Raw genomic sequence first — 118038 nt, forward strand, 5'->3', positions numbered from 1 at the left:
CTTCTACATAAAATGCCCACAGATGTGAGTCTGTTAGAATGTGTGAAAACTGCAGTTGATAATTTATAAACCAATATTTCCTAAGGTTTGAAATTTGGTAGGATTTAGTGGTGTTGAAAGAGGGTAGGTTGCTGCAGGAGCACCCCCTACTGGCCACAAGGAGAGGTGTTGTAAAACTGGAGCTGGAAGCTGACAAGCCTGAAAATAATAATATTCAGCACTTCCTATCTAATAACAAATACTTATTAAGTTATATTTTGTGATATAAGAGGACTGACATACTAGTATGTGTAAGTGGCCAAAGCAAGTATTTTTTTTTATTTTTTTACAGCATATGTGTGTGTGTGTGTATGTATATGTATATGTATCTATATAACAAAAGCCTAATATACTAAGTATCCGACCATTCATTTGACCATTCAACCAGTCACTACGATAAGCACTGACTACCACTGGTAGGTTAGCTTGCTGCTGGGGTCCGGCCTAATTGCAACTGGGCAAGATGGGCTGTATATGTCCTGAGCCCCACATCAGTTCCTCGCTGACTCTGATCATGCACTCATGAGGGTCTCTCAGCTTAGCCTGTGCCCTCTCGCAATCCAGGACCCCTCGAGGGATGTTGGAGAGCCGGTTTCAGCCTGATCCCAAAGGCTAGACTGAGGGACCCCACTGATGCACAAATTTGTGCACTGGACCTCTAGTATATATATAAGCCTAAGTGACCATTATGACCTAATGACCAGAATGACTGGTCAACCAGTCATTGACACACACCACATGTGTCAAACACAAGGCCCGCGGGCCAAATCCGTCCCGCCAGGCCTTGCAATGTGGCCCACACCGTGCTGTCATCACTGCACTCCGCTGCGTTTCCATCACAATGACAGTTTATGACTGTTCAGTAAACCATTCGGCCCGCGATTTAGGCTGGATTTTAGATTTTGGCCCCTTCTCTGATTGAGTTCGACACCCCTAACACACACTAACCATGAGGGGCAAATGCTCAATGCAAGAGTCAGTGTGCTCCCACAGCCAACCTCCTGCAGCCCCTCCCCCACACACACCAGCTGGAAGGCCAACCTCCTCCTCACCTTGGCAGACTAGCCACCCAATAGGCCTTGATCACCGGCCAGGCCTAGGGACCCCACCCATGCACAAATTCATGCACCTCTGGAACATTTAATAATTTGATCTCTTTTAGTAAAACAATCACAAGAGAAACTTGTAGTTTGGCTGAATTAAAGCATCATGGAGGTGTTTTTTTTCTTCTCTAACTGTAATCAAATCAGGTTATGTACCAACTGAGCAAGAACAGGACACAAAGGAATACCTAAGTAAACTATGTTCTTGCATGGGGCGACTCAATAGTATGAAATCACCAACTGTTCCAGATACACCTACAAATTCAGCATAATCTTAACCAAAATCTAAATGGGACTCCTTAATAAATGTGACAAGTTGATTCTAAATTTCATCTCTAAAAGAGTAAACATAATATTTTTATTTGATATGTCAAATGTCAGAACACAATAGAAAGCTACAGTAACTAAAACATTATGATACTGGCATAGCCAATGCACCAAAAAGAGATCCAGGTATTTGGGAGAATTTAGAATTTAATAAAGGTATCTTATAAACTAATTGGAAGAGGATTCAATGACTGATGTTGAGACAATCAGACATAGTGCCTATCTTAAAACATATACAAGGATATATTGCAGCTGGGTTAGGAAACAAAGCAAAAAAAGAAAATGTAATACAAGGAGTAGGCTTTTCTAAACCAAACATAAAGTGAGCTGTCATTTTGAGCTCAAAGAAATATGTATTAGCTTACAACTTTACATAGTATTGAACATATGCATAGTTTATTTTCCCTCTGCTCAGTTCTGATTTCCCTATTTCTATCCTTACATTTAACACATATTTTGTTGTTATTACTGTTTGGGTACCTTCTATTTTTTTGAGATAGGGAAAATGAAGAACGTGGAAATGAATTTGCTTGGCTATTATAATAAGTATGGAGCTTAAACATGGTTTCAAGAATTCAGACATTAATTGTTTTTTCAAATACTTAGACTTTCTCAAACTAGTTCAAAACTCACAGATGCTAGCTAGAGTACCTAGGAATATGGGGCTGGTTTTGAATACTCTATTCCCCCCCTCAAAAAACAAAACAAAAAACAACTATTTCAGTCTGAAAACCAACCAAAAAGATACCAAAAAATTAAAGTAAAGCCTACATAAATCCTCTTCGTTTCTAGAAGAGAGAACAGGTGAGAGGTAAAGAGCTTTAGCCAGTAGAAAATTCACTTTAAAGTTAATGTGAATAGACACATTAATGGCCATACTAATCTGTGGAAGAAGACCACTTAAAATTGGGTAAGGATTCACTCTCAAAATTGGGTAAGGATTCTGTTGAAGAAGCCACTGCCCATAGTTTAACATTCCAGTAATTGTTCCATAAAAGACCTTGAGCCACTGTGTGAAGGAAATAGTCTAGACAGCCATGCTCCAAGAATGTGCCATTGTGTGTGTGTAGCAGATTGACTTTACACTCTAGTCCTGATTCACAAAGGGGAACAAGTGTGCCAATGGGCCATAGGCCAGGATGTGGGTGATTCAATAAGTGCTCTTGGAGAGAGCAATGTTCTTCTGGGAACCGCATCAGCACGCCAGCTGGTTAACAAATGCAGAAGGTTTTAATGAAGTTAGACAAGGAAGTAAGTTGGACATGTTCTTTCCAATGTGTGAATGGGTGGGCATACACCAAATTTCATATTTTTTTTCTGGACCTTCAAATTTCCAGGCAGTCTGAGTAAGTATGAATGTTTCTCTTTAAGATTCACATGAGGAAGAATTGTCTATGCCAATTATATGTGGGAATTCTGTGACTATCCCTATCCTATTATATTTTCTTTTCCTTTCCTTTTTAGAGAGGATGGAAGGGAAAAAGAGAGAAACATCAATATGAGAGAGAAACATCAACCAGTTGTCTCAGGAATCAAACCTACAACCTTTTGGTGAACAGGATGATGCTCCAACCAACTGAGCCACTGGCCAGGGCGATCCTACTATATTTTAAAACTATATGGTTTGATTGCACATGTAGTACCATGACTATATTCCACATGCATTTAGATGGGAGGATAGAAAATGGGGCAGGAATAAATCTAGATGTTTCTAGTGGATTTGCAATATACTACAGAAAAATAGCCTCCTGCCCAAAATAATTTTTTTTCATAAATCATTACGAAAGAATCTTAAATTCCACCTTCCTTATGAAGAATGTAATGCTTAATCAAAAAACGTCGGTTAATTTCTCCAAGACCCCAGTTTATTAAAATTTATTTCCCATGGTTATCTCTAACTGATATTTAATAGAATATATAATTTGCCTATGATTATTATAAATGATTTGAATCCAAGGTGTTTACTCTCATACTATCGCTTATATTTTTTTATATCACAGCCTGGATTCTTAAAGAAGAAAATCATTGGAAAACATTTACATAATTTTCCCACAATTTACCGTTTTCCAGCTTTGAAATAGGAAAATAATGCTGCTATCAAGGGATTCACTTTTGCAAAGTTAGAACAAACATGGATTAAATAAAAGACCTTTATTCCAGCGAGCTGCATGTCAGACATCTAACCTGCAAAACTGTAAAATAAGAATTTATTTGAAGCTACTATGTTTGTGGTAATTCATTACAGCAGCAGTGAAAACGAATGTAAGTGTCTTCCAAAAACAAGATTCCTTAGTCACAAGGCTGAACACCACACCCACTATCCTCACCCCCAGGAGTGAAAGAAGGTGAAGAGGGACCCAGAGAGAGATGGAGCAGTTGTAGGACAGGCTGGCTGCTGAGTTTTGTCAAGGTGAGTTAGCAGATCAGTGAGCCTCTGTGCTCTGCAAAATAACTGCTGCTTCCCTTCCTATTCCAGATCTTCTCAGAATCTCCTTTGTGGCCCATGCTACACAAGAAAGAGCGTTCTGGGAAACTTAGATCAGCCCAGCCAATCGACACATGCAAAGCATTTCATAGGCTTTCCTTGCCATCCGTGTCACCTCTGATTTTCCTCCCTTGCTTTTGAGGAAATTAATATCAAACTGATTGACTTTGAAATCTAATCTAAAAATATTAAAATGCATTAGGGTATTTTCTTTAGAAATGGTAAAGAAGCAAAGGAAAAATATTCCCTGTGACTCTAGGGTATTATGCATAAATATAAATATGTTTTTGTATACAGATTTAATTGTTTCATGACTTACAAAAGGTCATCTTTGCCTAAATTAATATCAGGTTAGTTTAGCAAACATGGATGTCCTAATTGAGATGCAGTTTCATAATGAGCATTTTTTGAAAATTCATGCTCTCCTGCAAATCATCCAGGCCTGAACAATGTGACTCATCTACCAACCAGGAGAACCCAGTTCAATTCCAGTCAGGCACATGCCTACGTCATGGGCTTGATCCCCAGTAAGGGGTGTCCAGGAGGCAGCCAATCAATAATTTTCTCTCATCATTGATATTTCTACCTCCCTCTTCCTTCCTCTCTGACATCAGTAAAATATTTTTTTCAAAGATGCAATACATCTGTATTACATGGGAAGATGAGTAAAAAATTTTATAATGGGTAAAAAATATAGTTAGGTTCTAGCCTCCTTTTCACTCTGTCTGAACTTGAAGGGCTTTTTAAAATTACCTTAATCCTCTGAGCCAAGTCACACACAAATTATTTTCCTCATCTGTAATACAGGAATGATTTTTTTAGCTACCTTCTAAGTTCAAATTATCTCTGATTTTCTGAAGCCCAAGGGAATGTAATGGAAAGGATTATTACTATTGAAGAGGTTCTTCTGAACAGGCCTCTTAACTGCTTGATGTATAATCAATCTTTTTATCCACAACGAAAGCCACAAGAGTGACTGGATAGATAGTAGCCATCAAAACCTGGTTTTTGTTTTTGTATTTTTGGAGAACTTAACTGGGGGGAAACACACACACACACACACACACACACACACACACACACTAAAATCCCTGGACATATTAAGGTGTAGTCACTCTACTTGCTGTGGTCATAAACCTTTGAAACACATGGGAAGGAAACCGACTTTATCTTACCCTGAGAAATAGCTTACCCTAAAAAATAACCTAGCAGTGTTAAAAATAAGAACCACAGGTATGTCGTAGATCAAGAGAGTAAACCCTCTGAATGTCCATTGTTTTACACTGGACCTCAATCAGGTATATGCTTTTTGGATTCACAACTTGAAAAAGCAAATTTTGGCTGTAAAATATATTAGGAATTTAACTTATTCGCCATATGTGTTATCTGAAAGAGAGAAGGAAAAAAAAAAAAAAAAAAAAAAAAAACCCTGCTGTGAAAACATTAAAACAAAGTCTGACCACATTAAAAGAGTGAGGCACAAAAGGACAAAAGCATAATGATTTTGTTCCTAAACTCCAGGCCTGAACATAAGTCCTCCCAAAGTCCCCTTACCAGATGGCTAACCCAGAAAGGGAAGACAGCCAACTTGATTTCAAATGTGAGAGTGATTTTTTATTTAAATGAAAGATAGAAACTGTCTCATTATATCTAAGAGGAGGGAGCTCAAATGTTCAGCAGGCGGGTCTGGTTTGAGTAAAAGTTTGTCTTTTTTGAAGAGAAATCATATGTAATCCCAGGCAGTGGCCCGGACCATTTGCTCATACTAATTGTTGTTGGTTGAAAGCAGAGTAGGAGATTGTTAAAGTCTTCCCTGGCAGAAACCTGATCTGTGGAAATGTACTTCACAGGAACTGTGATGAGGTTTGCAGCTGGCAGCAGAGTATGACAGTGTGGCCACATGCGTCTCCATCTTCGCTTTGGCAGCAGAATGGAGACTTTCATGAAACGGCTCCGGGAGTTAGTTGATGGCCCACAGTGCAGATCTGGCATGCTTTTCCTCCCCATCCTCTCCTCTGCCCATGGTCTGACGACAAAAACTGAAGCGGGCAGGTATCATCCTTAAAAACATATATCTTAAAGTAATTGTTACGTAGTGATGTGATTATTTTGAACTAGGATTAATGTGAGTACACTGAAGATATAGCATTGGCAAGTTAGAAAACCACCAAGTAAGGCCAGATGTATGAACTGACTTGATGTTTTAATTTAAAACACCAGCATTAAGTTGAAAGGTCTTTTATTATATGAGCCCAATCATAGAGAATTCACACATAAATGATGCTTACCTGTTATTCCCGGCAGCTAGAAACAATGGCCTTAAAATTATCAACTAATGTATACACCATCAAGATAAGTGGGTCTCATTAGTCAAACATTGAATTATAAAGATGATCTTTTGAGTTTATGTTAGTCATGACAATATTTGAGAGATCAAATATTCAGCATGTTCTATAAGTTATAAACTATCTTATGTTTTAAGTTGTGTAACATGTTAAGTTTTTGTGAGAAAGAGAGAGAGAGAGAGAGAGATAATATGCAAATTTGTCTGGGACGCTTTTGCAGTCATGACTGGCACAGCTCAGAGCATGCCCCCGGTTGGTGAAGCGAAAAAGCCTGGGTCCTGGGTGCCAGAGGGAAGCTGGTGCTGGCAGCCAGGGGAAGGAAGGCCTATTTTGCACGAGTCTTCGTGCATCAGGCCTCTAGTTCTTTTATAATTCAGTTTTTGGTCATTAATCCTAAAAATTTCTATCTTCCCCTTGCCCCTGCCCCCATGGGTCCTATGGGAACTCTACAAATCTGTCCTTTCATGCTCCTGGTAATGGAGAAAGGGGCATGAGCAGAGCTCATTAGGGAGAACCGACACATAACATCAAATAAAAATTCCAAGTGTACTGTATAGAACAAAGAGTGGCACATGTCCCCACTCATAAGGTTATTAGTATTTACTTAATAAGTATAAAAATCTGCATATGGTTCTTTGACAATTGTTAGAGTCAATACTCTGGCTTTTCAAGCAAACATTTACACTCAAGGAAACACAGTCCCAGAGATCCTGAGCAGAACTGGGGCTCAATGCCCATGCTTTTCCCAGGACATCAACTCATCTAAGGAAGAGAACAGAAAGCACAATTACAGATCCTAGCTTGGGAAAGATCTAACGTAGTCCAACCCAGGAAGTAAATGTATAATAAAGAAATCAAAATCAGCATGGTTTATCACTCATTCATCAGATACTGGGCAAATGTATCTTAGTATCTTTGTCATACTACAGACCATAAGCCTATGGGAATGTTGCCAGGGGCTTATAAAATAAAAAATCTTGTCCTACTGCCTGGCAAGAGCTCTTTAGTGCTGAACATTTAAAAAAAACATGATTTTCTTTCCAAGTTAGCATTTTTTTTTTCAGTATATTTTAAAGAAATAGTATTGTGTAAACTTTACCCAGAAATATATTGTTGTTTTTAAGAATTTTTATTAACAAAAGGTCCCTTGATTGTTTTGTTTTTAAATCCTTAGCTGAATCTGGAGTAGATAGGCAAAGACAATGGTCAACTATATACAAGAATGGAAGCCAGTTTCTTTGGCTTCTAATCCCCATCTAATATAAAATGTCTACTGAACTGAGTCCGTCTAGATTTATATTCCAGTTTCTCCAGCTACAAAACATGACTATCAGCAGACATTTACCATGATGTTCAAGGATGCACATCAGAGCCAAAGTTCCACACCCAGGCTGTCGCTCCTCTCCATCTCCCCATCCTCCTGCCCCTAGGCTTAGTCTCTGTCCTAGAGCAGGACACATTTGAAGGCAGGGCTTGTGTCTTAGCCCTCAGTATCAAGAAGAGTGTCTAGTACATGACTTAAATGAATTGATTAACTTGAAACAGGTAATCCTAGCTAAAAGACCATTGCTTCTGAAACCGGGCTGTTTGGAATCACTTGGGGAGCTTTGAGAAATGCCGGTGCCTGGGTGCCATTTCCTGGGATTCTGATTTAATTGGTCTGGGGTGTGACCTGATCATCAGAATGTTGTAAAGCTCCCAGGTGACTCTAATGAGGAGACAAAGGAAAGAATCACTTTCCTTTGCCAGAAGCTACACAAATTGAGAAACGCTCCAAACAATCCCATGCTGCAGGGTGACTGTGGTGTCTTGGGTTATAATGTGCAGGTATTTATTTTTCTTCTATGGCCCATTCCTGACTCTTTTGGAATAAAAGCAAAATGACCGTTCTTTAGGTTCTTTAGTTATTGGCTTCTAAATCAGTAGCTAAATCAATGCAATGTGTAATACACCCAAACTTACAATGGGATGCATTTATATTGTATTTTAAGTTGGTTTTGGGCAACTTTTATTTTAGAAAAAAAAAATATTTTGTAAGTCTAGGCTCAAAGGACACAAGGAACATAATTTGCAACTGTCACTTACTGCCTTTGATATATGGAGGCCTCCATGCCTATACTCTGAAGAATGTTTGTATGCCCTAGAAAACATACACATGCACCTGTGCTAATATAATTTAGTGGAGTAAGACCACACGGACATGTTTTGGGAAGCCATTTTTACAAATGATTCTTGAATCAACAGATTATATTTCTCTGAACTCACCAGGGCTTGTGTACCAGAGTGAAATTAGCCCCTTTTCAGCTATAGAATAACAGTCCAGCCCTTTAGCTTGCCCTTTTTATTCTGGCTGTTCCTGCCCATTCTCATCTCTGTTCCTAACCACCCCCCTCAATGTCCCTCTCCCCCACCCTTCCTCTCAGCACTCCTTCCCCCGACATTACCCAGGACTGCCCTTTGTACTGCTGCAGCTTGTTCACACTCCTCTCTGTCACTGGACTGTAAGCTTCTAGTGGGGTGATCCTGCATCTTAGGGATCGTTTTATGTCTAACACCTGGAAACCTTTTGATGACTCCAAAACCTAGGCTTTTCTAGGACCTTTAACAATCCAGTCAGAGGAGGTTTGAATGTAGATAACGCTCCTAATCAACCACAGTGATGGGTGTGACTTGAATATTCAGACATTGAGTCAGCTTGTTACATAATTCAAAGAAAGAAAAGAACACGAACAGTGATTATTTGTGTCTGCAGACAGCACCCTTATAGTAAAATAGCTGAAGTTAATTAACATTATTAAATTTGGCATTGTTTTAAACAACTTATTTTTGTTTAAAAAAGGAGACATTTTTAAGAGTCATTGTCTTTATGCTTTAATCTACATTAGAGCTATTTAATATTGATCTATTTTATCTCTTTCATTCTTCCAGAGAAGGAAAGCTTGCATACATGTCAAGGTTTACTTTCAAAGTACTCAACTCATCCTCTTACTGTGAATTCTCTGGTATTCTTTCAGCTTGACTTATTTATCTTGAATTGCAGTCAGGTGTGCTTTTACTGAGAGTTACTTGAAAACAATTTGTACCGTTGAATAACTATTTACCATTCTTGCCCCCATCTATGGCAGAGACGGCTAGCTGACCACCAAAGCTGGTTTTTCTTGCTTCTTGGCAAGCAGCAAGACTCCACTTTGCAATCCTTTGCGGCCGATGGGCTCACATGATGCTAGCCAGTGTTATTGTACATGTGAATGGTGTGTTGTAGGATATGTACTGGAATTTTTACGGGCCTGGTCCACGATGGCACTTTTTATTCCCTCTGCTGCCAGGTTGATACGTGAAGACAGCAGAACCACGAGATGGAAAGAACGTGCATCAGAGAAACACCACCCAGAGGAAAGCCCCCTGCAGGGTGTCCTGTGAGCGTAAGTACTAGCGGTCTACAGCATGAAGTGACTGAGATTGGGGGAATATCAGTTACAGCAATAATACACAACCTGGCTCTGCCTCCCCTTCCGATAGAGCTGTGCACAACACTGATGCAGAAACTTTCGCTACGGCTGCCACTGGTGTCTGGGGGAATCCTGGTCTGGGAACCTACCCATCAGGCACACCCCCGCCAGAGCTTCCCCCAACTCCTGACCCCTTGCCCTGCCCGATGAGCAGAGCTGATTGCTGCAGGACCTTCTCGTTACCCACTCCATTTCAGAGTTCCGTGGAGGTGGGTGGGTGGGAAGAGCATGAGGAGAACATTTTTTGAGCATACACTATGTACCAGGCACCGTGCTGTGTGTTCCTTCATACATTGCCTCACCTTAAACATCACAAAACCCCATGAGGTAGGCATCATGATCTCCACTCCACATAAGGGGAGCACACACCAGGTTACCAGCTAATGGAGACTAGGTGGGGACTAACTCTTTGAACTCCAAAACCAGGATGGTGCCCCTCACCACGGAGCTCTCCTGTACTGACACCCATTTACCCCCACTTCCCTGTCTTTGGGTCTCCCTCAGAGCCAGTGCCTCTGGGAAGGGTGGTGTGGGAGCCTCTGTGTGGAAGCCAAGTCATTTCGTAGAGGTCAGCGTGGGTGGAGGATGTGTTACTGGCCTTCTCGTTTAAAACTTGGAACACATTTTTCCATGGAAAAAATATCATGCAGAAACGGTCCATTTTGTAAATGTATGCAATGCAAAAGCACTTTGCAAACCATCAAGAAGCATATAATATGCCTATAAGGAATTACTGCTCTACAGTACATTAGCACTATAATTCCAACCCTTTGTGGATTAAATAGCCTTTTGTGAAGTAGTTGGAGAATTTAACCACTGACTGTTACACTGTCTCAAAGGAAAAATACATTCCCATAGCCAAACAACTGACTGACAGCAGACATTTGGAATCTAACCCATTCACAGACTGAGAGCTGCCTGGATTAACATGAAGAGGACACATCATCACCATCTTCATCAAGTATTATTTATTAAAAACAGTGCATGGGGTTAAGGCTTCAGGGTAAAGGAAAAAAAGAAGGGAAGTGTTAATCTAATTTTTAAAGGCTACAGTTTCACATCCCTGGTAGTGAATGAACTCAAGCTGTTCCAAAACAACCTTCTTATCTTTCTCTTGACTTCCTTCCCCTCGTTTTCATACTTATCTTCTACTTGTTTTTTTTTTCCTCTTGCTATCCCATTTTCTGTCTATCTTCCACATGTAGTCGACATTTATTCTTGGGCTGAACAAATTCTTTTCAAGGGCTGACTGTCTTCTCCGACTCTGTGATAGAGCCTAGAAATACCAAGATGAGTAATACACAAAATACAGTTCTCAGAAAACTCAGTAGGGGAGGCACGCCTGTAAACAACATTTTGTCCAGCGTGATATAATAAATACAAAGACAATCAGGGGAAGAAGAGAGTGTTATGTAGGCAGAAGTTAAAGGAGCCATCCGAGGTCCCTGTTGTTCATTTCACACCTGCATGCCTTTGCCCATCAATGAAACCATCATTCTTTCTCTTCTGAACTACTCTCCAATGGTCCTAACCCATTTCCTGGCCTCTGCCTCTCCCCACTGTAATCCAGTGGATATATGCTGCCAGAGAAATGTTCCTTTGGGACTCCAATTATACAGTGTCCCTTACCCATGTCACTGATACTTTTTGCTCTCAGAATTTTATAATTCCTCATGTTGCATTTGGAGGCCCCTTGTGGTTATATCTGTAGCCCAAATCTACGCAGAGCTCCCTTATTAGTCAAACTGATTGCATGTTATTCTCCAAAAATGTTGCCTTTTTTGTGCAAGAATGTTGTCTTTCTGTACAGTGCTCTCTAAATCGCTAGTATGAAATGCTACAAATGCTTCAATGCTCCATTCAAAGGTAGAGCATTTCCTAATCCCCTCAGCTGTGGGTCCTTTGTTGCTGATTTGGAGGAAGGAACTCAGGGTTTGCTGAGTATCTTTTCTATATCAAGCATAGCGCTGGGCAGTTGTCAGGGACTAGCCTATTTAGTATTCACAACATCCCCCTGAAGTAATGTCAGTTTCTCCACTTCTCAGATGAGGAAATTAAGGTTATGGGAGGTAAAGGATTATGCTCTGGCTAAGGAAGTACAATAGCTGAGCCAAAATGTGAACGTTAAAGCCCATTTTAATAATCATTTCTGATGCTTCAAAGCCCATTTTGTTTCTTTCCATCAAGTCTCATTGCCTCCTTCATTATTTGTCTTAGAACAACAGACTCAGAAGATGGTATGTGTACTCATCAATGTCTCTATAGTATTTGGATGCTTTCTGTCAGAAACTTGGTCTTAAACATCTTTGCATAGCAGAGTGCCTCCTTCTGTGCATGGAACAGTAGGAACTTAAATAATGTGACAGTGACATGAAAGTTCCCACTGGCATGACACTGAGAGGGTAAGATCTACAAGTCCCTACCTTGTTTCCACACACAACCTCACTCACCAGTAAATAGCCATGGAATCACCTGACCACAGACACATTAATACAAAGAATCGGATATGGAAATCTCACCAGTGTACTTCCCTAAGAGATTCTGAACAGAACATAAACTAGAGAAACTGGCCCTTGGTGTTTGCATCTGGCAGAGTTTGAGAAGGAAAGGATAATGAGTGTCAGCAAATACTGAAAATGCTTTGTTTATTTGCTTAGATAGTCAGAGTGAGCCATTTGCCAAATTTGCAGTCCCAAGTACAAGACTGGGACACAAACAAGTGTTTCTTCTCAGCCAATAATAGCTTCTAATACCATCTGGAAACCTACACCAGTTAAGGAAAAAAAATAAATATGCCTTTTTATTTTCCTTCTAAGACCTCAAAGCTTATAAATCTGGGATATGTAGGCTAGAAAAGAGAGTTTCAAAAATGGGGCCCTTCATTAAACTCGAGCCCCCTGGCAGCCGAAACTTCAGATCATAGAGGCAGTCAGAGATCATGTTTGTTCTGATCGCAGTGGCTCAGGAACAAAATAGAGGTTCCTTTATCTCAGTTCACACTGAAAGAGCTTCATTGTAGCCCCGCTTAGAGTTCAGGCCAGCCCTGTAAATTACCACGATATTTTTATTGATACCATGAAAATGTACCCTCATTTCTCTATTGTCACAAAAGCATGTTGTTGAAACACTAAAAACATCTTGGCACACTTTGAAAGTGCTTTTTTACAGAAGAGACATGAAATTAATGGTGCATTTCAGTCAACACATCCCTCACAGCACTTTCTCTCCCCTTCCCCAAAGCCCCAGAGTAAAACAAAGTGGGTCCAAACAAGACCTCGGAGCATCTCTCTGAGGGTCAGGACATCTGGGTCGTCAGGAGTGGAAATCAGTGTCACAGTCTCCTCTTAGACCCTAATGTACACAGGAACAGCATTAAGCCAGTGTTATCATCAGATTTCACTTTCCAGTGAAGCTTTAATTACCCACCCTTATCATGTCATTTCTGCGAGGGAGTTCTGTAGTTCACCTCCCGTTTTCTTACTTCCCAGATCTTTCTCTTGGCGGGCTCCAGCCTACTCCTTTTCATGCCCCCATTCAGAATGCTTCAGATCCTGTGGGGCTGCTCACCACTCCATCAGCATCTCTCTCTTTTTTCTTTTTTTTTCTTTTTTTTTTTCTTTTTTGAACCCTATATAATCCTAACCACACAACAGTTTCCAGCCATCAGGCACATAATCTTAGTTGCACATTCGCCTGGAAATGGGCTTCCTCCCCACCCCCCTTTGGTTATCTTATCCACAACATGTGCAGCTATTACCTCATTCAGCCTTGTGCTGGTTCCAGAGATTAACCCCAAAACTGTCATGATAGATGTACAATTTAAAAAATAGTCAGTTTCCTCAAATTTTATTTTGTCGGTCTTGTTTTAAATTTCATCCCCTGTTATGACGTGGCTACTAGAACTTGTCATCTTTCATACTGTTTCATTTCCAACTGTTAGAGCCAAATATGATGTCATATGTTCTAGTAACCTAGCACTTATCTACAGGAAAAAGCATACCCAGCACTTTTTTCTAATTTTATTTGTTACAATAGCACCCACAGTGCACGTTAGAAAACGTATTTTTAAGGGAAACCTATAAGACAGCTTTAGTCACTAACCATGAAAAGGAGTCCTTAAAAATTTCAAAGGAAAGGCACATTTTATTCTTTAGATAGATTAGATGTGGGCAGGTAGAGGTTTTATTAATTAACATTCAATTCTAGCAAAATCACTCCATTTATTGGCCAAGCAGCAGTGTTTTCATAAGCACCAGACAGGTGTTATGGAAGATTGTGTTCATGCCCAAAGAAATTTAATATTTTATCTTTTTTTAAAAAGTAAAATAGACAACACTATGGCTCAACCATTTTCTGATTAGTACCAGGGGTATCATACTTAAAGGGCATAAATGGAAGATGGTGCCATGGGAAACAGAAAACCAGGGCATCGACTCAGTGACAGGATTCTGACCAAGTCTCGTATTCTTTCTCATTTATTGGAGATGATCTGTTCGATCTCAAAGTGTTTGAGAAAGATCAAATAGTTCATATAGCAGTGCTTTGAAACTATAAATACTCTATAAATACAGAGTATCATCTCTGCCCAGTTATATCATGGATATTTTGAGTGTAAATCCATTATATAACTGAATTTATTACAGGGCATGGACTCAGTAACATGATCCTGACCAAGTTTTGTACTTTTTCTCATTTATTGGAGATGATCTGTTCGATCTCAGAGTGTTTGAGGAAGATCAAACAAATAGTTCATACAACAGTGCTTTGAAACTATAAAATACTCTCTATAAATATATAGTATCATCTCTGCCCATTTTTAGCCCTCCCCTCCCCCTTAATTTACAAAATTATCAGGTTGGCACTCTGAACTCCCCACGTTGTGCCTCCTTCTCTCCTGGCATTGACCATGGGGTAGAGCTGTAATTGTATCTGTGATGGTTCCTCCCACTGGCCTGCAAGCTCCTCCAGTTCACCTTTTCAGCTTCAGTATCTAGGGCAGTCTTGGTCCATGTCTGCTGAATGATTTACTTGCAAAATGAATATTTACATAGTGCCTCCCATTTCTCATTAAATCAGTTCTCATTTTTCTTCTTTTGCATTAAAGTCTAAGACTCTTGTCCTTGCCTTATTACTCAGAATAATGTTAATTTTTATTCTACCTCCTAAACCTTCCTTTACTGTTACTTTTCTGTGGAATTTTCTCTTTGGCCAAGAAGAATCCATACTATAACTGAAGCCACCACAAGCAAGACATTTCTATGAAGACCTAGGAATTGTTCTTTCAGATTCATGAATGGGAATTCATGACATAACTGAATTTATTTCACTAAAATAAATGTTTCTTCTAACTATTTGAGTAAATTTGATGCTCCCGAACAAAAGGGCCTGTGCATTCAATGACCCAATAGTTCTCATTCTTGACTGTACAAAGGCACAGGAATAATCTATATTAAACATATTAAGGAGAAGGTGTGACCTCACAAGGAAAGGTAATTCTGAGCAAACCATTTTACCAAATTAACTGAAACATCCAGAGAATGTAAGGAAACTGATTTTTTTAAATCACATAGGTAGGTGTTTAATAGAATATATTATATTACTCTTGCATTCTCATTTAATTGGTCATTAAGCCTCACAAAAGGAATTTTTTTAAGCTTCCATAATGTTTCTACTGGACAGCCAAGCTGAAAAATTTCTGAAATAAACTCAGAACCAAGAATCACAAGCAGCAGTCTAGCTTAGAAACCTGAGAATAAGGGACAAACATCTTTTAGGCGTTAAAGTCCAAAATAGGAATCTGAAGTTGCAAAGTGCAGATAAGTCCTCAGGTTTTTCACTAGTAAAATAAGGATAACAAGGAAGGGTTTGTGGTGGATTAAGTAAAGCCATAAATATGAAAATACTTTGTAAACTGCAAAGCAGTGTTAGGTGTTGTTTACTCACTGTATTTAAAATGTTTATTGGGTGTTTTGCATGTCAGGCACTGCTCTAGGCATCGAGCAGTAAATGAAGCAGATCCCTTGCCCTCACTCTGGTGGGAAGAGAAAAATAATAAAGATATAAGTAGCTCATTGCAGTGTAATGATAAAAGTGCTGTGAAGAAAAATGAAGCCAGTTAAGGGGGATATAGAGTGATGGGTCCAGAAGGCCCACTCATGAGGTCATGTGATCAGACCTGGAAAAAGTGAGAGAGGAGCCAAGCAAGTAACAGACAGATAAAGGGGCAAGGGAAAGACAAGTGCAAATGCCCTGGGGCTACAGAGGGGCATGGGGGTGTCAGCATTCTTGTTTACTAAGGATCTTTTGACATGAACACTTAAGCAAGCTTCACCCATATTTCCAGAGGGAAAAAAATATCATTTGAGAGCAGGAAAAGGACTGAGATGCTGGTAAGGGGACTCAGGGATTGAGGCTTTCACTGACTACACCACACACTGCTTCTGGGAAGCAACCATAGTTGGGAGAGATATGTATCTGAGGCAAAGGAACAAGGTTTTCCTTTAATGCCTCTTCCCCTTTCTTTACATCAGTGCCACCCTGTCTCAGAGACCAGTGGATGCTAGTCCTGAGAGGTAAAACGGAGTGTCAGGAGAGTGGTGACAGTGGTCTCAAGCAAAAGAGGGGGCACTAAAGGAAGGAAATGCTAGCTGACCATCTCAAAGAAAATAGGGATTCTTGGCCAATGAGCTGCAGGGTTGCTGCTCCTGAGAGGAGAGGGGAATGTCTTACAAATTAATATTTTATTCCGTCTTGGTATGAGAGTGTGTGTGTGTGTGTGTGTGTGTGTGTGTGTGTATTTATCTCTGAAGATAACAAACAGCATGTTCTTTTCCAATATGGAAGATCACTCACAAAATTTTATTTCATTTTGTGACCTTCAGTGGCTATTTATGAATAATGTATTGGTCATTCAAAATATTTTTTCTGAAAATGTAATTGCATATGATTCTTTCCAGTTGAGAAATAACTGAAGCATTCTACACATGTGACATACTAATGTTATGTTTACTCACAGAGTTTTATGTTAACCTTAGGACATCAAAAGGAAGGAGACACCTCCATGTTGATTCATAATACCGCCTTGCATGCAAAAAGAATAACAATATTATCCATGAAGAAATATTGTTTTAAAAAGGAAGGTGCGTATATGTATATTTCTTATTGTTGTTTTCATCATGTTTGATTCTGGCTAAGAGAAGCAATTCCATTACTGCTAATGGAATTCCCATTATCTTTCAGCCTCCCTTTTGTGGGTCATAGGCCCTTTATAGAGTCCCATCAATGCTACAGCCTCTTTGTCCCACAATTAAGAGACACAAAATTCTGCATTGGTGTCAGGGGGTTAGGGACCCCCTACAGTCTGTCTACAGACCCAAGGACAATAACTTCTGCTCTAAAAGATTTCTCAATCTGGCCATGGTGGGCTCATGGTTTCTACCATAGAGAAGCCAGATTCATATGACTTAACTTATTTGCATTTTCTGGATTCAATTTGTAGATGAAATTACATTAATCTCTCCCTTGTAGAAAAATTTAGGCACTTAACACATGAGCTGAGAAAGACAGTTGGAAGCACAAACTTTCTGGTGTTCATGAATTTGGAAGCTATTGTAAATGAGAAGGAACCATATTTGCATTTGTAGTCACAAAACAATATGAAGAGTAGTTCTAATGTGTATTTTATTATATTTTATTATTGTAATCCTGAAAATTGATAGGAAGCAGCATAATATAAAAATAGTACAATATACAGGCAGTTGTTGAAGTGTTATTTCTGCTGGACTTGAAATGCAAAGCCTGGAATATGCTGCCTTTCCCCTTTTAATGCACTGCCATGGGGACCGTGGGATGCTTTCTGCATTGGTCTCTGTTTACAACTTCTTATCTTATAAGTAGCTGGGTATGAACAGATCTAGTTAGAAGTAAAGAAAAGAATATTCCTGAGAGTATGGATTTTTACTTCCTGCCATGCATTCTATTCTCATACACCCCAGTGACCCTATGGAAATGGGAACCATGAAAATATTTCCTGGCTTGGAGGTTAATCTATAGTTCACTTTCTGCAATGTGCTCCACCAAAGACCAGATGGGATACTAAAATGAACTAGGTCCTAACTACAAAGCACCCTTGTAGCCCGAGGCAGGGGAAGGCATTACAAATATGCGGGCTATGTGGCAGTCCCAGCGGGATTTCCTCAGAGAGCCCCTCTGAAGGCGCATGTCCACTCTGGGAAGCAAACCACCCTGAAATTCCCAACTCACTCTGAGCACTGACCCTGCAGCATGAGGGAGGAGGCCAATTGGAACCATGTGTATGGGCGGCGGCTCTGGGCAGACTGCAGTGCCCCTGCCACCCTGCCCCCGGTCCCAGAGCCCTCCCAGATACAACCCGGTAGGACCAGCTCTCTAAAAGCATTGACTTGGTCTTCGTGAAAAAGCACACTTCTTGTGACAGTGAAACACATACTTGGGCCTCACTCAGTCTTGGGTTGAATTCTGTCTCTACTACTTTCTAGCTATATGATTTAGACAAGTGATTTCATCTTTGCGCTTCCAGTATATATATACATATGATAATTATGCTTTTTTTTTTTCAGGCTATTTCACATACTGGCTAAGAAAATAGAGTAGTATGGAGAAGCAAGCTAGAAAAATGGCCAAGAGCTCTGTCAGTTTCCGTTTCCTCATCTACAGAGTGCAAATAACAAATACTCAACAGGATTCCTAGTAAGGATTCATGAGTTAATATACATAGAGGGCTTCAGCTAGAAGAGTTTGACACATATTAAATGTTCAGTAAATGTTCATATCATTGAATAATGCACATAAAATATTTAGCAGGATGCTATGGTAAAGTAGGATGGCATAAGCATTATCCTCTTATTTTCTTTTTAAACATAGTCTGAAGGGAAACTGTAATGTGTATTTCTGTTGTCCTACAGACAAATTTAGTATGTTTAGTATCCTCAAAACCAGCTCTTTTAAAGTGCCCTAAAACTCTGTATGCCATATTGAGAATGTCTCTACTGATCTCAGTCTGTGTCAATTTCCAAAATTTTCTGAGAATATAAAGCATAAGCTGAATTAGATAGAGTCTATGAAAAACTAAAGGAAAATGCACAAAGGGGGAAAAACAAAACAAAACAAACAAACAAACAAACAAAATGTTGGTTTGGGATCAAATATGTGTGACAGGAGAATTTGTTAATCTCTACCAAAAATAATCTGGTACTTTTTGAAAATCTCAACAAGAAAAAAAAAAAACTTAAAAAAAAAAAAATTTTTCTAGTGGCCAAATGAAAGAATTGTATTATGTTTTACTCAAAACAGCAATTTTCATTCTGCAGCCAGGATACTTTAAAGAAGAGAAAGCCCAATTGTATGTGCACTGCCACGAAAATGATTCCAGGTGCAACGAGCCCCTAAGATTTATATAACTCGGCTCTTAATTTATTTCCTTTAATCCACACGATATTCCCCAGCTTCTCAATTGTCAGCCACATTTTTCTCAATAAAGACCAAGGTGGCACCAGACTTTTAGGTTAGATGATGTGTGTTTTCCTGAGTGCCCAATATTAAAAGCAGTTAACGGTTTTTTAATAATCATTTCTGATGGCATTTTCAGAGGAAAAATATTGTATTTAATGCTGAACTTTGGACTTCTGCATAGAATCAGTCCGTGTGTGCATAGTTACTAGAAAGATGTATTTTCAAACTCTGATGGTAAGGCCACTCCCTGTGTTTCAGACCCCAGCAAGGAGCAGCACTGAGCTGATAAGCAGCCATTGTCTGGGTGTGATGCAGAGAGCACGGAGAGAAGGTAACTACATGAAATCAAAATCCATTGCAATCTCAACATAGAAACATTCTTTGAAAAAATTACAGAAGTATTCCCCAATGAGCAATATGTTCTTATTATCTGTGTGACAAGGAAAAACAGAATAAATCTGTATAGATAACCTCAAAGAGAAGGTCTATGATATAAAAAAGTTGTAATGAACAAAAGTTCAAACTCAGTTATTAAAAATCCATCTTTTAGCAGATGGAAAGAAACTTTTATCTATCAGAAGGTCTGTTTTTACACCTGCCTCCTTGTACTTCTTTGCATGCAAGAAAATTTCTTTTCTTTTTTTTAATATATTCAATATTTTATTGATTTTTTTTACAGAGAGGAAGGGAGAGAGATAGAGAGCTAGAAACGTCGATGAGAGAGAAACACTGACCAGCTGCCTCCTTCACACCCCCCACCAGGGATGTGCCCGCAACCAACTTACATGCCCTTGACCGGAATCGAACCCAGGAACCTCTCAGTCCGCAGACCAACGCTCTACCACTGAGTCAAACCGGTTTCGGCAAGAACAATTTCTTGTAGCCAATTAAGTAAGATGATTAAGATAATTATGCAAACAAATAGGAAAAAAGATCTATACATTTGTTTTTAATTGTATGCATAAAAGATAAACTATGAAAAATTAAAATTTCAATCAAATTGACACTATGAATGCTTTTCTTTAAGAGGTCTGAGTAAGAATTCTTTAGACTAGAAAGGTAATTTGTGACGGTTTTTGATGAAAAATGGCATAAAGTCCTCCCCTTTTAAACTTAAACATTAATTTATAACATCCTCTCTTCAAATAGTGAAATCTGTTCTGCGCCATCAATTACCATTAAAAATTCCAGAGGAGGCCATGTTGTTACCTTTGTGATATTTTCAGTCTTTGGAAATATAAGCCACAATCACTTCTCATTGTGCAACTTATGATGATAATTTATTTTTTGAGGATGAAGCATCGATCTGAGCAACTTTTCACACGCTGTGTATGCGGTGTCCATGTCAACATCAAGCAGAACAAACACGACTTATGAGCAGAGGTTAAGTGATAGATAAATCATTTCATGAGCAGCACACGTAAAACTTTCTACTCTCCATGCATGTTAGTGCCTCCGTGCTGTCTTTATCTTTGCTGCAGCCTGCATTCTTTTCTTTTTTTTCTTTTTAATATGATTCCCAGCATTTTGATGTCATATGTTTTGCCTTATTCCAGCATTTGGAGTACAGGTGTGCCACTGTGTTTTTGACGGAGTGTTGCTATTCCAGAAAGCTCCATCCAAAACACAGCCCCACACATGTAACCCAAACCCAAAGATGAGTCAGCCATTGTGCTTTCACTCTGGTGCTTAAGAGGACGCCTCACACAGCTAAACAGAATACAGAATTAGTAACACACACCAACTGTTGAATGGTCCGATACTTCAAAAGACCTCTATCATCTTCTGTGAGTTTTTAAGGGGAAAAAACATTTTGTTTTTAAATTCTGTGTGCATCCTATCAGAATTACAGTCTGTGTTTTGAGATTGCTAAAGTCTTTCTGTAGTGAATAAGCCCCCTATGCTTGCTTTATACCACCTCAAAAATGGGAGCAGTCCACAACACTGATGCAATCATTTTCCGAATTAGAACAAGAAGCTCGAGAGGATTTCTTGCCATGGCAGTATTCCCTAAAGTGCTGGTTAAGGCTCCATTGATCCTGGCAAACACGTAACCAAATTCTTATTTCTTTGAAAATGTTTCACTTTCTTATCACATTAAGGAAATGACCACTTTCGAAAAGCTTGCAGCAACCAAGAGTCTTAATCCGGGTATTATTTTCAAGACACGCTTTGGAGGGAGACAGGGTGTCCTGCTGGAGGCTTGTCTCTGCCAGTGTTCATTTCTCGTTCTGAGGCAGTTCGGAGGTGATTAGTGGGGAAAGTGCTGAAACGGGGGACAGGTGTCATATTTGTGCCCTCGTTCAGAGCCTGCGCAGCCGATTCCAGGGTGGCAAATTTGGCACTCTGTGGGTGGCTGCCCAACTTCAAATGCTCAGCTGCTGTGGCTCCCAGGGCACTGACAGACCGTCTCCCCCACTTCAGAACCCCCCAGATGATGAGTCTCAGGCCCTTTAAACAAAAAGCCTGAGCACCATATGGTGATTTTTTTTAAGTGCCCTCCAAAGATACCAGAACTTTATGAAGAGCATTCAGAACCCCTCCACTGCATGGGGTCTGTTCATCCTACCATTTTTGTTGTAGAAACCAGGTAATATCCTTTCACAGACTAATAGAAATTTAGAGCCAGGGGAGACTTAGGCACCATCTAGCCCAGCCCCTAGGATCAAATAGGTAACATGAGCGAAAGCACCTTGTAAACTGAAACATTCTCCCTCAGAGTAAGGTACTTTATTTTGAAGATTGGGAAACCAATGCTAGAAAAGTATGACCTCTTGACTACCTGTACCTGAGACTGATAGGTAACTACAGAATCACTTTTAACGTTTTCATATTCTTCCTTACGAAGTTTAAGATTAAATCACGAGTCCCATGACTTCTCTGTGGGGTGTATATTTTGAATGAAGAATTCAGGGTTTCTTAGTACACATCGTCTATCTGGCAAGCAATACATCAAACATCAAACAAAGAAGTCACGAGTCCCATGACTTCTCTGTGGGGTGTATATTTTGAATGAAGAATTCAGGGTTTCTTAGTACACATCGTCTATCTGGCAAGCAATACATCAAACATCAAACAAAGAAGTCGCCAGCTACAGCCAGGACACTCCCAGAGAGGTGAGCTCAGGCTGGCCTACGGCATGTGCAAGTGAGCAGCCGACATTCTCTATTTCAGAGGACAGATCCATACGCTTTGTCGAGGTGTCATCTTTGGATAAAAACGCGAGTCTGATAGAAAATGTTGTGTGATAGGCTTATACTCCCATGCTTTCGTCCAGGAGTACGTGCAATCCAAAAGGCAGGAAGGTGTAGGCGGCCGCCCAGAGTGGGGCCATCAGATCTCCAAGCCTGGCTCCGAGGAGCCCTGAACAGAGAAACAAGTGCAACTGAAAAGCAAGTTCCAGGCCCCCTTCCCAGTGGCGTTGTACAAGGAGGCACAGGAGAGGGACAGAACTTCCCGATGGGCTCAGCCCAATCAAGCCAGAGACCAAACGGTGATCTCAGGCCAAGCGCGCAGCGCCACAGTGGCAGGGAAGCCAGGAGCTCCGGGAGCCCTACCCTTCGGGCCTGTCAGTGGTGCTGTCAGGTTCGAAGGGCGGGAGGTGAATAATTGTTCATTTACTTGTAGCACCTACAGCTGTCACAGAGCTGGTGCTGCACAGGAAAATCGTGTGTGTGCAGGGACGAGTTCTAATCTGGAAATCTTGCTGACCACCCTGTTCGCTCATTCTCCTAAAGGCCTGAATGCCCCCCAGCCTCTGTACAGACAGTGGGATTCCCTGGCCCAAGCATGCTCGGTTCCTCCACTATAACCTCTCCCACCTCTGCCAGGATGCCTCTCCAGCCGCTCATGTGAGTTAAAGAACCACGGTATTGACACACATAAGGACAGAAACTGAGAAACTTGGAGAGAGAGAAAGGAAGGAAGTGTTGCAGGGTTGACTTTACTCATACCTAAGAAACAAATTAAATGCCTTATTATAATTGGGCTGCTTTTAGCTTCTCCCCTGGCTTTAACCGTGGACATCAACAATGTATGAGGAAATAGGTACACATTTGCAGCGACTTTCAGGCTGAGAGTTGACTGTGACATGTGAGGCCGTCAGACCTTCTTAAGCAGTGAGGCTGAAACACAGGGCGCTTCAGAGCCGTCCCGAGCCCAGAACCTGCCAGATGTCCACTGGCTTGTGTTTCAGGACCCGGCCGCCTCGTGTTTGCTTTCTTTTACAAAGTGGGGATGCCGGAGACGGGCACACACAGCGTTGTTTATTCAGTAGGCCTGTCAAAGCTACTGATGACAACTGTCAGCACATCAGCCACCCCCTCCTCCCTGGTTGCACTCTGCCTCCTACTCGCCAGGCTAAAACCCGGCAAAGCCAGGAACCCCGTGTCAGAACAGGGGGGAGGGAGAACCTCCAGCTCCTCTTCTTCCCATGATTCTCTGCCATCTCAATAACGGAGGAAAAGAGCTTCATCACGTTACTTCGATATTATATGGGGGAGTTTAAAACAACGTTCCACTTTTATAGCGTCAAGGGTGCCCTGGTGTAGCTCCTAAGCTAATGAGAGGGGTGAAAAAACAGTTCATATCGAGCATACACATTACTGCAGAGCGAACCTCTCTCTCAGTGGGGTGCTTAGGATAAACATACATTCACATACTGTTTATTATACTTCAAAAATTAAAAAAAAAAAGTTTAGTGTGGGGAAAATTTTTCTAGCTGTATTTAGAGAGTGACCTGAGATGTGGGAAAGTTGTCTGTTGCTTATGTTATTTTTTTCACCCACTTTTGAATTCTTTGAGGCTACATTTCCCCTGAGTTAAGCAGAGATTGCCACCCACCTTGGCTCTTCCTGCCTCTGCCCCACAGAACCTCTTTGTTGTTTTATCTAATCAGATTCAGAGGCCCTGCTATGGTTGGCTCGCTTGGATTTTTCAAGGAGGTTATATTTCTTATTTCCCAGGCTTCAGAAGAACTAAAAATAACTGGGTGCAAATCTGAAAGGCAAAGCTGCTCTATCTGCCAGCATTTTCTAAGGAGATAGGATCAGGCTTCCCCAAAAGACAGCGTATCTTTGTCCTTCTGTGACGATTAAAGCAAACTTGTATCTGATAGCAGTTCTGTGGCGAGAGCCGCTGGTTTGTTTTATGTCTGAACTTAATAGGCTTGCTTTTCCTTATTTGTCCATTCAAAATATCCATATGAACACCTATGCTTCCAAGATCATCTTAAAAATGAAACTGCCCTTAAGTCATGCGTGGCCTTCCCCTTTGTGCATCTGATATTTAAGACAAAACAAAACAGGAAAGTAACTTTAAAATGGCACCAATAGAATGTATACTTATGGCCACTTTCTAGATTTTAGTCTCCTGCTAATTCTTTTCCCATTCAGTGTAGACTCATCCAGAAACCTGAAGAGCGTGTGGTCCTCAGACTCATTCTGAAGGGTCCGGTAATCAAGACAAGCAGGCGTCTTTTCATGAGGCTTTGCAGGCAGAAACAGCCATCTCTGTGTTTTCTGAAGACGGATTATGCCCATGAAACATGGGTGAGGGAACATCTGTCATACATGAAAGATAAAATATATCTGGTCTTGCCTTTTCATGTTTTATTTTTTAGAGCCATAAAAAATTAAGAGGCCTAAGTCAGGGGAAAAAGTTCAAAAAAAGGAATTTGTGCCATTAACTCTGCTAGGGCGTCAGAGGAGATATAGGATTTCAGTTCTGAACTTACAAATATGTGAAACTAGAGATTATGAAAATAAATATTTAGCCATATTCCTCGTCTTTTTGTAAAGGTTAATAGTTTCATACTGAATTAAAAGCAAACAAACAGTGGTGAATTAAGAACTTTGTTCAAACTGCTTTCTTTGTTGTGTTCACAGTGATAATCTCTCCTTTCAAAACTAAGCAATAAAGATAAAGACTCTTCAAGATAACACTAAGAAATAGCACTGTTATCAGAAAGCATTTACATGCAACATGGAAATTTTAATAAGCAATTCATTGTAAATGTAACATATGATTGCATATAACAAGAATGAATAGCTGAGTTCAATCATCAGGTTTGCAGACAAATTATTTCACATTATCGGAGCTAAGTCCAATTGATAAGTGAGAATAATAAAACTGACTTAAGTGGCAGACAGGCGAGTGATGAGTTAGAATGTCAGCTTATGAGAACAGGAAGTATATTGTTCCCACTGTCTTGAGTTTTCCATCCTGGATCATGAAAATGATTAGTAGAGATTCTGGGTTCTCTGTGATTGTTGCCAAAATCTTTCCTAACTGACTATTTTTTTTAAATATATATTTTATTGACTTTTTACAGAAAGGGAGGGGGATAAAGTGTTAGAAATATGGATGAGAGAGAAACATCGATCAGCTGCCTCCTGCACACCCCCCTACTAGGGATGTGCCCATAACCAAGGTACATGCCCTTGACTAGAATCAAACCCTGAACCTTTCAGTCAGTAGGTCGTTGCTCTATCCACTGAGCCAAACTAGTTTCGGCCCTAACTGACTATTTTTAAGCCCTGTTCAAAGCAAAGACCATGTCTATCTACAGCCTATCAGTCACTGGTGCTCACAAAATATTTGTTGAATAAATGAATGAAGGAATGAATGTATGAACAGCTTGAATATAAACAGTCTCAATTCCAGTAATAAGATTTTAAATGCAAAATATGAGAAACGCATAAAACTTTTTGTTAGCAGAGATGATAATATTTTACTTTCCTTCTCACTCTAACATATTTTTCCAATCTAAAACTTTGCAAACAATGCAATAGAAAATTTAAGCCATTATCTGTAAAACTGAGGCTTCGGTTACTGAATTTTTGTTTAAGCGGGGGGGAAGGATGACTAGATTAACAAGGAGTAGGAAATCTCTAGGAGGAATATTCTGTGTCACATATAAATGGGGACAAAGGAAGAGTATATGGTACAAAAAAGACCATAAGCAACTGACAAAATACTGTTTTACCAAAATCAAATGGTCAGCATCTGCTTTATTTTGCCTTGTCCAATATTCCTTGTGTTTATTTTCATTCCAAAAGCTAGTTTTGCTGAAAAATGCTTTTAAAGCATACAAGTTTGTTCCAACCATGCTAGGTGTTTGGAAGCAAAAGGCACAAATGCTTTTGCACAATATTTTCATAGATTACACTTGCTCACAGATTTTTAGTTTGGAATATCTTTAAAATATTTATATAGTTCAAGTCATTTTGAAATGGGATCTTGCTCACACAGTTTTTAAAAATAAGATTCCATACATATTAAATGATTTCATATATTTAATATCTCTCATCTGTGTATAAATACATATCTCTTCTGTAATACATATGTGCACACATACAGGAAAAGTCAATTTTGAATGAAAAACACACAAAACAAAGTGGAAGCCCGCTTCAAAGGACATGTGCTAAATATATCCATTGTAAGTATCTAGGAAAATAGATTAGACCTATTTTCTTAATTATTTGCCAGTGCCAAGTACATTACCAACACTATCTTGTATCTTAACAATAATGAGAGATAAATATGATTATTCCCATTTTACTTATATAGATATTAATGCCCAAAGAGGTGAAATAACTTAAAACCCAAGCCCCACAGCACTAAATAGCATAAATAAGATTTTGGCCGTGTTCTGGTGAAAAAGCCATTATTCTTTCCAAAACAGTCCAGTGGATTTTAAGCTGTGTTCCATGTGTAGCAGGGCATTTTTGACTGGATGTTGATGGTTTGAACATACCCCACACTCTCTCTGCACACATACACTCACATATGCATATATCCACAAGCGCCCCCCCTTACAAACATTTCTATTTGACTTCAATTATTTGCTCTTGTTTTTTAAATCAAGAAGAGGGACAGTAAAATAGATGTGGATGGAAGGAATGGAATGGTATTTGTTCCCATCTGATCCAGTGGACTGGATTGGCTGGATTTGTTCAAAAGGCAATGGCTAATGGCAGATGAAAATGTTCATATGTGCTTTGGGCTGCCAAGAAAGGTACGTTAAAGCATGGGAGAAAAGGCCCTTATCCCCACCTGTGTTGGATACCCAGCACTGTTCTGGCATCTGGTTAGGTAGCTTTGAGAGTAGCTTGAGACAGTACCCTCATGTGGGCACTGGTATTTCCATGGTAGCAGTGGCAGTGAGGAGCCCCGCCTCATGGCACTGCAAACACCTACCAGAGATACAAGGGCAACACAGGTAAGGAATTAAGGGACACTTCAGATGGAGAGGCTGATTGATCTACTGTTAGGGGCCCACACGTGTGTGTATACCAATTTATATTACCCCTGGAGCCTCAGGATTCTGAGGAGGTGCCTCAAAGGTCATCTTAGAAATTGAGGAGGAGGCCTAGCAGATGGGAATCCTGGCCTCTGTGCCTGTGTCAACCAGAGCTGATCTATTTTCACATATCTCATACACTGGGGTTCCATGCCATAAATAGATATTTTTAATTCTACTGTTTTAAAAACAAAGTACAAAACTAAACCATAATACCGTTTTCCAATTAAAATTGAATTTAAATACCCTTTTACAAATTATGCAACACAATAACTGGTAATGGATGAAAGCTCTTTCAAGTAGCATTGAGAGTGATTGCTTTTGATATTCTTGAGGGAGTTTCTTTAGCCAGCTGTCTATAACTCTCAAAAGTGCTTCTGCTTCATGTACTCTGGACCGCCTACAAGGTCATTCATATTTTTCATCCCTCATTTCCTTGCTCAAATTCTGTTCTGCATACGTACCTGCCTACTGGATATTTCCAACTGCTCCTTAAATTCAATAATTCAACATATTCAAAACTCTTTTAGCTTACTTAGTCAATGCAATGGCCCCATTACCCATGTGTTCAGCAGTTAATCTAAGCTAAGAGCCTCAAAACTATCATCAACACTTCTTGCTCTAATCCCCTCCATAAGTCACTCAAACCATTTAGTTTCTGGAAAAAGATTTCAAATCCTCTTTCTCTCTTCTTCACTGCCCATTTCTGTTAAAGCCATCATTGCTCTTGCCTGACCATCACAATAGTCTTCAATCTGGACTCTGTCTTCATTCTCCTCCTTACCAATCTCAAAATAGACTACAAAAAATATATTTTTAAAATACAAATATGAACATATTGTTTTCCTATTTTAAAGACTGCAGTGTGGGGAAAAAAAAAACTTAGCATGATATAAGAGACCCTTAACACTCCACCCTCGCCTTCCTAACTCAGATGTGAACACTTGTAACCTAAAAGGGTCATTAGTTGCAGGGATTAAGGCTGATAAAACAGGAAAGGAATTTATGCCAGCATATATTGAGTAGCTCACAGTCATCTTAGGAAGGTTGAAGAACCAGATGCAGAAAAGGCAGGAAGAAAGAGAAGCTAAGTAGAAAAACCACAGCCACAAGCAGTTGAGACCACCACTACTGCCACCACAATAATCCTGTGCTTTGTACCACCAATGCCACCCTCTCCGGATACTTTCTGGATGCCAAGTGTGGCACTGGCCCCTGGAAACTGCAACCCCACTAACACTGTTATGACCAGAAAGCCTCTTCACTCAGCGTGTTTTTCTGCTTCCCTTGCTCCAGCCAACTGGCGGAGCCTGTGAGCATCCATTCCTTGCCAAGAAAGAGGGAGGGGTATGGGTCACAAAAATAGCAGGCAGACCTTTTAGCTTCATAGGGAGAGTCTGGCCATTAAAAAAAAAAATGGAATCAGATGCTGGACAACAAAAAATCAACAGAGGTGGAATCTATGTTTCAGCTCCTCAGGCTACACATTCTCCAAAGGAGACCTGCTCCATTTGCCTGTTTAAAAATGCTTTTCTCAAGACTGACTTCTTTCTTTCTTCCTTCCTTCCTTTCTTTCGTTAATCCTTCCCATTGATTTTTAGAGAGAGTGGAAGGGAGGGGTAAAGAGAAAGAGAGAAACATTGATGTGAGAGACACACATATATTGGTTGCTTCCCACAAGCATCCTGACCAGGGTTGGGAATTGAGCCTGTATCCGAGGTATGTACTCTTGACTGGAATTGAACCTGGGACCCTTCCAGCCCAAGGCCAATGCTCTATCCACTGAGCCAAGAGCAAGACTTCTTATTTTCTAATAAAGGAGCATCTATCTACCCCTGGTTTAAAGTCACCTCCTCTGAGAAGCATTGGCTGGTGCTTCTTTTGTTTGTAGTCACCACACTTGATTGTAGCACTTCTCACAAGGTGTTGTAATTATGATGTCATTTCACAGTTCATTTTCCACTTCAAGGTCTGTCTTTTATCTCTGTGCCATGAGAGCCAGGCATTGTGCCTGGAACAAAATATGTCCTTAATAAGTTTGTTGAATAAATTTGTGGTTCCCCTAGGCCATGGTTGGCAAACTGCGGCTTGAGAGCCACATGCGGCTCTTTGGCTCCTTGACTGTGGCTCTTCCACAAAATACCACGGCCTGGGCGAGTCTGTTTTGAAGAAGTGCATTAGAAGAAGTTAAAGTTTAAAAAATTTGGCTCTCAAAGGAAATTTCAATCATTGTACTGTTGATATTTGGCTCTGCTGACTGATGAGTTTGCCGTAGGGGGAATGTTTTGGAGTCTACAGGTGACCCCTAGAAGACACTGGCCCCTACTGTCAACAGTAGAGGCACCATCTTCCTCTTGCCCAGTGGCAGGAGCTGACTGTTCCCAAAACTTCACAAGACAATTGGAAGCTGCAAGGCACTCCTGGCCTGAACATAAACATCAGCCTCATAGTTGGCACCACTCAATGCCATTCTGAGTTTTAACATTTATTATGTTGTGGTCTTTGGCATACTGCTAAAGTGACACCTATAGCAAAGCTTACATGTGGTTGTTTTATTGCCAAAGCTAGTGATAAGCTGGGTAGTGTAGCAATCTTTTGGAAAATTTTTCATCATTTTTTAGAAAAAGCTAAAGAAATTTCAAAATTATTCAAATCCTCATGGGTAACACTCATACACACTAAGATTTCTATGGACCTCCCTGTGCTAGGAAGACAGTCGAGAGCCTAATTTGATTTTAAATTACAAATGAGATAAAATTCTTGACATTTTTTAATATTGCACAGAATTTTGTATAACAATAACAAATTTGATCATTTTATCATTTATTATAATTATTAAATTTATAAAGACAATAAATTCCATGCTAAATATTAAAATTTTGATAACACACTTGAAGATAACATATTCTTTATACTACTGAAAAGTAACAGAAAGCATTGGTGAATAATGTTTATTTGTTTTAGGGGTGGACTTCTTTTACTTGGTATTCACTTAAATTCTGGCAAAAAACAACTACACAATATGATTCTTCAACAAAAGCCATTGTCAGTAGTCAGCTGGATGCCTATTGAAGGCACTAAAAACTATCATTTTCCAGGCATTTGAGAAAAAAAACATGGTAATCATTCCACCAACATGCACCGGATCAAACTGAAATACCTAACTTTGGAAAGAGAAATGACACAATAGTTGAAATGGAAAATTGTGTGAGGGATAAATATGCATTAATTCGGGGGGAGTATAATTATTGTTGTAAGAGGCAGTGATAGATTATTTTTATACGTATGAAAACTTACAATTTCTTTGCATAAGTTACAGCTTTCATCAGAGCTCCTGGAAGGCTTTGGCACTCCAGCAGTCCTTAGAAATCTATGTTGATAAAATTTTTATTCTGGGTTTTGGGGAACCTTTCAGTTCCATATAGTCCTGCTTGGGTTTGTCATTACATGTTTGGCCAGTGTAGGTGTGTACAGTATTTTTATGAAACGATTAAAGTGTATTATCTGTTCTTCCCCCACTTCTGTTTCTCAATTGCATTATCATCTTCACCCGGGCCCCAGCATTTGGTGCAGTATTGCTAAGAAATAAAATAAGACCAGTTGCCAGCCTTAGGACACCATATTTTGACTCACAATGACCTAGGTAAACAAACAACAATGGAAAAAGGGGGTTTTGTTGCAGGGTTCAACTTGCGTATCTACTAATCCTATTCTGACTTTTATTTATTTTATTATTAGAGCATTATTACTTTGGGACCCTTCCACAATATAAAACTTTTACTACAAATACACAATAACTTCCATTATTTCCATTTAAGATATAAATATCCTTAAATGTTTTCTGATAGTTCTGTATTCTGTGAATTTCTTTTCATTATTATTATTTTGTTCATTAAATAGTTTGGGGTGACATTGGTCAGCATGAACACATAGGCTTCAGGTGTGGGTTTCTATGTTACAAGATCTGTATATTGTACCATGTGCCCACCACCCAGAGTCAAATCTTCTCCTGTTACCTCATATTAAGACCCCTTTCTCACCCCACTCCTTCCCTCTGTTTGTGTTCATGAGTTTCAGTTTTATCTCCTACATGTGAGTGAAATCATCTGGTTCTTAGCTTTTCCTGACCGAGTTATTTCACTTAGCGGGCCCTAAAAATATTTCTTGTTATGAGAGGAAGGGAAAAAAACTGCGGAAGAAAGTTACTTTAAGTTACATTAACTTAGGAGAAAAATGTGGTAAAAATAGCAAGGCTTCTTCGTGCACCTCAAAGACATTAGGACAGGTACCTTTTCCCACCGGTCATCAGCAGTAGTCATCCTCATTCTGATGACTCTTAGGAACCCTATTCTGAGACGTAAGCAACTAGTGAAGATTTTTTATTTGTTGTGAGCCCTTTGGAATGAAAACACGAAGTGAAAGAATTTTCTCAATGATGCAGTATTTATCCAGATTAAAGAAAGCAACTTACTCATCCATTGACTAGGCCCTGGAAGGGTAGAGGGTTGAGTCTGAGCAATGGCTGAGCTGATAGAAGAGATTCTACAACTCCCACCTCTCATTGTACTACCCCTAGTCATTGCTTGTCATTACTATCATTAAACTTAGAGAAACAAATCATGGCTCACAACATTCCTATTGTAATTGTAATTGTAATTAGCTCTGCCTAGAAATAACGTGCTTATCTGTGCTCATACCAAAGGGTAACCTGTCAGTGCACAGAGAAGGGCCAGAAGGTTGGGTGGGGGTTAGAGGGTGGAGAGCATTATTCCCATACATATGACAACCATTTAGGAAGCATTAACACTAAGAAAAGTGTTATAACTTAAACCATTAGATAATAAAATGGGACCAAGAGAAAATGAAGCCAATAATTTCAACCACTATTTATTGAACAACCTACTTGTGCAAAACATTGATATAATTTAAGTATTAATAACACAGCAAATCCTCAAAGAGTTTATGATATGGTAGGAGAAGAGGGAAAGAACAAGCATTCAATCAATTAATCAATATTTTAAAACAAAAATAAGATAACTTTTCTATTAGAGATATAAGCAAAGAACTGTCTTGTCCAATTGAAGTATCAGGAAGATACTGAAGGCTTGGGTGTGAGCATGAAATAAATCTGAATTCTACATGCATTTTTTCAAAGATAAATGGATTCCATTAATAAGGCCGTGGTGCTAGAGAACTAATGCTACTCTCAATATCCTTGATTATTGAATGTGGAATAATGCAGATGGTGGATTACTCAGGATTTTTCTTCCTTTGTCTTTCACCATGAGAACCAGTTCATTGCTCATTAAAACCTCCTGCAGAGGTCAAACAAGTGAGGGGATGGAGATGAAATTCATTTTGAAACTTGTTAGAAGCATTGGTGAAAGGTTTGGTGGAATTGTAGAAAGTGCCTCCTTATATTTTCTTTTTCTTTCAAAGAAAGCTTGTTTTCCATCAATGAGATTTATATGGTGACTAGAAAATGCTTTGACTTTCTAAATAAAATTTTAAAAGCTCTTCAAAGAATGACTTCAAGAAAAATAAAATATTTTCCCATTTCATATCAAATATTAATTTATATTTTTCCTTTTAAAATTTATATAACCAAAAACAAATAAAAAAATGAGTAAAATATTTAATTAACAAAGAACACATCAGTATTTGCACAGGTCTGTTTTCATGTCTAAATGCCATGTTTTCCCATTAAAATTGATGAACCCTAAATTTACTAATTTACTAAGCAGGTGTGAGCAACTAAAAGTCTAAAATTAATTTCTGAAAAGCCCAAAGAATGACTTTAGAAGAGCTATTAGTAGCAAGAAAGGAGCATGATTACGATAATAAAGCCTGCAGTGAAGCTCCAGAATCGGACCCATGCTCATCGGCCCCCTGCCAATATCACATATGGTCATTGCATGGAAAGAGAAAGATTTCAGAGGTGCAGGCTGCACACATGACCAGTATGAAGGCTTCCAGAACTTGAGAGCCACTGGAAGATTAGAGAGTAAACCCATTAAGATAGAACTGACTCCAAAAAGAGATTAGAAGTGAGGGGAGAAACAATTGTATGGATATTAGTGAAGATTAAAGTTTAGCTGTTCAAATAGCCCACAAGAATGGATACCTCTGCTCAGGCACAGGGTGTGCTTTTATTGTTTTTAAAGCTTTTTGGTAGTTGGGGTTCAAAGGAGATTTAAAAAAAATGTCTTTATATACAAGATGGAAAAAATGGAACAAATACTAATAATTGGTATTAAATTGTGTAACCACATACATATATGACGAGCTTCACAAATAATAACACAATAGTTAACACCTATTGAGCACTATGATGTACAAGTCCCCATTCAAAATTTTACATGTTTTAACTCATTCATTTCTTGGAACACTATAGGTGTGGATGCTATTGTTGTACCTACTGAATCAGTGAGGAATTTGGAATGCATGGTGTCACATTCTAATTTAAACTTAATGTGTAAATCAACTATAGTTTCCCTCAGGCAGCCCTCATCCTGCTGGGCTTCTTTTGCCCACTGGTGGCCCCTTGGCTAGCCAGACCCAGAGCAATAGAGAGACCTCACAGGTGACTGGACTCCAGCTTCAGTGGAAAGGATTTTGATTGTTCAACATCAGCTGTGTACCACAGTATTTTCTAAATCCCCATCGTATTTTTAAACTGTGGTAAAATAACATATTTTCCGGCGTATAAGATGACCCCCTAATTTTACAGTTAAAACATAGGTTTAGGCCTATATTCGCTGTATAAGACTACCCCCCACTTCTGAGGCAACACCAGTTCTTTTTTTAATAGACCGCCTCTCTGACTCTGGCCAATCTGAGCAGGCTTTTTACTAGAACACAGTGTAGCTTCGGGTACAGAACATGTATAATTTGCATGCATAAAAAGCCTGCTTGGATTGGCTGAGTTAGAGAGGCAGTCCGAGCAGCTTTGCAGTGATTGGTGTGGGATCGAGTTGGAAAATTCCTTTAGCGGCATATCGAGACGTTTTTCGGGATATACTCGGTGTATAAGACGACCCCTGATTTTCGGTTGACTTTTTTCGGTTCAAAAGTCGTCTTATATGCCGGAAAATACGATATATATATATCATAAAATGTACCATCTTAACCATTTAAGTACACAGTGGAATACTGTTAAGTTCATTCACAATGTTGTGCAACCAATCTGCAAACTCTTTTCAAGTCTTGTAACACTGAAACTCTATATCCATTTAGGAACCCACAGATTCACATTTTATTTTCTATCTCTATGAATTTGACTATTCTAGATTCCTTATATGTTGGGAATCACATAGTATTTGTCTTTTTGTGACCCACTTATTTCAGGTAGTACAGAATTTTTGAAAACATAAAAAACTATGCTAATGCAAAAATATTAACAATCAGTTTTATAAGGAGGTTTTTTTTTATTATGATTACTAAAAAGGGCAATGACAACTAATAACTTGTGTGCTTTAAAACCCAAATGCAAATTATTTTAACTTATTTTTTGCATTTTTAATAATTTATCTAAAGCAAAATAGTTTTAAATCAATATATGCTACCTATAACAATCAAAATATGTATCAATAGTAGATATTTCTATTGAAATATATTACCACCATAATGATATTTGACACATTTTTCATTGTCAGTTTTTCAGATGAAAAGTTTATGAGACACACTTTATTATGCTTTATGAAGTATACACTATGTTCACTAAGAAATGTATTCCTAGACACTTTTAAGTTTAATTTTATTTGTTTTCTTTATTTATTTTTGCCAATTATAGAGCTCACAAACCCAGCAGAAAATAAACATTACATATTTCCAAGACAAGTAGTTATTGGTATTTTGCCTTTTAAATTTTATTCTTAAACTAAAATTTGAGAGCACCAAAGTCAAATACTAGCCTGATGTTTTTGTAACCCACGAGGTAATTTTATTCTTAAAAATTATTTTTACTTCATTACAAATGACATTAAGTAGACTGTGATTATTCTTTTTCAAAACATCTTCTCAGAAAGTGACAGTTCAAATTTCAAACTTCATTTTTTAACAAAGCTCAAATTTTCTGTTCTACATTGTCCTTTCATGACCTCTGATGGTGAAAGTGTAAACTGACATTACAAATACCAACAGAACTAAAGCTTCAAGTTACATTGACCTCTTATTGAAGAACCTTTCCCTTATTTTTATATTTATTTACCATGAGAAAGTAATAGTACAGATTTGTCAACAATACTGGAAAATTGTTGGACAATTTCATTCCACTTTACAGCACAAAAAAAGCCCTTTTATTCACAATCTCCAACTCTTTAAATATGTGTGTGCACTTTATATAGCAAAATGAACATTTTAGTTAGATAGCAACATACTACTGTGATTACTAGCTCTCAAATGTAAATTGAATAAAAATAAAGTTTGACAAAGTTGAAACAATTATTTTAATTTTAAAAATCATCACTCTTCCTAAATCTCTGTACATATGAATAACGGAGCATAATTGTATATTAAGACCTGATTATCTATGTTTATTATTTCAATTGAGCTAATGAGATTCTGTCTCAGCCTGGGTTCCTCCAGAAAAGACTTCTCCACAGGTAATTTATTCCTGTTCTCTGGGGTCATATTCCCAGAGAACAGGAATAATGAACAGAGGAGTAAAAACAGGGAAGAAAAAAAAAAGCTGAAAATAAGGATGCATTATCAAAATGACCTTGGCTATGGCCAACATGTGCTGGATGCCATAGGTCTTCTGAGAAGCCTTAATGAAATCCGTGAAATAGAAAGAAAAAATTCCGTTGGCCTTCCATCCATCCCCTGTGGTTGAAGGTGGCCCCTTAGACTTTGACTACTGCATAACCACTTGTAGGTTGCACATGTGTGACAATTCAATGGGCAGTTCACATTTCTATGTCAGAAAAGCTGCAGGGAAGGAATCAGAAAGCTCAACACCTTGGCCAGAGGTGAGGCACTCTCCAGCCGTACTTGCAGGAAGCTGGTCAAAGTCTATCAAAACTGGTTGTAGAGCCAAGACCGGTTTGGCTCAATGGATAGAGCGTCGGCTTGGGGACTGAAAGGTCCCGGGTTCGATTCTGGTCAAGGGCATGTACCTTGGTTGCGGGCATATCCCCAGTAGGGGGTGTGCAAGAGGCAGCTGATCGATGACTCTCTCTCATTGATATTTCTAACTATCTCTCTCCCTTCCTCTCTGTACAAAATCAATAAATAATTTTAAAAAATTTTTAAAAATTAAAAAAAAAACTGGTTGTAGAAGCAGTAACTTCAGTAAGATGTGGATGAGCAGATTTAAAGTGATGCACAAGTAGCATCTGATACCGCAGAACCTTTGCACTACTCAGATCCATCCTTTCTCTTCATTAACTCCAGTCTGTCACCAAGCCTCCTTCAAGATGCTAGCCAGCCACAAGTGGGTTTATGGAATAGCTGCAGCCTGTGCTCCTGCAGCTGGTCCCAAAGCCTGATAGAAAGTCACATCTTTCTCCCCCACTGTCCATTCTGAATTTCTCTCAGCCTCTGCCAGCATCTCAGCTGGCCTAAGATTGCTTGCCTAAGAGTTATCCAGACCTTTCCTTGGGTTTCACCATTATCATCTGGCACAAAATACCAGGAGATGCGCCAATCAAGTTCCTGAACATTCTCCCTCCCTCTATTATATAGCAGCTGTCTGGGCCCTTTATGTTAATAATGGTAGATTAATCTTGCAAATATATTATTCCCCTTCACTCTATGTCCCAGTAATGAGGAGTCTGAAGTGATCGAGTGACAGTCATGCTCCGTGGAACTCTTTTACTTTTATCTTCTGGTGGAGGTGTTCTCCTTCCTGGGACCCAGGGCCTTTAACCCATCAGAGCTTAAGGTTTCAGGAACAGGGAGCATAAACTTTGAAAATGGGTTACTAGGAGTAATGGTGAAAGTGACTGATTGCATTTACATCCCTTGGTTCCTGTAGGGACACAGCACCATATGTCAGCAATTGATACAGTTCATCTTTTCTCTAATTCAGAACTTTAGCTGAGACTTCAACAGGTCATCTGCTTCTGGGTGAGAAGATACCCTGTAATACCAATGGATCCTCTGGTCCTGCACCCATTCTGACACCACCTTTGTGGTAAATTAATCCCCTGAGCAAAAGCAATGTGTGGGGGATGCCATGCCAATTGATGAGGCATTCTGTAAGCCCTCAATTAGTGTGTTGGTGGAGACTTTGACAGAGAATGCGAATTCATTGCCATAGAAAGTTTTAATTTCAGTACGGATGGATTTTTACCATCTTCAGGGTGGAAGGGCCACAGACCCATTGTACCTTCTGTGAAACACTCCAGAGCTAGAACTTTAAATTTTACCTGGCCTTCGTTTGCTTCTATTTTAACCGGAAAACCGTGATATCATTTCAGGTCCCCTGAATTTCACATCCTTCATCCAACAGTCCTTGAAAAGTCTAAGTGTCATTCTTCCCAATTTTCACCTGGCCTCCATTTGCCCCCATTGTAACTAGAGGACCATGATGGCTCTTCTGGTCCTCTGGCAGTAGTGTTAATTCATACCTCTTGTCCAAAGTCCTCCAAAATGCTAATTATTCTTTTTAATGTAGAGTTACTCTGGTAAATGGCCATAGAGTCCTTTGTGGAAGGATAGGGAGAATGTTTATAATCATTCTTGTGATAGGTAGGGTCTTTCCTTAAGGGTACTCAGCCTCCCTTTTAACTAATGAGATTGGGGTCTATGAATTTATATAAATCTAAATTGGGTTAAGTACCCGGATTTTCCTTTGGGGTAGCTGATGATAGGATTCTGCCCTCCAGTTCTCTTTGTCTATTACACACACAAACAAGTAATCAACCAGTCAGCTGTTCACTTGTCTCATCTCTAAAAACACTATGATTAGTCCTTGCCATAGATTCCTGCAGATCAAGGCAACCTGATTGCTACTGCAGACTCCTGCCTGTGTCAGTAATTACACCATCTTGCCTCTGATCAAGTATTGTTACATGGGTTCTGCCCATTCAGAAATCCTCTAATCCTACCAATATCAGCAAGACTGATTCCACAGCAGCATTTCCACTTAACTCTGACCTTTGGAGGACAGGCATCATCAAATTTGTTTTAAAATGTTGATGTCCCTCTCATCAGTGAATTCCTCCTTGCCTTCCTTAAGGGAATGTGCTAGGTTTCAGATATCACATAACAAATTCAGTTTGACATGAGCCTTTGGATGTCATCCTTTATGTTAAGCCAAAGCAATTTCAGCATCTCTACCTCACTGTCCTACTGGCCATCATCACATCCAGCCTTCAAGGAAACCTCCCAGCAACATATTAGGACCAACTCCATGTGTTCTTTTTAATATATTTTATTGATTTTTTTAAAGAGAGGGAGAGGCATAGAGAGTTAGAAACATCAATGAGAGAGAATTATCAATCAACTGCCTCTTGCACACCCCTTACTGGGGATGTGCCCGCAACTAAGGTACATGCCCTTGACTGGAATCTAACCTGGGACCTTTCAGTCAGCAGGCCGACACTCTATCCACTGAGCCAAACCAGTTTCGGCTCCATGTGTTCTTATTAGGATATTAAGCACCAGGTCATGAGTGAGTATTTCAATACATAAATTCTCTATGCAGCCAGCCTTGTTTTATTCCTCCTACTAGTTCAGCCCCTACATAATTTTCCCTGTTTCCTTTTAGTATCTAATGTGGGACCTGCAATTACTGTAAATCATTTTCTCCTGAAGTAATGGTGTCAGCGATCTGATCCCAGGTACTGGCATACAGATGATGATTTGTGGCATCCTGTATCATTTTGAGAGTTATATTCTTCATATAGGGCTCCAAATCTTTGCAGACTCTCAAGGCAATAAGAGAGTGCTCTCATTTAGCAAGGAGAATTAGACTGCTTCTACCAAAGTGGGGAGTTCAGGGAAATCTGAGAGTGATTCCCACTCATCTATCCAAATGCCCATATTCCAGCATTCAAGATTACATAGTTTTCTACCAGAGCCTGAACTCAGTCCACCCAAAGAGGCTGTGTCTGCAGTCTCCTTTGCAGCTGTGTAGTCTTGATAATTTGATCCTGGGCCTGATTTTCAACACAGTCTTTCCTGCAGGTGCAGAAAATGATGATCTCCTATAATACCTAGTGAGTGTGAGTCAACCCTTCACCTTCCACCTGCATCTCTGCCCAACCAACCTCATATTAGAATCTGAGTAGCTGCATGTCACTGGCTATCACCATCTCATATCCCATCACCAGTGGGGTCTTCATTGCCATTTGACTGGTGCATTACTCAGTTCCCAAATCCCATTCTAATTATCTGTTTTTCAGGGCTAATACAATATAATACCGGCCATCTTTCCCACAGTACGCCTGAAAGCAGAATGTGAGACACAGAGCTGCATGAGAGTAATTTATTGGAGAATGTGTCACAAGCAGCAGAAGTGATTAACAGGAGAATGGCATTGAGAAGGATGAAAAGGCAATACAAGAATGTATTATCAAACGGGCCATTGCTGTAAATTGGTTCTGATCACATAGGACATTCTGGGAAATCTTATGAAATGTGTATCAATACTGTCCATCCTAAGGTTGAAGGGGAGAATCAATTATTCACCAGTTCCTTTGATCAATGATGGGCCCATAAAGGTTAAGACCCCACACTTCCAAGTTTAAGTGTTGAATGCTGAATGGATTCCCTCAAGGATCAGAGAAGCCTCAGGTATCAGAAAGTAAGAGGTCTCCATTGCAGGCTCAGGGCCAGCCCACAGTCGAGTTACACCTGTGAGAAGCTAGTTGAAGCCTGAGTGCAAAGGGTCCTAAGCAGCTGCGGCTGGAATCAAAGATAAGGCCGAGAAGATCTGCATAATATAAGTCAATGTGAAAGAGGCTTACTAGTAGGGATGGGTGGGAAAGCAACCTGGTGGGCCTGTCATCATCTTGTATCTACACTGAACAAAATATAAAGGGAATTGAAAAGATTTGTAGATTGCAAGGATTGAGTGAAATAATACAGGTGAAGCTCCTATCAACTTAAGTGTGCAATAAATAGCAGCTTTAAAAACATCTGTATTATTCAAATCTTGATCATAGGACACAGCTCTTGGCAGGTATATATTTTATCACAATAAATACACGAAGTATTAAAAATTTAGGCTGAAGATGCTGAGGTCTGTAACCTGTGTCTGCCAGCAGCCACCCTTTGTCGATTTTACTTTCACTACCACAAATGCTGTCCTCTGAAACTCCAAATTGTTGGTTGGGGGTTGGGGGTGTTATTTTTAGAGAAATAGCACACACACACACACACATACACACACACAAATCCAAAGACATAATAACAGATGTCGCTATAGAATGGGGAAATGGAGGTGTAGCAGGTTGGTGTGTTAGGGTGTATTTTAAATGTCTTGCCCACTAGATGGTGGAACAGAGTCCCTAACCTGACAACAAAATTCTTTCTCACAGGTTTGAGTCTCTCTTAAAACGCCACACAGGACTTTGCACGTAAAACCCAATCAGTTAAATGTTTTCAAAACTTTTGCTTGTTAAGCAGTGAGCTGAAATGACAAAGGTGGGAAAGGTTAGGAAGAGATGAGAAGCAAGGAACTACAAGGACTCGGGGCGCTAAACTACGTTTCCCAGAAGCCCACGCGTTGGACCTACAACACCCATCATGTCCGCGTTCCCGCTCTCCTAACCGGTCGGTGCTTTCACGTTTGCGAGAGCGCGGAGGGAGACACGGGGTCCCTACCGTGAGGCAGCGACAGCTCTTCCCGCTTTAATGTCCTAAGCCGAGGCTATTCCCACCCTCACTGGCTGAGGCAAAAAGACGCTAACCGCCGTCCCGTCGGAGCCACAGGCCACGTGACAAGCGCGGGTCATGTGACTCCGAGCCCGGCGGCTGACGTCCGTTACCGTGACAACTGCCTGGCCCCCAGCGGACTTCCCGGCAAAGCGCGGAATTCGGAGGCGCAGGTGGGTGCGGCACGGGCACGGCATCCCGGGGCCCGAGTGTGTGCTCAGAGCTTTCGTTTTGGGTCCCTCCCCACCTCCATCTGCAGGTGCACCTTTGTCTTCCCGCCGCCCCCGGAGCCCGCGCTTCCTGGAGCCGGGACCCTTGCCGAGTGGGGACCCGGTGGGTGGGATCCGCCTCTGCCTGGGAATTGGAAGCCCTTGACCGTAACCTCACGCACCTTGAAGGGTTGAGAGACGCAGATGAGGGCGAGGAGGGGCTCTTCTCCCGCAGGCTGGGTGCGGGGTGTGGGGCTCTGCGCGCACCCTCCCCTCTCCCCGCCTCTGAGCGGGGAAGCCGCCTAGCGCGGCGCCCCGGAAAGCTGAGTTCCAAAGGGGGTGCTGGGAGAGCTTTAAGCTGCACGCCACCTTTGCATCGTTTTTTTTGTTGGCTTTCCCTCGCGACAAAATCAACAACTTGATTCTGATTGGTGTGTATATTCCATTAATTTTATTTCAGGTAGGTTTTGAGTCTTAATCAGTTCCACTTGATTCCACTTATATGTATGTATTTGGAAACATCCCGTGTCTGGAAAGCGTGTTTTGCAAAGCTGTTAATATGGATTGAGTGATAAGTCAGCCCAAATTGCCCTGTGCTTTGCCAAAAAGAAACGTGGTGTGTGTGTGTGTGTTTGTTGCATTTGCTAATTTTTAAAGGATTCCTTGAGAGGACCTGTAAGGGATGTTAAATTTTAACTCACGCGCGCACATACGCACATGCATAGAGTTATGAAATATGGTGGAGGCCTTGAACCATAGGATGTTAACAATAAAAATGTATTTCTGGACTCTTAAGTAAAAGGCAGATTGTGATAGCTGCTTTTCCAAATCAGTTTTATGAATAAGTTAGGGATCTCTTCCCCAAGTTTCTGGTCCATAAGTGTGCATATATACTAAAACCATAAAAAATGTCTGAGGTTTAAGTCGTTGTTTTCATGATGTGATATAAATTTCCTCAAAAGATGTTTATTATTTCTTGTTATTTAGTGTTCTGGGGTTGTAAATACTTTGGAATGTTTATGTTGGCAAGTGAAAATTATTGATTATGTCTCACTATTCCAAAGAAGAACTGGATGAAGAGTTTGAACAGTTCATGAAAGAGGTAAGTATATATTTTTAAAAGGTGTATTGTAAATTTGGTAAAAAAAACAAACAAAACAAAACAAAAAACACTCATCCTTCAGTTTTCTCTTTCACCTCTTAACCTGTTAACCGAGCGGGACCTATAAATACATCAAACATAAACAATATCGGGAATGGGTAGGACATATGAATATGTCCTTGAAATATATGTTGTGCCCCGAGAGGGACGGTATATATTTTTTGTAATCTTTTTTTTTTTTTAAATATTTTATTGATTTTTTACAGAGAGGAAGGAAAGGGGAGGGATAGAGAGTTAGAAATATCGATGAGATGAGAGAGAAACATCGATCAGCTGCCTCTTGCACACCCCCCACTGGGGATGTGCCGGGAACCAAGGTACATGCCCTTGACCGAATCGAACCCGGGACCTTTAGGTCCGAAGGCCGACACTCTATCCACTGAGCCAAACCGGTTTCAGCTATTTTTTGTAATCTTTATTATTGTTTGTAAAATTTATAATTTTTTAATTCGACATGTCCATTTTTTTTTGTGTCGGTATTCTTTTCTATTTTTTTTGTAATTTTGTATTTTCCTTTGTGCTTTATATATATATAAATAAACAAATTTTATATATATATATATATATATATATATATATATATATATATCATTTATTTTCATTAAGAATAAATTTAAAAAAATAATATGAAATTACGTCCTCCGGGTGTGACATACTGACTCGTCCTAGTGAAAGAGTTGTGTCATTAAAAAGGGAACTCACGGTTAACAGGTTAAGATCCAGTCCATCATCAAGCTTTGTGGACTCTGTCTCCACATTATACCTGCCATCCTTCTATTCCCTTCCTTTTCACTGCCACTATCCTCGTTCAGGACACCAACAGCTCAGCTGGGCTGCTACAGCAGTTCCCAAGTACTGTCCCAGCATTCCTTCACCAGTCTGCAGCCTGCATGGTGTGTTATATATAGCAGAGTCTGTTGGCCTTCTATCATTTATATAAAAATATATAAACTGAAGGATTGAAGGACGGGTCACTATGACGTGCACTGACTTCCAAGGGGCAGACACTCAATGAAAAAGCTGCACCCTGATGGTCACTGTGCTCCCACAGCCAACCTCCCACAGTACCTGCCCCTGGCCAGCGGCTCTGATCGCCCTGATTGCCGGCCAGGCCAAAGAACCCCACCTGTGCATGAATTCGTGCACCAGGCCTCGAGTCTATACTAATAAAAGGGTAATATGCTAATTAGACCACACATCTTCCAGGCCTTCTGGATGTCCCACCAAAGCCATGGTGGTGGGTGCCAAGGCAGAGGCCGATAGGGGCCATCAAGCAGGTAGGCAGAACAGCTAGGGGCGATCAGGCAGGCAGGCAGGCAGGTGAGTGGTTAGGAGCCAGCGGTCCCAGATTGTGAGAGGGATGTGTGACTGCCAGACATTCCCCAAGGATTCCCAGATTGGAGAAGGTGCATGAGTTTCATGCACTGGGCCTTTAGTAGATAATAAAAGTCCAAACTCATTTCCAGGGTTTACAAAGCCCTGGATGATATTGCTCATGTCTATCTCACTGACTTTATATCACTTTTATTATCCATTTATGTTACAGTGGCCTTTTCCCCTCTAGGCATGTCAAGCTCAATTCATAGTAGGAGCTTTGCACTAGCTGATCTCTCTGCTAATAATGTTCCCCTGTTCTTCACAGGGCTGGCAAAAATCGCATCTTAAATATCAGGGAAAAAATGTGTGTGTGTTTTTTTTTTGTGTGTGTGTGTTTTTAGTAAAAAAGAAACCACCAAGTTACTTAGTATACCATGTATTTATACTATACAAAAGTATAATAATACTATACAACTATTATTTTACTAGTATAGGTCTATTTTCTGTTTCTCATCATAAGAACGTTTAATCTGACAAGTAGCATATATCAATGTCTCATTCTTCTTTATAGCTTAATAATATTTTACTGTATGGATTTACCACGTGTTTACCCACTTATTAGTTTAAAGACATTTGAGTTCTTTCCACTTTTTGGCAATTATGAATAATTATGGTTTGAACAGTCATGCACATGTTTTTGAGTGGATGTACATTTTCATTTCTCTTGTGTATATACCTAGTAGTAGAAATGCTAGGTCATATGGTAACTCTGTTTAACTTTTGGGGAACTGCCAGGCTGTTTTCTAAAGTGGCTGTACCATTTTCTATTCCCAGCAGCAATGTATTAGTGTATTAGGATTCCAATTTCTTCATATCCTTGCAGCACTGTTAATTACTTGGGGACCAGTTTTTTTCTTTCTTTTTTTTTTTTTGTTTGTTTTGTTTTGTTGTTGTTGTCATCGTTTTTGTTAGTCTTCATGTGAGAATATTTTTCCCATTGATTTTTGGAGAAAGTGGAAGGGAGGGGGAGAGACAAAGAGAAACTATGTGAGAGGGGGACACATCGATTGGTTGCCTTCCACACTCCAATGGGGGCTGAGGATCAAGCCTACAACCAAGGTACATGCCCTTGACCAGAATCAAACCTGGGATTCTTCAGTCCATAGGCCGACACTTAACCACCTAGACACTTAATCAACTAGAGCTTTTGTTTTGTTTTTGTTTTAAATACATTTTTATTGATTTGAGACAGACAGAGAGAGAGAGATGTCATTGGGGATCAAGCCTGCAACCTAGGCATGTGCCCTGACTTTTTGGTGCATGGGATAAGACTCCAACCAACTGAACCATATCAGCCAGGGCTGTTTTGTATTTAATTATTGTAATCTGGAAAGCAGTGCAATTTTGTCAAAAGTGGGAATACCTATTATGTATTAGAATTAGACAATAGGGTGGGAATTCTGCATTTCTATCTTTTTTCTTTCTGATTTTTGCCACAACTATACAAGGTCAGTGCTATTATGGCTATTTTTAACAGGTGAATAAAGTAAAGAGAGATGTAATATTCCCTAAGCCTGTGATTGGCAATCAGCAACTCGTGAGCCACCTGCAGCTCTTTGGTCCCTTGAGTGTAGCTCTTCCACAAAATACCACGGCCTAGGCAAGTTTATTTTGAAGAAGTGGCGTTAGAAGTTTAAGTTAAAAAAAAATTGGCTCTCAAGAGAAATTTCAATCGCCGTACTGTTGTTATTTGGCTCTGTTGCCTAATGAGTTTGCCGACCACTGCCCTAAGCAATAGAGCTAGCATATTTTGAAGTTGAAGTTTCAACTCAGATCTGTCAGGCCCCAAAACCTTCCACACACTATGAGAAGATTAGGAGAAACAGACTGAGTCTGAGACAGATTCTCAGAATTTGATAAACAGTAAGATGTAGGAAGGAGCGAGAAATGAGATATTTTGAGGTGATAGTGAAGTTTAGAGACTGAGTGGAAGGTGGTGCAACTAAAATTCAGGTGGGATAAATAATATATGTTCTTCCCTCCTCTCTTCCTGCCTGGTTGTCAGGGAAGACAATTAGTTACTTTTGAGCATTTCAAAATTGACTGTCTTACAAATCATTGAGCTTGGTTGGCATGTGTCTTGGCAGGTGGAAATGTGTCTTGTCATCTTGGAAGTTTAAAAGGTCACTCTGGTAGCAATGTCCTAGTTGGGAGACTAAACAGTGTAGTAGAAAGTGAAACGGCCGAAACCGGTTTGGCTCAGTGGTAGAGCATCGGTCTGTGGACTGAAAGGTCCCGGGTTCGATTCCGGTCAAGGGCATGTACCTTGGTTGCTGGCATATCCCCAATAGGGGGTGTGCAAGAGGCAGCTGATCGATGATTCTCTCTCATCGATGTTTCTAACTCTCTATTCCTCTCTCTTCCTCTCTGTAAAAAAATCAATAAAATATATTTTAAAAAGAAAGAAAGAAAGTGGGATGGTTTTAGTCACAGAGATCTCAGTTTGAAACCCAGCTCTGTAACACCAGCAGTAGCAGCTTGGGCAAGATGTTTAACCTCTTTAAGCTGTTTCCCTGCCTGTGAATCTCTCCTAGATTACTTCAGGATTGAGATAACTTGGGAATAAATCCTGACATAGAACAGATATAGGATCAATGTTGGTTCCATCCTTGGGAAGAGTGTGTAGAATGAGAATAAAAAGAACCCAGAGCAGAGTCCTGGGGAAGTTTAGAATTAAAGAAATGGACATTGCCAAGAGCTATTAAAATATTGAATAGGTGGGTGAGGAAGGTTACTGAGCTTTTCCCACTAAACCACCAAGTTTTCCACAGAACTTGGAGGATGTGAATGCTGTGAAGTTAAAGGTAGAGAGTTTCAAGACGTTTCAGAGCTGGTCACCCATAGACATCAAGTTCCATGTCGTGATCAGGGAAGGTGGCTGACAGTAGTCCTTTATTGGTGGTATTTAGAGGTCTTTAGTACCTCGAGGAGAGCTGTTTTGGATGAGAACCAGGTTTAAAGGATTGTTTGGTTTGGTTTAGTTTAGATTTTTTTTTAAATAGAGGAGACCAGAGTGTTCATTCTTCCAGTCCACTATTGTACCTGGGAATGTGAAGAGCAGGTTTATAATCTGAAGGTAGGGTGGAGAGGAGGGATTAAGAATCAGATAAAATGGGATAACCAAGGAAGAAAGAACTTGGAGAGGTTGGAAGTGACCCCTCTGCAGGGTCTCCATAAAGTGGAAGAAAGTTTCAGAGAGAAAAGCAATGCTTTAACATAGGGGTGTCGAACTCAATCAGAGAAGGGGCCAAAATCTAAAATCCAGCCTAAATCGAGGGCCGAATGGTTTACTGAACAGTCATAAACTGTCATTGTGATGGAAACGCAGCGGAGTGCAGTGATGACAGCGCGGTGCGGGCCACATTGCAAGGCCTGGCGGGACGGATTTGGCCCGCGGGCCTTGTGTTTGACACATGTGCTTTAACAGGTGAGCTTAGTGATGGAGTGAGGGGGAAAGGTTTTGATTGAAGGTCTTTTATTTTCTCAGTGAGGAGAGAGGCCAAGTTATTGGCTAAGAGTAAGGGGGCTAGGTTCGGGTTAGTGTAGGGAGTTTAGGATTGTAGTAAAATTTGGATCTGAAGAGTTGAAAAAGACAAATAAATATTTATTAAATCCTATCAATTACTGTGACAAAATGCTAATTTCTCTGGTAAACACCTAAAACTCAACTCTCCCTGTCTTAGAATTCTGTGTTCTAGGTAATTTTGCTCATTTTGCTCAATCATTATTTATTCTTAGACCCTCAAAAATGTCTAAAAGAGGATTGTATTTTTCTTTTCTGATTTCCTTGATCAAATTTTCTTTATTTCTTGGTTGTTATTGTTCTCCCTAGGTAGTTTAGTTGTTTAATTCTGTTTATAAAATTGGTGTTCAGAGATTTATGCTTGATTTTTGGTCATATATGTTTAGAAATATGAATTCATACATTAATGCTGAGAATATTGCTTATGTATATAATAGTTTAACTATGAGAGAAGGAAGAAACATTTTAGTGATGAAATTCTCAAACTTAAAATTTAGTAGCTTATATCTGATTCAGCTTTCAGATGACTCTTTTGAAAATTCAAACAAAACAGCTAGACAACCTAAAAGAGAAGTGAAAAAGAAAGATGCACTGCCATGGTGGATAACAGAAGATGATTTTGAAGATGGTGGTAAATATTACTCATTTTTCATCTCACATTATTTGACCACAAGGGGTCAGTCAAGACTTTTAGTTCTAGATTTTGTTACTGTACTATAAATATATAAAGAAAATAATTTGAATTTATTTTCTTCACTTTATTATATACAGTATTAAATAATTGAGAGTCTATGTTTCTACATTATTAGATTATTTTACATTGAGATCATTTATATTTATTCAAATTAAGATGATGAATAATATTAGTATGTTTATATATAATTATATTTAATGGTAAATTGATTTAAGGTGATTTAATAAAATATCCTGACAACATATTAATGTCATTGCAGGGGCAGAATTTAACAAGTCTATAGATTTTGGTATCACAGTTTCTTATAACAGTAGTAAAATAAATAATTTATCGCAGAACTATTCCTCATTGCATTGTTACAAATAGAAAATTACTCTCTGGAGCAGCAGTTGACAACCTCACCGACCACCAGTGGTCCACAGACCGCCCGTGGTGACTCCTGCTCTGGAGTGTTTTCTTCACTGTACTACTACATATGGTGATCGCCGTATCTCTAAGGAACTGAGATGACCATGAAATACCCATGTCCACACTGCTGTGGGTCATTACGCACCATTTTTTAAACTGATAAGTTTTAGTATCTCTTCTCTAGGGGGCAGATTTACCCATGGCTTTTGTTCTTCCCCCCAAATAGCCTGAATGCCCTCATGCCAGTTAAGGCTCTGCGTAATCTGACTGGAACCCTCCTTTCTAGCTTCATGTGCTCCGGCCATACTCGGTTATTCCTTCTCCCCTGGAAGCACCACAGGCTCCATGCCTGTGTGCGTCAGCTCATGCTTTCTTGCTGCTAGAATGCCTTCCCTCTCATCCTTCTTGTCCAGTAAAGTTAGGTATTACCTCTTTTGCAATCCTTCCCTAACTCTTCTAACTCCCTTATCAACACAATTATTTTCTCCTTTGTTTCAGTGTCAAAACACTCTAATAGCATTGATGCATTATGGAAATACTTGTAACCTACTGCTGAGCTTGGCAGCTTTGTGAGGCAGGAAACACTTCCCTGTATCTCCTGACCCTCAGTAGCAAATAATGAATGAGTTTAACAAATGAATGTAAGAGTGAATTTGGTAGTCATTTGTCTGTTCTTAATAATGTAAATAAGGAATTGATTAATTGAAAAATTCAGTGCATTTTTTTATAAGTCCCCAAACTATACAACAGTGTTAGTTTGCATGTGAAGAATTCATTTTTAGAATCTTCCCTCCAGTGTAAAGGATATAATATGATGAAGTGCTATTGGAATTGTTGACAAAGTTTTAACAGTTAATTAGCATTGAAGTATCTTTTCTAGAAAATAATCAGAGGTGGAATGATGTGTAAATTCAAAGGGAAAGAATAGGTCCTAGACTAATATTCGTAATCATAATCATAATGTAAATATCTGTGTTTTCCAGTGGTCTTAGGTGACCCATAGGTTGAGAACCCCTGCTGTAGAGCCTAAGACCATCAGAAAACACAGATATTTACATTACGATTCATAACAGTAGCAAAATTACAGTTATGAAGTAGCAACGAAAAGAATTTTATGGTTGGGGATCACCCCAACATGAGGAACTGTATTAAAGGGTTGCTACATTAGGAAGGATGAGAACCACCGGCCTGAAGGGTAAAACCATCTAATCCTCCTGGGTGTCCTCTTCATTACAAATAAATCAGTTGAGCCTTGGTTTCGGTTATAGTAGTCTCTCGTGAGCTCCATTAGCATGGGTCACATCCCTGCGTCCAGCATTGGAACCAGGATGAGACCCAGACAGATAGCACCGCAGCACCCCAAACTTCGCATGCACTTTCTTAACCTGTCTCTTGTCTCTTGATATTCTGCAGCCATGGAAGTTATTTGAGCTATCAAACCATTATGCACACCTAAAGACATAAAATAGATTCTGAACCCTTTTCAAGAGGACACTAATTAGGAAATTACATTCAAAATTTGTGACTTCTTAAGGCTTCCTGCTAAGCAACAGTTATATTTTTCTAATCTTAATAGTATTTCTATCATGTAATGTAGTCTTTTACTTTCTCTGTATATCAGTTGTTTACAATAAATGTTGTACTATTAGGATAAAGAAAATTTGATATTACATAACTTTATCATTGTTTTCTATTGTTTTTGGAATAAAGAGAAAATCTTACCCCCAGCCTGTGAAGATGAGAATGGTCTAGCCATCAGCTCCTGCTCTGTGCTTATTTCTACCCTGACTTACCCTCACTCTCTACACCCACCTTCACTGGCCTTTTGCATCCTCAGATATGGCTGTTTCCTCGCATTGTTGACCCTTTGTTCCTCTACCCTCTGCCTGGAATTGTCTCCCTTTCCCATTTCAGCTGGTTATTTACTACTCTTCCTTCACATAGGGCAGGCACTGTTCTTTAAAATAGCATGGTACGATGTATAAAAGTTCTGTGCTCTTTTCGCCCTCATAATGCAAAATTTTAAAATATTCTTTCAGTCTGCAGACCAACGCTCTACCGCTGAGCCAAACCGGTTTCGGCTTAAATTTTAAAATATTCTTAAGACACTCTGCAAACAAATATAATTTTTCTTTTGTGAATTTTAGGTTTGATAGATTTTTACTTAATACATTAGATTTATTTTATAGCTACTGTCCACAAAATTAGTGTAATAGTATGGTATTGGCATAGTTGTCAAAACAATGTCCTGAATATAAATATCCAGTTATATTTATTCCCATCCCTAGGACAGCTGGGAACAAATGTAAGCTATCTGAAAACAAAGACGACTTCTCAGCCTATTATGGAAATAGAAGAGGAGTCTGCTGAGAGGATTCAGTTTCTCAAGAGCAGTGGAACCTCCATCCTAAGCATTGACAGCTTAGAAACAAATGGTAAGAAATGTGAGACATACGAGTTGACAGGTTAGTTACTATGCTTATAATCAGAATTTTTACAAAAATTACAATCTTGAAGCACTTAGATTTAATATCTTCCTAAAAGATTTTACAAGTATATTTCTAGAGAAACCTTATAATCCTGCTTATTGATTATGAATATACATCTATCGTATATTAGGTGAAAGATTAAGTAAAATATGTTTTAAAATTTTATTATATAATGTCAATAAATGCATCACTAAAGTTAATTTTATCAAAATTTTTTATGTTAATAAAATGTATTTGTGCCTTCATTTAGAGAGAGTAGTTTCTGAGGTCAATCAAAGTGTACTTGGATTGGGATTGGACACATTTGAAGAAAAAGAAGAAAAAGAGCAATTTTTTGCCAGACTTGAGAAAGGGTTAACGTCTTCCATTGATTACTCAAGATTAAATAAGGAATTGGATTCTAATGATTCCACACATTTTAAAGCTTTACATAGGTAATGTAAATATATTATAAACTAATCATTCAATGATTTTTTTGTGTTTTTCTGTATTTTTGAAAGACTGGTATATACATGGATTAAAATGGGTAAATATTATAACAGGCAGAAGTAGAATCTTATTTTTAACTCTATTTTCTGTTTATTATGTTGGTCAGAGTTTTTCTTTTATGTGAACAAAATACATTGATTTGTATTTGAGATATCTGCCTCCAGATATCTGAATGTCATGCCTGAGACACTACTGAGACTAATAGCACCTTGCCAGAAAGACCTTACTAGGAAAGTAGTTTGTCAAGTGATTTTCCACAGATAAGGTAAATAACTGAGTGTAGGAGCTGTTGTATACTCAGAGGGGAAAGGAATAGAAAGGGCTTGGGGAATCAGGGAGCAAAGACTAGGAGCACAAAGGTAGGACACCAGGGTTTGTGTCCTACCTTTGTGTATATTTCACCCTAATAAGTATCTGAAAACCTCATTTATTCTGGAAATCCTACTAATTGACTGAGCCTGGTCCTCTAAGTATGGTAGACATTTGACATTTTCAAGATCTTTGTGAATCCTTACTATCTTTCATTTCCTCAGTTTTATATATCATTTAATATATTAATTTTAAGTCAAAGTCAGATTGTAATTCTAAGATTTTGAATAACACCAAACTATAATTATCTTAAGAGTCAGGAGAATACTAATTTCTGGTTGTTAGAGTACCTGCTTTCCTCACGAGGCTTCGGTTCTCACAGATGGTGGACAAAGCAGTGACTACTGTGGGCTGTGCAGGCTCTGAGATTGTTACCCTACTTGGATGTTAGCAAGTTAGCCTGCCAGTCATGAATGCTTACAAACACAAGATTCCTGGGTCAGAAGCAAAGGGCTTTATTTCGCACAACAAAAGCAGTTCAGTACCTGAGTGCCAAATTCATTTGCCTCAGTTCCCTATGCCCCCCAAGGCCCACAGGGCAACACTACGGGTCTGTGATGGCTGTCTGCACACGTGGTGGTTGCTTTACAGGAGAGGACCTGTCACTGAGCATAGAGAATCTACTGCTTGATGATAAAGTGGAAACAAGCCTTCTCTTTGGGCAGAAACATTGCTTCATCTCTCAAGGTTGCTCATAGCAAACATGACCCTGAGAAATGACCTAGGAAGTGGGGAATCCATGCCTTGCATTCTTGGTATACCCATCAGGAACATGCAGACCCATGGTGATTACTTTTTGCAAGTGACTACATAGATTAAGCCTGTTCAGGTTTATTAGTCACAAGATTTTTGCCCATTTGCAGTATTTAACTTTTTTCTGACTTCCTAACAAAATTCTTAACTACTGATATTTTTGCTCTGAAACAGATTAGTCAGGATGCAGCATAGTATTGAAATGCAAAATTATTTTCTGCTATTACTAACATCTATAATGATAAAAGTGTAATACACTAATTAGACTGGACATCCTTCCTGACAAAGCCACAGTGGGCGGGGGCCACTGTGCAGAGGCTCTTGCATAATTTTGTGCATTGGGCCTCTAGTAGTTTTATAATTTTTTGGACCTTTTAATCTCACTGGAGGCAGGATTGATGGACTGAAAAAGGTGGAACTGATTCCTGGGTTTGAAAGAAAGCATATCTGAACTAATAGATCCAGTGCAATTCAGACTTGCTCCAGCTTCTCTGTTACCTTGCTGAGTTTTTCTCACAAGCATGTCAAACTCGCTACCGATGGATTTTAAATGAGGCATGCAGCCCACTAGCTGTGACCTTTAGGCACGAGTTTGGTAAGATTCCTATTTAGCTCCTATTTCAGGATTAAGTTCCTTGTTAGCATGTAAATGACTATGGTATTTTTTTCCTAGCCTCCTTGTAGACTTCACTGGTTCTCATAACTTGTGGTCAAGTCCTAATCTTTAGTGTAAAAAGGATATCTTTTTAGTGTAAAAAGGATGATCCTGAGACATGTAAATGCACAAATTTATGAATAGAGTTAAAAAATACAGCATATTTTCCTTTGTATTATTTTGTCAGCTACAATTAAGCTTTAAAGAAATGTTATTTTCAAAATGTTTTGCTTATAGCTCCCACGTTTTTTGCATTTCATAGAACATGAGAAGAAATATATAATGTTAGATATTTTAAAAAATATATATGAAGGATTGCATGGCAATGTATTAACATGTGATACTAAATTAAATGCATATTTTTTCTAGTAATCAAGCTAATATAGAATTAACTGAAGATAAACATGAGAATGAATCAAAGCATGAAGAACTGGCAGGTAATTTCATTAGTTTTAAAATTTACAGTATTTGAAAAGATAATATAACTTTTAATAAAGATATTGGTAAGAAAAAATAATTAAAGGGAAATCATATTGTCTTGGAAAGAGCTTTGAACAGGTAGTGCCAATTGCTTGTGTTGTAACCTGAGCCACCGGAAAGTTGTTAACGGTGCACGCTGCCTTACTTGTTGGGAGTGGGCTGTGGGCCAGCTGGGAAGACAGAAAGGAGGAGTTTTGTGCTAGGAGCAGGGAAATCTGTGGAGCCAAGACAAATACCTTTAAAGCTTAATTGTGGCAGTACATCTTTTTTCCATCTTTTGACTTTTAATGTATCTGTGTTATAAAGTGATTTTCTTATAGATGGCATATAGCCGGGTTTTGCTTTTCTATCTAATCTGACAATCTCTGACTTTTAATTCAGGTGTTTACACTTTATAAAAATATATTTACTGGATTGATTACTTACTGTATTGCTATTTGTTTTTGTATCTTTCCATCTTTTTGTTTATTTTTATTTGCCTTACATTTTGTTGGATTGATTATTTATAGTATTCTGTTATTCCTTCTTTTGGCTGGTTATACCTTTTTGCTGTATTTTTTCTCTTCATTGTCTGAATATGAATTAGGACACATTGTTCACAATATGCATCTTTATCTTATTGGTGTCTACTTTCAAATAATATTTTACAACTGCTGACAGTTCTATAGCTGAAGGTAGTAGAATTAAGTAGTGATTCCAAGACTTCTGGCTCCTGGTTGCACTGTTAAGTGTTATATTGCTTGCACTGTTTCTTATGCTACCTGTTTGTGGTCCCAGAAACAATACATTCCCTTCCATTGATTGGAAGTAGTTCCCAAATCCCAAGTAGTTGTCTAAGTTCATTGTCATAATTTCCCATGTCTCCCCCTTCCATGTACATCTTTTTTTAAGCAAATTTAATCTTTTAGGTTACCTAAAACTTAGTGCTTCCTGCCTAAAATATTAGAATCTTCATCATTTTTATATTGGTCCTAGAACTTAGAACAATGTCTAATACAAAGTAATTTCTCAATAATTGTTTGTGAATTTAATTGTTTCTACTGATATTTAAAAATCTCAGTGTTCTTTCTCAAATGGAGGAGAAACAAAGGTGAGCTTCTCAACTTCCAAATACAGATGTTAACCAAGTAACCTAGCTTATCTGCCTAGGTTACAGTACCCATGCTGTTCCAACCTCATCTTCCTTATGAACTAAAGTGGAAATGTTTCTGTAGGCAGGTCTCAATGGAAGCATCTCTGTTTAATTTCCAATCCCTCTCAAGTGTATTTCCACACTTCCATTAATAACTACATTTAAGTTGTCTCCTCCTTTCTAAAAGAAGACTGAAGGACATTCTTTCCAGAAGCAGACTCTAGTACCTCATCAGTCTTTCTCCCACCGGGCCATCCTGTTTCTGAATGTGATCTCTCTTTTGAACTACAAGTAAGAGTGCATTTCCTTCTAGAATAATTGATTCCAACCTGTAAAGGTTATTACACTTTACAGCCTGTAGGTCTGAGCTATAAACAAGTTATAAATTGTTGAGTAAATCCTGGCCAAATTATCCCTGCCCTATCTTCTCAATAAATAGTCTGATGGCATCATGTTAACATGGACACACCCTTTCCATCTGCTGCAAAGTCATTGAGATATAATTTGGGCCATTAGCTGAGAAGTGCCCAGTCTTGGAAAATAGTGAAGGTCATATAGGCCAATATTTCCTAAGGGAAGTATCAGAGATAGACCTCTCATGAGTATCATTTAAGGCTTATAGTAGAGATACCTCAGATACCAAAAAAAATCAACTTAAAAAATGAGTAGCCCTAGCCTGTGTGGCTCAGTTGATTGTACATAGTCCCATGCACCAAAAGGTCACCAGTTCAAATCCTAAGCAGGACACATGCCTGGGTTGTGGGTTCAATCGCTGGTAGGGGGCACATAGTTGCCAGCCGATTGAACATCAATGTTTCTTTCTCTGCCTTTCCCTTCTCTCTCTCGAAAATCAATTTAAAAAACTTAAAAAGAAATACACAAAATCTGTCCTTTTATAAATCAACATTTTACAATAGTGCTGGCTTTTATAAATAAGCAATTTAAGATTTTTGTCTTTAAAAAACAAATTTTAAAATTTGTTTTAAAGATGTCATAAAATCTTTTGGGTAGCTCTAGACATTTTTAGTTCATTAATACTATAAAAGATTAAAAATAAAATTACTTGAAAGTACAAAAAATAGGATAAATTAAGATAGTCCTATGAATTGAATTATTAAATCTTTGCAAAAAATCTGTTAATTTATGTCAATATTTCAATAAATTACTCTTATGTGGAATTCTTCCTTTTGAAATCAGTCATTTCCTAGAAATTGATTTTTTTATGTGATCCTTATATTTTTAAAAAATTTTCTTTAGAAAATTACAGTGATGATTTTGAAGATGAGGAAATTGATGGGCTTTTGACTACTAAAGATGAAGAGACTAATTCCAGAGAAAATTCCAAATCAGAAAAAATAAATGCACCCAAACAGGTATACATTAATTATGTATTTGATAATTTTGAAACTTTTTTATCTGTTATTCAGGCAATAACTTTAGCTGTTATTATTTGGAGAGTTCAAAATATGGAGTTATTTATAGTCTTTTGTTTGTTGTTTGTTTTTTGTTACATGATTCTACCATTTAAATCCTATCTAATAAAATAGTAATATGCAATACCCACAAGTCACATCCACCAACCAATCAGGAGCAAATATGCAAATTAACCCAACCAAGATGGCTGCAGCCATGGAGAGAGCAGGCGGCTTGGGTTTCCCCCAGCAATGGAGGAAGCCAAGCTTTTCACCTGCCCTGGTGGCCCCCGGCCTCCACTCACAGCTACAAAGTTTCAATTATTGAAGATAAATAAATCCCAACAACAATGGCGGCAGCCATGGAACTGGAGAGAGCAGGAGGCTTGAGTTCCCCTGGGTGATGGAGGAAGCCAAGTTTCCACCTGCCTTGGTGGGCCTAGGTCTCCGCTCAAGGCTACAAAGTTTCTATTATAGAAAATAGATAAATCCCAGATACCAGGGCCTCCACTTGGGTCACCAGGGGGCATGGCTGGCCTGCAAACCACCACAGGCCCCTCACCTAGGCCGCCTCATGCCCCAAGGGGACCCCCACCCTGATCTGGGACACCATTCAGGGCAAACCAGCTGGCCCTCACCTGTGCATCAGGCTTCATATCCTATCTAATAAAAAGATATGCAAATTGACCATCACTCCAACACACAAGATGGCTGCCCCCATGTGGATACAAGATGACCAGCAGGGGAGGGCTGTTGGGAGGGACCAGGTCTGAAAGGGAGGGCAGTTGTGGGTGATCAGGCCAGTAAGGGAGGGCAATTGGGAGGGACCAGGCGTACAGGGGAGGGCAGTTGGGGGTGACCAGGCCTGCAGGGAAAGGTGATTAGGGGTGACCAGGCCTGCACGGGAGGGAAGTTTGGGGCAAACATTCTGGCAGGGGAGTGGTTAGGGGGTGATCAGGCTAGCAGGCAGAAGCAGTTAGGGGCAATTAGGAAGGCAGGCAGGTGAGCATTTGGGAGCTAGCAGTCCTGGATTGTGATCCAGCAGTCCAGTAGGATAGGGCCTAAATGGACAGTTGGACATCCCTCAAGGGGTCCCAGATTGGAGAGGGTGCAAGCTGGGCTAAGAGACATACACCCCCGTGCATTAATTTTGTGCACCTGGCCTGTAGTCTTTAATAAAATTCCATCAAAGATTATGTCATTATATGCCATGATTAGGTTTCTACAAACAACTTTGCTTTCTGCGTACAAATCAGTGTCAATGAAATAAAAAATAAAACTATACTAGGCAGAGAACTTTATTAACCTTTTCAAACTTTATTCCCAAACTTTTTCAGCTTAATTAGTTGCAAAGAATGATTTATGTATAAGCAAAAACTGAAAAGAGCTGCTATGTCCAGGGGCCTTGGGCTAACAAATATTAGAGATCTAGTTTTATCAGATCCATAAACAAATTTGAAAAAGCAGTCATAATATAAAATAGCAGCTCCCAGAAACTTCTTCAAGGTTATCTTCTTCAGAAGTTGACTCAGTTCAGTTTGCTTCATTCTTGGAAGCCTCATCAAAATTCTCCACAAGATCTGAAACTTCATCATCACCACCCCCTCCAGTAGTAATGGCGGTTTTCCATCTACAGATTATTTGGGCAGAGCTTCAGCCAGTCTCCTTAAACTAGTCGGACTGTCTGCACCAAGCTGGTGTAAGATGTGGGGTAGCGTTTCTGTCAGCTGCTCTGTCTCAGCATGGCCTGTAATGGTGAAAGTGTCCGCTGCTAGAGATGCCTGAACTTTAGGGTTGTTAAAGTGGATCACTGTTCCTTAGTTTGAAAACGTATTTATCTCTTCAATACCAGAGATATTCTTTACCGCTAACTTCTTTAATAAGAACAAGTTTTTTATCATCTGCTGTAGCTGTTCTGTGAACCACCACCTTCTTTTTACGAGCAGTTCGTTTCTCACCAACGTGCACTTGTGCCTGCAGTTTGGCAAGTTGCTCTTGATTCTTGATAGTTTCTTTTATCTTGTTGGAGAGGAAAGAAACAGGGCTGAGTGGGGGACAAGGGCTGATGCTCAGGGGATCTAGGGCAGACCAGCTGAGGATAAGTGCACACACACGGGGATGCAAGATCAATTCTTTATCGTCTTGCTTATTCTTGTAAAGTTCTACATCTCTTCACATAAAGACATTTCCTTAATGCAGGATGTCAGTGTGGTATAAATCTCAATGAAATATCATGGCAGTTGGTGATAGTCTTAAGGATATCTTTTGGCAAGTAATTTCCTTAAGCTTTAGAAGTTGAAAAATTAATTAAAATCTCAAGTCTAATTTTAAGCAGACATAATAAATTATACTTTTCTAATTGGTAGGTCTTGTCCTTGTGAATACAATAAATACCACTCCTTAGTATTTATAGTGACATTAGTGTCTGCGATCATAAATTAAATTACTCTTCACATTCAACATTGCTTACCAAGATTAGTTAAGGGTACTACAGCATATCGCCTACTTGATATAACTTGCCCTTGAACTATCTAATAGTAACTGGTAGGACAGTTATTATTATGTTGGTCTTGATCTGGACACAGTCTCTTTTGGGACTACATGTAAGGGCTAGATGTTTTTAACGTGTGAAACCATAAACTATCTAAAAAGTAAGGAACCCTTCTGGGTATTTATAAATATTCTTTTCTTAAGAAAATTATCTTATTCTAACCTAGTAATTTGCTTTTGGATATCTGTATCATGTAGCTTGGGTGGAAAAATCCAGGTGACCTTAGAAATACCCCAGAATTAAAGAGATCTGATGAGTATTCTTAGTTTGATGGGGTTTATACTTGGAATATGACAATTATAATATTTTATGAAAAATAAATAGGTTAGTAGAAGGCACAGTGGTGTGCTATATTAAGGAAGGGTAGCCTGCCTTAAAAATATGTTAACCTAAAAGTGGAAACCTAGGAGAGAGTCTTTGGGTAATGATCAAAATAGGAAGGTAATAAAGCTCTGTTATAACAAGACTAGAGGCCTGGTGCACAAATTTGTGCACGAGTGGGGTCTGGCTGACCTGTCCAGATGGGGGGCCAATCAGGGCGGGCCAGCTGGAGAAGGAGGGCGTGGGCAGTTGGCTGGCTGGCCCCACCCCCATTGGGGTGGGGGACTGATCGGGAGCGGGGCCAACGGGGGTATGGGCTGTGAGAAGTTAGGGGGGCCAGTCATGGCCCCAGTGAGGCCGGTTGGCCACCTCAGTGCCCATCATAGTGACTGGTTGTTCTGGTCGTTCCGTTGTTCTGGTTGCTTGGCTCTTATCTATAATAATAAAAGTGTAATATTCTAGTTAGACCCAACATTTTTAGGACAACCTTTCAGATGAAGCAGGGGCTGCAAGGGAAGCCCGGGTCCCAGGTGCCTGCCAGCAGCCAAAGGGAAGACCGGGTCCCTGGTGCCAGAGGGAAGCCAGTGCTGGCAGCCCAGGTGACGGGAGGCCTACTCTTGCGCAAATTTCGTGCATTGGGCCTCTAGTATATATAGGTAATCCTACATACTGCCTATCCAAGGGGAGAATATAGGTGACACTAATTAGAAAAGTTATTCTGAATCTAAGGGAATCCATAATGTTGATGAATTGCAATTGTGTTATCATTTGGTGGCCTACCTTTTTGAAAACTTTCTCTCAAAATGTAGATGAAACCATGAGTATAAGTTATATTTAATCATTAATTCTTAACAATAAGGGAGAAATGCTGATGTTACAATACTAGAAGGAATCTTATATTCTGCAGTTAAAAAAAAAAATCTGAGCAAAGTAGATGAGCAGAGGGCATCTAGATACTTTAAACAAGGCTTTTATGAAGGCCCAAATTAATTACTGGTAATTTGCTAAGATTCTGAAGAAACTTCTATAATTTTTTTCATAGCTACACTCTCTAGTACTGTCGAATTATCATTTGATTGAGGGTGATACATCTAGAAAGAACATTTCCTGATCTTTTCATAATGGAGTAGAGCACTGGCTTTCAAATTTTGTTACTATTTCCATTATCATTTATATAACATTGATATTAAATGATATGATTCTTTTATACCTTTAATTTAGGAAGAAGAGAAAACTGGCATGCTGGCCAATGGTAAATATTGTGTATACTTATGTTTTAGTTTGCAAAAAAAATTGTTCAGCATTTCATCTAAATCTGAATAAACCACTATTTGTGCTTGTTTTTTAATAACTCTAACGAATCAACATTCACAGATTGTCTCAGTAATATGTCTCTTCTGCCTATCTTGAATCCTTCTGTTATATTTAAGAAAATTTCTTTTTTGAAAGCCCAGGACTGAATAGCTTCATTGCTATACTCTACCAAATGTTCAAAGAATCAATACCAATTTTTTAAAAGTCTTACAAAGAACAAGAAGGAATACTTCCAAACTCATTTTATGACACTGAGATCACCTTGATATCAAAATCAGAGAAACATTATGAAAAAATATTCCCATTTAAAATAATATTCAAAAGAATAAAAACTTAAGAATAAATTTAACCAAGGAAGTAATATATATGTACACTGAAAACTACAAAATATCAAAGAAATTGAAGCAGACACAGTAAATGGAAATGTCACATGTACATGATTAGAATTAATATTGTTTTAATGTCCACGCTACCCAAAGTGAACTACAGATAGAGTGCAGTCCCTATCAAAATTCCAATGACATTTTTCAAAAACAATCTTAAAATTCATATGGAACCACAAAAGATCCAAATAGCCAACTCAGTCTTGGAAAAAAACAAAAATGGAGGAATCACATGTACTGTTATTTAACATTTCAAACTGTTACAAAGCTGTAGTAATCAACAGTATGCTATTAGTATTAAAAATAAACATAAATCAATGTAATAGGATAGAATTTCCAGAAATAGAGCTATGTATAAATGGTCAATTTTTGACAAAGACTTTAAGAATACACAGGAAAGAATAGTTGCTCCAGTAAATGGCATTTGGAAAATAGCCATGTACAGAAGATAAAACTGGATCCCTATCCACAACATGTACAAAAATCAATTTGAAATGGATTAAATACTTAAATAATAATATATATTTAGCCTTAAAAAATAAATAAATAAATTCTGCCATTTGAACAACATGGATGAACATGGAGGACATTTAGTTAAGTGTAGTAGGCAGACACAGAAAGACAAATACTATATGATCTCATATGTGGAATCTAAAAATGACAAAAATCATAGCAAGGATAGAATAATGCTTGCCAGGCACAAGATATAGGAAGATGTTGGATAAAGGATGCAAAGTTTTAGTTAATGCAAGATAAAAAATTCTGGAGATTAGTGTGAACTGTAGTTAACAGTACTGTTGCTAAGAGGGGAGATCTCAAGTGTTCTCACCACATGTAAAAACTAAATAAATTTGCTTCATTGTGATAAATATTTCATAAAGTATAAATATATCACATTGTCAAGTGTCGGGTATAGCTTAAGAAAGTTGGTGTATTTGATTTTTCTCAGGCCCTTTACATTCTACATATAAATATACATTAGGTCTATATGTGAACATAGATATGTATGTTAATGTAAACCTACATTTTGTACATAAGGAGAAAATCATGCTCTCTTATTATAGTACATGATTATATATTCTTTATGTGTAAATATCTTTGTTTTTATATGGATTGCCTATGATTAAAATACTTTCTTAAAGGGACCATACAAATTTCTTTATATTCCTAATAATTTTTCTTGTATGTTGTTCTAGTGGTGCTACTTGATTCATTAGATTCTGTTGCAGAGGTCAACCTTGATGAACAAGGTAAAGCAACTACGGTGCCAAAGGTTCTGCCCGAAATAACTGACAACGAAATGACAGGAACAGGTAAAAATGTTTGAAAATTCAATATTTTCTAAATGTGTAATATTTTATGACTAATTGACTTCATTTATACATAATAGATAATAACTATATCTATCTATCTATCTATCAAGCCTAAGCAACTATTACGAACAGAATGACCAGTTTACCAGTCGCTATGATGCGCACTGACCACCAGGGGGCAGACACTCACTGCAGGAATTGCCCCCTGGTGGTGACTGTGGTCCTATAGCCAATCTTTCAAGACCCTAACCCCCTGCCCAGCCAATCTCCCACGGCCCCTCCTCACTAGCCAGCCATCCTCCCGTGGTCCCACTCCCTCGCCCTAATGGCCCCCCTGACCAGCCCCAATGCGGGGGCTGGTTGACCAACCTTCCATTGCCCCTTCCCCTCTCGGCTGACCAACCTCCTGGGGTCCCACCCCCCAGCCCAAACTATAATACAAGTCTACTCAGACCTCTTTTCTAGTCACTGCCATTCTAAGAGTCACCACTATCTTCACTTGTTTCACCCTTTCCGTTTTAAAATATAAATATATAAAAGTCAAAAACTACAACAGAATTTTCCCATCAAGACAAGTTACTCATTTACTTGTTATTACCTGAGTATTCTGCTAGTATTACTGCTGTTTATTTAAGTTCATTTCATTTATGTGCTTTGATAGTAAATCCACTTGCAGAGTTTTCAGTAAGCAGACATGAATTCTTTTAAAAGACCAGTATAGAGCTGTAGTTTTTTCTAATCAGCAATACTTTATACTGTCATGTATGTACAGTATGGCAAGGAAAACTTTGTTCTAAGATATGCATGAAAACACAGCAAGAGGCAAAGTTCTGACTCTGATAGTCTTCAGAATCAGAACTTTGCCTACAATTAAATAAGTGGCACATTTGAGTATTTAAATTACTTCTTTTACAATTTTTAAGTTTTAAAGCACATTTAAAAATGACATTTCAACCAAACATCTGTGGAACACATGATTTTCTCTGAAATACCATGATTTTATAAAATACAATATGAAAACCACTGCTGTAGGTTATTTTAAAAAACTCAAAAATAAAAATAAAAGTATTGCTAAAACTAAAAATTCTTTTGAGATGATCCAAGCAGTTATATAAAGCTATAATTTTTTTGGTATTATTTCTTAAGTGTTCTTGCCTCTAAAATATTTTGATGTCACTTTATGGAATATAGTAGAGTATGAACTTATGGTCATGTACACTTCGATTCTTATTCTCATCCTTGCCAATTATCACTTGGTTGACACTGGACAGTTTATGCTTCCAAACCTGTTTTTCTTTAAAATTAGACCTTGTAATGGTCAGCTGTGGTAACATGTTGTGTAGTACATTGTTAAGATTTAACAAGAAATAACAACTCTGTGGTTGTTAACATTATTATAATTTAATAGTACTAAGTTATAATAAAGAACCTGAAAGTATCTATAATAATAAGAGGGTAATGTGCTAATTAGACTGAGCATCCTTCCAGACATCATTCCGGACGTCCTCCTGGACAAAGCAGGGGCTGGAGGGAAGCCCAGTCTTGGGTCCCAGGTGTCTGTCAGAAGCCGGAAGAGGGAAGCCCAGGTCCCGAGTGCCTGCCAGAGGCTGGGTCCCTGATGCTGGAGGAAGCCAGTGCCAGCAGCTGGGGGAAGGAAGGCCTAATCTTGCACGAATTTCATACATCAGGCCTCTAGTTATAGTATAAATCTGATTAGCTGTGGGCTATTGAATTTACCTGCTACTTCAGAAGTACACTTGAAATTTTCAAATGAGTATCTGAACTTGGGTTAAGAACTGAAAAGATAAGTGAAGTTTCAGTTTTTGTTTTTACCATGCTTCTAGAATTAAGCCGGCTCATATTAGGTGCAGCATTGTCAAAGATCATCTTTTAAAAATAATATGGATGAAATTCTTGTGTTTTATTGAAAAAAAGGTTGGTATTTATAGAAGAGAGTTTTCCCCTAACACCAGTCTTCCATTTGTTTTCATTTGTCCCTCGGGCAGCACCGTACTGTGCTATGGCTGCATGACCGGAGCAGTCACAAGGTGACAGTATTGCTCCACAACCTGATGCATGCCTCTGCAACTCAGCGTTTGACCTGTCTCAACTTTCTTAAGTGGACAAATATAAGCGTTTTATATAAAAATATATGATGATAATAATATATGAAATAAGCTACATAGAATACTCTCCTTTTAATGTAAAAGGCAGACTGGTCAGGCCTTTTCTCATAAAGGGCATGAAAAAAGTTAACTTGTATGACTCTTGAGATATTTTAATATCACTTTGGTAAATTTAGGAGAAAAGTATCCCTCCCTGCTCTGTTTCCTGAGCAGCACCTAATACCTCTCTATCCTCTACTTTTAATTTGTAACTTTTAGGTCATTTGTTTTTCTGCACATTTGTTCTCCTGTTTCTTTAAAGCCTTGAACCTCTTCTTTCGGAAACCTCATACCTGATAAATTAGGTATGATCATTCAGTACCGCTGTGCTATTTACCCTTGGGGTAATTTCTTTTATATACTGGTATATCTGCAGATACTTAAGTATTTAGGATATTTCTGTAGAGGAGAAAAGAAACACCTTTGCCTTTTTTTCTTTCTTCATAAAGATCAATTCTCTTCTTTAGTCATGCTACTCAGTGTGACAGATGGTTAGGGGAAGAGTTAGGCTTACTTAATAGGCAAGATCTTTTTCAAGTCCTATTTAAAAATCCCTGCCACTTGTCACTTAACTGTTCACAATTCTGCTCTAAGTATCCCTCCTTTTTGTTTTAATTTTTTTTAATTATATTTTTATTGATTTCAGAGAGGAAGGGTGAGGGAGAAAGAGAAACATCAATGATGAGAGAGAATCATTGATCTATTGTCTCATGCATGTCTCCTACTGGGGATTAAGCCTGTTGTGATGTATATTGGTAGGCCCATAACTATATATTACCTAGTTTTGTACTTAACTCTGTAATGTCATCATTGTCCTATGTCTTGTTCATCATTCTTCTCAGATTAAGAGATGACATTAGTGTAATATATATTTCTCATGTAATTGTGGGATTATACTGGAGATTACATTAATTTTAACAGGTGTTTCTTTTGGACAAAGCAATAGTGATATTGAAGCTCTTCATCAGGCTTATTGTCATATAGCCCATTCCGTGGCCCATTCCTTGGGAGATCTTGATAAACAAAATATTGAGACTACTGCCATGGAAAATGTCAAGAGCTCAGAGAAAGATCATACTCAAGAAAATGAGGAGTCCTCCAAAAACATCTCTACTACGGAATCTGGTAAAAGCTTATTTAAGATCCTCTCTGAACAGTTTCCAATTTAGTGTAATTTGGACACAATTTTCTGTAGTGATTATTTCTCAATCTCTGAGTTTATTTTAAACAGTTTGTTCAAGTGAAATCTGGAAGTCAGTGGTTTAACTATAAAGTTAGAGGTGAACATGGGATAAAATTTCAGTTTCTTTTCTAATCTGCTTTGACTAAATTAAGAAATTACTGAATTGTTTTCACATTTTTTAATCTTTTCCATGAACATAGACTAAAGTTATTTTTTAAATAGAGAACAGTATTTAGGAATCAACTAAATACATATTTAGCAAAAAAAAAAAAAGTGTACATGACTCTACCAAGATACATATATTTGAGACTTGTATATCTATGCATTAAATATATAATTACATATATTTCAAATATAACTATCAAAGGAAATTGTCTTGGTACGGGAAGTTTACAGTGGGTTTCTTGTATGAGTCATTTTGTTAACTAGTATGTCAATTGGAGAAAAAGTAATTTTGTTGATATGAGACATAAAATTAAGCAAGTGACCTAACATTTATAGTTGCTATTTTAACATTTTTCCCTCTTAGATCTGCCCACAGTAGAGGAACTGATGAAAACTATTAGAATAGATTCCTTTGGTATCAGTGGTTTGGAATTACAATCTGTAAGGTATGTGTTCTTTTAATTGGATTGTGCAAGTTATTTGATTGTTCATTGTTTTGTCTGGAAAATTGTAGAATCATTTTTCTACATTATCATTCCTAGTGAATGATTAATGTGTAACTTGTATGTGTCTATGTATGAGCCACTGCTCTCTTCTTTTTAAATTACTTTTTACTCAATTAATTCATCAAAATTCTCCTAGTGCTAAAATAAGAAAATAATAGATAAGTGCCATTAAGTAGTCTTAAAGCTTTTTATTGAAAAAATATAATTTCTTCAGCTTTAAGTAGCTCAGGGACAGTTGATTTTGAATGAAGGGATGGAAAATGAATTTTATTCTATATATGAGTCATAGATCTTTTTGTTTATAAGCCAGTTAGTTTTATAATTAGTTGTAGACTGGCCATCATCTCACAGGATGAGTTTGGACACAAGAGAAGTGGACTTGGAGAAAATGCTCCCGCTCTTGTACAGAATAGCACATCACAATAACCTCATCATGAAACAACTTTGCATTTGTGTGTCACTTAGAGTGTCAGATCCATTATCTCATGTGCTTTTAGAACAAGTAGGACAGGCATCCTTAGTCCCCATCATTCAAGTGATGAAACTACAATAAAGTCACTTCAGTCATGAGCTGTCACAGCAACTGGATGATGATGATAATGACGATGATGACAACCAGTATTTTTATCATATATTCACTGTGGGCCAAGTGCTATGCAAAGTTCTTTACATACACTATTATATTTAATCTTAACAGCAACTCCATGAAGTTTATTCCATTATTATCTTCATTTCATAAGTAAGAACACTAAACCTTAAAGGATACAAAGGAAGTCCATGTGTTTAACCATTTACATTATCACATCTGTGATGTCCACGAAATATGTCTGTGAAAAGTCTATTCATTCATTTATATTTTAATAAACACCTTTTGAGCCCCTTGTATTACATCTTCATCATGGAAATCCACTTGCAGTGATTTCTTGGCCTTGTTTCTACATTTACATTAGTTGAGCAAAAATGATACAGTAAAACTTACACTAAAACCCATCTACTTGCATGCTAAGTCTCGTATTCTTCCACTGATCTTCATAGTGACTGGTTGGTCTGCCGCTCCATCTATTTGCATATTAGCCTTTTATTATATAGAATTACAGAATTAAATTACCTAATTGACCATGATTAAATAACTTGAAAATAACAATATCCATAATTGGAGTCCCCATAATATGCTGATCTTTAACAACATTTAGAACATCTCAAGGGACATTTTCCATATTTTTTTAAATCTAATGGTCTGAAATGTTACATTGCATTTAACTGTTTTAAACCACAGGAATTATTTTATTTCAAAATCCTTGTGACTTTTACTTGAAAAATTTTCCTTCACTGTGTTGAAATGTATGCCTTTTAACATTTATATTCTGTACCTCATTGACATATGTAAATTATGATTGCTTCTTTAGTTTCTTCTAGACATGTATAAAATGCTTTTTCTGCTACAAATGCATGTTGACCTTATAAGTATAGTTAAACAATATATTATTAAAAATTCACATAGAAATTTATATTTTATTTTTTCTTATACAAAAGCAATCTTAGTCTTGTTTGGCTTGGCTTTCCTTTGAAGTAGGCCTCAGAATCATTCATGTTTTCCCTTATACTGCATTAACATTATTATTTAAAAATCAAAACTATTATACGATACTATGTGAGTATGCTCTATTGACCAGAATTGTAAATAAGGTGTTGCATATTAATTACCTAATTTGAATAATTATACATATTAAATATGTATGTATATAAATAGTGTGTGTTAATAAAACTGATATTTGAGGAGTCATGGAGTATATATGCTCTGTGTCCTATTTTGTTTTACAGCTATAAAAACCAGGCTGGTAGTAAAGAAACTGAATTCATAAGCCCCTTACCCCTTAAGATGAAGCCAAATGTGTCTCAAGAGCTACAACATGTGAACCAATTATTTGACAAAAATGAAGAGAATGTGGTTTTACAAAAGACAACAAATGAAAGTATAGAAAATTGCTGCCCCATAGTAAATACTACAGAAGAATGTATAGATAAAATGTACCTTGACATTTTGCGGAAAAAATTATCTGTTGCTCCTTCAGTGTTACCTCAGGAGGACAAAATAAAGAAAGTAAGTGTTTATAATTAAATTAATTTGACATATTGATAAATGAAGGTATATAAAATTATATAAGTGTTCTTGATACATAAGTACTTCTTAAGTTTATAGGATTGATTACTTAACCAATCTCCACATAGATCCTGGATATTAGTGAGCAATATTTGTTAAAATAGCCTGCAGTCCCCAAATTTAAAGTACCTCTAAGGCATTAGCTTTCTATTAAAGGCCATCATTTATTTGATTAATTTTTTTTAATAAGTATAGTCTAGCATTTGAGTAGCATAATAAAATAAAGTTTATTCGTCATTCTAGTGCTTTTCATTTAATCTTTCCAGTAGTCTGTTCTGCAAGAGTAGGTTAAGTTGGCATTTCATATCAATGCTATCAGAAATTTTTGAGAAACTTGTATTTCATTGTTCCTTTTTCCTGTACCCTTGATCTATTCTGATTTATAGATTCATGATTCCAATATTTTTACTTTATAATTTGGAATTATGTGTTTATCATAAACTATCTCGCGTTTTTTGTGTGGAATAAGGCAGTGTATGAAAAATTTTTTTTAATCTTGAGAAATCTGGAGGAAAAAGTAAATAAAATTTGTCTTTTCAAAATATGTTCTCATCTTCGTGTTAATTCTCATAATTACACATACTGCTTTCTGGTAGGCTTATTTTGTATTTTGCTTTGTTTCACTCCCAACTTAAAGATGTGCTGCAAAATATGAGAATTCTGATGACTTGGACTTAGGGAATTTTAATGTAGTGGTTTGCCTTTAGCAAACTATGCTATTTAGTAATCACTATGATTTTGCCATCTGTTAATTCTTCATTTTCAACTATAGTTGAAATTTATTTAAGTACTAAAGAGTTTGTACTTGTTATATGCAGACTTTTAGATCTCAACTCAGTTCTGGAGAAGGGGCTGTAATTGATAAAGAAGTACCATACAAGAAAGCCAGAAGTGCGCCTCCTTTACTTAAAAGAAAGCCCCAGAGTGGTGTATATGCATCAGTTAGGAGCTCGGGCTATGGAAAACCCAGTTCACCATGTAAGACTTCTACTCTTGAAAAGAAAACTTCAAAGGACATGATGAAAAGCAAAAACTTGAAATCCATTCTCACCTCAAATCAAGGAAGAAAAAAAGGTCATCATTATATACTCTTTTCATAATAGAGTTCTGTTTTTTATACAGTTGACCCTTGACCGTGAGTTTGAACTTCGCAGATTCACTTATATGTGAAATTTTTTCACTGTAAATGTACTTTCCTTATGATTTTCTTAATAACATTTTCTTCTCTATAGTTTATTCTAAGAATACAATATGTATTATATATAACATACAAAATATGTGTTGACTTTAAGTTATCAGTAAGGCTTCTAGTCAATAGTAGTCTACTTGTACGTAAGCTTTTGGGGAGTAAAGTCATGTGAATTTTCAACTGCATAGAATAGGGGTGTCGAACTCAATCAGAGAAGGGGCCAAAATCTAAAATCCAGCCTAAATCGCGGGCCGAATGGTTTACTGAACAGTCATAAACTGTCATTGTGATGGAAACGCAGCGGAGTGCAGTGATGACAGCGCGGTGCGGGCCACATTGCAAGGCCTGGCAGGATGGATTTGGCCCGCGGGCCTTGTGTTTGACACATGTGGCATAGAAGGTTGGCACCTCTAACCCCTGAATTGTTCAAGGGTCACCGATAGTGTATTATTTAACCTTCCTTGTTCCTTACTTTTCCTGTTTCCTTCTCCCCTTCTGTGAACTTTCCTTATTCACAGAAAAGAATTCACTTTAAGTACACATTCCATTTCTGAAAGATTCAATTTATAGAAGGTTTTTCATCATTACTTCTGGGTTTTCCTGAATGATACCCAGAAAATATGGGATGTGAATATTATAAGATAGGAAAGTCAAACCTCCTGATCTGGTTGGCTCTGATATAGCCAGTGTTTACTAGAGCTATAAATTCAAAATGCAAATGGTTACCTACAAATAAAGGTTTAAACATTGTCACGACATTAGTTCAGAATAGACTTGGAGAGGCAGGATATTTTATTTATAATATATTGCATATTTTATACATCACAGTGCTTTTATTTCCTAATGTAGTCATTTATATTGACAGTTGGAAAGGGTAATTTTTAACTTGGAACCAATGCAACTATTAAAGAGAAATGTTCAGGTCACAGAAATATTTCTGCTGCCTTTAGACTCCAGTGGAAAAGGCAGAGTAATAATAGAGCCAGAAACATTTTGGCCCTTCCTTTGTTGTTAAATTATATAAGTAGGTGAGTGATTTCATCATTGTAATATTGTGATAGTTGTCCAAGAACTGACCTCATTGGAAAAATTATTTCCAGCTTCAAGTACCTTCCCCTGCCTTTCCTTACAGCTATTCATTTCAGGACCACTTTGACTGTATAGGCATGTCTCATTTTATTGGGCTTCACTTTATTGAGCCTCACAGAAGTTATGTTTTTTACAGGTGGAGGGCAAGACCCTCCACCAACACAAAGATTACAACTCACTTTATTGTAATACTCACTTTATTACAGTGGTCTGGAGCCAAACCCACAGTATCTCCAAGGAATGCCCATCCTATATAATAAAAGGCTAATATGCAAGTCGACCGAATTATGGAATGATCGGTAGCTATGACATGCACTGACCACCAGAGGGCAGACACTCAATGCAGGAGCTGCTTCCTGGTGGTCAGTGCACTTCCACAGGAGAGCGCCACTCTGCCAGAAGCCAGGCTCATGGGTGGTGAGCACAGTGGTGGTGGTGGGAGCCTCTCCTGCCTCAGTGACATGTCTGACTGCTAGCTTAGGCCCGTTCCTCAGGGTGAGTGGGCCTAACCATTAGTCGGACATCCCCCGAGACTACAAGAGAGGGCAGGCTGGGTTGAGGGGACCTTCTCCTCTCACTCCCCCTTCCCCCTGCAAATGCACGAATTTCATGCACTGGGTCTCTAATATTTAAATGTTTTTATGCATCAAAGACTCTTCTGTCTTCATGGATATGTTTTCACTGTAGTAACCTGTGCATATTAGATGGAAAGACTAGGGCTGGTCTGTGTCAGATTGAAGGAGAATAGCAATAGAGGTTGATTATTCTTGAGAGGAAGGAATATGATTCTGTTGGATTAACGTAAGCACATTCCTGTTCCTAATCTAGGAACCTCTATTCCCTTCCCCTCAGTAGTCTTTTGTGTTCTCTTTCATCTTGCTTTTGTGTGGAACATTTGCTTGAAATGTTATCATCTACTCAGTTAACAATTAACCATTCATTGGATCTAGTACTTAATATTAAGAAAAGATTCTTGGGATGTTTATCAAATTTTAGAATCATCAAGAAGAGTATAAAAATTTTCATTGATGTTTCAGTATTCATTTTGTACTTCAGGGAGGAAGAAAATGAAATTTTGTTTTTAATATTATTATATTTATTTTAGATTAGCCCTAAACATTTTTGAAGTTTACTTTATCCAAATTTATTCATTTAACAAATATTTTTTCAGCACCTTACCTTGGTCCAGGCACTGATAGATACACCAGTAAACAAAATGGGCAGAAAACCTCCCCTCCTCAATTTTCTGAAACTTCTCATTGGATGAGGAGAAATAGACATTTAACAACAAGCATAATAATTAGTAAATGATATTATGAGCTAAGGAAAAGAAAAAGTAGAGCAACAGTGTCAGCGGTGGAGTACGGCAGGTCAGTTTTAGACAAGCTGGAGTAGGCCTCCTTGAGAAAGGTATTTGAATAAGGATTTGTGGGAGGAAAGGGAATTGCCACGTGGATATTTGGGAGTAGCATACTCCAAAAAGAAACAGCCAGTGAAACGGTCTGAAAGTAGGGAGGAATGCCTGGCATGTTCCAGGAACCTCATAGAAGCCTCATGTGGCCAAAGCAGAGTGAACAAAGAGGGTGGGTAGTAGGAGATGAGATCAGAGAGGTAGAGGCAGGCATACATAGGTATTCCGAGGGCATTTTAAAGACTTCTAATTTTACTGTGAGTGAAAAGGTGAGCCACTAAAAAGTTTTGAGCATGGGAGTGACCTATCTGACTTATCCTTTAGACAGATTTCTCTGGCTGCTGTGTTACAGACCATATACATACATACATAGGGGACTGGACGAATGTTTTAGGGATCCAGGCTAGAAGTAATGGGGTTTGAACCAGCTGGTGTCAGTGCAGGTAATGAGAGGTGGTTAGATAGGATTACATTTAGAAGACAGAAACAAAAATCTAAAATACTTGTTTGAGGTTTAGAAAGAGGAGTCATGGATGATGCCAATGTTTCTGGCTTAAAAAAACCATAAGAAGAGTTACTATCCAGCTGGGTGAGGAAGCCAAGAGTAGAGGAGATGTTGGAGTGTAGAGAAGATCAGGCATCTAGCTGTTTATTGTTTGGGGATGTCTGTTCTGTATGCAAGTGGAGATGACTAAGAGGCAGTTAGAAAAGTCTGGAGTTCAACAGGGAGGTTTGGACTGAAGATATAATTTGGGAGATGTTAAAAATATTTTTTTTAAGCCATGAGACTGATAAAGATTTTCAAGAGAGGGAGCATAGTTAGAGGGGAAAAAGCCAACCAAGGCCTGAACAAACATTAAGATGTTAGGGATAGGATGAGTAACAACAAAGAAGAGAGTGAGGTTGGAGGAAACCTGAGTATGTGGGATCCAAGTGAAGAACATGCATAAAGGAGAACTGATCTGCTCCATCAACCTCTGCTGGGAGAAAAAGATGAGGACTGGCAGCTAGCCCTTGGGATTAGCAAGGAGGAGGCCATCAGTAAGTTCGGCAAGTATTTTCCATGGATATGTGGCTGTAAAAGGCAAATAGGAGTGGAATTGGATATTTCCAGTTATAGACCACCCTGGAGAAAGGATATAAAAGGCAGGGGAAATGGTCAGAAGCTGTCATGCAAGTAGAGTCAAGAGAAGCCTTTATTTTTGTTTTGCTTTGTGTGGGGTGTTTTTTGTTGTGTGTTTTTTTTTAATAAGGTATTATATGTATATATATCTTACCATTGGCCCCCCCCACCCCACTCCCAAACATGCCCTCACCCCCAAGCATTTTGCATCTGTTGGTTATGCTTGTATGCATACAAGTCCTTCAGTTGATCTCTTATCTCCCCCACCTCTCCCTAACCTTCCTGCTATAATTTGACCATCTGTTTGATGCTTTACTGTCTCTGTTCCATCTTCTGTTCAACGGTTTATCATGTTATTATCCATAAATGAGTGAGATCATGTGTTTTTATTTCATTGACTGGCTTATTTCACTCAGCATGATGTTCTCCAATTCCATCCAGATTGCTGCAAATGGTGAGAATTCCTTCTTTTTTATGGCAGCATAGTATTGCATTGTGTAGATGTACCATAGTTTTCTGATCCAGTCATCTGTTGATGGGCACCTAGGCTGTTTCCAAATCCTAGCTATTGTAAATTGTGCTGCTATGAACATAGGGGTGCATATATCCTTTCTGATTGGGGTTTCTAGTTTCTTAGGATATATTCCTGGGATTGAGATTACTGGGTCAAATGGGAATTCCATTTTCAGTTTTTTGAGGAAACTCCATACTATTCACCGTGGTTGCACCAGTCTGCATTTCCACCAGCAGTACACGAGTTTTCCTTTTTCTCCAGAATTTTTAGGGGTGTCGAACTCAATCAGAGAAGGGGCCAAAATCTAAAATCCAGCCTAAATCGCGGGCCGAATGGTTTACTGAACAGTCATAAACTGTCATTGTGATGGAAACGCAGCGGAGTGCAGTGATGACAGTGCGGTGCGGGCCACATTGCAAGGTCTGGCGGGACGGATTTGGCCCGCGGGCCTTGTGTTTGACACATGTGCTCCAGATCCTCGACAATACTTGTTTGCTTTGTGGATGATAGCCATTCTGACAGGTGTGAGATGGTACCACATTGTTTTGATTTGCATCTCTCGGATAATTAATGACTTTGAGCATGTTTTCATTTGCCTTCTGTCTTCTTTTGAAAAGATTCTATTTAGGTCCATTGCCCATTTTTTTATTGGATCATTTATCTTCCTATTATGAAGTTGTATAAGCTGCCTGTAGATGTTTTTAATCGAAGAAATAGTATAAATTGTATGTTTCTGCTTTTTGGAAAGATTCAGTAAATAAGAAAACATTCATGATGGAGAAAGGGAGAAGAATTGCCAGAGCAGTGTCCTTGAGTAGAGGAGCAGTAATGGGATCTGGTGAACATTCAGAGGGTTGGCTTTAGATAGGACATGGGCCGTTCATCTGTGGAAGCAGATAGGAAGGGGGAGGCTGTGGGTACAGATGCTAGTAGGTGGGGAGAAATGGTGAGAGAATGTGGATTATTTCTTCTGATTGCTTTCATTTTCTCTGATAAATAAAATGCAGTGTTATTAGCTGGCAGTGAGGATAGGTCAGGGGAATTGGAGGAGGGAGGAGAGATGTGAAAGAGTTAACTTAAATCATTAGATTGCCATCAGCATAAAGTGTCTACTTCAAGTATCGTGTTTCCCCGAAAATAAGACATCCTCCAAAAATAAGACCTAGCGCATGGAAAGATAAGACATCCCCTGAAAATAAGACCTAGCACAACTTTGGGGAAAAAATTAATATAAGACACTGTATATTTTCGGGGAAACAGGGTAGGTGATCATGAATTTAAATTGCAACAGGGTAGAGGGTGTGTGTTTGTCTATTTATGTGTGCACAGCCCATGTTTTGCTGCATTATTGCAGGTGTAGTTGTATAGCTGAATTTACCAGGAGGAGTGTTTTTTGCCAAATGTGTATAATACAATGAACTAAGAGGGCATTAAGAAGGTAATGAAGGAAAAAAGGACATTAAGGGCTGTGAACAGTTAGAAAAAGGTAGATTCAACAAACTGAGTCCTAATGGAATGGAAGATAGCGTCTCCATTTTGGAATTATTTTGATTGGTTTCTTATTTGACTGAATTTTCGTAATTGTTTTTTTCAAGAAGGGCTCATGGGTTCCAAATTCTGTTTTCATGCTTGAATTTTTATCTAAATACATTTCTTTTATGTATAAAGAGAGAAAATACTGTCCGCATATTATTGGAAAATAATTACTTAACGAAATAAAAATTAAGAACTTAGGGAGAATTCTGGTGTAAAAGCAGTGACTGACTACACCTTGAACAAGATCCACCTGTCCGTCTTGGCTGCCCTGTCCTAGGGAGAATCACCATCCCAGCAAATCACAACCCAGTCATTTGCCACATTCATGGACCTTCAGTGATCTGGAGGGATTAGGGTCTGCTTTTCTAATGACTCAATTTCTTACAGAGTACTTTAAGAAATTTCTCCAGAAAACCTAAATCAAATAGTCCAGTTAAACATGATTACTACTGTAAGGAAAATGTCTAAAAAGATTGCAATCTTTAAGTGAGGTACTATTGGTAAACTGTTTCTTCTTTAGACTTTTCTTTTTCACATCTTTAATAACCATGCATTTCAAATTCTTCATTCTTAGAGAAGGCAGCAATTTTTAACAATATGCCGTAAGGATTTTAAAATTTGTAATACCTGACTATTTATCAGGGGCCACTGACTTCTTTTCCCTGGGATTGTCAAATTAAAAAAATGACAATAGCCAACAAAATAATAGCTATCCAGTGTCAGTGAATCAAATATTTGTGTCAGATAGGCAAAAAATATACCGTTTCCCCGAAAATAAGACAGAGTCTTATAATTTTTTCTCCCAAAGTTACGCTAGCTCTTATTTTCAGGGGATGTCTTAACTTTCCATGCGCTAGGTCTTATTTTCGGAGGATGTCTTATTTTCGGGGAAACAAGGTATTTGTGTGTGTGCACAGAAATTTAGTTTATGTGTGCCATAAGATAAAGGCTGAAAATCACTGCTTTGAATATGGACTTCAAGATCTTTTATATGTATTTCCCTTAATTTTTTTTTATTATTAACTGAATTTATTGGCCTTATAATCATTTCTACTGTTTGGGATTTACATGATACTTAAAAGCTGAAAATTTGACCTGATTCTACAGTAACTACTTTTTTTTTCTAATTGAATATATATTATCTGGGTATTAGAGCAGTATTATATCTTTTAAAATCGGTTTTGACTAGCTGTTATCAAGTTCTCATGCTATTTTTATTATTTCATTAATACTATGATATCTTGATACTGTACTTATAAAAAGTTTGTTTTAAAAGTACACTTAATTTCCACCAGTATTTCATAAAGTTATTAGCCGCTCTTTAATTGTTTAGATATTCTTACTTAGTGCTGTGAACTTAAAAAAAGATTTAAGGTAGCAAAACCTGACATTATTACATTTATTAACTCCATTTGTCATTTGACATGAATCTTAGGTCTATTAACCTTCTGTGTCAAATTGAGTAGAATGTTGATTATGGGCAACAGTTCTGAGTTTAGTGTTTTATACATCAGTCTTTTTAAGATCCTATTTATCTTATTGTTATGTAATTGCTCAATTTGACTGAATTTTCATAATCCATTGTTTTTGGATTGCACATTCAACATTGTTTGCATTTGTGGTGTTTTTATCTCTGTCTTCAATATTTAGAAATCTTATCTGAAACAAAACTTAAGCCTGCTGCATTCGGTAAACCAGTTCCCAAAACTTCAAGTTGCCTGGCTACTCCTAAGAAGTCTGAAGATGCTACAGAAATTGGTTCCTGTGTTCATTTTCAAAATGTAGGTATTAAATTTTAAAACAATATTCATTATGTTTTTATGTTCTAAAATCATATTAAAACCAAATTATAAGTAATTAAGTATATGAAACTTTTTTGCTTCAAGTGTTCACTCTTATTGAACAGGTATTGCTTTTCTTATTAATTAGAACATTATTAACCTTGTCATTTTATTTTGTCATTTTATTCTTTGTGGGGTTTTTGTGTGTCTTTGAATCTTATATGTAAAACTATAACAAAGTAATGCTTTTATTTAAAAGGATTCTTCAGGATATCGTGATGGGAACATGGACACAGAATCAATTATGTTTAAAAGAGTTCAGGAAGCAGAGGAAAAATGGAGGGGTGCACAAGCCTTAATTGAGCAAATTAAAGTCACATTCTCCGAAAAAGAGAGAGAGTTAGAAAATAAGGTGGAAGAACTAAAAAGACAACAGGAAAAGGAACTCTTCAAATTGAGTCAGGACAATTATATTCTTCAAACCAAGGTACTAGACACATCGTTCTATTCTTTTTTATTGGTCAAAATAAATGCATTGTCACCTTTTTTTCCTTTGGGCTTTTTGGCTTGATGTATTTGCTGAATAAAAAACATAAGCATAGTTCCTGAGAATGCCGACTTACACAGGAGTCTAATTCCATTGAGTGGGGATCAAAATACATATATTATTAGCTCATTTTGATATTTTTCTTCTTTTAGCAGTCCTCTTTAAACTAAATCCCTTAGTTCAGCAGTCTCCAATCTTTCAGACCTCAGGGATCACCATTGGCAACCACTGCCTTAGTTCTCTGTGACCTTCAAAGAAGGTCAGTTCAGAAAGAACTGCTATAGAAGATCAAAATAAAGAGAATGGCACTCTGTAGCATTTGAGTTACTTCTATTTCAGAACCATCAGCATAAAACGATACTAATGATTTAAATGTAGTTGGTGTTATGTTAATTCTACCATGGTTATAAAACTGTTATTCTTTCTCACTTCATCATTTCTTTCCCCAAATAAAACAATTTCATTTTCTCAAGTTAAATAGCTTTGGAGAAACAAACAAAAAACAAAGGTGGTTACATGTTGGAGAAACAACCAATCCTGTCACTGAAGAAAAATTGAAGCAAATCCAAAAAGAAATACAAGAACAAGAGACACTTCTTCAAGGATACCAACAGGTATGGTGGTTCTTCAGCACATACTGAGGTTGTTCTTGTGATCCTCTGATTGTAGAAACAAGGTATATTAAAATATTTTATTTAACAGGTAATGGGAATTCTGGCAAATACGAGGAAGTGATAATTTGACTAGTCTGCCTGTTTCTCATGGACAGAATTAGAGTGGTTAAGAGCACAGGTTATATATTCAAAGAATCTGGTTTAGACTTAGCTCTACCATCTGCTGTGCAGTCTTGGACAAATGACTTCACTTCTCTAAGCCAATTTTCTCATTCATGAAATGGGGATGATGATAATACCTGTCTTATAAAATTAAAACGGCACAAACTAATCTCTTAGTGCCTGGCACAGACTAACCAATCAATGACTGTTGTTGCCTGTCATTTTTAATAGTCATGTACCTTAAAAACTGCTATTTTCTATAAAGCTTTTCAATAGATAATATTGAATAGTTTTATTCAATTGAAAAATGTGAATCAGTTGACTGAAAAAAATTTGAATTAAAAGGGAGAAAATTTTATATGTGATGGAATCTTGGTGATGTTGACCCAACAGTCAACCAGGATAGGTTCAGTAATCTCCAGCATGAGATTTTGTCTTAGTTTCTTCCCTCCTTTTCTCCTTCTTACTACCTTTTCCTCTTCTGACAACCATAGCTTAAACATTGAGCCTACCAATGGCAAGAATTATCATCCAGGGACATCCCAAAAAAAAGCATTACCACATCAAAGATTACAATAGTTACTATTTAATGTGTTTTTTATTATATTTTTATTGATTTGGGAAAGAGGGATTGAAACATCACTGATGAGAGAATCATTGATCTGCTGCCTCCTGCATGCCCCTACTGGGGATTGAGCCTGCAACCTGAGCATGTGCCCTGACAGGAATCGGACCATAACCTCCTGGTTCATAGGTTAATGTTCAATCACTGAGCCACACCGACTGGGCAAAATAGGACTGATTTTGTAGGACATATTGCCCTTGAATAAGAAGTTTCTGAACCTTGGCCTGCCATTCTGATCTTGCTGTACAGAGCATGGGTTTTTAGGAGGATTTCACAGACCTAAAAGTTTGCCAATCATCCCCTCCCACAATATTAACACACAATTAATGTACCTATATAATATTTATGTATCTTTCCCTGGAGCAGAGAGTTGGAATGTGATTATTCCTACAGTCACTCATCAATTTACTCTTGTGAAATGCAGTATCTCATTCTGACATTAAGCACTTTGGCTTTGGGAATCACTGAACTTTTTTTTTTTTAATAAGCATTTTGAAAAGAATTGTTTTCAGATAAGTTATCTTCTATGATAATAAAGAATTTTTAAAATATTTTGCTTATTCAATAACTGAGTTTTTAAAAACCTTAAAAATGTATAAAGTGTATCTCTTATGAGCATATGTAATTTTCTACTTATAAAAAGGAAAATGAAAGACTGTATAATCAAGTGAAAGATCTCCAAGAACAAAACAAGAAAAATGAGGAACGAATGTTCAAGGAAAACCAGAGTTTATTCAATGAGTTAGCAACCTTAAAGTAAGTCCCTTTTAATTTCTTAAAATAATACTTAGACTATTTCTAAGCACTTTATTGTTATATTAAAAATATATTTAGTTATACTTAGAAAAGAAAAACTTTTATATACTACTTAGAGTTTCATAACTTTTATATTTTGAAAATTTGATTTTTATTTTGGTATTAGATGAGTAATACATACTATAGTATTTCATCATATTTATATTTGAGTTTGGGATCACCTTCAGAAAACTAAACATATAATATTTTCTTGATCGATCATGAAGCCTGAGATGCTGTAATGATAGTAGTGGTAATGCCTTTCATAATAATGCAAAATAAAAATCATACAATGTCACTTACCATCCTAGATCAGGTACATACAAGTAGAGTCTCAGATGGAGATCTTGTGGAGGTGATTCCTAGAGGATAACTCAGGAGAAAAGGAGCAAGATGAGAGGTGGGCAGGGGGAGGGAAGGTAAATGAGTGTGTTCTCAGCTAAGAGAGGCTCCATTCTGCTCTCACCAGGAGGCTTGGGAGAACAGGTTGCACCACATGGTTGGTCCTTATCTGGGGCAAGAGAGGGAAGCCTTTTGTACCCCCAAGCCATTCTGTCACTGATCAAGAGGTGGTTGAGGTACCGTATTTTTCGGACCATAAGACGCTCCAGACCATAAGACGCACCAGTTTTTAGAGAAAGGAAATGAAGAAAAAAGGATTCTGAAACAAATAGTGTCCTAAAATATTTTATGTGCATTAAAACCCAACATCACAGTCATAAACACATGTAATCAACCCTGTAAAGTAAACAGCAGCTTTTAGAACCATTTTAGAGCCGGGCAAGTAAAAAAACTTTTTTTTTAAAGTATATGTGTAGGCTATATTTGGACCATAAGACGCAGGGACTTTTTCCCCCCACTTCTGGGGGAAAAATGTGTCTTATGGTCCGAAAAATACGGTATATCCTCTGAACCAGCAGTAGTCAACCTTTCTGATCTCATGGACCACCGGTTGGCGACCGCTGCTCTGGACCAGGGGGAGGAGTTGCTGTTTATCTGAGGCATTTCTCCAGAGAAAGAGAACCTTGAGTTAATCATCCAGTACTAACCATGGTGAGCTGATGGAGCACGAGCACCAACATAGGAATTACATTGCAGGTCTGTGGGATGTTACTGCATCCAGCTTTCACATACTATCTGCTTTTAGGAAATGACTACCAGTTGTGCATCATTTCACATAAACACCTCTCAGGACTGCTCTAAGAAGCAGCTTTGGCTGTGGATGTCATGAATGTGGTATTCATACTTCCTGCTCTTTTTTGTTGCTGTGTGATAACCCTAGGGCAGTGGTCTGCAAACTCGTTAGTCAACAGAGCCAAATATCAACAGTACAACAATTGAAGTTTCTTTTGAAAGCCAATTTTTTTAAACTTCTCCTAACGCCACTTCTTCAAAATAGACTCACCTAGGCATGATATTTTGTGGAAGAGCCACACTCAAGGGGCCAAAGAGTTGCTTGTGCCTCACGAGCCACAGTTTGACATGCTTGCCCTAGGTCCATGGTCGGCAAACTCAAGGGCTAACATGGGCCTAATAAACGAGGCATGAGGCTCGCAAGGTTGACATGCTTGACCTCGGGTTTAAGAGGCAGGGCTGCTGTTATGTACCTGTGTGGTATTTATGTACTATCTGTACTATCTGATCTTTCATGGGAAATAGAAAAAGTGCACCTTCTAACAGACAGACAAAGCTAGAAGGTATACAGGTTGGCAAGCAAGGCCACTTTTTTGTAAATTAGAAAAGCAACAACTCTCCTTTTCACAGGTAAGTGTGACCCCAGCCCAAAGACAATAATCTGCCAGTTCTGATACATGAAAGCAATTACATCTGCCTTCTTCACAGATGTTTCAATTAAGTATTTAAAAATATTAGATTATATACTACCTGGCTATTAAAAGAGAGCTACTTCAGGATCCAAATCTGAAACTCTAAATGAATTTTCATAATGAAATCAACGGTTTATTTGGTACATTAGGGTTAGATCATTATATATGGATTCTTAAACTTCTTATATAATGTCTCTGGGGGGGAAAAATTGAGCCTAAGGTAAAAATAATAGGCTGTTTGGGTTTGTTAGTTGGCAATTTGTATTTCTCAGAAAGGGGTCTAGAATGATGTGACAGGGAGTACACAGCAGCACATCCTCTGTGACATGGATTTCTTGTCTGGAATTGAGAGGATTTTATAGTTCTCTTTAGTGACTCACTTAGTTTCAGCATTCTTTAGAGTTTTTTAATTTTTAAAAATTGAAAATTTTGCACTGAAAAGAGTACCTTGTATAAAAAAATATTTTTATTTTCAAAATAAATCAGAGAACAGATGCAAAGAAATCGTTTCCTGTCTCAAGTAGTTGAAGATTCAGAGCCCACGAGAAACCAGAATTTTACAGATCTGTTAACAGAACTACGCATGGCACAAGTAAGTGGAATAAGGATTTTAACTGACTATTAACAAAAGTAAAGATTACTATTTTAAAAATTAGCTTATGTGTAAAAACTTTATTTTACAATTTATGAATGAATAAGATCATTTTATAAATTCATACCACTTAAAAATTTAAAAACATCAAAGATTAGCATTTAGCACATACATGTAACCTTCATATAGAGGAAATAGTAATTCTGGTTTAATAGCTGGCATCCCCTTTAATACATAGCCTCTCTTCAGGCATTTATTATATGGAACCACGTTAGAGGCATAACCTTATTTAGTGCATGCATACATTATTTCAAACAGATTCCTCATGAAAAATGTACAGCTTAAATAGAAAAATAATTTGAAGATGATTGTTTACCTTAAAAAACATAGTTGGCTTTTTACCTGTCTTCCTAAGTGGACTATATGCTTGTAGGGGGCAGAGATTATATCTATAAAGATTGTATTTGACATACCTACCACAAAGGTAAAATGGAATAATTATTCCCTATTTTTTCTTTGTTTTTATTAATTGCATTGTATTACTTGCATTTTATTATTATAAAGAATATAGCCTATAATTTTATGGAGTAGTTTTTATCAATGGAGACATTTGGGGCAGGTTAATTTTATTTTAAGCAGAACCATGTCATGTATTGCATAATTTTTATAAGCTCTGTCTGCAGTGCACCCACCAATCATTTTAACAGTCAAAACCACTGCCACAAAAACCATAGCACTAAACTAAAAAGCCCTTCCACTCTATTTGAAGGATTAAACTAGAAAAATTACAACTACATGTCACTGTTTAATCAAATTTATTATATGAAGGGAGGTTATTATTACATGGAAATTTAAACATGCCATCTATAATAATAATAATAGCACCATATGCTAATACAGACGACCTTCCAGATGAAGCCAGGGCTGTGAAGGAAGCTGGTGCCAGCAGCTGGGGGAAGGAAGGCCTCCTCTTGCATGAATTTCATGCATCAGGCCTCTAGTCTATAATAATAAAAACATACAATGCATATCTACTGAACGGCTTTGGACGACTTTCTGGTCAAAGCCAGGGCTGCAGCCTTGGGATTGAGGCAGCCACTATGGCTGCAAGGGAGAGATCAAGGCAGCTGTCGAGGCTGTGAAGGCCTACTCTTCCACAAATTTCATGCATCTAGTAGTTTAATAATTGATGTTTCACGGGTTTTTGTAGTATATAAAATGCAACCTCAAATATGAATTCATTAGAGAACTTTCTTCAGATGTGTATATGTATATGTACAGAATAACTATTAGAGACAAGATACCAGAACATTAGGCGGCTACATCCTTCAGGAAAATAGTGCACTAGGAGAAAATCTACCCACCTTTGTAAGGGGCTGAGATGTCAAGTAAGCTTTTCTGTCTTCACTTGATCTCTAGATAGAGATGGCAGAAAAATCTCATCTGCTTGATGACCATGCTTTCCTGGTTCAGTGTAAATATCATTTCTCCTGCCTTCATTTGTGTTTTAGTGTTTGAATTGACCTTACCTTCAGGGGATGGTCATGCTCAAACAGCAGAAAAATAAACTTCGGTCCCGAGTCAGTGACAACCCCTAACGTGTTAGAAGAAACAAAGCAAAAGGACTCTTAGAGATATACAGCCTTACCGAGCTCACACAGTATTCCTACAGACATTGTGCTCGCAGTGCAAAATTACAAATCCCAGAGAAGCAATCACCTATGAGCAGGCAAGGGACTATTTAATGAGCAGCAGGATTAGCACCCCAATAGGATTACTCAAAAGACTATAAACAAAAAGCCTTAAAATTATTAAATATATTAAATAATGAGTAAAAGAAGGAAACAGACTAGGAAAACAACTCTTGAAATAAAACATATTCCTGAAAACTAAAATGTAAGTGAAGTTAAATAATTATATACAACTGTGGAAAAAATAGTAAACTAAACGATATAGCAAACTAGACGGTATAGTTAAAGAACTTAGAGACAGAAAAGTAGAGAAATGGATATATCAGAAATTTGAGATGTTAGAGTATTTAAATATTTTTAAAAGGTAATGGCTGACCACTTTTCTAGAAATTATAAAAGAGAGGAATTCTGCTTAGGATAAATAACTAAAAACCTATATCTAGGCCCATTATGGTGAAACTACCAAAGGCAGAGAAAACCTTTAAAGAAATTTTAAGAGAGGAAAGAAAAAGTGTTAGTTTAAGGTAAAAATTTTTGGGGGATTTATTTGTGCAAATACCAAAAGGTGGGATATAAATTCACCTTTAATTTTATTTATTTGGTATTTGTGTTTAAATTAATTTTAGAGAAAAATTACTCATATTGGGATAAATCTGTAATATGATATATCAAGTATACTTGTGTACAGTCTAATTTGTATTTTAATTGGCTTAATCTTAACATGTGAGTTGGTTCTTTATAAACTACTAGAGGCCCAGTGCATGAAATTCATACACGGGGGTTCCTCAGCCCAGCCTGCACCCTCTCGCAGTCCGGGACCCTTGGCTCCTTACCACCCACCTGCTCGTTGCCCCTTAGCTCTGCTGCAGAGGCGGGAGAAGCTCCTGCCACTGCTGCTGTGCTTGCCAGCCATGAGCCCAGCTTCTGGCTAAGTGGTGCTCTCCCTGTGGGAGTGCACTGACCACCAGGGGGCAGCTCCTGAATTGAATGCCTGCCCCTGGTGGTCAGTGTGCATCATAGCGACTGGTCATTCTGACCATTCATTGCTTAGCCTTTTATTATATAGACTGGTGGATACATATTAAATACAAAGGTCCTGAACCTTTTCCTTTCAGTATCCAGGGTGGGGAGGAGAATGAGGCTGACCACAGTCATTCATTCTGTCAGTCTTTATTAAGCACCTGCTAGGTACCAGGCACTCACACTGGCCTTAGAAAAACAGTAGGTAAAACTGGATAGTTATAGACCTTGCTCATTAGAACATACTGTATATGGGGGAAAGACAGATAGCAAGTAAACCAATGAAATGATTGCATATAGTGGTCAATTCTTTGAAGAAAGTAAATGTAGAGAATAACGGTGGGTGGGGTGGGGAAGGCAGTATTCTTCAGTTGTGTGGTTGAGGAGGCACTCTGAGAAAGTGATGCCTGAGTTGAGAGCTAAAGAGAAGCAGCAGCTAACTGTAAAAATCAGTCCTTCTAGCCAAGGGAAAGCACAAATCCTACATAAAAAATGGCTGACCTCCCAGAAGCAGAGGCCTCTGAGGCAGAAGTGTGTGAGTCAGGATGAGAGTGGTGGAAGGTAAGGTCAGAGAGGCAGGCAGAGGCCCTATATCTGGATCTCTCACAGTAACATACAAGGGAGGGAAGTACTTGCTAGCCAAAGCCCTGCGCCCACAGGATTGACACGGGCATACTGGCCTTCGTACTGGTGGGAAGTCTCAGTGCCTGGACAGATGCAAGCATAAAATGGACTTCCTTTCAAGCAGTGATTGCATATCGGAACTCAAGATGTTTAAAGTTTCTTTGAATTCTAAAATTCTATAATGCTGTGAAGTATACACTGTAAGAGAACATTTATAAATTGGTTGAATTAATTAAATAAAACAAAGGGTACTTGGAGAAACTCAGTGCTCTCCTGAAAAGACATCTACAGAGATGAAACAGTGAAATGGTTCAGTTAAGTCTGTGATGCAGCTAGAAACCAAGATCATATAATACTTTATGAATGGATTGGTTTTTTTAGTAAGACTAGATTTTAAATTATAAGGAAGTATAATTTGTAAGACTTTTTATTTTGAAACTTAACTATACCAAGTGTACTACCATGAGCCCAATTCAGTGTACATTTATTATCTGCCATGTGCTTAGCCCCATAAAGTAAACAGGTAGTAATAAATCAGTCTTGGTCCCCAGAGAGCTTTCAGCCTAATAAAGAGAAAAGGCGTGTATATAAACAGAAAGTAACAAATGCTATACTGGAGGTAGAGTGAAAGTGTGTGGGGGCGCAGAGGAGGGAATAATCAGGAATAGCCCCATCTGAACTAATCTTTGAAAGATACGGTAAGTATGATTTTGTCAAGCAGCAGGATGGGGCCCATTGAGAATAATGTGGAATGTAGGGCATATTGAGAATTCACTCAACATTTTTTTTATGTGCCAAGCGTATGTCAGGTGTTGAGGAGTGTTGTGAGAAGGAAATAAAGCATTATACCTGGGGGCCAGGGTAGGGGTTGCTATTTTAGAGAGTGATCAGGGAAGGATTTCTGGGGCTTCATTTGAACAGAATTTTTGAAAAGTGAAGGAGCAAGCCACCTGCTATCTGGGGGCAAAGGAAATAGTAAGTACAAACACACTGGTGTAGGAGTGTGCTGGGCATGTTCAAAGAACTAGGAGGTCTCTGAAGTAGAGTGGGAGGGGGGAGATTTGTAGTAGCTGCAGTCAGAAATGTGAACAAGGCTGGGGTATGTGACATTGAAGGTCATGGTAAGAACTTTGGGTCCTTAGAGGATGGCAGCCAGAGAGGTCCTTAGAGGATGGCAGCCAGAGAGTTTCAAACAAAGGAGTGTTATTAACTGACTCTAAAGCAATCCTCTGGTGCTGTAAGGAGAACACGGAGACTGTGGGTGCTGAGAGTTGAAGAGGCAGGTTATTGCAGTATCCAGAAGTTAGAACAGTAGATTTAGAAGGTCGCAATCCTCTGGTGCTGTAAGGAGAACACGGAGACTGTGGGTGCTGAGAGTTGAAGAGGCAGGTTATTGCAGTATCCAGAATTTAGAACAGTAGATTTAGAAGGTCTTTCAGGCTATACTGAGTTAATTGATTAGAACTGATATTAGTAGGCTGTGGGGAGCTATTAATAATTTGGGGTGTGGGGGCGGAGTGTGATAAAAATAAAATCAGAGTTAAAATTTAGGAAAAATAATTATCAGTATTTGTAATAGATTGTGTGAAAGAGACTAGGCTACAATTTATGTTGGTTTAAAAATAATTTGCTTTGGTATTTCTATGAATATCAAGAAAGAAAAAAACAGTTTATTGGAAGACATCAAGAGACTGAAACAAGACAAACAAGCTCTTGAAGTAGACTTGGAAAAAATGAAGAAAGAAAGAGACCACGCCAGAGATCAGGTTGCTTATGTCACAGGTAACACACTGAGCTAAAACAGTTCACCTTTACACTCATAACTGTTGAATCGGGAATTTAAGCAATAGCATTTGGACAGCATAATCAAAATGCTATTCCTTGGAATACATGTAATGTTAGAAACTTTTTAAAATTAGTAATAGGTATGTGTATTTGATTGGTTTTATCAGGGATAATGATAAGATCAAAGAAAATCAAGGTCTTTTTTAAATTTGCGGCATTTTATGTTTAGTTGTTTACATCCATCATCCCAGCTAGATTGTGACCTTTCTGAGGATCTGGTCTGTCTTTTTATCCCCGGGTCTAAAATGTAGGCTCTCAAGTATTTGCCAAACAACAAAAAATACTGCACTATGTTTGTAGAAAACACAAGGATAAATATTGCATTCTCTACTAGGGAAAACAAAAGAAAGTATCGATAAGAGAAGAATGCACACACAAAAAAACACATTAAATATAAAAACATTTAAATAAGAGTTTCTGGGAGGAGTGCATTTGAGCTGGGTTCTGGCAAAGGGTAAGATTCAATTCAGAAGTGAAGATGGAGGCTGCTGTTCTAGTGTCTCATGAGCATGATACTGAGTGCACTTGTGGACTGGACGGCAGAACATCGGGCCAGAAAGATCAATCAGAAGTTCTTGTTTGCCAAAGTAAAGATATTTCCTCTGCAATATTATCTCAGTATAAGATAAATACAATAAAAGTCACTTACCTGTTTGTAAGGAAATTATACTTATTTTCCTCACCTGTAAGAACAGAATAATAAGAATGAAAGGCATCATGTAAGTTATGTTAAAATCATGTATGGTAAGCACCTACTAATATTTGCTATTGTTACTTTTTAAATAATTATAGGAATGTTCTACTTTTATTATATCTTCAATATTTATTTCTCCATGGAAACAAGTTTACTTTTATAATGAAAGTCAGTGGGAGGATAATGTATCAAAAATGTCTACATAGCTAACTTTGAGGATTTAAGATTTAAGAATACAGTTTTCATCTCCCTTTATTAATACATTAAACTAGACACTACCTTGCATACATCAGTTGTTTTTGCCTCTTATTTTTTTCATAATGCTTTATTAGGTAAACATTGTTTTTCATTTAAAATCTTTAATTTTTCAAAATTACAATGAAGTTATTGAGTTATTTTATCCTATAGGTGAGAAATTATATGAAATAAAAATTTTAGAAGAAACACATAAACAAGAAACTAGTCGTTTGCAAAAAAGAATACAGTGGTATGCGGAAAATCAGGAACTTCTGGATAAAGATGCAGTTCGACTTAAAGAAGCAAATGAAGAAATTGAGAGGCTCAAGCTTGAGGTAATAGATCATTTTAGAGTGTATTTCTGTAGGTCCACCCTATTGCATTTAACAGTTTTCCTTAGCCTTATGTCATAAATACTCTAAAATCTTGAATTAAATAGCTGGTTTGGTTTGCTTTTAGATGTGTAGGCTAGTTTAGATTATTCTGCAAACAAACCAGCTCCTTATCACAATCTGTCAACTTCCCACATGGCCTGAACTCTGCCTGCTCTCCAGCCTTTTCCGAACCACACTTCCACAAACCACACCCACACCACAGCACTCACTGATTCTTGAACATGCCAAGCTCACACCACTTGTTGCCTTGACCTAGATTACTCTGTCCTTGGTTTTCCTTAGTGTCTCTCTCCTTGTTCAGGTCATAGCTCAAATTTCTACTCCCCAGAAAGACCTTTCCTGACCACCTTATCGAATGTAGCTGCCAACCTTGCCCTTTCTGACCCTTTCTTCTTCAGTTTTTTTTTTATTCACAGTAATTAGATATTTCTGAGGTTTTGTTATTAATTTATTAGCTTATCAGCTCTCTCCTTTCATTAGAGCATAAGCACCAAGAAAGCAGGGACCTGGTTTGGCTTGTGCGTCCCCACCTCTCCAGCACAGTGCCATGTCTGGGAATTAATAAACGAATGAATGAACTACCATTGTACTTTCCTCCTTCTGTTTCCTGGTGGGTTTTAAAAATGCTTCTTTACATGTTTTTATTTATTGATAGGCTGAGAAACTGAAAGCTGAATATGGAAATCCATCTCTTCAGAGGAAGACACATTTAAAAGATAAAGCAGCTGATGCCAAAAGAATTCAGGACCTAGAGCGACAAGTATGTGTTCAGGGTAAATTTTCATTAAGGTATATGTAGAGTCTATTGTGTTTTTTCTTGTTTCAGTTTTTATAAGATGTAGTAATATAAAACTGCCCCTACTTGATATACGTATTTAAAATTACTAATAAAAGTAGTAAACATTTTACATAATCTATAGTTTATGCATAAAAACTTAGATTTATGTGCCTCATTGGATGGTAGACCTATTGATGACAAGTTATTTTACATCAGGAAGAGGAAACAATTTAGAAATGCTGGGTATAGAGTTAGGAACATGTTAGTAATGCTGAGAAGTATTACCAGACACCTTGGAAACAGAACATTCAGCACCCCAGAGGGCTGGCAATACTTTTGAGCTCTTACTTAAAAATACTCATTTTATAGTTAGTGTAACTGGGAGACATTTACAAAAATCATATAGTGACTTTTATTATGATAAAGATTTTTTTCATTAAAGTAGTTGTGTTGTGGGGTGGAATAGTTATTAGTTAACATTTCCCAAATTTCTATAATATAGTTTTTTCTATTCATAACTAAATATTAAAATAAGGTATTCCAGCCCTGCTGATGGAGAGCATGAGTGTTGAGTCAAGTAATGACACTTAAATGTATTCTACTATTCCATCACAAACCCCAAACTGTGAGGTCATCACTAAGCTGAATATTATCTCAGTTTTATGAGAAGAAGGAAAACTAAGAAAAAGTTACCTTTGTTACTTTTATAGGCCCTGTTCCTATTTTAAAAGGTATGACTTGGCAGTGTGATTCAGTTCCAGGAAAGGAACCACAAAGGTGATCTAAAGAGCTAGAAATATTTTGAAGTAATTGCTTGGCTCTTTTGCAGTGCTTAGATTTAGATTAGCCATCCAGAATTGTGAGAGAAACAAAACTAAAGAAAATACCTCTCTAATAGATAAATTTATTTTAAAAGAAATAATATAGAACTGAATGTGTGAGAAAAATATTAAGCATGCCTACTAGCAAAATTAAGATGTGAAATGGTGATAAATATTGACCAGAAATAGCTTTACAAGAGTAACCTCTTTTTTTTAAAAAATCTTTATTGTTGAAAGTATTACGTATGTCCCTTTTTCCCCCCTATAACCTTCCTTTTTTATTAACACTTTCATTAAAAATGTATTGGTATCTTCAATTATACCTTTTTAAATTATTACCATTAGTAGTAGTTTGTATAGTTGGCTGCATGTACATTTTAGATTTTATTAATTCTATTCCCATGAACATTTCTGTCCTAATGTTAAACCTTAATACATATTTTATAATCAAGGTATATTATATAATATATTCAGGCTCATTTTGGAGCCACATATTCTGAAATAGATTAATTACAGAATAATATATCTCCTTTTTTAAATAGCACATAAGTAAAAATGGAGCTAATTAAATGCATATTATAGTGAAATCAAATTATATGCATTTGTTTATGCTTTTATTTAATAGATATTTCAAAATAAGTGAGAATTTTTTTAAAAAATTTTACTTTGTATCACTAGTATTATGATTAAAGAATAATATTAAAAAGCAAAACTAGAGGAGGTACAAATAAAATCTGACTTCCCCCCAAAAAATATAATATACATTTCAAGACATCAAAATCAGATTGAAAATATTTCTTAAAATTGTAAAGGAATGCATTGTAAATATGTTAGAACAAACGTTAGATCTTTTTAATACATTTGGTGTATGTGTATATATATACCCTTCTATGCTTACATCTAATGGAAATAACTAGATTTTAAATACCAAAGAGGAAGGAAAGCTTTGACAATTTTGTAAACAAATAAGTTATCAATATTTGTATCCGGATATAACCCAATTTATATTGGGTTATATGCAAGCAGTTTTTATGAATGGAAATATCTGCTGTTAACTTTGCAATTATGTGACCTTTTAATATCTAATCTGAAGAATGTTCAATTTATAAACAGGATGTTGAACACCAGCAACCTTCCTTATCTTAAGGGAGGTAGTTTTTGAGACCAGATCAAAATAAAAGAAAGTAATATCAAGCCCACCCTAGATGGTGGGCACTCAGCTAAATGACCAAGATAAAGGTCATTTGTTCCTTACTTAATTGTATCAATGTCATGAAATTGGTTTTATCATCCCCATTTTGCCAATGAAGCAGAGATTTTGAGGAGTTGACACAGGTCATAAAGCTAGAGGCACAGTCTTAACGGCAAATGTGCTCTAGCTGCACAGACTGCCTCTTACTAGTAGATGCTATTTATTTATTTGATTGCATACTCAGAGACTAGAAATGGTTAAAAGAACTTACTGTTTTAGTATATGTTTTCCAGAGATATCTTAACCATAATATCATTAACAAAAGAAGGCATACACACATATGAATATATAAAATCAAACTCTAATGTCTGTGGACCTTGGTGTCATTCTCTTCTACAGAAAGACCAAATGAACATTTATTTTTGTCATCTAATTCTCCCTCCTAATTAAAGTCATTTTAAAGTAGGTTATACTTCCTTTGGAGGAAGTTAGGGTAGGATGAAGATTCTTGCAGGAAATGGTTTGCTTATTGCAATAAGTTTTCACACTCATGTGCATGTAAGTAATATTTCAGTCAACAGACAGCATAACTATCATTAGAGGAAATCTGTAGAAAAAAAGAGGGAAAAGAGCTTTGTCCTCAAAAAGACTGATTATTAGTAGTAAACTAGCCCCAAGATCTGTTTCAAATGAATGTAAGAGGATTTTTGTAAATTCATCAGTAATTAATTAGATATTATTCTGTAGGATTTTTTTTATCAGACATCTAAGGGTGTAAAATTTGAAATTAATGTATGCTTCTGAGCATTCAGTTCAGTCCTGAGATATGATACAAGTATCTCTTTGAAATCTAGACATAATTGATCTAGCATAATCTATATTAAACTGCTTAATTATATATTTGCAAACTTAAATATATACAAAAATACTTTACTAGGTTAAGGAAATGGAAGGAATTCTAAAGAGAAGATATCCTAATTCTTTACCTGCTTTAATATTGGCTGCATCAGCAGCTGGTGATACAGTAGATAGAAACACAGTGGAATTTATGGAAAAAAGAATAAAAAAACTAGAAGCTGACCTGGAGGGCAAAGATGAAGAAGCAAAGAGAAGCCTTCGTACCATGGAACAAGAGTTTCAGAAAATGAAGGTAAATGCCATAAAGATGGGGCTCAGAGATGGACCATGGGCACTTATTTCTCATCTTAACAAATAGATCTAAACATTCTTTCTCATAAAACCTTTACCTTGAGTGTCAGCTGCAAAAGCAACCTAGAATCATCCTATTTTTTTGTCCCCCTTCAGTAACTGATTTCAAATGTGAAATAATCAAGCGCAGAATAATCTTTATATGAGCCCCATTCAATGATATTAGAATTACTATAAATTAAGTCATGAAAAGGCAGAATAAAGCATCTCTGATATATATTCAGTATAAAATATTTTAATTGCTATCCTTGAAAATATTTCCACTGAAATTTGCATGTTCGAAGGCCCATTACTATAGGGGTCATAAGGCATCAGAACTGTTGCCATATCAATCTCCTCACCAGACTGTGAATTTTTTGAAATCATGAACTGAGTTTATCTCTAGAATCTGGCCCAGTGCCTGGCGAGCAGTCATAGCAAAATAAATATTCATTGAATGAATGAGCAAACACTATCAGTGCCTCTTTCCACAGAGTAATCTATTCTATTGAGGTTATTTCATCATTTTATAATAAAAATCTCCAGGATACAAATTTTAACTTACTCCATAGGAGATTTCTAAATTGCTATTAGAAAGCAATTTACCTGTTTATCCTCAAAGAATATATAGTTTGTCAATTTGCATAGAGAAGGGAACACAATAATAGCTTTGATTGTATGGTTTAGAATAAGCATTGGGGATACAAAAGCATGTGTAAGTTAATGTTTATGAAGCAACATTAATTGCGAAGTTCTATCACATACATTGAGACCATATAATGTTGTGCCCTTCAAAGATTAGGACTCCGATGCGTTTGACTCAATGAACACAGAATTGGAGGCATCACAGTGTGTAATGAGTGCCTGTATAAAGGAATTGGCAGGTCCTGGAAGGATACAGGGCTTCAGTAACTAATGAAATATTTAGCAGTGGTTTGACATTACCTGGATTCTTTTCAGATTCAGTATGAACAGAGACTAGAGGAGCAGGAGCAGCTACTTGCCCACAAATTGAAGGCATCATCTCAGAACCAACATGACAACTCTTCCAGGGTTAAAGCACTAGAGAAGGAACTTGACGACATTAAGGCAGCCCATCAAATCACTGTAAAAAACCTTGAAGCTGAAATAGACAAGTTTAAACAACAGAATGCTGAATTAGAACTCAAGAAAAATAGAGATGATAAAGATTTCCAGTCCATCGAGTTCCAAGTGGAACAGGCTCATGCTAAAGCTAAACTGGCAAGACTCAACGAGGAGCTGGCGGCAAAGGGGAGAGAAATACAGGACCTTTCGAAAACTGTGGAGAAGCTTCAGAAGGAGAGAAGGATGATGCTATCCAGTCAGAACTCGAAGGGGAGGGAGGAAACTGCAAAAAGGGTAAAGAAGGATGTTTCGCACCCAGGTAAAGGAAACGCCAACTCCTTCCCTGGGACCCTGGATGGCAAGCTTTACCAACCACGTACTTTTACCGATTCCCACATTTCCGAGGTTTTACAAGAAAACTGCAGATTGAAAAATGAACTGGAGAAAGTAATTGTGGAGAGGAATGAGTTGAAGATGAAATCTGACATAGCTATGAACCAGTTTGAGAATTCCATAAAAAGGTAAAATGTGCATTTGTTAATATGTGGAGACAAAAAGGTACATTTTAAAATTTCTTCTAGATAATTAGTTATACGCTGAACTGAATTTTAAGAAATTGTATTGCATTGCTAAGCATAGATCCGTTTCATTTTGGAACCAGATTCTGATGAACCTGTATCTGAATCTCCATGTGAACCCACACCATGTCCTGGCTGACCAGTCTTCTTTCTGCATGTATTCAAATGGTGTTAGTGGGCCTTCTTGCAAATGAATATCATTATTTGTGATTGCCATAGGAAGATTACTGTCAAAAACAGCTGTTAGGAAAAAGGGGTAACATTCTAAGACACATGTGTCAAACACAAGGCCCGCGGGCCAAATCCGTCCCGCCAGGCCTTGCAATGTGGCCCGCACCGCGCTGTCATCACTGCACTCCGCTGCGTTTCCATCACAATGACAGTTTATGACTGTCCAGTAAACCATTTGGCCCATGATTTAGGCTGGATTTTAGATTTTGGCCCCTTCTCTGATTGAGTTTGACACCCCTATTCTAAGAGGTCAGGCTCCTTTTTTCCAAAATAACTCTTCCAAATTAATCTTATGGTCACATCCATTCATCTTTCCTCCTCAGAATTTCCAAGTATTGTACTATCTTTCCTCCGAAGTTTCCAACATGCTCAGATTTTTTTGCCTGATCACACCAAGTTCTGGTCCCTTTCTCTGTCTTTCTGTACCAGTTTTCCATAAGTCGCCTCTTGTTTTTCCCCTGGGCTCTCAGTAATGACTTCCCAGACCAGTGGGGTTTTCTCCATCCTCGTTGACCTTGACATCGTCCACTGTGCTACCTTCTTGAGTGGTTCCCTCCCTTAACCTCCATGATTTTACTAACTTTTTTTCTGTTCATTTTAATTATTTCATGACTTCTCTTTAATCTACCTCCTCAAAAGTCAGACTTTCTAAGCCTGACTTGCTGAATTTCTTCACTGCCTTTTGCTTGTTCATGTTTCAAGTCCTACCTCTTCCACAAAATATTTCCTAGAGCTTCCCAGGAAATTGCCTGCCTCTGCCTTTAAGCTCTTATGTAATTTATATATCATGAAAGCACTAATCATAACTCTATCTTGTAGCTCCTTGGGAACTGACATAGGAGTATACTTCTTTTACAACCAATAAACACAATAATAGGTTTGAATGTGAGAGTTAAAATAAGTCATGTTATAAAAATGTCATTTAATGTTGATGAAGCAATATATAAATTATATATTGAATATACAGTTATGCCCTTCAAAGATTAGGATGTCAATACATTTGACTACTCAAGGAACACAGAGTTGAAGGCATCACAGTGTGTAATGAGTACTTGAATTAAGGAAAAGGTAGGTCCTGGTAGACTTTAGGAAGAATGAGCATAGGAAACAGAATGAGCACAGATAGTACCTAATATGTTGAGGTTTATTGATTGATTGGTAGTCACCTCTCATTGAGTCATCGTGGTAAGGATATTGCTCTCAAGTTGAAACTTTTTTCCTATAGTTCCAAATGTGATAGTATCAAGGAAGCTATTTGTAAATAATCACATTCTTTCCTAGAAATAAAATTTTTGAATATTGTTCATCTGTTTCTCAGACAGCTCTGGGTCTGAGAAGCAAGAAATACCTTCCCTGGCCCTAGATTCAGTACCAGTTTGTCCCTACATCTATTCTTGTTCATCAAATTTTGTTTTTTTATGAGCACTATAATATATGAGTACTTCAGATTTTTATCCCTTTCTTAGGACCTAATCACATAGTTTCCATTTAAGAGATTTTCATATAATCAAATGAGCAACTGATATATATTTGTTTGTTTTGGAATTATTTAATAAATCATTGTTGATGCTTAATAACATATCTGCTTTGATTAAAATCCTGTCATTTTCAAATATTTCCAATAAGAGAGGAAATACTTAGTTATAAGTAATGTATTAGCTCTTTAGTTGTAACTTTACCATTTACTAAACTGCCTCTGAATACATAAATTTTGTCACAGAGACAAATGAATAGTCTTTCATACTTAACAATGCAAACTAATTAGGTTCAATTATCCTGTGTCCTGAGAATTACTGTAAAAATAATTTATTCTTACCACATGCAACTAGCCCAAGTCATATGCATGGGCCAGAACCTGGAGAATGTTGCGTAGACAAAGCATTGGAGTTTTTAAAGGAAACAGTTGTGATTATCCAAATAACAATCTGGTCAAGAAATCTTAGTCATTCTTAAAAGACAGATCCTTTGCTTTAAATCCAAACAGAACATTTAGAACCTTCAATTCCCTCAGAAAGTGCAGCCCCATGCTGGGTGTAGAGTGGAAGACCTGCCCTGGATTCTAAGGTTCAGTGGCCTGGCTTGAACCACAGGTCTGCAGCTTACTGATCTGAATCCTAGATACACTCCTCTCTCCTAAACTCAGTAATTGTGGCTCGTGGAGTGGTTCTAGGCAATAAGTATTGTGTGAGTTACCTAGCACTCTGGTCAGCAAACTGCGGCTCGCGAGCCAATTGCGACTCTTTGGCCCTTTGTGTGTGGCTCTTCCCCAAAATACCAGGGTCTGGGTGAGTCTGTTTTGAAGAAGTGGCGTTAGAAATTTAAGTTTTAAAAATTTGGCTCTCCAAAGAAATTTCAGTCCTTGTAGTGTTGATATTTGGCTCTTGTTGACAGAGTTTGCCGACCACTGGCCTAGCACAATGCAGTGGATACAGTGCCCTCTCCCTTTGCTTCTTACACTGCTGTTGTGCTAGCTCTTAATTAAAGGTTGAGGAGCTGCTTTTATGTGTGGTTTTCTTTCATTTGCTTTAAAGGGTCAAGGAAGACACTGCAGCACACATCACCTCTCTCAAAGCATCTCATCAAAGGGAAATAGAGAAACTCCTTTGCCAAAACGCAGTAGAAAATTCCTCTTCCAAAGTAGCTGAACTAAATCGTAAAATAGCCACTCAAGAGGTAGGTGACTTTAATAAACTTTCTTAGACTTTAATGTGATTTTTTTTCAGTGCTGTTATCAGAATATTAATTTTGAAATATTTTCACTTCACTTTGTTATGTTGATAGAAATGTTATTGTTGGCTTGATTTTGTGTTTATGAGGATGTCATTGCCATATGTTTAACTATTCTAATGTTTTACTACGTTTTTTCAGTTTCTTGATGGAAGTATTTGTGTTATTTCCATTTCTTTGTCTAAAAGTATGAGACTAACATTTATTTCACAGATATTAGGCTTGTGTTATCTTTATTTAGTCAATAGCTCTTTAATAAAAACTATTATTCTACTTAATCACAATGTATAGAGAAAATATTGGCCACTTTCTTCAAAATGCCTAGACTTTTTAAAAATCATTATTGATTTTTCCACTGAGAGGAACACAGATAGGTTGCTTCCCACATGTGCACTTGCCCTGATTAATCAGGGATCTAACCTGCAACCTAGGTATGTGTCCTGACTGGAATCAAACCCAATACTTTGTGGTATATGGGATGACGCTCCAACAGACTGAGCCACACCGGCCAGAGAAGAATGCTCACACTTTATAGAAGTTTATCTTAAAGGCTTCAAGAGAAAAATACTTGAGATAAAAAAGCCATGTAGGTACATAGTCATTAATTTGTAATATGTGATGTTTTATATTAAATGTTGAAAGAAACAAAATGATAAATTTATTCAATGAGTTTAATTCAGTGAATTTAATTTCTATGTCAGCCTATTTCTAGGTTAGAACTTTGTAATTTTAAAATATTAGGTCATTAGTTGGTTTTCTTATATTTTTCAAATAATGTTCAAGAAAGAACTTTATTAACTCAGAACTTTTATCATAATTTTCTAGGTACTTATAAAACATTTCCAAAATCAAGTTAATGAGCTGCAAGATAAACAAGAATCTCTTATGGTTTCTCAAGTTCGAGAAGAAATCCTACAGAAAGAGGTAAGAAATCACAAAAATATTGGCCAAATATAAGTTTATCTTGGCCAATTTAGCCATTTCAATCATATTCACATTTTTGCATTAATTTTTTAACTTAAATGTACAAATAGACATAACCTAAAAATACCACAGTCAAGATAATATTAATATCTTATTTATGGAAAATCTGCTTTTTCCATCTATTGATATTTTTGGGGTAGTTTTTTAGTAAGTAAAATTAGTACTTAATGCAGAAATGGCTTTAACCATCTATGACTAATTTGGTTAGCAAATAGGTAAAGTAATCATCACAGTGATGCTAGATCACCAATAATATAACTACAGGAAATAGATTTTTTTCAAAAACTCATCATAACAATAAGAGTTATCAATTTTTAAGTATTTACTTTAAGTATATACTAGGCACTGTGCTCTTTGTGATTCTTCACCATAACCCTAAAGCTTAGGTACTATTATTCCCATTTTATAAATTAAAAAATTGATTTTAAGAAAAATTAAATACAGTAACTTCCCTGAGGTAACCAAGCCTGGTCATTGGACATTGAGGTCATTACCAGTGTTTTCTATAGTACTTAAGTAACAGGAAGCATTTTTTATCAATCTTTACTTATGTATTCAGTTACCAACATAGAATAAATTCACCAAAATGCAAAAATAAAAGTATTCAACTTTTATTTTACCCCTAAAGGTGCATTTAAGTAGATACAAAAGAAATTTTCTGTATTTTTTTATTTTGAGCTAAATTTCTGCTGATCTTTCTGCAAATCATCAATTAAAGTCTGCATATCTATTTTTTGGTGAGGAATGTTTCACATTTAAAAATATTTTGATTCACCTCTGACTCAATTTGCTTGTATTTTCACCTTTTTAAAACTAATTTAGGAAGTGTGTACGTTTAGTATTATCAATGTTATTAGGTAGTGGGTGTTTCCATGTAAACCGATTGAATTTGTTAATTTTATCTATTTTGATATGTTAATTATTTTGTTTTTTTATATTGGCTAGTTATAATTATGTGATATAAAGAAAATAAAAGTAATTTGTTCCATCAAACCCAATATAAAGATCCTCCATTTAACTCTCGGGTGACAAAATGTTACCATTTTCTCTGTGTGCTATAATCAGAAAAAAGAGGTACTGCACTAACTGCAATTCCCATGTGTCTTTCATCTTTGCAACCTAAGACAGCAGCAAGCACAGAAAGTTTATTACTTCATTATCTGTATTTCTTATGCATACATTTATTTGTGGAATGAATTATAAAATTATGAGATCCAGAAGAGAATTACAAATAGGATTATAGGGCGTTGATAAAGAAAGGATCTATATTTACTGAACTTTTTCTGTATTACTTAATCTTAAAGTAATCACTCTATTAAATACTTTATAACAAAGCTAAATACACCAAAGATAAACGTCCAGCTTAATTTTGAATGACATAAACCGGCCTGGCATATGTGGGAGGGAAAGCTGGGCCAAGTATCTGAAGCCTTTTGGATTGTGAGGTCAGTTCAGTTCTAGGATGACCCTTTCACTTCCTGGATTAGGGAAGGAAAGCTATTAATTATCCTAACAACTTAAAATATCTTTGTTGACAAGAAGCCTCTTATCTAGTGAAATTTTACACACAAAAAAACATGTGGTTAATAGTCTTCCTTCTTAAGACTACCTGTTAAAAATGAATTACTTCCTTATCATAGTTTTTCATTTAACTTCATACCTCAATTTTAGATTACAAAACTCTTAGAAGAATTGAGAGAGGCCAAAGAGAACCATACCCCAGAGATGAAACATTTCATGGGCTTAGAAAAGAAAATTAAACAGATGGAAATGAGACATAAACAAAGAGAGCAAGAACTTCAACAGGTAAAGTAGTAAATCACATGTACATATTTGTAGAGTTCTTCACTTTGAAGTACCTCCAGTTTGCTATAGTTTGTCATCCCTAGCAAAATTTACTTTGTAGTGTTTCCATTATATATTGATCTTATTAATAATATATAGCTTTTCAGAGAAAAATTACTTTAAATCTCAAATACCTGAAGATTGGTTTACCCTATTTATGAAGAAATAGAGACACAACTTGTATCAGGTTCTTATATGCCTAGCACTAGTAATACCATTACTGTACTTAATCACAAACAGATGAATTAATGGAAATTTAAAAATGGCCGAAGGACATGATGATGTAGTTTGGGCACTAGCCTTGGTGCAGATATTTAACTTTGCTTGAACAATGTATTATTCGGTTTGGTCTGACAGCAAAATATCAAACTGGGAGGCTTAAAAAAACAACTACTAATTTTCTCATAGTTTGGAGGCTAGGATTCCAAGATGGAAGTTACAGCTGATTCATTTTCTAGTGAGGTGAGAGTTCTCATCCTGGCTTATAGAGGGCCTTTCCTCAGTGTGCGCCCTGCAGGATAGAAGAGGGAAAATAGAGAGAAAGCTCTCTGGTGCCTCTTATAAGGACACTAATCCAGTCATAATCTAATTATGTTTGGGGCCTCACCCTTGGGACCTCATGTAGACTTAACTACCGTAGTTCCTTACCCCAAATACAGCCACACTGTGAGTTAGGGCTTCAACATAAGAAGGGATATGAGGGTGGCACATATTCAGTCTAAATCAGTGTAAGTTAAATACTCTTTGCAAATAAAAATCACCACATCCATGCAAGCTTTATGACTGACCTAAGTTCCACAGAAAAACCGTAAGTCTGTTTAATCCTATCAAGATGAATGAAATTTCTCATTCTTACTCTTATTTATGAATTTCTCTTAAAAACACATTGCATACCGAGAAATGATCATCCACAGTAGAGTTAAGGTATCAGTGTATCATCATTTTTCCAGAACCCACCTTTGTGTGTCACTTTTTAATGCCTATTTTAGAAAATGGTTGTAAGTTGTTGATAAATATGTTAAACATTTGCTTTGTTATAGTTACATACTTTATTATATATAGCCTAATGTCAGTTATTTTATAAATGTAATAATGTTATATATGTATTCATTAAAAAATATATGGTGTCACAAAATTGTATACAGTGTGAATAATTATAAAGGTAGTGTTCATTAAAATACATTTCATTTCCAAAATGGAGCTATTAGCTGTTAAGATGAATAGATTTTTTGGGACAACCTTTATTATTGCAATTCGTTTTCTAATTTTGACTGTTTTGTTTGCTAAAGCAAAAATGCAGTAGGCTTTTAAAAATATATTTGATTCTTAGAGAAGGTAATAGATTGCAGTTTCATAGTAAAATGCTAAATTAAGATGTTATCTAAGTGGTTGTTCTGACTTGAGTTTCCCTCACAAAAACACCAATTAGCAACCAACAATTCATAAACAAGGCAATTGTGAAAACTCAAAACATAGGTGAGTTCGAAGTACTCTTTTGTTCCACAGAGACCAAGAAGCACTGCCTTAAAAGGGTAAGAGGAGCAGCCACAGTCTGACAGGCCAGCATAGCGTTGCACCAGAGGGTACTCTGTGGCCTACATTTCCTCCAGTGGGAAAAAGAGCCCAAGATGAACATCCAACTTGCCCACCACTGTGGGTTGCTTCCCAGGAGGCCCACTTGGTCTCACCTCATAAAGATTTCAGGGCAGAATCTATGGGGCTCAGCCACTGGAGATCAGATTGTGACTGCAAAGTTCACCTCCTGCCATGGACACACTAAATCTTTAGCTACTGTGCAGAACAATTTCCTCAAGGAGAGGGAGGGGGGAAACAAAACAAAAAGCAGCTAGCTGAACAACTCCTACACAAAGTAAGCTAAGGCAAAATCTCACCAAAAGCCTCCACCTCCAGCTAGTGACCACAATCAAGAGGAAGCTCAAACCCGGATCTTTTCCCTGAGGAGTAAAGAGTTTGAAACCCACATTGGGCACTTTAACTTTTAAGATCTGCTCCTGAGAGATGAACCTCCGGAACTCAGCTTTGTAAGGCCACGGGGGCTTGTGCCCCTGAGACCCAGGAGGCTCTAGCAAACTAACAGCCCTAAAGGCCAAGTGCGTACACCCCCTCCAGGGCGCAATGCAGAGGCAGCAAGGGCTCTCTGCGAAAGAGCTCTGCTTATCTAAGCACTGGCCTGGGGGCAGCCATCTAATGCAGCACACACCTAGGAGCTGCTGAAATACTCTCCAGGGACCAGGGTGGTGAGAGCTATCTTCACACTCTTCCTCTCGCCTTGCTACAACTTGCCAGTATCTTCCAGAAAGGAGCTTGCACCCTCATTTGGCACCTCAATTTTTGTGGCTGCCACCCAAATATATATTGCCTTGTTGGCCCCCTGGACAGTATATATTTGCATACTTTATTAGATGCTGCCTGAGGGTCTGGCTTCCAGTCTACCTGAATCTAGGTGCTGAGATCCTCCCCTTTGAGACACTGACATAGGTACTCCTAACTAATGGAAACCACTAAACATAAAATAGGTTGTTTGGACAATTACAAAAATTTAAGAGAAAACCAAGAACTAGGACAAGGAAGGCAGAGTTGATGGCAGCTTCATCTACATGACACCCTCCTTCTAGACTGGCAGGTGGCTCTTTTACCAACGTATAGAAACTAACAGAGTCAGGAAAACATAAAAAAAAATAGTGAAATATAGTCCCAAAAAAAGAGAACAAGATAAAGCCTGTGGAAAAGATCTTCAGGAAACAGAGTGAGTTATCTGTTCAAGAGTTCAAAATAATAGTCACAAAAAGCGAATGAACGAAGTGAAATAAGAAAGTACCAAATAAAAGTCACAGAACTGAATACTACAATTACTACACTGAAAAATGCAATCGAGGTGAGACAATGCCCTACCGAACTCATGCCCCCACCTGATCATACCTCAGCCTAATAACCACCTTGTATGACAAGCCCACAGCTAACATTCTCAATGGTGAAAAGCAAAAATATGTTTTTTGAAGATCAGAAGCAAAACAGGGTTGCCCACTTTCACCACTTTTATTCAACACTAGAGGCCCGGTGCACGGGTGGGGTCCCTCAGCCTGGCCTGCGATTGGGAAAAGGGGGGAGGGACCATGGGAGGTTGGCTGGCTGCGGGAGTTTGGCTGTGGGAGCCCACTGACCACCAAGGGGCCGCTCCTGTCATTTGGTCAGCTGGTTGTAGTGGTATTGGAAGTCCTAGCCACAGGACTTTTTTTTTTATTATTATTGATTTTATACAGAGAGGGAGAGGGAGAGTTAGAAACATCCATGAGAGAGACTTATCTGTCAGCTACCTCCTGCACACCCCCTACTGGGGATGTGTTCGCAACCAAGGTACATGCCCTTCAGTCCATAGGCAGACACTCCATCCACTAACTGAAACTGGTTAGTAAAAATGACATTTTTACTTCCTTCTTTCCAACTCGAATGCTTTTTATTCTTGGTCATCGTGAGTATTTATGCTGAAGCGACTTCACCTCTACCACCTGGCTCACCTGCATCAGCCACAACCCCTGTGTGCTCAGGGAAAATGAATCCTGTTCTCTCACTTGTGCTTGAGGAAATTATGATTAATCCAAGCTCTTGGTTATACCACCTACGTTTGTATAAATGTACTCGGTTATGTGTGCACAATGACAAAATTGCCTCACATCACATTTCCCAGAACGTATCTCCACTCGTTAAGTAGCACATGCCTATAATTAGAAAAAAAAAGAATTATAAAATTCATATGGAATCACAAAGGACTCCAAATAGCCCAACCAATCCTAACAAAGAACAAAGCTGTAGTGATCACACTTATTAATTTCAAACTATATTACACAGCTACAGTACTCAAAAAGTATGGTACTTGCATTAAAAGAGGCACATAGACCAGTGGAATAGAATCAGGGGCCCAGAAATAAATCCATGCATGTACAGTTAACATATTTGATAAAGGAGTAAAGAATACTCAATGGAGAAATGATAGTCCCTTTGATAGCTGATTCTAGGTAATGTCCACATGCAAAAGAATGAAACTAGATCTCTGTCTTACATCACTCATAATGTATTAAAGACTTCAAGTAAGTCTTGAAACTATAAAACTCCTAGAAGAAAACATAGGGAAACAGCTCCTTGACAGTGAGTTTTTGGATATGAGACTTAAGAGTACAAGCAACAAAATAAGTACACTATTGGGACTTCACCAAGCTAAAAAGTACACAGCTAAAGAAATAATCAACAAAATGAAAGGCAACAAAAATAAAAGGCAACATGAAGTGGGAGGAAGTATTTGGAAACTACACATCTTATAAGGGGCTAATATCCAAAATATACAAGGAACTCATATAACTCAATACCAAGAGAGATAATAAATATGCAATTAAAAATGGGTAAAGGGTCTGAATAGACATTTTCCAAAGAAAATATTTAAATGGTCAACAGGGTACATGAAAAAGTGCTTTGTGTCAGCTTGCAGGTGAAGGTGGTAAGAAGAGGGAAATTTAGTATCTAATTCTGCTAGGGAGTTTTACAGTATTTTTTTTTTTTTTGAGCTGTGAATAAGAATACCATTTAAAGCATCAGAAATTATATCCAAAAAGCTGTTTCTCTTCATAACAACCCTTGAGATGCAATCAAGACAGTTTTCATATACTGTACAACTCATGTCATTGCAATCATTCTAGAACTAGAAATAGTGATAAAAGCATACATGTAGCATTTACCATGTGCCAGGCTTCTTGTTTATAAGCACTTGTTCCATGTTAACTCATTTAATTCTGCCAACACAAACAGGATGGGGAAATTGAAGCATAGATAAGTAAAAAAACAAAACAAACAAACAAACAAAAAAAGCAAAAAACCAATTTGGTCAAAGTTCACACACAGCTTGTGGGAGGCAGCCTGGCCTCAGAGCCCCTGCTACTATCACTAGACTGCCTTGCTTTTGGGGGCCAATGGTGAAGTGAGGGTACCCTGTCAAGTACCTTAAGAAAATCATTCGGCACAAGCATTACAAACCTTAGAAAGCTAGACATACAAAAGCTAGTTAGGGCAACAAAACCAATAATGTTTCCAAACGTTAAACATGCTAAACATCTTCAGTATAATTTTTTATCTATAATCCTGCCTTGCTGACACAGTGAAACCGATAAGTGGGGCTCCCCACTTCTCCCCCAGGCCGCAGCTTTATTGTTGTCCATATTGTCCCACGTCAGCTCTTCGAAATTGTTAAATGTCCTCCCCCTTCCCCTCCCCACCCCCCACCCCCGTGAACTCCAACACTGATATGGAATTTCTTTTTAATTTACAGATAATACAGCAGACACACCAAGTAGTAGAATCTGAGCAAAACAAAGAGATTGAGAAATGGAAAAGACTCGCACAGTTGAAGAATCGTGAGCTGGACAAGTTCCGCACAGAATTGGACTCGATCTTGGATGTCCTGCGAGAGCTGCAGCGGCAGGGGGTGGTGGTGCCCGTCGCCCTAGCGGAGGAAGTGAGCGCACCACAGTATTAACCTGGACTGTAGGCGTCACAGGGCCTCCCGGCAGGGCCCGCTGCGTGGTGGCTGGGATCGTGCCTCATCAGAGAAGGCTGATGAAAACCACTGTTCCAGGATGTTCCCAGAAAACCGCACAAAAGCAACATTTCGAAATAAACTGCTCTTAACCAATAAGAAAAAAGAAAAAAAAAAAGCATTGTAGCATATTTTACTGAAAATCTTTAACCAGTCACGTTTTAAATAATTTACGGACAAATCTCTATGACGAGATTAGAATTAGTGAATTTCATAGTAAAAGTTCTCACTTTTACTAGATGTGAAAAGAAAAGGAAATTGCACCTACTCTGCCGTTGTCAGTGCCAGAAAAGCAGCTCCTCTTCCTCATGGACACGCAGGGAGGGTGTGAGCACAGTGGCTGCACAACCACATCCCAGTCACCGAGCAGGAGAGTCTCCACAATAACTTGAACAAGAATTATAATTTCTGTACAGTGGACCGTGAACTACCTGTGACACCCAGATTTCCACTCCCACCTCTACGTGCCTCATTTTTTTACCTGCTATAAGTGCAAAATATACAAGTAATAAGGGGGTTTGGTTTATTGTTTTATGCTACTTGTCTTAAATGCCACTTCATTTTTTGTAACTCCTTTGAGTTGTAGACTGAACATAACATTTTTACTTTCTCTATTTAAAAGGTAATATAGGTTTATTAGGAAAAACTAAAAGTATGCACAAAAGCAGCCATATTCTTATTTTACTTTGCAATTCCCATTTCCAAAAGCAGATATTGTGTGTATAAGATTCCAGTCAATTAAAGCCATAGCCACTTTGTTTTAAGATGTTCCAGCCCAGTACTGTCCAACAGAAATATAATTAATGTGAGCCACATATTTTATTTTATTTTAAATGTAATTAATTTTGGAAATTTATATATTCAAAATGTGAATATAAAAGTTGAGTTTTTGTTATTTTTTCATACCTAAGTCTCCAAATTCTGGTATATTTTACATTTATAAGCACATCTCATCTTGGACTACCCACGTTCCAAGTGCTCAACCACAGGCTAATAAATGCAGTTCTAGAATAATAATTACAATAATAATATAACAATGTGAAGCACTGTTATAAAGGACAGGTGAAATAGGTCTTGGCGGAATTATTGATAGCAAATGTGAAATGTGGAAATTAATAATAAGAAATGCAATTAATGTCAATGTTCAGCATTTTTTAATGTCCTTTTCCTAAGAGGGTACAAAAAGCATTATAACTTGTTATTTTTTTATGTGAAAGAATCTTAATTTAAATTATAAACTATTTTGGTTATTATTTGCTCTGTGTGTGTTTTTATCTGCAAACTTATTAATTTATTGCTACACCCATTTCTCACTTTGTCTTTTTGACTATTCATGGGATGTTCATTCCAGGCACAAACATGACTGATTCTGAAACACAAGAAGTGCAGCATCGAATAGATTACAGCAAAAGTGCATCCTATTTTGATGAGGATTTTATATTCTGTTTTGGAATAAGCTGTGCACATGTCAGATCTTCTATTTACAGATTAAGGATCCATAAATACTTTCAGAACTTTTAGTTACAACTAAAACCAGCAAGAACCATATTCCATTCCTTAGTCAATACACTAACAGTCCAGGATGAGAACATGGAAGATAGACAACGTTAGACACTTTTATGAAGATTTAAGCTCCAGGAAATATCAGTCCTCTCCAACCAGTTCCACCTCCTCGCAATGTCAAAAGGCATCCACAGGCCTCCCTGGGGGAACCTCATCAGAACACATGGCTTGCCACTGAACACACTTGTGCAGAGGGATTTCTGAGTGAGCCCATTGCAATCTGGGCTTTTGTATTAAGGTCTCATTCCATATTTCAAAAATCCTGAATTTATGACAAAATGTCTAGGTGAAAGCAGTCCCTTTTCCACCCATACTTGTGAGGACTCCAGGTAGTCCCAGATCTGCATGCACATGAAATAAGAGGTAACCTTTCTCAGAATAAGGTTCTTTCCTATCAATATTTGTAGATATGACAGCCTTCCTGTTTCAAAGAGCTCCTTAAAGGTGAAAAGAGTGAAGTTTGAATGTTTTCAATATTTCCAAGTTATGGGTAATCCTATTGTAGTATTTGAACCATTTATGGTCTTTCTTCAGTTTCTATAGGAGTCTAATAAACACATGTAGAAGATGGTTTTTTTTAAAATCACATGTATTTTTTAAAATATATTTTTATTGATTTCAGAGAAGAGAAACATCAATGATGAAAGAATCATTGATCAGCTGCCTCCTGCGTGCCCCCTACAGGGGATCAAGCCTGCCGCAACCTGTGCATGTGCCCTTGACTAGAATGGAACCTGGGACCCTTCAGTAGCAGGCCGACACTCTTATCCACTGAGCCAAACCAGCCAGGGCCATGTGTTTTTTCTCAATATCTGTCCAGCTTGGTAAGAGTAGACCTAGTGTTAATGAACCATTTCCTCCCTCTAGTTTAAACCATAGATCCATTTTTCTCTCTCCAGGTTTGCTGAAAGTTTCAATCATAATCATCTAGAGTACAAACGGGAAGATATTCTTTCCCACCTACTACTTTATAAGACTGTGTAAGTAACAGAGCAGCATCAATAAAAGGAAATCTCCAGAGGAGGAAGAGAAACCCAAGTTTCATTAGAATAAAATGAGTTGTTAGTAATTGAACAAGAAATGGACTAGACTTTATGGAGGAGAAGACAAAAACAATCGGACAGTTGTACCAAGAATACATCATTGGAACACAAAAGTGACGAGGCCAGAGCCACCGGGAATTTGGCCTGCTCTGCACTTGAGCCACTCCAGCTCACCTGCCGATGGGTCTTCCTACCTCAGGGTATTTATATCACAGTGAAGAAGTTCTGAATCAGACAACATGGTCTGTGTAACTCAGAGAAAAGTCTGGAAGAGACTTGGGGAAGGATTTGTGAGGAAGGTAAAAGTAAAATGAGGGAAAGACTATTTATAAAAGCGTGAAAGTGAGCCTGCTCAGTAGAGAAGACAGTGAAATGAAGCAGCCTTTAATTTTCCTCCCACCAGCTCCAGGCAGGCAGGGTAAATAACCACACAGGTGCATGCCCTTGCCTTCTTACCGGTTTTGCTCATTATGGCCACAGGCAAGGAGCCTAATGAGAACAGCCAGGTGCTCACTTCTCTGCCCCGGACCAGAGCCCTCACAGCAGCCCGGTCCCTCACACATAGGAGGGTAGTAAACAAATTGCCACCTTTTGTCCCTTCACCTCCATCTACAGATACCCCAGAGACCATAGCTACTCCCATATTCATGGCACAACTCTGCTTCCGGCAGGACGGCAGGATAATGTTGGGTTTGCCTCTCGGCCTGTCCTCTCCTCAGGGCCAGCCCCTAGTCCCAATTCCTGCCCGGATCACTCACTGTTCTCATAAAACTCAGAATGTTTGCCGAAACCGGTTTGGCTCAATGGATAGAGCGTCGGCTTGGAGACTGAAGGGACCTGGGTTCGATTCCGGTCAAGGGCATGTACCTTGGTTGCGGGCACATCCCCAGTAGGGGGTGTGCAAGAGGCAGCTGATGGATGATTCTCTCTCATCAATGTTTCTAGATCTCTATCTTTCTCCCTTCCTCTCTGTGAAAAATCAATAAGTTAAAAAAAAAAAAAAAAAGTCAGCATGTTTGAAACCAGCTAATGTCTCTCCCTGAAACGAGCTGCCCACTCCCCTGGGTTTCAACATTGTTTAGTCCCTAACGCTGAGGCGTCCTTGACCTCCTTAGTGAATTCAGTGTGCTCTGACAAATTGCCATAGGTGAAACAACAAACATTTCGCACAGTTCTGGAGGCTGGGAAGTCCAGGGTGAAGAGTCTGGGTGAGGGTTGGCTTCCTGGTTTGAAGATGGCTCTCTCTCCTGAATCCTCACGTGGAGGAAAACAGCAAGCCCTTCTGAGAATCTCACAAAGGCACTAATCCCATTCATATGAGCTCCACCCTCCCGACCTCATAATCCTGACCACCTTCCCTAAACCCCACTCCAAGTACGGGTTTCACTGTGAATTTTGAGGAGGCACAAAACCTTAGGCCACACATTAGCTAACTCTCCCCAGCATGGAATCATCATCAAACCTGTAGCCAATTCCTTCAAAAATAACGCTTGCATCTCTCTGTCCACCGAAACCCAGTCGCCATTTTACCGCTTGCTTTTTTGGTAGAGGTTTACTTGCTTCCTCTACCCAATGCTCTTCTCATTCCAAACAGTCAGCAAAACAGCACTGCCAGGTAGTTCTTCCGAAAACTCTAAACCACCACCCATTTCACCTGCTGCTTTTCTGGGTGTAAATAACGGAATTTTAACCTTAGCCTTCAAAGTACTTCTCCGTCTGATCCCAGCCTTCCTCTCCACACCCCAAGACCTCTCATCTAAACAAACCCTCCGGCAGTTTTCTATTACTGCTGTAACAAAGCACCACAAACTTCATAGCTTAACACAGCATGGGCATGTTAACTTACGGTTCTGTAGCTCGGAGATCTGATACAGCTCTCACTGGGCTGAAATCAGGGAGTCTGCAGGAGGCTCTGGGACAGAATGTTTCCTGTCCTTTTCCAGCTCCTAGAGGGCACCCACATTCCTCGGCGGTTTCTCCACCTTCACAGCCAGCACCTTTCACTGCTCTGAGCACTCCCGCAGGCCCCATCTCCCTCTGACTCTCAAGTCAGCTGGGAAAGGTTCTCTGCTTTTAAAGACTCACGGGATTAGTTAGATTGGGCCCACCTGGGTAATGCAGGCCTCTTCCTATCTCAGGCGCCTTAACTTAACCACATCTGCAAAGTCCCTTTCGCCATGAACAGTAATATTTTCACAGGTGGCTACCTTGGGTGGGTGGGGGAGGGGGAATTCTGCCTTTCACATTCCCCTCATTCAAACCAAACTACTAATCTCTAACCATGCCATCTATACTGTCACCTCTGCTGTGTCCTCAAGCTCACATTGAACCAAATCACTCCCACCACTTCCTCTGTCCACCACACCAGGTTTTCATGATCATATTCTTCTCTGAATGGAACATATTTTCTGCATCTTATGTCTAATTATTGTTCTTCGTTTACATATGCACACACACACACACACACATACACACACACACACATTCCCTGTCCATCTCTTTATTTTCCTAACGCCTAGAGGCATCCATTCCATAATGACATTGACATTGGCAATGATGGCACAGGCCTCTCACACTCTTATAAAGAAGGAATCATTGCTACACTGCCACAGAAATGGGCTTATAACTGCTACAGTGTTTATCTTTTTATTTTATATTTCTGTAATTAAGACTTTTTAGGCTATGGATTTTTTAAATAATGTCTTTAATTTTTCAATTACAGTTGACATCCAATATTATATTAGTATCAGGTGTGATTAGTATCATAGTGATTGACAAGTACCTAACTTATAAAGTGATCACCTTGATAAGTCTAGTACCTTTCTGACATTATACATCGTTTTTTAAGATTTTAATATGAATTTTCTTTAACCACTAATGAAGATTCTAGTTTAGGACAAAATCTAAGAAGATTTCTACCTTCTAATCAATTGTCTACTAGCCCTTAAACACAGGATGCTTTAATAAAGATTAGAGCTGTGTGACACAAATACACAGGATCCGTACAATCTTAGAGGACATAATTACTGAGGAAGAAAAACAAAATCCACTCATAAGTGCCTTAAACCTCAAACTGCTCACAGGAGAGATCATTACCCCCAGTGAGTGCCACACTGACACAGCGCCTGAGTGTGATGAGAAAGCTGATTTTCCTACTCAGAGTTATGCTGCTTATTTGTTGGATGATAAAACATTTTTCCTGAAAATAATAGACTTTTTTAAAATATATTTTTATTGATTTTGTACAGAGAGGAAGGGAGAGAGATAGAGAGTTAGAAACATCGATGAGAGAGAGTCATCAATCAGTTGCCTCCCGCACACCCCCTACTGGGGATATGCACGCAACCAAGGTACATGCCCTTGACCGGAATCGAACCCGGGTCCTTTCAGTCCCCAAGCCGACGCTCTATCCATTGAGCTAAACCGGTCCCGGCAGAATAATAGACTTTTTAAAGGCAAGACTACAACTGCCAGTGAGCATTGAGGGCTAGTATAGGGCTGGAAGGAACCAATGGGAAATACAGCAGGTCTGAGTTGAGGTACTACTACTGCCCTGGTAACCAAAGAGATCATGATAACTTTAAAGATATGACATCCTCCCAAGAGCTCAATGTTGAGGAAGTATCTGAATAATAAATAGACTGACACAGCTGCATATAATTATCACAAGTCAATGAGAGTGTTTTGATGTGTGGAAAATAATTATCCCATTATTCTTTGAAGGTACAGTAAGAGCAATAGAAATAAAGGTTGGGAGATCTTGGAGATAACAAAAAAATAAAATAAATCATTATAAATCTGCCGGGCTCCTTAACAATATGCAGGAAATGAACTAGATGTCTTCTGTAGCCCTCTCTAAATGCAAGGCTCACTCCTGCAAAACATAAAGCGAGGTTTTTCAGCACACAGAGGGAACAAGTCAAGTTTTCTGATCTTGGATGGTGCAGGCGTCTTCAAACTACGGCCCGCGGGCCACATGCGGCCCGCAGAGGAGTCTGATCCGGCCGCCAGGTTTTTTGGGCAGTGAGCGCAGCCGAGGTGTTACAGTAGGAATTAGTAGTTCATATAGTCCGGCCCTCCAGCTCTCTGAGGGACCGTGATCTGGCCCCCACTTTAAAAAGTTTGAAGATGCCTGGTACGGTATGGCAGGAAAGATGAGACAAGTACATAGAGCCAACTGTGAATAAATGCAATAGGAGTGTTATGAAGTGTGAATGGAGCACAGGAGAAAGAAAAACATGTTTTGGAAAATGTGGCTTTGGCGATTAATGTTAAGAAATGGGTGGAATTTAGGCAGAATGGTTTCTAAGGAAGAAAATTTAAAAACTGATTCTAAAATTCTTACATATAGCAAAGGACCCCCAAATAGCCCAAAACAACTTCAAGAAAGAAAGAAAAAAAAAGAACAAAATTGAAGAACGTATACTATCTTATTTCAAGTCTTGCTATAAAGCTACAGTAATCAAAAAGTCTGATATTAACATAAAATAGACAAATAGACCAATGGAACAGAATAGAATATTCAGAAATAAATCAATACATATATTGACAACTGATTTTCAATAAAGGCACAAAAGCAATTGAATGGAGAAAGGATCTTTTCAAGAAACGGTGCTGGAATGATTACAGGTCCATTTGCAAAGAAGTGAACAACATACTCAAAATTAACTCCAAATGGATAATAAAGCTTCATAGAAAACCTAAACTATATAACTTCTAGCAGGAAAACATAAGATTGAACCTTTATGACCTTCAGTTTGGCACACATTTCTCTGATATAACACTAAAAGTGTAAGCCATTTTAGTAGTACAATGTAGCTTAATTTATTTTGTCAAAGTGAATGTTTTTAAAAAATTGATAAATTGGACTTTACCACTCTTCAAAGACACCATTAAGCATTTGAAAAACAAGCCATAGACTAAAATAAACTATTTGCAGATTATACATCTGATAAAGTATTCATATCCAGAATAAAGAACTCTCAAAACTCAATAGTAATACAAAACAAAAATAAAAACACAATGAGCAAGTGACTTGAAAAGACACTTCACCAAATATATTGAGAGGGAAAATAAGCCTATAAGATGATACTGGATACCATTAGACATTAATGAAATACAACTAAAAACCACTATGAGATACTATTATACACACATACTAGTATTAGAATGGGTACCAATAAAAAGATTTACCTTATAAGATGTTAGCAATGAGACAGAGCAACCAGAAGGCTTATACACTGTGAGAATTTAAAATGATACAACCATTTTGGAATACCACTTAGTTATTTTAAAAGATATACACATATCTAAACAATAAAGAATTTAAGTTTAAAAATAAATAAAATGCAATAGAATAGTGAAAAAAAGATAAACACTTATCTACCATATAACTCAGACATTCCTCTTTTGGCACATGAGAATTTAAAGTATATATTCATGCAAATACTTGTAAACAAATATTAACATCAGTGTTATTTTTAATAGCCAAATTGTGAATAAGCCAAATGTCCATCAACAAATAAATAGGTAATTATGATTATCCATAAAATGAAACACAGAGATAAAATGGAATGAACTATTGATTCAATACCTGACGAATTTCAAAATAATTATGCTGAATGAAAGAAGCCAGACATAAAAGAGTACATACTGTATGACTTCTTTCATACAAATACCTTGTAAATGCAAACCAATATAGAGTGACAGAGAGCAGATCAATAAAAAGCAGATCAAAGTTCATTTCTGTGCATATGTACATGTAATCATTCCAGAAATATTTGATGAAAAGATATTTTTCCCATTAAATTTCCCTGGTGCCCATATTGAAAATAAATAGTCCATATATATGTTGGTCAGGGGAAGGGATGGGGGAGGAAGGATTACAAAAGGGCACGAGAAAACTTTTGTGGTTAATGCATATGTTCATATCTTGATTGTGATGATGATTTCTTGAGTATTTACATATGTCAAAATATATTAAATTGTATACTTTAAGTATATGAAAGTTATTTTGTCAAGTATATTGCAAAGTTGTTTTAAAAATTGCAACTTAGGCCTGGCCAGTATGGCTCAGTAGTTGAATGTTGACCTATGAACCAGGAAGTCAAGGTTCAATTCCTGGTCAGGGCACATGCCTGGGTTGAGGGCTCAATCCCCAGTGGGGGATGTGCTAGAGGCAGCTGATCAATGATTTTCTCTCATCATTGTTGTTTCTATCTCTCACTCCCTCTCTCTTCCTCTCTGAAATCAATTAAAAAAATATTTATTTTAAAAATTGCAATTTAGTCCTGACCCATCTCCATGCATGACTAGAGTGAGACATCAGCCCTTCATCCTACCTGCCTAACAGGAAGGGGAGAAATTGCTCTCATGGAAAGTGACAGCATAGTAGTATCACTGGATTTTTTGCTCAGTGTCTGCTGAATAATAAAAAATTGCTGGGCATGTGAAGTGTCAAGACTATCTGATTGATAATGTGAGAATAAGAAACATTAGACAACAAATGCAATCCTGGGCATCAGGGTCAGCAAACAAAGGCTATAAAATAATTAATATATCCAATCAAGTGGAGGAAATAATGGACAAAATAGATGAAAGGATTAATATTTTCACCAGAGAAATATACTGAGTGCTATGTTTGAGAAGAATCTGACAGATACTCTAGAACTGGAGCTTTCAGTTCTGGAAATGTGGTGAACTGGGCTAATGTGAGTCTCTTTTAAAAGTAAAACTCTTAGTAATATTGGATAAAATACAGCAACAAAAGTAACCATGTGGTAACCATGAAGGAAAAAGAAATTCCCAGGTGACAAAAATAAACAGGAAACTTAAAGCCAGAACAGGAAGCTGTGGGCTGGTGCCCCGTGCCCCTGAGGGAAGGGGTTTTAGTCCACATAGTGATCAGGGTTATAATGTTCCTTAGGAAAAGGCATCCCTGCCTGATACACTCTCTTGCTTCACTGAGACCTTCTGCATGAAAGTCAAAAAAAGGGAGACTCAGAGGACGCTACCCACTGACACAGGAGGGGGACGAGGAAACTGGTGCTGTTGGAGTCTCTAGGAAATACAGTCTCCCTTCAAAAAGCTAATCCCTAGGCTCATCCTTCATGTGGATGTGGGATCCTTAGTTTTACTCCACTTAGGGAACAGGGATCTGCGAGCAAAATATAACAGAATTCCAGATTGATCGAATCACTTGGAGCCTAAGGATAAGCAACTCAGATTTGTTCTCTAGGGAAACTTTTATAAACCAGAGTTCATGGGACAATCACAGGAAATAAAATAATCCTTGCTAAAGAGAAACTCACACAATTACACACACACACACACACACACACACACTCACATGACTAAGAACAGCAAAAAATAATTAACTGTGAGTAGAAGAAGCAAACCCTAAAACCCCAGAATGCTTAGTATTCCAGAGCCTAAAATATTGTATGAAGCAATTTAAAAGAGAGCCCGAAATAAGAATGAATGAATCATTTAAAAAAAAATCATAGAAAATTTAATAAAATCAGGACATCGTGTAAAAAGAACAGATCATATTTTTTAAAAAGAATAGGCTCCAGCTGATGTAGCTCAGTTGGTTGGAGTGCTGTCGGTGCACCCAGGGTCACAGGTTTGATTCCCATTCCAGTCACTTCCCATGTTGCAGGTTCAATACCCAAGTGGGGTGCATATGGGAGGAAACCAATCAATGTTTCTCTCTCACATCGCTGGGTTTTGTTTTTGTTTTTCCTCTTTCTCCCTTCCTCTCTCTAAAATCAATTAAAAAAAACCACAGACCTTATGGGAATAAAAGATATGTAACAATTTATATACTGTACAATTCAATGGGTGGATTAAACCACAGACTTTAACTTTTAACATCTAGTATGTTCATTAAAATTCAGGAGTAATCTCTAAAATACTTGCTTAAAAAGAGAATGAACATAATGGCACTAAAATGGAATGTGTAAAATAGGCCAGTCACTATTCTAAGTGGTTTTTAAATATATATATTTTATTGATTTTTTTTTTTTTTACAGAGAGGAAGGGAGAAGGATAGAGAGTTAGAAACATCGATAAGAGAGAAACATCGATCAGCTGCCTCCTGCACCCCTCCTACTGGGGATGTGCCTGCAACCAAGGTACATGCCCTTGACTGGAATCGAACCTGGGATCTTTCAGTCCGCAGTCTGATGCTCTATCTACTAAGCCAAACTGGTTAGGGCTCTAAGTGTTTTGTATATTGTATTACTTAATGCTCACAAACTTTGAGTGGGATAATACCCCTTTTTGTATAGAGGAAACTGAATTTCAAAGAGATTAGGTATCCTGGTTGAGACTGCAGTTATCAAGGGATGGATCGAAGCCCAGATAGATTATCCATAGACCCCATACTTTTAACCATGACTATGTGATACAAAGCAGGAACAATAGAGTACATTAAATAAAAATCACAAAATATATGTGAGAAGTAAAACATCATTAGTAATCACAATACGTTTAGATGGAATAAACTTGCAAGTAAAAGATAGGTTTACATATTTCATTTACTTACCTGAAACACAGTGAAAATGAAAACATAGATTAAAAGTTAAAAAGAATGACAAAGGTTCAAAGTTAGAGACAGAAAAAAAATATACACCAAATAAATACTAACCAACAGAAAGAATCCTTCAAGCCTTCCACAGGTTCATCATTTACTTAAGCCCAGCATGGCTGCTCTGTGCCTTTGTCCCAGTACTCCTGCACCGCACATAAGCAGGTCTTCAAGTAATGTTTTGTTCAACGGCGTTTCATTCTAAGGTTGGTCAGAGAAAATGCGGATCCCTGGCTGGGGCCACTGTTTGTGTGGGATTTGCATGTTTTTCCCATGTCTGTGTGGGGTTTTCTCCAGGTAGTCCAGATATTTGGGAACCAATCCTGTGCTCCTTAGTTTACAGGGCCACAGATGGAGTTTTCTCCACGATGGCACATACCCAGGGTCTCACCTGAATCTGACTTAGATGATTAAAATGATGAAATTTGGGCCGGGACCGGTTTGGCTCAATGGATAGAGTGTCGGCTTGGGGACTAAGGGGTCCCGGGTTCGATTCCGGTCAAGGGCATATACCTTGGTTGCGGGCATATCCCCAGTAGGGGGTGTGCAAGAGGCAGCTGATCAATGACTCTCTCTCATCAATGTTTCTAACTCTCTATCTCTCTCCCTTCCTCTCTGTATAAAAATCAATAAAATATATTTAAAAAATAAATAAATAAATAAAATGATGAAATTTGGGACTTTTGAGTTGATAAGATTTGGTGTATATATAAAGGACATTGAGTTAATGCTCTAATAATTGAGACTTTGGAAGACGTTGGATGAGATCAGTGAATTCTGCATGTGGGGTGGATATGAGTCGTTGGGATCAAATGGAAGGCTTGGTAGGCTTATGTCCCCCAACCACGACCATGTCCTACTCC

The 118038-nt window shown here is 38.0% G+C and overlaps 1 protein-coding gene and 1 pseudogene across 4 annotated transcripts; one reads left to right on the top strand and one right to left on the bottom strand.

The window, feature by feature from the left end:
- Positions 1-41342: 41342 nt before the first annotated feature.
- On the top strand, positions 41343-106619 carry CEP162 (centrosomal protein 162). Of its 4 annotated transcripts, none has more exons than XM_045572762.1 (27): positions 41343-41596; positions 42620-42734; positions 48211-48325; positions 51085-51231; positions 51536-51719; positions 53921-53988; positions 56421-56536; positions 60669-60699; positions 62341-62457; positions 65544-65747; positions 66335-66416; positions 68298-68577; positions 69456-69711; positions 77150-77280; positions 77540-77767; positions 78301-78441; positions 79872-79984; positions 82336-82441; positions 87432-87558; positions 88724-88887; positions 89603-89707; positions 92676-92888; positions 93887-94533; positions 97353-97494; positions 98374-98472; positions 100204-100338; positions 101884-103164. In XM_045572762.1, exons 2-27 carry the CDS (start codon positions 42678-42680, stop codon positions 101911-101913), a joined length of 4038 nt encoding a protein of 1345 aa, XP_045428718.1. In that variant the 5' UTR covers positions 41343-41596; positions 42620-42677; the 3' UTR covers positions 101914-103164. The 4 variants fall into 4 exon arrangements, with proteins under 4 accessions (XP_045428718.1, XP_036270372.1, XP_045428719.1 ...); XM_036414479.2 differs by lacking the exon at positions 101884-103164 and adding an exon at positions 105713-106619 and having other exon boundaries at positions 41344-41596; XM_045572763.1 differs by lacking the exons at positions 41343-41596; positions 48211-48325; positions 101884-103164 and adding an exon at positions 105713-106619 and having other exon boundaries at positions 42626-42734.
- LOC123651347 lies at positions 57877-59072 on the bottom strand (annotated as a pseudogene).
- Positions 106620-118038: the final 11419 nt, after the last annotated feature.

This window comes from Pipistrellus kuhlii, unplaced genomic scaffold (genome assembly GCF_014108245.1).
Source record: "Pipistrellus kuhlii isolate mPipKuh1 unplaced genomic scaffold, mPipKuh1.p scaffold_m20_p_5, whole genome shotgun sequence".
Lineage (NCBI taxonomy): Eukaryota > Metazoa > Chordata > Mammalia > Chiroptera > Vespertilionidae > Pipistrellus > Pipistrellus kuhlii.

Excerpts from the sequence above, each read along its gene's own strand:
- CEP162 (XM_036414479.2), top strand. The coding sequence starts at position 42,678 with ATGTCTCACTATTCCAAAGAAGAACTGGATGAAGAGTTTGAACAGTTC. Across the intron at positions 82,442-87,431 it reads CAGAACTACGCATGGCACAA|AAAGAAAAAAACAGTTTATT; the intron begins GTAAGTGGAATA and ends ATGAATATCAAG. Across the intron at positions 97,495-98,373 it reads GTAAAATAGCCACTCAAGAG|GTACTTATAAAACATTTCCA; the intron begins GTAGGTGACTTT and ends ATAATTTTCTAG.